Source organism: Salvelinus namaycush, chromosome 28 (genome assembly GCF_016432855.1).
Source record: "Salvelinus namaycush isolate Seneca chromosome 28, SaNama_1.0, whole genome shotgun sequence".
NCBI lineage: Eukaryota > Metazoa > Chordata > Actinopteri > Salmoniformes > Salmonidae > Salvelinus > Salvelinus namaycush.
Genome location: NC_052334.1, coordinates 28,492,397 through 28,636,575, shown reverse-complemented (window position 1 = coordinate 28,636,575; position 144,179 = coordinate 28,492,397). Strand labels below are relative to the sequence as shown.

General features: G+C 43.3%; 3 protein-coding genes and 1 long non-coding RNA gene across 11 annotated transcripts; 1 reads left to right on the top strand and 3 right to left on the bottom strand.

The window, feature by feature from the left end:
- Positions 1-50,230: 50,230 nt before the first annotated feature.
- LOC120023311 (serine/threonine-protein kinase PAK 6-like) lies at positions 50,231-58,857 on the bottom strand. The gene is made up of 8 exons (XM_038967333.1): positions 58,654-58,857; positions 55,845-56,483; positions 54,731-55,264; positions 52,513-52,646; positions 51,048-51,174; positions 50,830-50,955; positions 50,529-50,663; positions 50,231-50,398 (listed from the first exon to the last, which is right to left on the bottom strand). Exons 1-8 carry the CDS (start codon positions 58,855-58,857, stop codon positions 50,231-50,233), a joined length of 2,067 nt encoding a protein of 688 aa, XP_038823261.1.
- Positions 58,858-84,582: 25,725 nt separating this feature from the next.
- Positions 84,583-90,780, bottom strand: LOC120023761. 2 transcript variants are annotated; one of them, XR_005472744.1, is made up of 4 exons: positions 90,492-90,780; positions 90,188-90,219; positions 85,757-85,926; positions 84,583-85,551 (listed from the first exon to the last, which is right to left on the bottom strand). It is a non-coding gene; the product is annotated as an uncharacterized LOC120023761 (long non-coding RNA). The 2 variants fall into 2 exon arrangements; XR_005472743.1 differs by lacking the exons at positions 90,188-90,219; positions 90,492-90,780 and having other exon boundaries at positions 85,757-86,294.
- Positions 90,781-91,116: 336 nt separating this feature from the next.
- LOC120023757 (abscission/NoCut checkpoint regulator-like) lies at positions 91,117-97,560 on the top strand. Of its 7 annotated transcripts, XR_005472740.1 has the most exons (6): positions 91,117-91,232; positions 91,346-91,399; positions 91,495-91,648; positions 94,569-94,645; positions 96,836-97,002; positions 97,210-97,560. XR_005472740.1 is itself a non-coding variant. In XM_038967851.1 (5 exons), exons 1-5 carry the CDS (start codon positions 91,179-91,181, stop codon positions 97,256-97,258), a joined length of 420 nt encoding a protein of 139 aa, XP_038823779.1. In that variant the 5' UTR covers positions 91,117-91,178; the 3' UTR covers positions 97,259-97,560. The 7 variants fall into 7 exon arrangements, 4 of the variants coding, with proteins under 4 accessions (XP_038823779.1, XP_038823777.1, XP_038823780.1 ...); XR_005472741.1 differs by lacking the exon at positions 91,346-91,399 and having other exon boundaries at positions 91,495-91,584; XR_005472742.1 differs by lacking the exon at positions 91,346-91,399 and having other exon boundaries at positions 91,495-91,616.
- A 10,144-nt stretch (positions 97,561-107,704) lies between these two features.
- On the bottom strand, positions 107,705-128,436 carry LOC120023806 (protein phosphatase 1 regulatory subunit 14B-like). The gene is made up of 4 exons (XM_038967919.1): positions 128,248-128,436; positions 113,205-113,285; positions 107,971-108,003; positions 107,705-107,773 (listed from the first exon to the last, which is right to left on the bottom strand). Exons 1-4 carry the CDS (start codon positions 128,434-128,436, stop codon positions 107,705-107,707), a joined length of 372 nt encoding a protein of 123 aa, XP_038823847.1.
- Positions 128,437-144,179: the final 15,743 nt, after the last annotated feature.

Here is a 144,179-nt window from a genome sequence, read left to right as displayed (position 1 = left end):
TTTCCAAGACTGTGTTCCTGAACTAAAACTGATATTTCTTATTCGTTTTGGAAGTTACAAGCCTGGAACCACCTTGAACATAGACTGCTGACACCCTGTGGAAGCCATAGGAATTGGAATTGCATCCAGGGTGCTAATTTTCAGTATGCTCTTAAACTTGATGGTCTCTCAAAATAAAACAATTCTGGTTGGTTTTTCTTTGGATTTTCTCCTACCATATCTATTGTGTTATATTCTCCTACATTATTTTAACATTTCTACAAACTTAAAGGTGTTTTCTTTCCAATGGTACCAATTATATGCATATCCTGGCTTCAGGGCCTGAGCAACAGGCAGTTTACAATGGGCATGTCATTCAGGCGGAAATTGAGAAAAAAAGGGCCTAGCCCTAAAATAACTGCAATACTTCCATCTGTAGGATGATAACGAGAGTGCAAACGACCTACTGTACACGTTGAAATGCTCACCGTTTCGAGTCAAATAACGCATATGTGACAAAGCAGATTATTATAAAAATGCATATTAAACTTGTAGGCCTACATTTAGGTGTATAAGTCCATGTATTACAGCCTATGCAATATGATTAGTAGACAATAGCAGTGTTTGTTAGCAAGGATGAAGAAAGAAGTAGCTAATTTTTTAATTCATTCACAATTTTTATTTTTAAGCTGTTGTCTGTAGGCGTCCCTTTTCAACATATTAACAGTGCTTGACTTGCGCCAAAGCTGGGGAACAATAGTATGTTAAGGATGGGGGAGAAGGAAGAAAGAATGGGAAGGCGGGAGAAGAAAAGGGAGGGAAAAATTCAGAATAAGAGAGAACATTAGGAAAAGGGTAAAATGTAGGGTTCTTCTTCATAATATGTAAAAAGTACTTGCGCCTACTCATTAAAGCAATTGAGTAGAGTTTACTCAAACATCTCCAACTGCCTGTAGGACTCAAATTATATACAGTTGAAGTCAGAAGTTTGCATACAACTTAGCCAAATACATTTAAACTCAGTTTTTCACAATTCCTGACATTTAATCAGAGTAAAAATTCCCTGTCTTAGGTCAGTTGGGATCACCACTTTATTTTAAGAATGTGAAATGTCAATAAAAGTAGAGAGAATGATTTATTTCAGCTTTTATTTCTTTCATCACATTCCCAGTGGGTCAGAAGTTTACATACACTCAATTAGTATTTGGTGGCATTGCCTTGAAATTGTTTAACTTGGGTTAAACGTTTCGGGTAGCCTTCCACAAGCTTCCCACAAGAAGTTAGGTGAATTTTGGCCCATTCCTCCTGACAGAGCTGGTGTAACTGAGTCAGGTTTGTAGCCCTCCTTGCTCGCACACGCTTTTTCATTTCTGCCCACAAATTTTCTATAGGATTGAGGTCAGGGCTTTGTGATGGCCACTCCAATACCTTGACTTTGTTGTTCTTAAGCCATTTTGTCTCAACTTTGGAAGTATGCTTGGGGTTATTGTCCATTTGGAAGACCCATTTGTGACCAAGCTTTAACTTCCTGACTGATGTCTTGAGATGTTGCTTCAATATATCCACATAATTTTCCTACCCCATGATGCCATCTATTTTGTGAAGTGCACCTGTCCCTCCTGCAGCAAAGCACCCCCACAACATGATGCTGCCACCCCCGTGCTTCACAGTTGGGATGGTGTTCTTCGGCTTGCAAGCATCCCCCTTTTCCTTCCAAACATAACAATGGTCATTATGGCCAAACAGTTCTATTTTTGTTTCATCAGACCAGGGGACATTTCTCCAAAAAGTACAATCTTTGTCCCCATGTGCAGTTGCAAACCGTAGTCTGGCTTTTTTTATGGCGGTTTCAGAGCAGTGGCTTCTTCCTTGTTGAGCGGCCTTTCAGGTTGTGTCGATATAGGACTCGATTTACTGTGGCTATTGATACTTTTGTACATGTTTCCTCCAGCATCTTCACAAGGTCCTTTGCTGTTGTTCTGGAATTGATTTGCACTTTTCGCACCAAAGTATGTTCATCTCAAGGAGACAGAACGCGTCTCCTTCCTGAGTGGTATGACGGCTGCGTGGTCCCATGGTGTTTATACTTGCGTACTATTGTTTGTACAGATGAACGTGGTACCTTCAGGTGTTTGGAAATTTCTCCCAAGGATGAACCAGACTTGTGGAGGTCTACAATTTTTTTTCTGAGGTCTTGGCTGATTTCTTTTGATTTTCCCATGATGTCAAGCAAAGAAGCACTGAGTTTGAAGGTAGGTCTTGAAATACATCCACAGGTACACCTCCAATTGACTCAAATGATGTCAATTAGCCTATCAGAAGCTTCTAAAGCCATGACACCGTTTTCAAAAAAATTCCGAGCTGTTAAAAGGCACAGTCAACTTAGTGTATGTAAACTTCTGATTTGTGATACAGTGAATTATAAATGAAATAATCTGTCTGTAAACAATAGTTGGAAAAATTACTTGTGTCATGCACAAAGTTCGATGTCCTAACCAACTTCCCAAAACTATAGTTTGTTAACAAGAAATTTGTGGAGTGGTTGAAAAATGAGTTTTAATGACTCCAACCTCAGTGTATGTAAACTTCCAACATCAACTGTAAGTGGTACTCACTCAGATGTCAATCAGATGTTCTTAACACTTGAATGTTTTTGAGTACTGTTAACAAAACAAATATTAGGTTATCGAGTATATATAACTTAATCTGTGGTCAGCTAATCTAAACATAGAGTTTTTACAAGCTATGATTATTTAATATTTTAAAGTCAATCTAACATTTATAAAATAAATTGTTATTATTTTACGTTTTTACTGACAATAGTTGTCACGTTCTGACCATAGTTCTTTTGTATTTTCTTTGTTTTAGTATGGTCAGGGCGTGAGTTAGGTGGGTTATCTATGTTTTGTGTTTCTATGTTGGGTTTGTCGTTTGGCCTGATATGGTTCTCAATCAGAGGCAGGTGTTAGTTATTGTCTCTGATTGGGAACCATATTTATGTAGCCTGTTTTGTATTGTGGGTTGTGGGTGATTGTTCCTGTTCGTGTGTTCCTATGTTCTGTGTGCACTATTTCGGGACTGTAGCGTCTTTGTTTATTTCGTCTGGTTATTGTTTTTGTTCATTCTTGAAAGTATTTGAATAAATATGAATACTCACCAAGCTGCATCTTGGTCCGACATTTCTTACTCCTCAGATGAGGAGGACGAAGACTACCGTTACAATAATAAAGTAGTAGTCAGACACATTGAAATCTGAGTAAAAAACACTTGATTTATCTGTGTTGTGCTAATATAGAATTATGTTAATACTTAATAGTGCCACGTGGCTCTGTTTTTAGAGGATTGTGTGTAAATCAAAATGTTTAGACTGTATGATACTTTCACACAATGTTGTATGCATGTTTTAAGAAAGAAAACTACATATCTAAAATAGTATTAAGCAGTTTGCTGTGCTATGAGGTGTAATTTCTTATGATGAACGCATATCAAAGCTGTCACACAAATTGACATTCAATAATGAGACAACCCATTCCCACCAACACCACTAGGCTAATGCAGCATCCTGTAATGCGTACAGTTTATTGGAAGGAGCACTGTGCTCAACAATGCCCTCTAAGGTGGGTTCAATTGACAAATCGTCAAATACATAAAACAATGTTAAACATTTAGACACGGTCATTGAAAATTACTTATCAGAACTACTTACAATTGACAAAAATTAGTAATGAAGGTTAATAATTTAAGTAAAAGGCACACTAAATGTTTTCATTCACTACAACAAACATTAATGTTCAAGTAACTTCAATCGTTATAGTTCAGAATACATAATGAAATGTAGTGTAAAAAAGTTCATAAAACACAAAACAGTGAAGTATTTAGAACATAAAAAGATAACCATATGGGTGGTGATGTTATTACTTTAAGTATTAAACACTGACATTGAATTGGATGACTCAAATGGTTCTAGGTAGTGGGTTTCAACAGAAAAATTTAGTTTGCAGTAGTAATTACAGTATATAAGTTTATTATTCATTATTTAGTATGATAAGCTAAACAATATTTTTTCCTGTGTTTGACGAAGGGGAAGAGTGGACTCAAAGGTCTACTCTAGTTCGAATCTGGCCGCGGCCAGAAATAACATTTCTAAATAACCACTATAGCCTCCAAAAGTGTTATCATTTTTCACATTGGTGAATTTAAGATCACCTGAGTTAGCAGACGCGAGCTGCCCAGTGACACGATCCTACCAGACAAGCGAAATTACTTCTATGCTCGCTTCAAGGCAAGCAACACCGAAGCATGCATGAGAGGACCAGCTGTTCCGGATGACTGTCTGATCACGCTCTCCGTAGCCGATGTGAGTAAGACCTTTAACCTCTTGACGCTAGGGGTCAGATTTTTTATTTTTTTGAAATAACGTTCCCAAGGTAAACGGACTATTTCTCAGGTCCAGATCGTAGAATATGCATATAATTTACAGATTAGGATAGAAAACACTCCAAAGTTTCCAAAACTGTCACAATATTGTCTATGAGTATAACAAAACTGATTCTGCAGGCGAAAACCTGAGGATTAAAAACGTTTTTTATTTTATTTTTTTATCTGTGTTTCCTTGCCCGTCTTTCTTCCATTTAAAGGGGTATCAACCAGATTCCTTTTTCAATGGCTTCCTCAGGCTGTGACCAGGCTTTAGACATAGTTTCAGGCTTTTGTTTTGAAAAATTAGCGAGATTTTTCAAAACTAGTCAGGTGTCCTTTGATTAGTTCCTGCGCGCGAGAGGGGTAGCTCTCCATTTTCTTTCTCTCTTTTATTGAATAGGTTACGGTCCGGTTGAAATATTATCGATTATGTTTGTTAAAAACAACCTGAGGATTGATTATAAAAATACTTTTGGAATTTCCGTCGAACGGAACGAGGCTTTGGTTTTCTGAACATAACGCGCAACCCAAATTGTTATAAAAGTAATATTTATCGAACAAAAATAACATTTGTTGTGTAACTTGGAGTCTCGTGAGTGCAAACATCCGAAGATTATCAAAGGTAAGTGATTCATTTTATTGCTTTTCTGACTTTCGTGACCAAGCTAATCAAGCTAATATAGGGCTAACTGTTCTAGCATTGATTGATACACTCACAAAATCTTGGATTGCTTTCGCTGCAAAGCATATTTTCAAAATCTGACACGATAGGTGGATTAACAACAACCTAAACTGTGTTTTGGTATATTTCACTTGTGATTGCATGATTATAAATATTTTTAGTAACATTTTTGAATCTGATACGTTTGGGAATTTTCTTCTGCCTTTCAGGACCGGAACGAGGCTGTAGTTTTCTGAACATAACGCGCAACCCAAATGGCGCTTTTTTGTTATAAAAGTAATATTTATCGAACAAAAATAACATTTATTGTGTAACTGGGAGTCTCGTGGGTGCAAACATCCGAAGATTATCAAAGGTAAGCGATTAATTTTATTGCTTTTCTGACTTTCGTGACCATGCTAATTTGGGGCTAACTGTTCTAGCATTGATTGATACACTCACAAAAGCTTGGATTTCTTTCGCCGTAAAGCATATTTTCAAAATCTGACACGATAGGTGGATTAACAACAAGCTAAGCTGTGTTTTGGTATATTTCACTTGTGATTGCATGATTATAAATACTTTTAGTAATATTTCGCGCCCTGCAATTCAGCGGTTGTTTAGGAAAATGATCCCGCTAAAGGGATCCGTAGCGCAGAGAAGTTAAACAGGTCAACATTCACAAGACCGATTACAGGGATGTGTACTCTGAGCATGCGCTGACCAACTGGCAAGTGTCTTCAGTGACATTTTCAACCTGTCCCTGACCAAGTCTGTAATACCAACATGTTTCAAGCAGACCACCATAGTCCCTGTGCCCAAGAACACCAAGGTAACCTGCCTAAATGACTACCGACCCGTAGCACTCACGTCTGTAGCCATGAAGTGCTTTGAAAGACTGGTAATGGCTCACATCAACACCATTATCCCTGAAACCATAAACCCACACCAATTTGCATACCGCCCCAACAGATCCACAGATGATGCAATCTCTATTGCACTCCACAGCCCTTTCCCACCTGGACAAAAGGAACACCTATGTGAGAATGCTATTCATTGACTACAGCTCAGCGTTCAACACCATAGTGCCCACAAAGCTCATCACTAAGCTAAGGACCCTGGGACTAAACACCTCCCTCTGCAACTGGATCCTGGACTTCCTGACGGGTCGCCCCCGGGTGGTAAGGATAGGTAACAACACATCTGCCACACTGATCCTCAACACGGGGGCCCCTCAGGGGTGCATGCCCAGTCCCCTCCTGTACTCCCTGTTCACCCATGACTGCATGGCCAAGCATGACTCCATCACCATCATTAAGTTTGTGGTAGGCTTGATCACCGACAACGATGAGACAGCCTATAGGGAGGAGCTCATAGACCTGGCAGTGTGATGCCAGGATAACAACCTCTCCCTCAACGTGATCAAGACAAAGGACGTGATCGTGGACGACAGAAAAAGGAGGGCAGAGCACGCCCCCATTCTCATCGACGGTGCTGTAGTGGAGCAGGTTGAGAGCTTCAAGTTCATTGGTGTCCACATCACCAATCAACTATCATGGTCTAAACACACCAAGACAGTCGTGAAGATGGCACGACAACGCCTATTCCCCCTCAGGATACTGAAAAGATTTGGCATGGGTCCTCAGATCCTCAAAAAGTTCTACAGCTGCACCATCGAGAGCATCCTGACTGGTTGCATCACTGCCTGGTACGGCAAATGCTCGGTCTCCGATTGTAAGGCAGTACAGAGGGTAGTGCGTATAGCCCAGTACATCACTGGGGCCAAGCTTCCTGCCATCCAGGACCTCTATACCAGGCGGTGTCACAGGAAGACCCTAAAAATTGCCAAAGACTCCAGCCACCCTAGTCTTAGACTGTTCTCTCTGCTACCACACAGCAAGCAGTACCGGAGTGCCAAGTTTAGGTCCAAAAGGCTTGAGACAGCGTCTACCCCCAATCCATAAGTCTCCTGAACAGCTAATCAAATTGCCACCCGGACTATTTTCATTGGCCCAGTTCGACTCCAATGCTTCCCACAGTTGTGTCAATTTGGCTTGATGTCCATTGGATCCTTTGGGACCATTCTTAATACACACGGGAAACTGTTGAGCGTGAATCTCAGCAGCTTTGCAGTTCTTGACACACTCAAACCGGTGCGCCTGGCACCTCCTACCATACCCCGTTCAAAGGCACTTACATTTAATATCTTGCCCATTCACCCTATAAGAACCATGTCTGAATTGTCTCAAGGCTTAAAAATATTTAAACTGTCTCCTCCCCTTCATCTACAGTCGTGGCCAAAAGTTTTGAGAATGACACAAATATAAATTTTCACAAAGTCTGCTGCCTCAGTTTGTATGATGGCAATTTGCATATACTCCAGAATGTTATGAAGAGTGGTCAGATGAATTGCAATTAATTGCAAAGTCCCTCGTCGCCATGCAAATGAACTGAATCCCCCAATAACATTTCCACTGCATTTCAGCCCTGCCACAAAAGGACCAGCTGACATCATGTTAGTGATTCTCTCATTAACACGGGTGTGAGTTGACGAGGACAAGGCTGGAGATCACTCTGTCATGCTGATTGAGTTTGAATAACAGACTGGAAGCTTCAAAAGGAGGGTGGTGCTTGGAATCATTGTTCTTCCTCTGTCAAACATGGTTACCTGCAAGGAAACACGTGCCGACATCATTGCTTTGCACTAAAAGGGCAAGGATATTGCTGCCAGTAAGATCGCACCTAAATCAACCATTTATCGGGTCATCAAGAACTTGAAGGATGGCGATTCAATTCTTGTGAAGAAGGCTTCAGGGCGCCCAAGAAAGTCCAGCAAGCGCCAGGACCGTCTCCTAAAGTTGATTCAGGTGCGGGATCAGGGCACCACCAGTACAGAGCTTGCTCAGGAATGGCAGAAGGCAGGTGTGAGTGCATCTGCACGCACAGTGAGGCAAAGACTTTTGGAGGATGGCCTGGTGTCAAGAAGGGCAGCAAAGAAGCCACTTCTCTCCAGGAAAAACATCAGGGGCAGACTGATATTCTGCAAAAGGTACAGTGATTGGACTGCTGAGGACTGGGGTAAAGTCATTTTCTCTGATGAATCCCCTTTCAGTTTGTTTGGGGCATCCGGAAAAAAGCTTGTCCGGAGAAGACAAGGTGGGCGCTACCATCAGTCCTGTGTCATGCCAACAGTAAAGCATCCTGAGACCATTCATGTGTGGGGTTGCTTCTCAGCCAAGGGAGTGGGCTCACTCACAATTTTGCCTAAGAACACAGCCATGAATAAAGAATGGTACCAACACATCCTCCGAGAGCAACTTCTCCCAACCATCCAGGAACAGTTTGGTGATGAACAATGCCTTTTCCAGCATGATGGAGCACATTGCCATAAGGCAAAAGTGATAAATAAGTGGCTCAGGGAACAAAACATAGATATTTTGGGTCCATGGCCAGGAAACTCCCCAGACCTTAATCCCATTGAGAACTTGTGGTCAATCCTCAATAGGCGGGTGGACAAACAAATACCCACAAATTCTGACAAACTCCAAGCATTGATTATGCAAAAATGGACTGCCATCAGTCAGGATGTGGCCCAGAAGTTAATTGACAGCATGCCAGGGCGGATTGCAGAGGCATTGAAAAAGAAGGGTCAACACTGCAAATATTGACTCTTTGCATCAACTTCATGTAATTGTCAATAAAAGCCTTTGACACTTATGAAATGCTTGTAATTATACTTCAGTATTCCATAGTAACATCTGACAAAAATATCTAAAGACACTGAAGCAGCAAACTTTGTGAAAATGTATATTTGTGTCATTCTCAAAACTTTTGACCACGACTGTACACTGATTGAAGGGGATTTAACAGGTAACATCAGAAAGGATCATAGCTTTCACCTGGATTCACATGGTCAGTCTATGTAAAGAGCACTTCCTAATGTTTTGTAAACTCAGTGTATATCATATGTACCTGAACAGGCTTCCAAGGCACATTATGCTAAAATGCTAAAGGAAATAAAGAAATAAAATGATATGAATATTGACAACGTGTTACTTAAAACATGACACACAAATGTAGTTTACTGAAGTTCAATAAGGAAGTCTGGTCTGAATGCTCATTTAACTTCAAGTAAGCATAAAATAATTCACTTTGTTTCCTATTATACGGGCATAGTGGGAATGAATACAAACGTATCATCATCAGCATAGTGTCTTGCTTCTTCTCTTCTTTCCTATTAGCCACGTGCGGAACTTCATTCACCTATTTATACTTCAATTTACCGATGTTCTCTCACTTGCTTTTCAACCTATGGGCTCAATCTTGCAATTATCACCTTCATCTCTCTAAACTGATAGAGGTTCACCTAGGGGTCATGATTGAGGCTGTAATAAACGTTTGATGTATTAGAATAATTGATTATGCTTATGTTGTATTAATAGAAGGGGAGGGGTTATAAGACCCCTCCCTCCTTACATTTATAGGGTCTTAGACTACAGATTAGAATCATAAAACACGGGACGAGATGTTAAAACTGTCCATTGTGCCAATAGATGGTATGCACTCACATGAGATTTGCCGTGATGTTGACAGAGTGGCATGGGAGGTTTATTTCTTAGACTGGGTTAAGATGTCAATTTTGGGACACATCCTCAGTAGTGTGCCTTCGAATCAGTGGGTGTTTCGGCCTTTAACACCCTCATCAAAGGTGGCCAGCTAAAGGGTGATCAAGCCTTAGCTTGTGTCCCATGCCCAATTAAGATTTCCCACGGGACTATGCAAGGCAGGGGCGTCCTATTCCCTGAGCCAGCCCTACAGCTGACCGCATACCTCATATGCCCTCCTCAAGTTGGAGGGATCTGAATTGGGTTCTCAGGTGGGGGTGGGGGGTCATGAAGTTATAGCCCAGCAAGGGTCCTTCCGTTTGATCGAGATCCACTGGCTGCCTCTTTCAGCTGCTTGAGAAACTGCTCTGACGGTCTGCCGCAGAGCCTGTCCATGGATTCCAAGTTCTTTCAGCAACCTGATGGTGGAAGAAGCCACGAATCCTCTGCATCCCACTTCAACTGGCCAGACTTTTGCATTCCAGCAACGCTGAGTTGCGTCTGCTGCCAACTCTGTGTAACGCAGTTTCTTACGCTCGTAGGTCTCTTCAACAGAGTTTTCCCACGGGACTGTGAGCTCTATGATGTACAAAGCCTTTCGTGAAGGGGACCAGAGTACCATGTCTGGCCTAAGGTTGGTAGAAGCAATCTCAGGTGGAAAAATGAGTTCCTGGCCAATATCGACAAGCATCTTCCAGTCCCGGGCCATGGCTAGGTGTCCAGTTTCTGGCTTCGTAGGAGGATGCTTGGGCCTTTTCTGTCCCTCCCGGATGAATGTTGTTGTTTTGACGGGATTGCTTGTTTTTGGAGGTAATGAATTGGTTGCACTCTTGGTCTCAAGTGCTGCAGCCAGGCTCTTGAGGACCTGATTGTGCCTCCAGGTGTAGCGGCCTTGTGAGAGGCTGGTCTTGCAACCTGTCATTATATGCCTGAGAGTCGCTGGAGCTGGGCAGAGGGGGCAGGTCGAGTCCTCGCCAGACCATTGATGTAGGTTTTTTGGTGATGGAAGCACATCATAAACAGCTCTTATGATGAAGCTGATGTTGCTTGCCTCCATTTGCCAAAGCTCACTCCAGTTGATCTTTCTCCTCTCCAGGCCTTCCCACCGCGTCCATTGCCCTTGTTTAGCAAGAGAGACAGCGTTTGCACTTCTTGCAATCTCCTCCTGTCTGCGCACCTCCTCGACCACCAGCTTCCTGCGTTCAGATGTTGTTGCCTTATGGAACGTTGGTTTGCTTGCTGCCAGGCCAAAGCCTCCTCTTCCATGCTGGATATTCCCCACAATGTCTTGGTGTCTCAGGGCTGATGTTGCTTTCTGCACAGCCTTGGATGATGTCCATTTCCGTCCAGTTTGTAGGGGAGGTGCAGCCTTGCTAATGGTCTGGTCTTTGGAGTCCTTCAATGTCATCTGAAGTCTTACTTTAGAGCACTTGTACTCCTCCGTTAGACTTTTAAGAGGTAGTTCAAGGACCCCTTTGCCATAGAGGCCGATGTTACTCAGGCATCGTGGGACACCCAGCCATTTCTTCACGTATGAGGTAATGGTTCGCTCCATCTTCTCCACTGTTGTTATTGGGACCTCATAGACGGTGAGTGGCCACATTACCCGGGGGGGAAGTCCAAACTGTAGGCACCGAAGCTTGAGCTTCCCAGGCAGTAGGGTCTTGTTGATGTTCTCAAGACCGTCGGCGATGTCCTGCCTTACTTGCTGCACTTGATCTTTATCCCGGAGGCTTTCGTTGTACCATCTACCCAGGCTCTTGACGGGTTGCTCAGACACCGTTGGTATCGGGTCATCTCCAATGCAGAACCTCACATCTTTAAGCTGTCCCTTGACTATGGAGATGCTTCGAAATTTGCTTGGCTTGATTTTCATCCGGGCCCGCTTGATGTTATCCTGCAGTTTTGCAAGTAGCCGCTTGGTGCATGCTGCAGTGGTGGTCAGTGTAGTCATGTCATCCATGTATGCTCGGATAGGTGGGAGACGGAGCCCTTCCTTAGTTCTCTCACCGCCGACCACCCATCTCGATGCCCTGATGATGACTTCCATGGCCATAGTGAAGGCCAGAGGTGAAATTGTACAGCCTGCCATTATGCCCACTTCCAAGCGCTGCCATGTTGTTGTGAAGTCAGGTGTTGTGAAACACAATTGCAGGTCTTGGAAATAGGCCTTTACCAGTGTAGTGATGGGTTCTGGTACGTGGAAAATGTTGAAGGATTCCCAGAGGAGTTCATGGGGAACTGAGCCAAAGGCATTGGCCAGGTCGAGGAAGATGACATAGAGGTCTCTCTTGTCCTTCTTAGCTGTTTGGATCTGGTGCCAAATCATACTAGTATGTTCCAGGCAACCAGAGAAACCAGGAATGCCTGCTTTCTGTACAGATGTATCAATGTACTTGTTCCTTTCCAGGTAAGTGGACAGCCTCTGTGCTATTATACTGAAAAAGATCTTCCCTTCGACGTTGAGAAGGGAGATTGGTCGGAATTGACTGATGTCTGTCGCATCCTTCTCTTTCGGGATTAGCACACCACCAGCCCTTCGCCATGCCTTTGGTATTATTTCCTTCTGCCACACTATCCGCATGAGCCTCCAAAGAAAGCGTAGAACATCCGGGGCGTTCTTGTAGAGCTTGTATGGTATTCCATTAGGCCCAGGAGCCGAGGCCGCTCTTGCTCGTCGGACAACGTTCTCTACTTCCTTCCATTTTGGAGGGTCGGTGTCCAGATTGAATTCTGGTGGTTGAATAGGTGGGATGTCATGTGGGATGATTATCTGCTCATGCCTTTTCGTGTCCTGGTGGACCTTTTCCAGATGTTCTTCCAGTTCTGGCTTTGGAGTTTTTAGGATTCCGCACTTTTCCTTTGCGAAGAGGTCTTTGACAAACTTAAAGTTTTTTTTTATAGAACCGTGTTCTTGAGTGTTCCTTCTTCCTACAAAGTTTCCTTAAGTTTTCCGCTCTTCGCAAGGTTGCCAGCCAACATTTGATGTCTGCTTGGAGTAGCATAAGACCTTCTCTCTCTGCATCAGAGGCCTTCTTCCACTGCTTTCTCAGCTGCCTTCTCTCTCTGACAAGTATCTCGATCTCTTGCTGCCTCCTAGATTTGGCTGGCGCGGGTTGTGTCTTGCCACTTCTCCTTTCGTTTACTCCAAAGGGCTCTTCTCCGTACTGGTAGATAATGTCTCCCATCCTTTCAAGCTTTTTCTCTGCTGTTCCTACCTGTTGTTCCAAGATTTTTGTCAGGTCGTTGTTGATTGTTTCCCACTCTCTCTTTTCAACAGCTTTGGGCCACTTCACACTCGGTCTGCCCTTTGATCTTTTCCTCTTTTAGAGGTCTCTGTGTTTGGGTGAGTTCATCCACCGGCATTTCTGTGCTTGTGTTGTCCTCCTCCGTTACAGGGGTGCTGATGCTCTGCGAACTTTGGTTTGCGTCCCGTCGAACGGAATATATATATTCATTGTAGAGGTTTAGTATTGTTCTACAGTTGTTTTCTAGTTCTCTCTCTCTCTGTCTTTTATAAAGAGACCCCTCTGGGAAATGTGTGACTGGGACAAAACTCTGCAGGGGAGTGGGGGAGATAAGAGAATAGTCAAACATTCCACAATAAATCAACTGTGGAGAGTGGACATTTATTGCCTAGCTTTTAGATAACATTGAAACTCTGTTTATATAGCTGTGGATGCATGGGCTTGGTCTCAGGAGTAGAAAGTAATGATGTATGCAGTGACATCACGAAGGGCTGGATTTGGGATTAATAAAACAACTTGGGACTTTTACTATGGGGCAGAACTTACTCAGAAACATGCATGCTATTTTCCTGTTTGTCAACTTCTGTCTGCAATTGCATTAATAAAGGTTTTTGAATGATTTAATTAAAGATATTGTCATAATGATAATTTCATCAATGAGCCAATGATTTGCAAGGAACAAGGAAGGAACGAACCCCAACAAAACCAATGGGTGTAAATTTTGGGATCTATTTATACTTAAATTTACCCATGTTCTCTCACTTGCTGTTTTTCAGCAACAGTTGTTGAACGACGGTGTCTGCTTTCCATGTTGTTTACATCATGTCAGATGCCAAAATCTCCCATTGGGAAAGGATATACTGTACGTCCCTTGTTCCAGCTATTGATCTACACCCACTCCCAGGCGATTCCTCACGACTAGGGTTTCCCAGAGAAGAAGTTAGAGAATAGCCATTATGGAAGTTGGCCCATTTTCCGACACTAAATTTCTGGAAATTCCCGCCGAAAATGACATCACAGTGGTTCCAGGCATTTGCTCCTCCCAACCTGCTACGAATGTAGGCTACTCGGCTCATCTCTGCAACTCCAAGACGATGGCATCCCTTTCATGTCATGTTGATTATTATACGATACCGATCCATGATTGCTGGCGATGGATTGTCGGCGAGGCAGTTTGGGGAGCTGCGCTTGGGTTCATCTTAATTTGAGACCACTCCTATGCAACCAATACACCACACCCACTGAATGGCAATTCAAAATTAGTAAGGTGTTCTTAATGTTTTGTACACTCAGTGTAGCTGTGAAAAGCACAACTGCATTCAGCCTGCGTAGACCAGTGGACGGGAGTGTTCACAGCCGGCAGGGAAAGAAAGACGCGCCGGTGTTGTATGGCGTTCCAACATTCTAATAGAATGAATAGAGAAGAAAGAGCAAAAGTGAGGGGAGAGGAAACAGCACCTCACATTAAGAAGAAAGAGTAGGCTACACATCTGAAACCAAGCATGAATCCTAGACTGCAAATGTGCACTAGATCAATGCTAAACTCTTAGGAAAAAGGTGATATGTAGAACCTAAAATGATTATTTAGGCTGCGCAGCCTGGTCCAGACAGTCCGAACGCTCCTTGGCGACAACACCAGGCTCCAGAGCATCGGAGCTGTAAAACAGGGAATAACAAAAAATCAGAAGACATTACAACCCTGCACAACATCAATTCACCTCCCAAATTATTAGATAAGAATAATTTCATATAATGACAATAATTTTTTACCTGAAGTGCTGGTACTGCTTGATCTGTGGCAGTGGCCTGAAGTACGGAGCAGCCATAGCTTTCCACCAGCACCGAACCATCCTCCAGTCCAATGAGCTGTGGGATGTTGACCCCTGTCACAGTGCTGTCCTTCACAACACCAGCAATCTCAGACAAAGTGTTCACTCTGGTCTTTCTGAAACACTGCTTGATGAGGCCGAAGCACCAGTCAGGGGCAAACTTGGTGTGACCTGTGATCAGTCGTTTCCTGAATCGGGTCACAAATGTAAATCACTTTCCACAATTGTAAATCACTATCCACAAATGCAATTCACTATCCACAAACAAACACCTTTTGCTTTGTATTTGTAAATCGAGGGCCTTAAGTAAAATGACTGACATAAAGATTTTCACATAGGAGAGATATGCGCAACCATGACTGATATGGCAAACCTGCAACTCCATATTTGGAAGCACTTAGGTCACCTGACTTCTGGCAGGGATTTGAAAGACAAGAAGTTCTCACGTGTAGACAAGAAGTTTTCACACATAGAAAAAAGGTTCTCATGCGTAGAAAGCGATTTGTATTCATAGAAAAAAGGTTTGTACCCATAGAAAGCGATTTCTATAAATTGCTGACAGCCTCTTGTTCGGCCATGTTGATGCCTGCCTTTCAAGGCTGCAGAAATTATAGTATGTTAACCATAATATGTTAACCATATGTGTAACCATAGTAAGTACAACTTAAATAATCGAAGCCCAAGATTACTCTATATTTGCAACACTATTGCAGTGTACACCTGTTCATCACCCAAATAGTTGAATTAGCTGGCCAGTGTGATAGCCCCACTAAATGTGAAGGATATGTCATAAGTGATTTTAATCCATCCGCTGTCTCATGTTGCACAGACGATGAGCATTAAGGAGACATAAGTATTCCTGAGGCCTCTAACCATTTCCCTAGGAGAGGCATGCCAAAGGTAGAGGGGAGGTGTAGGATATGGGATCAGACCTTGTAACTGTATTGCTTCCGTCCCTCTCCTCGCCCCAACCTGGGCTTGAATCAGGGACTATCTAGACACATCGACAAGTCACCCTCGAAGCATCGTTACCCATCGCTCCAAAAAAGCCGCGGCACTTGCAGAGCAAGGGAAACACCTACTTCAAGTAGTGATGGGTCGTTCGTGAACGAGTGGGCTCTAAGAGCCGGCTCTTGTAGGTGAACGTTGGGAGCCGGCTCGCATATCAGAAGAGCCGAATCTACTTGTAAAAATATTTAAAAATTAAGATATGAATAATTAAAATATTTAAATGAATAGAATGAACTAATTCAAAGAACAAAAAAATAAATAAAATAATATAGGCCTAAATGCTCAAGCAAACTACAAATGTAACGGCTGTGCTCAATGCAATGGCACTTATAAATGTAGATCCTTCAAACACCCCCAAACAGGGAAACAGATCCCAATCAAAGGTGTTATCACGTGCTCCACTAAGGTAGTTATTTATCTTATAACTTGTCCTTGTGGTAAAAATTATGTGGGTAAAACAAAGCGCAAATTAAAAGTACGTATCTCGGAGCATCGTAGCACCATTAGGTGCAAAAACTCGACTGACCCAGTTGCGGCCCACTTTTTGGAAGAAAACCACTCGATTTCGTCTCTACGTTATATTGGCATCGAACATGTCACCTTCCCTAGGAGAGGGGGTGACCTCGACAATTTATTGTTAAAACGAGAGGCTGCCTGGATCTTTAATTTAAAGACCCTTTCCCTTCGGTCTCAACGTAGACTTTGATCTGAAGCCATTCTTGTGATTATTGTGATTGTGCTATTGTAAATGTTTGTAGGCTTAAGTAGCCAAAATGTATCTATGATCGTACGCTATCCATTTATGTTTTTTGTATGCTATTTTAATATATGAGAATTAACCAATGATATCAGGCCACACCTGGCCATGATTACAGACACCCGTGTGTGTCTTTTGACACTATATAAATGAGTCATCTCGCAGTGTTTGTGATTATATCCTGATGAAGACCTCTTGTCTGTCGAAACGTTGGACATAAATATTTTTGCATCTGAGCTCCTAGTGTGTGGCTCTCCTTAATTGTTTAAGTGTTCTACTCCTCTAGCCAGCACCTCACCTAAATAGGTGTGTGTTTCTTTCGCCTCTAGACTAAATTCTCAAGCGCACACACATTCAGCCTCACCTGTTGTTCCTGTCAATCAGACACGCAGTGTCAAGCAATGAACCAAAGATACGTGAGGGAGGGCCGAGCCAACTCACTCACAGTCACACACTTAGCAGCCGAGGAGAGAGAGGAAGGACAGCTGTGAAAAAAACAGCTGGAAAATGAGGAGTCGGAAGCACAGTAGCATTTGGATGCATTTTAATAATGTAGACAATGTTAGAGCACAGAGTAGAATTTGCCAAATCAAAATCTCATATAAAGCTGGTTCTACGCACAACCTACACCAGCATATGCGAACTGTGCACCCAACTGTGAAGCTAGCTGTAGCGGAGCTTCGAGAAACTAGCGGGCCTGTTAGTGATAGTGGTGGAGCCAGCACCTCCACACGTGGAGATGTATCCACTCAGTCAAGTAGGCCTACTCCGCGACCCACAGCAACGCAGTCTTCTATGGACCAGTTTATGCCAAAGTCTATGTCTGTAGCAAAACAAGGCTAAATTGATACTGCATTGCCTAAAATGATTGCCACCGATTTCCAGCCATTTTCGATCATGGAGGACAGAGATTTTAGAAATTATAGCAATAGTCTAAATCTAATGTACACAATTCCAAGCAGGAAAACCCTTTCAAAATCACTTATTCTACAACTGTACGAGAGCACACAGGCTTCAGTGAGGGAAAGAGTCCAAAAAGCTACTGCAGTTTGCCTTACCACTGACTTCTGGATATCAAGGGTAACCACTTCTTACATGTCGGTTACATGTCATTTCATTGAAGATTTTTCGATGTCTAGCTGTCTTCTGGACTGCTTTGAGTTCTGGACTGCTTTGAGGACACACCTCAGAGAACTTGGCAGAGGAACTGTTGAGAGTGGCCAGAGAATGGCAAGTAGATGGAAAAGTGGTCTGTTGTGTTAGCGACAATGCAGCTAACATAACCAAAGCCATGAAAATGTTTAAATGGACCCATCATCAATGTCTTGCCCACACAATCAACCTGATTGTAAGAAATGCTCCGAAGGTGATGAAGCCCACTGTGGACAAAGTGAAAACAGCTGTGGAATACTTGCACAGTAGGTGCTGAAAAACTAAAGTCTACACAATGTGAAGGATGGTTTTGTTCTCTTTTTAACAAAAATATATGCCTTATAGAAATAGGACATGTTAATCACAAAACATAGCGTGACTGCAGAAAAGCTGTTGTTAATCTAGGGTGTCGACTGTGCAAACCAGAAGGTTGAGACAAGATGGAAAAATGCTGAATAACAAGAAAACAGGAACTGAGCAGTGTAGCCACTGACAACTCAGCTCAAACTTCACAACAAACACTTCCGGATATCTGGATCCTGTGTGCTGTGAGGCTGGGACCAGCCTGGGAACCACCGATAGGCTAGCAAGTTTAAACCACGCTAAGCCTCTACTGTGACAGGCCAACTCTAAAGTTGGAACTACCTCTGTCACAGTATAAAAGAAGATGTCTGTACTATTTCAGTCAGTTCTCTGCTTTACCCTGCGTGGTGATACAGTGAACCCGTATATACGAAAATTGCATTTACCATTTATCGCTTATGTTAAATAAAAATACTTAAAGTATATTCGGTGACTCTGAATCACATTTTATCCTGATACCAGATTCGATTGACGCAACCTTTTACATGGTGACTCCGACGTGATCTGGTAGAAGGACTACGCTGGAAACTGTCTGGCCGATTGGGCATTGCTGTTGTCGGACGGTGTGTCTCACAAAAAAGACGGGTCAACTAAAAAAAGGTAAGCAGACACCTATTGTGAATAACTAAAGATCTGCACATTGGCATTATCCAAATTTATTTTGTGAGATACCTGTTTGATGTAAGTAACCAAATGTTATTAGTTTATATTGGTAAATGATCATAAGGAATACATAGTGGTGAATGCAATTTTGACTGGCCAGGTATTCTATGATATAACGAACAAATGTGATGTACTGGGTGAGATGCCAAGCGTGTATGAATAGGTGAGATGCCCAAGTATGTGTGCGGGTGGGGATTAATACAACAGTAAATGAAGTGTACAAGGTGAGATGCCAAGTTTGTATGGTGTAAGTTAAAGCTTACTGGTGTGAATGAAGATTTAGAGACGCTCAAATCGTATAAATGAAGTACACTTGATATTTCAGTAGGAGCTGGTATCAGTTTGAATGAGGTCAGGGACCTGCAGATGAGATGTCTGCGTTGTATTAACTGAAACTGCCGAGTGACTGCAGTACATTAGATATTTCAGTTGGAGCTGGTATCGGTGAGAATGATTTTTAAAGGTCGCGGACCTACGGATGAGATGTCCGTAACAGTTATATCATTGAATATTGAGGAGGTGTGCATGAAATACGAGAAAAGTGATACAGTAAAGTACGTTAAGATTGGCCCTGAATGTATACAATTTATACACTCCCTATTGTGTGTGACTGTGATTAATTTGAATACATATTTGATAACATCTCTTATATTAGGGATTGTTATTTCCATTTAGTAATAAGTACTATAGTTGAGGAGTTTTTAATTAAAGAGAGCAACAGTGTAAAGGTAATCTGTTGAAGGAATTCGATTCCTATATGTTCATTAACCAATTTAATTATACAAAGCAAACACTCTGTCCGTTTATAAGAATTTGTAAGATCCTTATTTGCATAAAATAGACATAGACCAGTGGCCAAATGTAATCAATAGTGTTTATTCTCGAAAGTACTCAGACGTGCATATAAAAAAAAAGTTCTTTATATCCCTTCTTTTACTAACGCACATACATACACACTAATCTGGATTATCTCCTGAAGCTTTTTAGCAGTTTATTACCCCTTAGCTGACAGTTCCAGTCCCCCCAGATACGGAAAACCCAGAGGTCTTGAACTATTCTCCCTTATCTCCACAGAATTGGAGCTGAGTCGGTTCAAACATAGGTTAACGATCAATTTCGTTTTCTTTAGAGACACACAGACATTCCTTTCTACCCTCATAAAAGATCCATAACCTCTTCCTTATAAACTAACATTATTCATCCATATAGAAAAACAGTAATTCAATTAGTTATAGTTATAGCTAAATGTATACATAGTTTAGTCATATATTCATAAAATTCATCACAATATCCCTATGTAAACGCATATCCTGATTTGAACTGTACTAATCTATTAGAACATTTGATAAAATTACCAAATCTGTATATTCAACATTTGACAATAATTACCAAATCCGTATATTTAACCACAACGTTGAATTTAGCATTGGGTATTGTGGGAAATTGACTTTTTAACTTCTTCTGGCTGCAAGCCCGAGGCCGGCCACAATATGACAACAGCCAATTCAAGTGCAGGGCGCGAAATTCAAAATATATATTTTTGAAATATTTAACTTTCACACATTAACAAGTCCAATACAGCAAATGAAAGGTACACATCTTGTGAATCCAGCCAACATGTCCGATTTTTAAAATGTTTTACAGCGAAAACAGCACGTATATTTATGTTAGCTCACCACCAAATACAAAAAAGGACAGACATTTTTCACAGCACAGGTAGCATGCACAAAGCCAACCTAACTAACCAAGAACCAACCAAACTAACCAACAAACAACTTCATCAGATGACAGTCTTATAACATGTTATTCAATAAATCTATGTTTTGTTCAAAAAATGTGCATATTTCAGGTATAAATCATAGTTTACATTGCAGCTACAATCAGAAATTGCACCGAAAGCAGCCAGAATAATTACAGACACCAACGTCAAATACCTAAATACTCATCATAAAACATTTCTGAAAAATACATAGTGTACAGCAAATGAAAGACAAGCATCTTGTGAATCCAGCCAATATTTCCGATTTCTTAAGTGTTTTACAGCGAAAACACAATATAGCGTTATATTAGCTTACCACAATAGCCAGAAACACAAGCCATTCCCCAGTAGCAAAAGTTAGCGATCGTAACAAACCAGCAAAAGATATATAATTTTTGACTAACCTTGATAAGCTTCATCAGATGACAGTCCTATAACATCAGGTTATACATACACTTATGTTTTGTTCGAAAATGTGCATATTTAGAGCTGAAATCAGTGGTTATACATTGTGCTAACGTAGCATCTTTTTCCCACAACGTCCGGATATTTTTCTGACACTTTTTCTGACACCAAATAACTATTCATAAACATAACTAAAAAATACATGTTGTATAGGAAATGATAGATACACTAGTTCTTAATGCAATCGCCGTGTTAGAATTCTAAAAATAACTTCATTACGATATGCAGTTTACGTTATGGCGAGAGAGTACCCAAAACCTGGCCGCAAACTACTAGTTCACATGTACGACAGATATATGAAATAGCATCATAAAATGGGTCCTACTTTTGATGATCTTTCATCAGAATGTTGTACAAGGGGTCCTTTGTCGGGAACAATCGTTGTTTGGATTTAGAACGGCCTTTTTCCCTCTCGATTTAGCAAGCACACTTGCCAAGTGGCGCGAATCTCTCCATCGTCAACAAACTCAGAGAACGGAACAGGGCAAAACTCCCGAAAAAAATTCAATAATCTGATTAAACTATATTGAAAAAACATACGTTACGATGATATTGTCACATGTATCAAATAAAATCAAAGCCGGAGATATTAGTTGTCCATAACGACAGCTTATCAGAAGGCAAATCCAGGTCCCTTGACGCGCTCTCCAGAAAACAGGAAACTGGTGACACGTCATACAAAGAGCATTTATTCGAGCCCAGATCAAGTTACACACTCTATTTCTTCTCTCACTGCTTGTCGACATCTAGTGGAAGACGTATGAAGTGCATCTAAACGAATAAATATCAAGGACTTTAATAGGCAGGCCCTAGAAGAGAGCATCGATTTCAGATTTTCCACTTCCTGTCAGGAAGTTTGCTGCAAAAGGAGTTCTGTTTTACTCACAGATATAATTAAAACGGTTTTAGAAACTAGAGAGTGTTTTCTATCCAATAGTAATAATAATATGCATATTGTATGAGCAAGAATTGAGTACGAGGCCGTTTGAAATGGGCACCTTTTATCCGGCTACTCAATACTGCCCCTGCAGCCCAAACAGGTTAACTTCTTGCCACTATAGGGGGTGCTGTTTCGCATTAGCATAATTTGCTCTCCAGATTAAACTGCCTAGTACTCAATTCTTGCTCGTACAATATGCATATTATTGTTATTATTGGATAGAAAACACTCTCTAGTTTCTATAGCCGTTTGAATTATGTCTCTGAGTGAAACAGAACTCATTCTACAGCACTTTTCCTCCCAGTGTGTGAGATTTCAGCTATCTTGGCCTCTGGTTCCAGATCAGTTTTAAAGTCCCTGTAAATCCTATGAGGATACAAACACTGCACACGCCTTCCTCTAGATGTCAGTAAGTGGTGACAATTTGAATGGAGTCGATTGCGCAATCAGTGCCTGTATAAAACGGCAAAGACCGGATGTACCGTCCCTTTGCTCCCTGCGCCTGACGCAGGATGGACGTTGGACCTCCTCTCTTTCCAAGCTGTTGTTTAGCCACTTATATATCGCCGGTCATGTTTTTACTCGTTATTGGTGTTAAAAACATCATAAGGTAGTTAATTTAAACCGTTTTATAGCAATTTATATCCGTTTAGTGCGATTTTGAGGCAGTTCTATGTGACGCCCATCCAAGAGCTGGGCACGTTTCGGGGTCCCGGTCGAACGTTAGTGGGCATTTCGACGGACAGAGGACATCTTTCGACCAAAAGAAGATTAGACCCAAGAAAGGATACATTGCCCAAGATTCTGATGGAAGATCACCTCATAGTAAGAAATATTTAAGATGATAAATCGTTGTTCTGTCGAAAAATTTTAAACGCATATTCCGCCATTTTGTTTGGTATAGCTTCGCTTGGCGAACCCTGTATTGCACAGTAAGGATAATTTTAGAAATGTAATTCAGCGATTGCATTAAGAACTAATTTGTCTTTCGATAGCTGTCCAACTTATATTTTTTTAGTCAAGTTTATGAATAGTTATCCATGAGACAAGATCACTGTGAAAGATGGCGTCCGACATTTTCAGGCTAGTTTTGCTAGTATTGTCATTGTATAACCACGGTTGTTTGTGGCTAAATATGCACATTTTCGAACAAACTCTATATGTATGTTGTAATATGATGTTACAGGAGTGTCATCGGAAGAATTCTGAGAAGGTTAGTGAAAAAATTAATATATTTTGGCGATGATAACGATATCGCTCTCTTTGGCTTGAATCAATGGTCGGGTAACGTTTGCATATGTGGTATGCTAATATAACGATTTATTGTGTTTTCGCTGTAAAACACTTAGAACATCTGAAATATTGTCTGAATTCACAAGATCTGTGTCTTTCCATTGCTGTGAGTTGTGTATTTTTAAGAAATGTTTTATGATTAGTAATTAGGTAATACACGTTGCTCTGTGTATTTATTCTAGTCGAGTTGTGATGGTGGGTGCAATTGTAAACTAGGATTTATACCTGAAATATGCACATTTTTCTAACAAAACCTATCCTATACAATAAATATGTTATCAGACTGTCATCTGATGAGGTTTTTTCTTGGTTAGTGGCTATCAATATCTTTATTTGGCCGAATTGGTGATAGCACCTGATGGAGTAAGAAACTGATGGAGTTAGGAAAGTGCTGTCTTTTGCTAACGTGGTTAGCTAATAGATTTACATATTTTGTCTTCCCTGTAAAACATTTTAAAAATCTGAAATGGTGGCTTTATTCACAAGATCTGTATCTTTCATTTGGTGTCTTGGACTTGTGATTTAATGATATTTAGATGCTACTATTTAATTGTGACGCTATGCTAGCGATGCTAATCAGTGTGGGGGGGGGTGGGGGGTGATCCCGGATCCGGGGTTGAGAGGCGGTAAAAGTTAACCTCTCTTGGGCACGTGAGACGGTAGCGTCCCACCTCTTCAACAGGCAGTGAAACTGCTGGGCGCCAAATTCAAATACAGAAATATTCCTTACGAAAAATTCAGAAAACAAAACAGATTTTACATAGGTTAAAAGATTAACTTCTTGTGAATCCAACCACGGTGTCAGATTTAAAAAATGCTTTACGGCGAAAGCATACCTTACGATTATTTGAGAACATAGCCCACTAGACAAATCATTACAAACAGTAACCAGCCAAGTAGAAGAGTTACACAAGTCAGAAATAGAGATTAAAAATGAATCCCTTACCTTTGATGATCTTCATATGGTTGCACTCAACAGACATTAATTTACTCAATAAATGTTCCTTTTGTTCGATAAAGTCTCTTTATATCCAAAAACCTCAGTTTTGTTCGCGTTTTCTTCAGTAATCCACAGGCTCAAACGCAGTCAAAACAGGCAGACAAAAAAAATCCAAATTGTATCCGTAAAGTTCATAGAAACATGTCAAACGATGTTTATATTCAATCCTCAGGTTGGTTTTAGCCTAAATAATCGATAATATTTCAACCCGGACAATAACGTCGTCAATTTAAAAGGTAAACAAGAAAGGCACTCTCTCGGTCTCGCGCATGAAAATGCTCTGTGACACTTTAGGGTCCACTCATTCAGACTGCTCTTACTTCCTCATTTTTCAGAATACAAGCCTGAAACAATTTCTAAAGACTGTTGACATCTAGTGGAAGGCATAGAAACTGCAATTTGAGTCCTAAGTCAATGGATACTGTAATGGCATTGAATAGAAAACTACAAAAAAAGGGTTTTGCCTGCCAAATCAGTTCTGTTATACTCACAAACGTTAGAGTGTTTTCTATCCAAATCTATCAGTTATATGCATATCATATCTTCTGGGCCCGAGAAGCAGGCAGTTTAATTTGGGCATGCATTTCATCCAAAATTCCGAATGCTGCCCCCTACCCTAGAGAAGTTAATGTTGTAAAAGACTATTGTAGCTGGAAACGGCTGATTTTTAATGGAATATCTACATAGGCGTACAGAGGCCCATTATCAGCAACCATCACTCCTGTGTTCCAATGGCACGTTGTGTTAGCTAATCCAAGTTTATAATTTTAAAAGTCTAATTGATCAAATCAAATCAAATTTTATTTGTCACATACACATGGTTAGCAGATGTTAATGCGAGTGTAGCGAAATGCTTGTGCTTCTAGTTCCGACCATGCAGTAATATCTAACAAGTAATCTAACCTAACAATTTCACAACAACTACCTTATACACACAAGTGTAGAGGAATGAAAAAGAATATGTACATAAAAATATATGAATGAGCGATGGCCGAACGGCATAAGCAAGATGCAGTAGATGGTATAGAGTACACTATATACATATGAGATGAGTAATGTAGGGTATGTAAACATTATATAAAGTGACATTGTTTAAAGTGGCTAGTGATACATTTATTACATACATTTTTCATTATTAAAGTGGCTAGAGATGAGTCAGTATGTTGGCAGCAGCCACTCAATGTTAGTGATGGCTGTTTAACAGTCCGATGGCCTTGAGATAGAAGCTGTTTTTCAGTCTCTTGGTCCCCGCTTTGATGTACCTGTACTGACCCCGCCTTCTGGATGATAGCAGGGTGAACAGGCAGTGGCTCGGGTGGTTGTTGTCCTTGATGATCTTTTTGGCCTTCCTGTGACATCGGGCGGTGTAGGTGTCCTGGAGGGCAGGTAGTTTGCCCCTGGTGATGCGTTGTGCAGACCTCACTACCCTCTGGAGAGGCTTACGGTTGTGGGTGGAGCAGTTGCCATACCAGGCGGTGATACAGCCCGAGAGGATGCTCTCGATTGTGCATCTGTAAAAGTTTGTGAGTGTTTTTGGTGACAAGCCGAATTTCTTCAGCCTACTGTCTGTGTGGGTGGACCATTTCAGTTTGTCCGTGATGTGTACGCCGAATAACTTAAAATTTTCCACCTTCTCCACTACTGTCCCCTCGATGTGGATAGGGGGCTGCTCTCTCTGCTGTTTCCTGAAGTCCACGATCATCTCCTTTGTTTTGTTGACATTGAGTGTGAGGTTATTTTCCTGACACCACACTTCGAGGGCCCTCACCTCCTCCCTGTAGGCCATCTCGTTGTTGTTGGTAATCAAGCCTACCACTGTAGTGTCGTCTGCAACTTGATGATTGAGTTGGAGGCGTGCATGGCCATTTGTCACGGGTGAACAGGGAGTACAGGAGAGGGCTGAGAACGCACCCTTGTGGGTCCCCAGTGTTGAGGATCAGCGGTGTGGAGATGTTGTTACCTATCCTCACCACCTGGGGGCGGCCCGTCAGGAAGTCCAGGACCTAGTTGCACAGGGCGAGGTCGAGACCCAGGGTCTCGAGGTTAATGACGAGTTTGGAGGGTACTATGGTGTTAAATTTTGAGCTGTAGTCGATGAACAGCATTGTTACATAGGTATTCCTCTTGTCCAGATGGGTTAGGGCAGTGTGCAGTATGATTGTGATTGCATCGTCTGAGGACCTATTGGGGCGGTAAGCATATTGGAGTGGGTCTAGCATGTCAGGTAGGGTGGAGGTGATATGGTCCTTGACTAGTCTCTCAAAGCACTTCATGATGACGGAAGTGAGTGCTACGGGTGATAGTCATTTAGCTCAGTTACCTTCGCTTTCTTGGGAACAGGAACAATGGTGGCCCTCTTGAAGCATGTGGGAACAGCAGACTGGGATAAGGATTGATTGAATATGTCCGTAAACACACCAGCCAGCTAGTCTGCGCATGCTCTGAGGACGCGTCTGGGGATGCCGTCTGGGCCGGCAGCCTTGCGAGGGTTAACTCTCGTTAAATGTTTTACTCACGTTGGCTGCAGTGAAGGAGAGCCCGCAGGTTTTGGTAGCGGGCCATGTCAGTGGCACTGTGTTGTGAGCAAAGAAGTTGTTTAGTTTGTCTGGGAGCATGACATCGTGGTCCGCGACGGGGCTGGTTTTCCTTTTGTAGTCCGTGATTACACTGTTGCTCTCTTTAACTTTTACCGCCTCAGAAACCCGGATCCGGGAGCACCCCCCACCCCCCCCCCCCCCACTGACTAGCATAGCTAGCATAGCGTCACAAGTAAATTGTAGCTTCTAAATATCATTAAATCACAAGTCCAAGACACCAGATGAAAGATACACTTCTTGTGAATCTAGCCACCATTTCTGATTTTTAAAATGTTTTACAGGGAAGACACAATATGTAAATCTATTAGCTAACCACGTTAGCAAAAGACACCATTTTTTTTACTCCTCTATTTTTCCACTCCATCACCAGCTATCACCAATTCGACCAAATAAAGAAATAAATAGCCACTAACCAAGAAAAAACCTCATCAGATGACAGTCTGATAACATATTTATTGTATAGCATAGGTTTTGTTAGATAAATGTGCATATTTCAGGTATAAATCATAGTCTGCAATTGCAGCCACCATCACAAATCTCCCCAAAGCGACTAGAATTACTACATAGAGCAACGTGTATTACCAATTTACTCATCATAAAACATTTCTTAAAAATACACAGCTCACAGCAATGGATAGACACAGATCTTGTGAATTCAGACAATATTTCAGATTTTCAAAGTGTCTTACAGCGAAAACACAATAAATCGTTATATTAGCATACCACATTTGCAAACGTTACCCGAGCATTGATTCAAGGCAAAATTAGCTATAGCGTTATCATCACCAAAATACATTAATTTTTTCACTAACCTTCTCAGAATTCTTCCGATGACACTCCTGTAACATCATATTACACAATCCATATAGAGTTTGATCGAAAATCTGCATATTTAGCGGCACAAATCGTGCTTACACAATGGAAATAGTGTCCAACTACTCAAGCAATCTGCCCGGCGCCATCTTGAAAATACAACTATTTTTATCGAAAACTATTCATAAACTTGACTAAAAAAATACAGGTTGGACATGAAATGAAAGATGCATTAGTTATTAATGCAACCGCTGAGTTAGATTTTTAAAATTAACGTTACTAGACATACAGTGTGCGTTACAGCCAGACTAGTGCCGCAATAATGGCGTCACTAGTCGCCATTATTGAGTTTACATTTTTCCACATAAAAACGGAATAACATCATAAATAGCTCTTACTTTTCGACGAGCTTCCATCAGAATCTTGGCCAAGTGGTCCTTTGTCCAAAAGAATCATTGCTTGGTTGTAAAACGTTGCATTCAACTTCTGATATAGCAGCTAACAATAGCTAACAATAGCTATTTTGCCCCAACGTGTCCAAATCCTCAAGACGCAATACTGAGGAAATTCCGAAAAATAGCAATATACTCGCATAATCTGATATAACTCGGTTTAAAATAGCTTCGTTATGATGTTTCTAACACCTATATCGAATTAAATTACAGACGGATACATCTAACGTTGATAACTGAGCGTTTGAAAATGGCATCCTGAGGTCCCTCTCTGCGTAATGGTCAGCGTCGAAAAGAAGGCTACCCTCACTCCTTGGCCTTTTATAACCTCTGAGAGCTACGTAGAAAGCCCATTCCACTTCTCATTGGTTACTGACATCCAGGGGAAGGCGGGTGCAGTTCATGTCGTTCCATAGGATACACACAGACCTTTAAAACTGATCTGAGACCAGAGCTTCGCTCTCAGACCTTCGCAATACCTGTCATGGATTTCGCTGTAGAAAGAGTTCTGGGTCACCCACAGACATAATTCCAACGGTTTATGAAACTAGAGAGTGTTTTCTATCCAATAGAATTAATAATATGCATATTGTACGAGCAAGAATTGAGTACGAGGCAGTTTAATTTGGCAACACCCAGAAAAAAAAATGCTAACTGCTCCCCCTATTGACAAAAGGTTAATTAAAAACTCCTCAACTATAGTACTTATTACTAAATGGAAATAACAATCCCTAATATAAGAGATGTTATCAAATATGTATTCAAATTAATCACAGTCACACACAATAGGGAGTGTATAAATTGTATACATTCAGGGCCAATCTTAACGTACTTGAATCTTGAAACGTGGAATCCGATTGGTCGGACCAGCGTTGAACAGACCTGAGCACGGGCGCTTCCTGTTTTAGTTTCTGTCTATAGGCTGGGAGCAACAAAATGGAGTCGTGGTCAGATTTTTTGAAAGGAGGGCGGGGGAGGGCTTTATATGCGTCGCGGAAGTTAGAATAACAATGATCCAGGGTTTTTCCAGCCCGGGTCGCTCATTCGATATGCTGATACATTTTTAGAGAGCCTTGTTTTCAGATTAACCATGTTAAAATCCCCAGCTACAATAAATGCATCCTCAGGATATGCGGTTTCCAGTTTACATAGAGTTAAATGAAGTTCTTTCAGGGCCGTCGATGTGTCTGATTGGGGCGGGATATACACGACTGTGATTATGATCGAAGAGAATTCTCTTGGTAGATAATGCGGTCGGCATTTGATTGTAAGGAATTCTAGGTCAGGTGAACAAAAGGACTTGAGTTCCTGTATGTTGTTATGATCACATCACGTCTCATTAATCATAAGGCATACACCCCCGCCTTTCTTCTTACCAGAGAGATGTTTGTTTCTGTCTGCGCGATGCCTGAAGAAGCCAGGTGGCTGTACCGAGTCTGATGACGTATCCCGAGTGAGCCATGTTTTCGTGAAACAAAGAACGTTACAATCTCTGATGTATCTCTGGAAGGCAACCCTTGCTTGGATTTCGTTTACCTTGTTGTCAAGAGACTGGACATTGGCGAGTAGTATGCTCGGGAGCGGTGCGCGATGTGCCCGTCTACGGAGCCTGACCAAAAGACCGCTTCGTCTGCCCCTTCTGTGTTGTTGTTTTGGGTCGCCGGCTGGGATCCGATCCAGTGTCCTGGGTGGTGGACCAAACAGAGGATCCGCTTCGGGAAAGTCGTATTTCTGGTCGTAATGTTGGTGAGTTGACGTTGCTCTTATATCCAATTGTTCCTCCCAACTGTATGTAATAAAACCTCATATTTCCTGGGGTAACAATGTAAGAAATAACACAAAAAAACTAAATACTGCATAGTTTCCAAGGATTGTGAAGCAAGGCGGCCATCTCTGTCGGCGCCGGAAGTAGAAACCCTTCTGCAATTATGTTAGCATAGCTGAAAACTGTTGTTCTGATTAAAGAAGCAATAAAACTGTCCTTCTTTAGATTAGTTGAGTATCTGGACCATCAGCATTTGTGGGTTCGATTACAGGCTCAAAATGGCCAGAAACAAGTACTTTCTTCTGAAACTCGTCAGTCTATTTTTGTTCTGAGAAATGAAGGCTATTCAATGCGAGAAATTGCCAAGAAACTGAAGATCTCGTGCAACGCTGTGTACTACTCCCTTCACAGAGCAGCACAAACTGTCTCTAACCAGAATAGAAAGAGTAGTGGGAGACCCGGGTGCACAACTGAGCAAGAGGACAAGTATATTAGAGCGTCTAGTTTGAGAAACAGACGCCTCACAAGTCCTCAACTGGCAGCTTCATTAAATAGTACCCGCAAAACACCAGTCTCAACGTCAACAGTGAAGAGGCGACTTCGGGATGTTGGCCTTCTAACAGATCCTTGGAAGTGATTTCCTGCATGCACTTAGAAAACACATTGGTAACAGGAGAACATGCTGGCTTCCATTGCTAACTGGCTCTAGTACAGTGAAATCTATAGCTAGGACTTCATGGGGGCGGGAGGCCTGTAGGCTTCCAATAAAGAGTTTGACTGAATTGCTTTAGGTAGAATGCACCTCCAACACGTTCTGCACCATTTATCGAAGTCATCAGACATGCTTGGTCAGTAACAGTTTGACCGTACCAATTGCAAAGTGCGCTCCACCACTTGGTGCCCATGATTGTTGTGAAGACTGATACCTTCATACTTATGGTGACACTGTGGCAGTACGAGATGATACTTCTCCTTACCTCCATCAGAGGCATAGTTTTGTCGGGAACAACACAGTTGCTACCTCTGACGAACAAGCTCCTTTGTACGTCCACCCAATTTCTCTCCGTTGGGCCTGAAGCTCCCGGCATCCTTCCTGTATGTCAGGAATGGTCCAATGACTGTATCTCGCTTCTGCAAAACAGTCAGGTCTGCCTGCGAACAACCAGGAAGAGCAGAAATCTCACATTGAACACTTCCAACTTTCTTACTGGCTCATCCTCTCCACTTGTCACCACCTCCTCTAGTTCGCCTGGCTTCACATACTGGCGGGACATCAGCATTTCCATTCCTAGATCCAGGGCAATACTTAAGAATGAGGTCAAAAGAGGCCAACTGGGAGGCCCACCGTTGCTTGATTGCCTTGTTCAGATGACACAACTTGTCACGACTTCCGCCGAAGTCGGCTCCTCACTTTGTTCGGCTGGCGTTCGGCTGGCAACGTCACCGGTCTTCTAGCCATCGCCGAGCCACCTTTCATTTTCTATTTGTTTTGTCTTGTTTTCCCACACACCTGGTTTACATTCCCTCATTATTTGACGTGTATATAACCCTCTGTTCCCCCCATGTCTGTGTGTGGAATTGTTTGTTGTAGTGTTTTGTGCATTTCTGACTGGTTGGCGACGGGTTGTTTCAACCTGTATTTTGCTGTTCTGGGTGCCGTTTGTTTTTGCATCATTAAACTTCTTGTGGATAGGGGGCAGCATTTTCACGTTTGGATGAAAAGCGTGCCCAGAGTAAACTGCGTCCTACTCTGTCACAGATGCTAATATATGCATATTATTATTAGTATTGGATAGAAAACACTCTGAAGTTTCTAAAACTGTTTGAATCATGTCTATGACTATAACAGAACTTATTTGGCAGGCAAAACCCCGAGGACAAACCATTCAGAATGAGTTTTTTTGAGGTCACTCTCTTTTCAATGGATTTTCATTGGGAATCCAGATTTCTAAGGGACCTTCCTGCAGTTCCTATCGCTTCCACTGGATGTCAACAGTCTTTAGAAATTGGTTGAGGTTTTTCCTTTAAAGAAATGAAGAAGTAGCCATGTTCAGAATGAGGCTCCAGTGAAGTGTACTGTTTGATAGAGGCGCGTGACCAGAAAGCATGCTACACATTGTTTTCCTCCGGTATTGAACACAGATCTTCAATTTTATCGATTATTTACGTAAAAAAATACCTAAAGTTGTATTACAAAAGTAGTTTGAAAAGTTTGGACAAAGCTTACAGGAAACCTTTGAGATATTTTGCAGTCACGTTGTGCAAGTTGGAACCAGTGTTTTTCTGGATCAAACACGCCAAATAAATGGATATTTTGGATATATATCGACGGAACTAATCGAACAAAAGGACCATTTGTGATGTTTATGGGACATATTGGAGTGCCAACAGAAGAAGTGTTACGAATCCCTTTGGCCCGACAGTCTAGGGGGGATGGTAATGGGACCCGTAACACAACTCATGCAAATTATAGTAGTGAAAACGTAACAGTGAGAACAAATAACACAGACAACTTAATTACCGTCAAACACTAAATGTTTATTTATAAACACACGGTAAATGGGGGGGGGGGAGCAGGAAAAGGGGCTGAGCGGGACCCAAGGAATGAAAGAATAATCCAAAAACACCCCTAAGCTAGACTAGCCTACTTCACAAACAGCTAACTAACTAACCAAAAATACAGGGGGTGGTCCGCCCAGTTCTAACTAGTGTTTATATAACAAAGTTTACCTACGGGTAGTGTATGCCCAAGGGCGACTTGTCTGGTTACCCCCTTTTCCCACCATCAAACAAACACTCAAACACCATAACCAAAACAATACTCACAGGTGGGGACAAAGTGACATGTAGCTGCAAAACACACAAGCGATCTACAGACAGAAGGCATTTACAAAAGAGATTGAGCTGGGGAGAAAACAACTGACAGGGGTTTTAAACCAAGGGAAAGGGACCGTGATTGGGTAAGGGAAAAGGAGCAGGTGTCTTCTGATTAGCGACTGATTGATGACTGATTGGGGAATGATTATTGTCACCTGTGAGTAGGGGAGAAGGAGAGAAAAGAAACACACAGGATACACACAGAACACTTGTATCCGTAACACTCCCACCCTTAAAAGAGCAACCCTAGGGGGATTGCGAACACAGTATTTACAAAACATACAAACATCTTAATTCTCACACAAGAGACAAAGCATCTGACAACACATTCTCAGAACCTTTTTTTATGCTTTATCTCCAAATTATAATTCTGTACAATAAGGGCCCAACGCATTAGGCGCTGGTTCTGGTTGTACATGCGGTGGAGAAACACTAAGGGGTTGTGGTCCGTATATACAATCACTGGCAGGGCACTGGAACCAAGGTACACCTCAAAGTGCTGCAGAGCCAACAACAAAGCAAGAGCTTCCTGTTCTATTGTGGCATAGTTTGTTTGACATTTATTAAACTTCCGAGAAAAATAACACACTGGATGATCCACTCCACTCTTGTCCTGCTGCAGTAGAACAGCACCAGCACCTCTGGCACTAGCATCTACCTCAAGTTGAAACGGTTTTTCAAAATCCGGAGCAGCAAGTACAGGGGTATTACACAAGAGGGCTTTCGCAGATTCAAAAGCTATTTTACAATCCGGAGACCACACAAATGATTTAGCCGGACTGAGCAAATCGGTCAATGGAGCAACTACCGCAGAGAAATTTTGACAGAAACTACGGTAGTAGCCCACCATCCCTAAAAAGCGGCGTAGCTGTCGTCTGGTGGTAGGTGCGGGAAATGCAGTTATAGCCAAGACCTTGGCATCTACAGGGCGCACCTGTCCATGGCCGACCTCTTTGCCAAGATAAGTAACAGTAGCTTTTCCAAACTCGCACTTTGCCAAGTTCAGGGTTAGCGAAGCAGCTGCCAACCGTTCACATACTACCCTGAGAGAGTCAACATGATCTGACCACTCAGACGAATAAATCACCAGATCATCAAGATAAGCACTACAGTTGGGTACTCCAGCTAATACGGAGTTAACCAGTCGTTGGAAAGTGGCTGGTGCATTTCGCATCCCAAAAGCCATGACTGAGTACTGTAGGAAGTTGTCTGGGGTTACAAAGGCAGAAATCTCCGAAGCACGTGAAGTTAACGGAACCTGCCAGTAACCTTTTAAGAGGTCCAACTTAGTAACATACTTAGCAGCTCCAATAGTGTCGATACAGTCGTCCAGTCTGGGTAACGGGAACGAATCTGGCATTGTGACAGAATTAACCTTTCGATAATCCGTACATAACCTGGACGTACCATCAGGTTTAGGAACCAGAATGCAAGGAGAACTCCAAGGGCTTGAACTTGGCGTAGCCAGGTCATTCTCCAACAAATATGTCACTTCATCCCTCATTATCTTCCTTTTGGAAGCGTTGATACGATAGGGGTGTTGCTTGATAGGTGTAGCATTTCCAACATTAATGTCATGTTCCAACACGTTTGTGCGAGTAGGAACGTCATTAAAGAGACATGGAAAACTGTGTAGTAGCCTCACAACATCGTCGGCCTGTCCGTCCGTTAAATGAACCAGACCTGACTGGATAGACAGCAGCATTTCTGAGTTGGGCAATCTAACGCACTGCTGCTGAGTATTGCGCAACTCTAATCCATCTCCCTCAACATTATCAACATGACAGTCCACTATCATAGCAGTAGAAGCAGCGGAGACAGCCGCACCTTCCTCTGTTTTTGAACTATCCACTTGGGTGATGGGTCGGGTGTGGTATGCTTTTAACATGTTAATGTGGCACACACGAGATTGGCGTTTTCTATCAGGCGTTTGAAGCACATAATCAGTTTCACTTAATTTCTTCTCAATGAAATAAGGACCAGAGAAACGAGCTGACAGTGAAGATCCTGGAACAGGCAATAACACCAGTACTTGGTCACCTGGCTGTAGTGGACGAGAAACAGCCTCTTTATCATAGTGTCTTTTCATGCTCCTTTGGGAGGAAGACAGAGCTTCCTTTGCAAGAGCACAGGCTTGGTGTAGGCGCTCCCGAAAGCGACTAACGTAGTCCAACACATGTTCATCTCCTGTACACAACTCTTGGGACAAAAACTGTTCTTTAAGAACTTTCATTGGTCCTCTCACTGTGTGACCAAACACTAGTTCAGCCGGGCTGAAACCTAGGGACTCCTGTACAGTTTCACGAGCAGCAAACAAAACTAGAGGAACTCCCTCATCCCAATCTTTCTCAGATTCCAAACAATATTTACGTAGCATAGACTTCAATGTCTGATGCCAACGTTCAAGCGCACCCTGAGACTCTGGGTGATAGGCGCTTGACACACGGTGCGTAATTGACAAGGATTTTAACACCTGCTTGAAAAGCTTGGACAGGAAATTGGTACCTTGATCACTTTGTACCACCTTAGGTAATCCGAATGTCGTGAAGAATTTAATTAAGGCTTTACTCACTACCGGGGCTGTAATCCTTCGCAGAGGAATGGCCTCGGGGTATCTTGTTGCCATACACATAATTGTCAACAGAAACTGGTTACCCGATTTTGTCTTCGGTAACGGTCCAACACAATCAACCACCACATGTTCGAATGGTTCACCTATGACAGGTATAGGACAAAGAGGAGCGGGAGGAATAACCTGATTTGGTTTTCCTGTTATCTGACATGTGTGGCAGGTACGACAGTACTGAGCCACATCTTGTTTTAAACCTGGCCAAAAGAAATGGCGAAGAATCCGATCATAAGTTTTTGTGATTCCTAAATGACCGGACCACTGGTGATCATGAGCAAGGGATAACACATTTTGTCGAAAGGCTGTAGGAATCACTATTTGGTAAACAGCATTCCAATCTCCGCCCGCGTCATCATGGGATGTCCATTTACGCATGAGGAGATTACCATCAATGAAGTAAGCCACGTTTTTCTTCTTTACCTCCTCCAATGAGACAACACTAGAAAAACATTTAGCAAGCTTGGTGTCAACCTTTTGGTTAGCAACCAGCTGCTCACGAGTGACTGGTAACTGTATTGCATCAGCAATAAGTTCAACATTCTTCGCTTCTTTCCTGGGCTGTTTGTCAGAGGTGATCAGCTTCCCAGAGGTAGCGCACAACCCATCCTCTTGATCATCCTCTTTGAACAGAACAGTGTTCGACAAATCTATTACGTCACTCTTTTGTCGTGCCTGAGCACGAGTGACAGCACAAGCAGGGAACACATGTGGATAACTCTGTGCCAGCTCATTGGACAGAGAGTGGTCACTTTTATCCAATACTTCCAATACGGGTACTACCTTTCCTCCGGCAATATCGTTACCCATTATAAAGGTCACACCTTTTACTGGCAACATAGGACGTACCCCCACTCTGAATATTCCACTGATTAACTCAGAGTGTACTTTCACAAAGTGCAATGGCACTGGGACAAAACCCATTTCTATACCCTGAACTAACACACTGGAACCACAGTATGTATCGTCGGATAAGGGCAACACATCAGACAATATAAACGACTGCGCCGCACCAGTATCTCTAAGGATTTTAACCGGTAGCCGAGACGCGTCGTCATTCGCTAGGGACACAAACCCCTCGAAAATGAACGGTTCATAACTACGGTCGGGGACTGGGTCTTTCAAAATACATTTACCCTTAGGCACCTGTTTCGTTTCAGACCTCACAACCGTACGAATTAGACCAACACCTGTTGGTGGCTTGGCACGAAGAGGCATCCCTTGTTTACGTTTTAGCAGGAAGCAATCATTAATCATATGTCCCACCTTATGACAATAGAAACAGGGACGCTCATTTTTCTGGCGTGCTTGATATACTGCTGGCCGACTAGGGCTATAAGTAGGCAATTCTGTAACTCTACTCTCAGTATGAGCCGAAAACACACTCTTGTGCGTCAACACAAACTCGTCTGCCAACACAGACGCTTCGGACAGGGAGGATACTTTCTGTTCGTTTAGGTACACTACAATGCGTTCAGGTAAGCAATTTTTAAACTCTTCCAACAAAATTAACTCCCGGAGAGAGTTAAAATCAGTTACCTTGCTAGCAGCATGCCATTTATCAAACAGATTTCCCTTCTCTCTAGCAAATTCCACATAAGTCTTACTAGAAGACTTCTTATGAGACCTAAATCTCTGTCGGTATGCCTCAGGCACAAGCTCATAGGCGCGAAGAACAGTAGCTTTGACCACTTCATAATTTAAACTGTCTTCAAGAGGTAGCGCTGACAAAACCTCTTGGGCTTTACCAGTTAATTTACACTGAAGTAATAGGCACCATACCTCTTTAGGCCACTTCAATGCTACGGCTATTCGTTCAAATACACAAAAATAGGAGTCAACCTCTGACTCTCTGAACAAAGGTACTAAGACAATCTGCCTACTAATGTCAAAAGTGTTGGGATCTCTAGTTGGTGAGGACGGCTCACTAACAGTTACTGCAGGAACGAAGGCTAGCCTCGCAGTCTCTGCCTCCAGTTCCATCTGGCGCATTTTTAACTCCATCTGCCGCTGTTCTCGTTCTGCCTCAATTTTACACATCTCCATTTTTAACTCCATCTGCCGCTGTTCTGCCTCAATTTTACACATCTCCAACTGGAGAGTCTCTCGCCTAATTTGGGCTCTCTCTTCCGCCTCCAGTTGGAACTGTATGGAACGGCCATCCCTCCTGGTATCACCAGTTGACTGTGGGGAGAGTGGATCAAAACGGGGCAAGGTGGCTGGAGCTTTAGCCTCGCCCTCAGACACCATTGGACTTAGAGGAGCAGCACCATCCCCTACAGGGGTAGTAGGCTCAGGCAGCGGTAATACAAGCACCTGTTCTTCCAACAAAACATTCAACACTAATTGTTTAACCTCCGCTTTAACTACATTCTGTGGAATCAATACTGAATAATGGTCAGCCAAGGTCATTAAATCTACCCTACGACATCTATCAAAAACCTCCCACGAAGGGTTATCCAAAAAGGACTTCAAATCAAAAGTAGCCATCTTGAACTACCACACAAGAGCCAAAAAAAAAATAGCAAACACTAATGCTACTTCAGCTACAGCGCTCAACACTGAACTATACCACTACAACAATTTGCATAAGCGGTATGGGTGTCAATAAAGACAGATCCCGGATGAGCCCCCACTTATGTTACGAATCCCTTTGGCCCGACAGTCTAGGGGGGATGGTAATGGGACCCGTAACACAACTCATGCAAATTATAGTAGTGAAAACGTAACAGTGAGAACAAATAACACAGACAACTTAATTACCGTCAAACACTAAATGTTTATTTATAAACACACGGTAAATGGGGGGGGGGGAGCAGGAAAAGGGGCTGAGCGGGACCCAAGGAATGAAAGAATAATCCAAAAACACCCCTAAGCTAGACTAGCCTACTTCACAAACAGCTAACTAACTAACCAAAAATACAGGGGGTGGTCCGCCCAGTTCTAACTAGTGTTTATATAACAAAGTTTACCTACGGGTAGTGTATGCCCAAGGGCGACTTGTCTGGTTACCCCCTTTTCCCACCATCAAACAAACACTCAAACACCATAACCAAAACAATACTCACAGGTGGGGACAAAGTGACATGTAGCTGCAAAACACACAAGCGATCTACAGACAGAAGGCATTTACAAAAGAGATTGAGCTGGGGAGAAAACAACTGACAGGGGTTTTAAACCAAGGGAAAGGGACCGTGATTGGGTAAGGGAAAAGGAGCAGGTGTCTTCTGATTAGCGACTGATTGATGACTGATTGGGGAATGATTATTGTCACCTGTGAGTAGGGGAGAAGGAGAGAAAAGAAATACACACAGGATACACACAGAACACTTGTATCCGTAACAAGAAGCTTATCAAAGGTAAGGCATGAATTATATCTTTATTTCTGCGTTTTGTGTCGCGCCGGGAGGGTTGAAATATGATGGTCTGTGTTTGTTTGCTTGGTTGCTATCCTCAGATAATAACCATAAATAATGTTTGCTTTCGCCATAAAGCATTTTTGAAATCTGACACGTTGGCTAGATTCACAACAAGTGTAGCTTTAATTTGGTATATTGAATGTGTGATTTCATGAAAGTTTAATTTTTATAGTAAGCACTCTGCATTTTTTCTCTGCATAGTAAGCGCTCTGCATTTTCACTGGATGTTGGCCAGGTGGGACGCTATAGTCCCACATATCCCAGAGAGGTTAACTTCTTATGGCTGAAGGGGCAGTATTGAGTAGCTTGGATGAAAGGTGCCCATATCAAACGGCCTGCTCCTCAGTCATAGTTCCTAATATTTGCATATTATTATTAGTATTGGATAGAAAACACTCTAAAGTTTCTAAAACTGTTTGAATTATGTCTGTGAGATTAACAGAACTCATATTGGCAGGCAAAATCCTGAGTTGAAATCAAAACAGGAAGTCAGAAATCTGAGCCTGTGTGTATTCACCAGAGTCCCTAAAGAAATCCACTTGAGCTATTAATGATGTTGCACTGCCTTGGTTCCACTAGATGTCAGCAATCAACAGAACTAAGTCTGATGACTCTAATGTGAAGGGGGGTCGAATTAGACAGAATTTAGTATGAGGTCCCATGAGGTGACCATGCATTCCCCACGCGCGTTCACGTGAGAGGCAGCTGTGTTCCATCTCTCAATTGAAGTCGTTATAGTTCTCCGGTTGGAACGTTATTCAAGATGTATGTTAACTACATTCTAAAGATTGATTCAGTACATCGTTTGCCATGTTTCTACTGACTGTAATGGAATGTTTGGACATTTCGTCACGTTATAGTGGTCGTGCTTTGAGACTTTGGTTAGGGTTTTGGTAAACAATTCGAAAGTAGCTAATTTGACATAAATAACGGACATGAACGAACAAATCAAGCATTTATTGTGGACCTGGGATTCATAGGACTACATTCTGATGAATTCCTCAAAGGTAAGGAAACATTTATCATGTATTTTCTGGTTTCTGTTGAGTCCAACAGAAACCAGGCTAATCACCTGAGCGCCGTCTCAGATTATTGCATGGTTTATATTTCCGTAAAGTTTTTTTGAAATCTGACACAGCGGTTGCATTAAGGAGAGGTATATCTATAATTCCATGTGTATATATGTATTATCATCTATATTTATGATGAGTATTTCTGTTGAAACGATGTGGCTATGCAAAGTCACTTGATGTTTTTGCAACTAGTCAATCTAGTCGCCTCAATGTAAACTCAGATTTTTTGATATAAATATGAATTTAATCAAACAAAACATGCATGTATTGTGTAACATGAAGTCCTATGAGTGTCATCTGATGAAAATAATCGAAGGTTAGTGAAATAATTTTATCTCTATTCTGGTTTTTGTGAAGCTATATTTAGCTGGGAAAAATGGCTATGCTTATTGTGGTTTTGTGGTGACCTAACATAATCGTTTGTAGTGCTTTCGCTGAAAAGCCTATTTGAAATCGGACACTTTGATGGGATTAACAATAAGATTACCTTTAAAATGATATAAAACACATGGATGTCTGAGGAATTTTAATTATTAGATTTCTGGTTTTTGAATTTGGCGCCCTGCACTTGGACTGGCTGTTGTCATATCGGTCCCGTTACCGGGACTGCAGCCATAAGAAGTAAAGTGCTCCAGCTGTTACCCATTTCTGCTCTCCTGCACCTGACTTCCCTGCTGCCAGTTACGCACCACTTACAGAATTCCACACCCGAATATGGAGTCAGCAGGAGCAGGTGCCCCTGGTATAGGGGTCGAGGAGCGCGTCCGGGAGCACGCGGCGATGCTCCATCATCTCGGCGCCGCCATGGACCGCGTCGTCCAAACCATGGACCGCTGGGAGAGACAGGGAGTTCCTCCAGCGCCTCCACCAGCACAACCGGGGTCTCCACTACTCCCCCCCGCACCCGGTCCCAGTGGGATTTGTCTCGCCCTTCCCCGGGAGTATGATGGGACGGCTGCACGCTGCGAGGGTTTCCTGTTGCAGCTGGATCTATACCTGGCAACCGTCCTTCGGGCCGTGAGAGGGTGTCCGCCCTCGTCTCGTGCCTCTCGGGGAAAGCCCTGGAGTGGGCCAACGCCGTGTGGGGAGAAGGAGATGCGGCGCTGGACTATTTCAAGAACGTCTCTTCCATCTGAGGCAGGGGACGAGGAGCGCCCAGGAGTTCGCAATGGACTTTCGAACCCTGGCCGCCGGCGCGGGATGGAACGACAGGGCCTTGATCGACCACTATCGCTGCAGTTTGCGCGAGGACGTCCGTCGGAAGTTGGCCTGCAGGGACACCACCCTCACCTTCGACCATCTGGTGGACCTGTCCAGTCCATTGGATAACCTGCTGGCTACCCGCGGACGTCCAGAGCGGGGTCTGTCGGTTCCATCCCCCAGCACATACCGCTGCGATGCGGAGCTGGGAGGTAGGAGGTGCTGCGCTCAGGGAGACCGGAGGAGGTTCCGTCTCGTGCACCATCTGTGGTCGCAGAGGTCACACTACCGGTTGGTGCCGGGTTGGTTCCTCTGGGGGTCGAGGCAGCAGGCAGGGCACTCTGGCGTCACCCCAGGTGAGCCGCCACCATTCTCACCCAGAGTACATCCGGACAGCGAGGAGACTGAATCCTCGCCGGTCAAGGTGGGCCATGTTTTTTACCTGTTTTGTTTTCATCCTTTCGTACAGACCAGTTTCCCAGAATGTCAAGGCAGACGCACTGTCCCGGCTGTACGACACAGAGGAGCGGCCCATGGATCCCACTCCCATACTCCTGGCCTCCTGCCTGGTGGCGCTGGTAGTATGGGAGCTGGACGCGGACATTCAGCAGGCGTTACGTGCAGAGCCCGCTCCCATCCAGTGTCCCGCTGGGCGTCTGTACGTTCCGTCTGCTGTCCGTGACCGGCTGATCTATTGGGCTCACACGTCACCCTCCTCTGGTCATCCGGGTATCGGTCGCACAGTGCGCTGTTTGAGTGGGAAGTACTGGTGGCCCACCTTGGCCAAGGACGTGAGGGTTTATGTTTCCTCCTGCTCGGTGTACGAACAGTGTAAGGCTCCTAGGCACCTGCCCAGAGGTAAGTTACACCCCTTACCCGTTCCACAACGGCCATGGTCTCACCTGTCGGTAGATTTTCTCACAGATCTCCCTCCCTCACAGGGTAACACCATGATCCTGGTCGTTGTGGACCGTTTCTCCAAGTCCTGCCGTCTCCTTCCTCTTCCCAGTCTCCCTACGGCCCCACAGACTGCGGAGGCCTTGTTCACTCACGTCTTCCGGCACTACGGGGTGCCTGAGGATATAGTGTCTGACCCATGTCCCCAGTTCACGTCGAGGGTCTGGAGAGCGTTCATGGAGCGTCTGGGGGTCTCGATCAGCCTTACCTCAGGTTTTCACCGCGAGAGTAACGGGCAGGGGGAGAGAGTTAACCAAGATGTGGGTAGGTTTCTGTGGTCTTATTGCAAGGACCGGCCGGGGAGTGGCCCTGGGATGAGATGGCCCAGAACTCGCTTCGCCACTCCTCCACTAACCTCTCCCCCTTTCAGTGCATACTGGGGTATCAGCCGGTTCTGGCTCCTTGGCATCAGAGTCAGACCAAGGCTCCTGCGGTGGACGACTGGTTCTGGCGCGCAGAGGAATCATGGGACGCCACCCATGTTCACCTTCAGCGCGCCGTGCTGCGCTAGAAAGCCAGCGCAGACTGTCACCGCAGTGACGCACCGGGGGACCGGGTCTGGCTCTCGACCCGAAACCTGCCCCTCCACCTGCCCTGCCGGAAACTGGGTCTGCGGTTTGTGGGGCCGTTCAAATTCCTGAGGAGACTGAACGAGGTGTGTTACCGGTTACAGCTCCCCCCCGATTACCGTATTAACCCCTCGTTCCATGTGTATCTCCTCAGGCCGGTGGTGGCTGGTCCACTCCAGGAGTCTGAGGTGCGGGAGGTTCCTCCGCCCCCTCTGGACATCGAGGGGGCCCCGGTGTACGCCGTTCGCTCCATACTGGATTCAAGGCGTCGGGCAAGGGGCCTTCAGTACCTCATGGAGTGGGAGTGGTACGGTCCGGAAGAGAGATGCTGGGTTCTGGTGGAGGACGTGTTGGACCCTTCAATGCTGCGGGAGTTCCACCATCTCCGTCCGGATCGCCCTGCACCTCGCCCTCCGGGTCGTCCCCGAGGCATATGCAGAAAAGTATTTAATACCTACGGTAGAATATGGTGAGGCATTTTATATCTTATGGGGTTATTTTGCTTCCACTGGTCCCTGTGGCCCTTGTTAAGACTGTCGTGTGAGCTTGGCCAACTGGACGTTATCAAAATTCTGGTGCAGTTCAGCACCGACCCTGATGTGTCTGACGCCTGGGGGAACAGTACCCTGATGGGCACCGGCCACAGCCAGGAGCTGGATTTCCTGTTAACTTCTTAGTGATCCCTTCGCGCGCCAATCCCGTTAACGGGATTGATTTGACAACACCCAGTGAAATAGCAGCGTGCCAAATTCAAAAACAGAAATACTCATAATATTGATTCATAAATCATACAAGTGGTATACACCGGTTTAAAGATGAACTTCTTGTTAATCCAGCCACAGTGTCAGATTTCAAAAAGGCTTTATGGCGAAAGCAAACCATGCTATTCAGCACCCCATCAAACATACACATGAAAATCATAATTCAACCCGCCAGGCACAACACAAAAGTCAGAAATAACATGTAATTCATGCCTTACCTTTGAAGATCTTCTTCTGTTGGCACTCCAATATGTCCATTAAACATCACAAATGTTCCTTTTGTTCGATTAATTCTGTCGTTATATCCCCAAAATGTCAATTTATTTGGTGCGTTTGATTCTGAAAATACACCGGTTCCAACTCGCGCAACATGACTACAAAGTATCTAATAAGTTGACAGTTTCTTCAAGTGCAGTCGCAAAAACCATCAAGAGCTAAAATGAAACTGTTTCTCATGAGGACCGCCACAGGAAAGGAAGACCCAGAGTTACCTCTGCTACAGAGGATAAGTTCATTAGAGTTAACTGCACCTCAGATTGCAGCCCAAATAAATGCTTCACAGAGTTCAAGTGACAGACACATCTCAACATCAACTGTTCAGAGAAGACTGCTTGAATCAGGCCTTTATGTTCAAATTGCTGCAAAGAAACCACTACTAAAGGACACCAATAAGAATAAGAGATTTGCTTCGGCCAAGAAACACGAGCTAATCAAATCAAATCAAATGTATTTGTCACATACATGTGTTTAGCAAATGTTATTGCGGGTATAGCAAATTGCTTGTGTTTCTAGTTCCAACAGTGCAGTAATATCTAACAAGTAATATCTAACAATACACACAATCTAAAGTAAAGGAATGGAATTAAGAGCATATAAATATTTGGATGAGCAATGTCAGAGCAGCATAGACTAAGATACAGTAGAATAGGACAGATTACAGTATATGCATATGAGATGAGTAATGCAAAATATGTAAACATTATTAAAGTGACTAGTGTTCCAATTATTAAAGTGGCCAGTGATTTCAAGTCTATGTATAGGGCAGCAGCCTCTAATGTGCTAGTAATGGCTATTTAATGGTCTGATGGCCTTGAGATAGAAGCTGTTTTCAGTCTCTCGGTCCCAGCTTTGATGCAGCTGTACTGACCCTGCCTTCTGGATGATAGCGGGGTGAACAGGCGTGGCTCACAGTGGTTGTTGTCCTTGATGATCTTTTTGGCCTTCCTGTGACAACGGGTGCTATAGGTGTCCTGGAGGGCAGGTAGTTTGCCCCCGATTATGCATTGGGCAGCACCACCCTCTGGATTGCCCTGCGGTTGTGGGAGGTGTAGTTGCCATACCAGGCGGTGATACAGTCCGACAGAAAGCTCTCTATTGGCAATCTGTAAAAGTTTGTGAGGATTTTAGCTGCCAAGCCATTTCAGTTTGTCAGTGATGTGTACGCTGAGGAACTTGAAGCTTTCCACCTTCTCCAGTGCGGTCCCGTCGACAGGGATAGGGGGTGCTCCCTCTGCTGTTTCCTGAAGTCCACAATCAGCTCCTTTGTTTTATTGATGTTGGGTGAGAGGTTATTTTCCTGGCACCCAGGGCCTTCACCTCCTCCCTGTAGGCTGTCTCGTCATTGTTGGAAATCAGGCCTGCTACTGTTGTGTCATCTGCAAACTTGATGATTGAGTTGGAGGCGTGCGTGGCCACGCAGTCATGGGTGAACAGGGAGTACAGCACGCATGTAAACTTGATCCAGACATTTCAAACAACTTTCCCAATACAACTTTAGGTATTATTTTATGTAAATAATCGATCAAATTTAAGACGGGATAAACTGCGTTCAATAGCGGATAAAAGCAAAGTGGAGCGAGCTTTCAGGTCATGCGCCTCTAACAAACAGTGCACTTCACTCAACCCTCGTTCTGAACTGCCTTACTTCTTCATTTCTCAAAGGAAAAACATCAACCAATTTCTAAAGACTGTTGACATCCAGTGGAAGCGATAGGAACTGCAAGCAAGTGCCTTAGAAATCTAGATCTCCATAGAAAACTCATTGAAAAGAGAGTGACCTCTCCCGGGTGGCGCAGTGGTCTAGGGCACTGCATCGCAGCGCTAGCTGCGCCACCAGAGTCTCTGGGTTCGCGCCCAGGCTCTGTCGCAGCCGGCCGCGACCGGGAGGTCCGTGGTGCGACGCACAATTGGCCTAGCGTCGTCCGGGTTAGGGAGGGTTTGGCCGGTAGGGATATCCTTGTCTCATCGCGCTCCAGCGACACCTGTGGCGGGCCGGGCGCAGTGCGCGCTAACCGAGGGGGCCAGGTGCACGGTGTTTCCTCCGACACATTGGTGCGGCTGGCTTCAGGGTTGGAGGCGCGCTGTGTTAAGAAGCAGTGCGGCTTGGTTGGGTTGTGCTTCGGAGGACGCATGGCTTTCGACCTTCGTCTCTCCCGAGCCCGTACGGGAGTTGTAGCGATGAGACAAGATAGTAATTACTAGCGATTGGATACCACGAAAATTGGGGAGAAAAGGGGGTAAAAAAAAAAAATTAAAGAAAAAAAAGAAAAGAGAGTGACCTCAAAGAAACAAATTCCTGGATGGTTTGTCCTCGGGGTTTCGCCTGCCAAATAAGTTCTGTTATACTCACAGACATCATTCAAACCGGTTTAGAAACTTCAGAGTGTTTCCTATCCAAATCTACTAATAATATGCATATCCTAGCTTCTGGGCCTGAGTAGCAGGTAGTTTATTCTGGGCACACTTTTAATCCGGACGTGAAAATAGTGCCCCCTAGCCTTAAGAATTTTCAAGGGCTTAGGCCTTTAAAGGAATAGGCCTGAGGCTGGACCGCGCCAACCAGGCTGGGCACTCTTCCATCCAGGTGGTCAACTTCTTTGGGCACGGAAAGTATGTCCAGACCCTGAACTCTGGGAGGAAGAGGGTGGTGTCAGATGACCCACTAGGGGAGGTCGGGATCGGGAAGGGGGCAGGGACCGAGCGGTGACAGCCCAACAAGCTCTCTAAACCCTCTGGGGCAAAGCAAAGTAATTTAACCTCCACCTCCTGAGCATCAGAAAGCAGTCTTATCAGGGTAATGTGCTTGACAAGAGCCTATCAGCAAGGAAATTAAAGATAGGCTTGCTGCCTGACAAAATATCCCTAATAGCCAATGTCAAGAGAGCACCTGTAAGGTGACAAACAATGCTGAAAAAACTGTCTCCATGCCAAAAGCACTTTTAAACGGCAAAGTCAATCTCCGAGAGCGCCCGAAAATTCCACCAGGGCGCCAAAAGATGAAAATAATGACGTTGCACAATCAAGTAGGAGAGGGAGTCAGAAGCATGGCAGCCTACCGCCGAACGGGCGACCTAAACAAACTCCTCTTCCACAGAGCAGAGATGGAGTCGGAGGGTTCCTGTCCGTCCCCCAGGGTTCACCGGGCTGGGGACCAGATTACTGCACCGATTCACCACCCCTAAGTTCATGAGACTGGTAAATAACTGTTCCTCCGGTTCCTCACAGGGCAGAGGGAGGATGTCCTGGGATAAAACTTTCCCTTTTCTCAAAACGCCAGAAAGTTTACAGTCAGCCAAGTGGGACAGCATCAGCGGGTTGAAGTGTGAATTTAAGAGCAGTGTCTCCCTCGAGTAAAAGGAAAACCGACTGTTCAATTTGGAAAATTAGAGGCGGTACATTTGATAAAGCACTTTAGATTCCACATGTTCAAACAGTATGGCTTTGTCTGTAGATTCAAATCATGTGCTATTTGCACAAGTCGTAATAATGGCAATGTCGCTTTTATCTGACAAAATAATAATATATTACACTATTATTGAAATATGTAGTGTATATTCTAATTATAATGTATACTTATTTATAATGAATCATGTTGTTAATATGCACAGGCTATGCTATATGAATTGTAATACATTTATACAAATATTTCCAAATGTGACAGAATTCTAATTTCTGCATTTTATATAATCTTTGTAGTAGAGTAGAGAGAGAGAGCGAGACAGAGAAAGATGCTATTGTGTGAAAGGGGACATTAAACATCAAACTCAATTGGAACAAAATAGCAGTGGTTAGTTGATAAATAGCAGTGGTTAGTTGATAAATAGCAGTGATTAGTTGATCATGATCAAGAGTTAATATGTATTATTTATTGATTTTTACAAAATGTCATAAATGTCCTACATAGAAATACAAATACATTACATATATTGTACCACTGGTAAGAATACAAAGAGAATGTGCAAGGTGTTCTCAGCTGGTGGACGTTCTTCAGCATCACATGCCAAGCCTGTGTGCTTTATCTTTGCAAACCAATGCAAATGCTGTCACGCATACATTTTCTGTAGCAACACACACATTCTGTAGTTTAAAAGTTGGTTGCAACAGAGTGGAAGGGATGGTTGAGGCAAACACTAAAACAGCATCCAGGCATAAACACACACTTTAAAAATTAAGTTAAATTCATACCATATACACTACCGTTCAAAAGTTTGGGGCCACTTAGAAACGTCCTTGTTTTGAAAGAAAAACACTTTTTTGTCCATTAAAATAACATCAAATTGATCAGAAATACAATGTAGACATTGTTAATGTTGTAAATGACTATTGTAGCTGGAAATGGCTGATTTTTTATGGAATATCTACATAGGCGTACAGAGGCCCATTATCAGCAACTATCACTCCTGTGTTTCAATGGCACGTTGTGTTAGCTAATCCAAGTTTATCATTTTAAAAGGCTAATTGATCATTAGAAAACCCTTTTGCAATTATGTTAGCACAGCTGAAAACTGTTGTTCTGATTAAAGATGCAATAAAACTGGCCTTCTTTAGACTAGTTGAGTAGCTGGACCATCAGCATTTGTGGGTTCAATTACAGGCTCAAAATGGCCAGAAACAAATAACTTTCTTCTGAAACTCGTCAGTCTATTCTTGTTCTGAGAAATGAAGGCTATGCCATGGGAGAAATTGCCAAGAAACTGAAGATCTCATCAACGCTGTGTACTACTCCCTTCACAGAACAGAGCAAACTGTCTCTAACCAGAATAGAAAGAGAACTGGGAGGCCCCGGTGCACAACTGAACAAGAGGACAAGTACATTAGAGTGTCTAGTTTGAGAAACAGACGCCTCACAAGTCCTCACCTGGCAGCTTCATTAAATAGTACCCGCAAAACACCAGTCTCAATGTCAACAGTGAAGAGGCGAGTCCGGGATGCTGGCCTTCTAGGCAGAGTTGCAAAAAAAAGCCATATCTCAGACTGGCCAATAAAAATAAAAGATTAAGATAGGCAAAAGAACACAGACACTAGACAGAGAAAGATTGGAAAAAAGTGTTATGGACAAACTAATCTAAGTTTGAGGTGTTCGGATCACAAAGAAGAACATTCGTGAAACACGGAAAAAAGGAAAAGATACTGGAGGAGTGCTTGACGCCATCTGTCAAGCGTGGTGGAGGCAATGTGTTGGTCTGGGGGTGCTTTGGTGGTGGTAAAGTGGGAGATTTCTACAGGGTAAAAGGGATCTTGAAGAAGGAAGGCTATGACTCCATTTTGCAACGCCATGCCATACCCTGTGGACGGCGCTTAATTGGAGCCAATTTCCTCCTAGAACAGGACAATGACCCAAAGCACAGCTCTATACTATGCAAGAACTATTTAGGGAAGAAGAAGTCAGCTGGTATTCTGTCTATAATGGAGTGGCCAGCACAGTCACCTGATCTCAACCCTATTGAGCTGTTGTGGGAGCAACTTGACCGTATGGTACGCAAGAAGTGCCCATCAAGCCAATCCAACTTGTGGGAGGTGCTTCAGGAAGCATGGGGTGACATTTCTTCAGATTACCTCAACAAATTTACAACTGGAATGCCAAAGGTCTGCAAGGCTGTAATTGCTGCAAAAAGAGGATTCTTTGATGAAAGCAAAGTTTGAAGGACACAATTATTATTTCAATTAAAAATCATTATTTATAACCTTGTCAACGTCTTGACTGTATTTCCTATTCGTTTTGCAACTCATTTCATGTGTGTTTTCATGGAAAACAAGGACATTTCTAAGTGACCCCAAACTTTTGAACGGTAGTGTAAGTACAGTGGCTCTGCAAGTAAGTCCTAATATACAGGATGTATTTACATTATTTGTTCATCTGCTACATTTCAAGTTGATATTCTAAACTGAAAACTTATTTGCAATTTCACGTTACAAACCATTCACAACACTTTTCGGGAAAAGCAAAATAGAATAAATATTAAAAGGAACATGATTCCTTGAGCACAATAAAAACAAACAGCCATCCCTTCATCTACACATTTGTCATGGTGATACTGGCAGCAGGTCTCTCATGTCATCTCTTAGTAGCATGTTTTAAACATTCTGATCAGGCCAGGTCTGCCTTCATTTGGCCATGCAAATTGTTTACTGACAAGGTGAACTTCAGTCAGTGTCCCATATGGTTGTAGAGGTATGTAACATCAAGCTTCTCTCCAAGTCATGAGCTACCATACCTTGAGTATAGCACAAGCTGAAAATTCACTATTATCCAAACACTACGATGGGAAACTGCTCAATTACAGTAAAAGTTCACAATGCAGTTTACAGTTCCCTTGGATTTCAAGTCTGTATATAATGCACCAATGCTAGATTGGTGTTGTGTCGGGAGGAATCCCATTGGATGTTGTCTATCACAGGTAGAACCAGACGTTGTTGAAATGAGTTAGGCATACTGTTTGTTTGCATGCTACTGTTTCACTACACCAACTCTTTGCTAAAGTGCTTCTTACAGTAGGTCTCTAGGCCCATGCTGTGCCATTGTTTACCAAGCCTACAGGCCTGATGCCATGAGCTCTGTAACAGCACCAGGATCTCTGGGTCTGGATCTGCTCTCTGGTGCTGCTCCCACACTGGGATGGGTACTGGGTGGGTTGGGCCTGGGCAGATCACACTCAGGGTGGGTACAGTAGTAATCAGGGATCAGGGTCCACCATGGGATCAGCAGTGAGACATGCGCTTGCGGTACTGCTCCACCAGGGGCACCAGGCACTGCGGGGAGCCGCTCTGCAGGAGGAAGGGGTGTTCTAGCAGGTCTGTGGCGCTGGCCCTCTCCACTGGGTCCCGGGTCAACATACGGTTCAGGAAGTCTTTCAACACCGGGGATACCTATAGTGTAAAGTCCAAGCTAATTCAGCAGACATGTTGAAATAGAGAAAAAATGTGTGTGTCTGTGTTTCTGTGCATGTGTAAGAGAGTATCCCTCTATGTACTGTATGTGTTCTGTTTGACCTCTGACCTGGGTTGTGTTCCGTACGGTGGGAGCTGGCTCATCCCTCAGTCTTCTCATGGCTGCAATGGGGGTCTCACTGAAGTAGGGGGGCTCTCCATCCACCATCTCAACTACCATGATGCCCAGAGACCACACATCCACCTGACAGACACAACAAACCAGTATACAGTATACTGTATATCAGCAGTGTTGACATGCACATGAATACTGGACATCATGAGTATTTGTTTGGACACAGTTAGTATGCAGTAATATACCTGTACAGTTAGTTATGATACAGAGTAGTTTTGAATATCTTCTTTCTCACCTCAGTGCTGTATGGAGATTTAGAAATGACCTCTGGAGCCATCCAGTATGGTGTTCCTACTAAAGACTTCCTCTTGGGAATGTCCTTACTGATCTGTGCACAGAACCCAAAGTCTGACAGCTTGATCTGTACAGGACAGGAGCATTACAATTCAATTATCAACAGTTATGAATACATAAACAGGTGTGTTCTCTCTCAACTGAATTCAAAAGACTTACCCTCCCATCCATTGTTAGCAGTATGGAGTCACTCTTGATGTCCCTGTGGATGACTCCCTGGGAGTGAAGGTAGGCCAGGGCTTGCAGCACAGCCTCACACACTGTGGCTATCTGCTCCTCACTCAGCCTGCATGGGGGAGTGACACAGATACACACAACACTCAAAACTGCACTGCAAAATGGCTGTTGTTGTGTCACCCAGGTGATGCTATAAATTAATGGTGGCATAGGTGAGGTTCAGATGACTATGTGCATTCAGAGTATCACGTTTATGCATTTTGAATATAAAGACTAGGAGATTTTGAACATTGAAGAACTGTGTTTCAGAAACTCCTCAGTAAATACCTTAGCACACATCTGCAGTTCAAATGACAAATCAGGCTCCTGAACACCACTCCTGAACACCACTGTTCTGGTAAATAGCTGAGGGATGGGGCTGGAGCTCTCAAATTCATAGACAGAGCTATGCATGCAAGGACTGACCATCCATGATATAAAAAATTATAGTTTTGACCATGTTCTGAGGCTATACAATGTTTGTTAGAAATATAATTTTGACAAATAAATGGAGTAAAACAAGCTTAGATTTTGGGTTCTGATGGGGTACGACAGTTGAACTATGCTCTTTCTAAGTTAGATTCTTAGTTATATTCTTAAAGAATCAATAGGTATATATAATTCATTTAAAAGTTAAAAAATGTAAGTAGCAATCGCAGATTGTTCCTTTAAGGCTTCCAGAACGATATTGATTGTTTTTAAAACTTATTTTGGGATGGATTGGAGTATAAAGGAGGTATATTTTAGCAAAGGGGTTTTATTCCAGACAGTTCAATCAAAACAAATACTAATCTTGGGTTCTGACAACCAATGAAAATTACTGACTCCATCTGGACCATTTTAATATGTCAGCTGGCTAGATAGAAATGCACTCTGTCCCCATGTCTCTAGATACCTGGTTTTGGGGTCAACTCCTATCTATGTAGTGAGAATGTGTCAACTTTCAGTTTGGAATTTAAAATACATTGACAGGTAGTGTTAATATGCATTGACAATTTGTTTATGCATACAGTTTCTGATATATTTAACAGCATGGGAGCATAGATTGAATCGTGTTTTTGGATCAAATTAAATTAATCACGTCATTTCAACATGCACAAATCTAATTATGTTATCAGATTATAGTTTCCCATAGGAGGACACAGTGTTTTGCTCTAGTATCAGTGAGAATGAAAGCAACTGTGCTTAGGTGCCTGTCCCCTTAAGCAGTCAGTACCACACTACCACATAATGGTGAAAATAGGTACTGAAGACATGACTCGAATTTTGCTTTATCATTCTGTCACACAAGTCTTTGAATTCTTGTCTCTTGAAAATGACTATATTTTACTTTTCATTGTTCCTTCAATACAATTTGCCCCCAATTGTTTATGGGGGAGTAGGTCAGGTCTGTGCTGTGTCTCCATACCTGGTCTCAGACACGATGTTGGTTAGTGCTCCACCCTCTATGTACTCCATGATGACCCAGAGCTCCTCCTCCACCAGGGCACTCTTAAACATCTCCACCACGTTCCTGTGCTGGTAGTCCCTCATGATCACCACCTGGACAAACACATACAGTTGATAACAGAGGTGTCACATAATGTTACTGATGATTTCAAGAGGGCACTGATGGGCAAAATAGGATCTTTGTGTAGTATTGTCAGGGACAATAACTAACTGATGGGCAAAATAAGGACTAGCTGGATCTAAGGGGGCATGTGCCCCCGCAGTTTCAATTGATAACAGGTGGGCTCTGTTACAGATATAGTATCTTAATTTGACCAGTTTCTCACAACCAGAAAATAATCCTGCAGCAACAAGAAATGTGAATTATTATGTGGATTATAATTAATGGACATTTTTGTAGGGGGTGATAATTTTCTTGTTAGAATAAATCAAGTCTGACATTTTAAAATGTAAATTATAAACTTTAGAAACGTTTTAAAATCTTGAATACATTACAATGTGCATTTCCTGCTGTGAAGGGATATTTTCTGCGACAACAGAGAGATCAAATTAAGATAGGATATACAGCACCATTCAAAAGTTTGGACACACCTATTCATTCAAGGGTTTCTCTTAATTTGATGTCTTCACTATAGAATAATAGTGAAGACATCAAAACTATAAAATAACACATGTAGTAACCAAAAACAAATCAAAATATATTTTATATGTGAGATTCATCAAATTAGCCAAATTAGCATTCTCTCAACCAGCTTCAACAGTCTTGAAGGAGTTCCCACATATGCTGAGAACTTGTTGGCTGCTTTTCCTTCACTCTACGTTCCAACTCATCCCAAACCATCTCAATTGGGTTGAGGTCGCATGATTGTGGAGGCCAGGTCATCTGATGCAGCACTCCATCAATCTCGTTCTTTGTCAAATAGCCCTTACACAGCCTGGAGGTGTGTTGGGTCATTGTCCGGTTGAAAAACAAATTATGGTCCCACTAAAATGGGATTGTGTATCGCTGCAGAATGCTGTGGTAGCCATACTGGTTAAGTGTGCCTTGAATTCTAAATAAATCACTGACAGTGTCACCAGCAAAGCACCCCCACACAATCACACCACGTCCTCCATGCTTCATGGTTGGAACCACACATGCGGAGATCATCCGTTCACCTACTCTGCTTCTCACAAAGAGACGGCGGTTGGAACCAAAAATCTCAAATTTGGACTTATCAGACCAAAGGACATATTTCCACCGGTCTATTGTCCATTGCTCGTGTTTCTTGGCCCAAGCAAGTCTTTTCTTATTGGTGTCCTTTACTAGTGGTTTCCTTGCAGCAATTAGACCATGAAGGCCTGATTCATGCAGTCTCCTCTGAACAGCTGATGTTGAGATGTGTCTGTTACTTGAACTCTGTGAAGCATTTAATTGGGCTGAAATTTCTGAGGCTGTTAACTCTAATGAACTTATCCTCTGCAGCAAAGGTAACTCTGGGTCTTCCTTTCCTGTGGCGGTCCTCATAAGAGCCAGTTTCATAATAACACTGGTGGTTTTTGCGACTGCACTTGAAGAAACTTTCAAAGTTCTTGAAATGTTCCTTATTGACTGATCTTCATGTCTTAAAGTAATGATGGACTGTCATTTCTCTTTGCTTATTTGAGCTGTTCTTGACATAATATGGACTTGTTATTTTACCAAATAGGGATATCTTCTGTATATACCACCCCTACCTTGTTACGACACAACTGATTGGCTCAAACACATTTTAAGAAGGAAAGAAATTCCACAAATTAACTTTTAACAAGGCACACCTGTTAATTTAAATGCATTCCAGGTGACTACCTCATGAAGCTGGTTGAGAGAATGCCAAGAGTGTGCAAATCTTGCATCAAAGCAAAGGGTGGCTACTTTGAAGTATCTCAAATATAAAATATATTTTGATTTGTTAAACTTTTTTGGTTACTACATGATTCCATATGTGTTATTTCATAGTTTTGATGTCTTCGCTATTATTCTGCAATGTAGAAAATTTTCAAAGCAAAGAAAAACCCTGGAATGAGTAGGTGTGTCCAAACGGTTGACTGGTACTGTATGTATATGATGTATCCAACGTGATTTATTGGTGATTTGGGGTGTTGTTGTGAGGGTTTTGGGGGTCATTGAGGATGGTGTTGGCTGGAGGTCTTCATACCTCATTGAAAAGCAGCTCTCTTCGCTGTTGTCTCCGCAGGTCCATCATCTTCACGGCCACCTGCCTGCCGCTGTGTTTCTCCCGAGCAATACACACCACCCCCGTCGAACCTTCGCCAATCTTCACAAAGTTCTCCAGGTACGACCGAGGGTCCCCCTTGTCTACCACCATCTGCAGGGCAGCCTTAAACTGTTCATGGGTCACCTTGGGGGGGTCTGGTGGCGGCCTCTGGGGGTGCTGAGGGGGTCTGAAAGCAGGGGAGCATGTGCCTGGGGGGCTGGTGGCCAGGGAGCCGGTGGGGGAGGGCCGAGGCTGAGAGGGGCTGTCCTGCCTGGGGAAGGGAGCATTAGGGCAGCCTGAGTGTCTCAAAAAGGGGTCAGGGCCATTGAGTCTCAGGCCCATGTTGGGAGACAGTCCCAGGGTGTAGCTGGCTGAGGAGCGCACCGTCCTGTGGGGTCTGATGCCACTCATGAAGGGACTGCTGGGGGTGCTGGGTAGGAAGCCTGACTGGTGGTGCCTCAGAGCTGACTCTGCCTGGATGATGAGAGAGTAAGAGAGAGAGAGAGAGTTGGCTGTCTTCCCAAGGTCCCTCCCCTGCTTTATTACTGGATGTAAATAACAGTGCTTTACTCTCACACTATGCATTCACTTCACCTGGTACGCCCCTTGCTAAAAGGCCATACAGATATAGGATCTTAATTTGATCACTCTTTTGTTGCTGAGAATTTTTGCTCTTTTCATAAAGCCTACTTTTGACCAGTGAATAGCCTAACCACCGATCAAGCAACACTATGGACTTAACGTTCAAATCCTGTTGCTGCAGGATTATTTTGCTGTGATAATATAGGTCAACTTAAGATCCTACACCTGTAGGTACCTCAAAGTACCCTTGAGATCTTGCTAAAGATAGCATCTCTCAACGTTTACAAGCACATTCAAGCAATAAAGTCACAAATCACATTTTAGCACCTCGGAAAAAACAACAGCATTAATTGAGCAATCGAGAAATTGGTTGACGTATGACTGTGAATAATATATCATAGTTGATTACATCAGCTAAGCTATGACAATGTCCAAATATAGATGAGAGATAATGATGAAGTGACATGCTTACCTTCAGGTCGTAGGAGGAGTATGGTCTGCTAGGGCTGTTGTGGGAGTGGATGTAGAGGTTGGTGCGGTACTCCGGAGGGGGGTGACGCCCATGATCAGGATGGGGCTGCTGGACAGCCATGGCTGGGTTGTAGAAGCATGAGAAGGGCCTCTGGTTGTGTGGCATAACCCTTGGCACCTGGAAGTCTCTCCTCACCATCAGTCTCTCTGTGGGACTGCCCACCTCACAGCTAATATAAGCCCCCTTAATAGGCACCTGTATGGGCTGGGATGGAACCGGGGGTCCCTCCAGAGAGCTGACACTCACCTCGTAGGTGGACTTAGCCCTGGGAAGATCCCCGTTGGGCTGCAGGGTGATGCTCTTCTTCATGCCCATTTGGGGCATCCCACTCTCACTGTGGATGTTATGAGCCCTGTCCCTCCACTGCTGCTGCTCTATGTCATCCTCTCCCAGGTCTTCATACTGGTAGGTGTCCCCCTCCTTCACCTCCCCCAGCCTGCCAAGGGACTGGGCCCTCTTCCTGCCTGAAGGGCTGCTCTTCCTTAGGGAGTTGGAGCTGGTCACGGACAGCCTGCTCATGTCGGAGATCATGGCTGAGATGTAGTCTCCATGGCCGATCATACTCCCACGCACAATGGTCTGAAAGGAGAGCAGTTATGTTCAGCCAACCACATTGACTGGAATGATCATAACATACTGAGAGGCCTGTGCATTTGGGTGTGGAATAAAGAGGGTGACACAACTGTCACTGGAAGATTATTTTTAGAACTCTGAGTCTGAAAGGGAAGTTTTGGCATTCTTCAAAAATCCAGACTTAACTCGTTTTCCCAGTTAGTTTTGCTGGCAATATGTTGGAAGGACATATCTACATATTGCATGTTTATTTTGTAGCATAGATGGTGATTTCATATTTTGGCCTGTATGCAGGCGCTTCTATTTTGTAATGTGGGTTGTATAAAAACGGTAAAAACTGACAGATTCTTTCTGACAAGTAAAATATCTAGCAGCACCCAGAGAAAGAGCATTAACTTGCCTTGACAGAACAAGATGACACAGACTTAAAAATGCATTGGCAGAAGGCCCTTCAGTTTAACATATCAGAGAATAGGCCCATTGGCTGATTACTCAATCTCTGGGTAAAGAAAAGTCATGTTCACTGTTGTGAGAGTCTTCCATGCTTCTGTCTTTGGTATGGTGCTCTAGTCTGCTTTCACAGCTGCACAGGTAGCTTAAGGGCTATGTATACCCTATGAAGACGGACCCAGTGTCACAATGTCGTTTTTTTGTCACAAAAGGGGTGGCTCCGTGTAGTGTGTTCAGACATTCTACGTACTCCCGTGCCACACCACATTAAAATTGTAAAGCGCTGTATCATTCCTCGCGTAGCCATGGGGGCAGCGTTGAAGCTCGCATGGTTTGTTGATCTGATCTATAGACTATGTATCAAAGTAACCTATTTTGCATTGATAAGTACATATAATCTCAGCCACTATTTAAACAATAAACCAAACAACATTAAAGGCTTATTAGAATCCCCACAAAAATGTATTTTGTTTAGAAGTGATAACTTTATTCTAGGCTATTTGAAAATGTAAAAGCAGTGCTTGTTTCTTCTTCTCTGTGACAAAAAAAGTATGACATGATATTTTTAGATGATATGGGAGTGAATACATTGAAGCAGCATATCAAATTGGGATATTGTTGTAGGTTACACTGGCAAGTATAAGAATATTTGACAGGCCATATTATTTAATTATAAATCCGATTATATCACATGAGATGTGGGAAGCTAAAAGGCTAGCTAGCTTGCAATGTTTAGCCAACTTGCCAGCAGGGGAAGACAAGACAAGACAGACTTTCTTTTGCTTTCACAAGAAATGAGAAGACAACAAGAAAACCTCTGTCACACCTTGATGAATGTTGCTATTTGGGATGGGTGAGGTATCAGGTTACCCAAAGGTGCACGTTGCTCTAAAATGTCTGACTCCACCCAGCGCACTCATGTGTGTAGATCTACGCACGTGAAGACTAATTCACATCCCACTGCATACCCTTTACAAAGGACAGAATGCATCATTATTGTTCAAATGTAGCAAATGTGATCATGTTTCATGTAACCTCTCCAACCTTTGCCTCTGCCATACAGGCTACATCATTTACAGAACACAAGACTCCTCTGTACTACCAATCCAATCCTGATGATCCCATTAAAACCATGACTCTGCTTCATAAACTGACAAGGAGATTCTGAAACGCAAAGCTCAAACTTATCCACTGGTGGTAATGAAAATGTGTTATGTTTTTCTAAGGGGCATATCGGCACGAGCATTCAGTCTAGCGCAGAAATCTTTAGATTTGCAGGCTTTATCGCTCACTAGCATTTCCACTGCTGTACCTGCACTTTCTATTCCTCAGCGTGACTTCTGTGGGAAGGCACCATGGATCGTTATTAATTGCCTGCATTGAGTAATAAATCTTGGAGCCCTCCAAGGATTCATGTTGTACAGTCAGTGTACACAGCAGGGTCATTAGCTGAGCCCTGTGATAGATAAGAAAGCAATATGACAGGGAGAACAGCAAAGTGTTGACCACCACAGTGCTCTGCTGCAGTACAGGACTCTGTACTGTAGTAAGAAAGCCTCTGCTATAAACGCTTTTGATGGAGGGCTTTGAGGCTCACTAATACTGGAATATTCTCAGAAATAAAATCCTATACATTTTCAACTCTTTTTAATCTGTTGGAAAATACATCAAGAGAAAAAGACACCCAGTGCATACAGCCAGTTGAGCTGAGAATAAGGCCCAGTACCTTCTTTGGATTGAGCTCAACTGGGGTGATCCGGGAGGGGTCCACCATAGGCTTGGGCCTGCGGAGGTTCTCTATCAAACTGTGCCATTGGGTTGGCAGGCCCACGAAGCAGCCTCGTTTAGCGTCAAAAGAGGTGTGCACCCGGTGCTCAAAGTTCTTTGGTGCTGAGATCTCTGGCCTCTTCTTTTTCTTCTTACGAAACATGGTCAGGTCCAGAAAAGTGACAGCTTGCCAAATTCAAGATGGCCCTGCATAGACAAGAAATATATATAACATGTTTCTAAATCTGCAGCACACTTAACATCTACTGTACTGTTAATACCATTGATAAAGTCACTTACAGCTCCTTTAATCTATGAACAGTTTATTATCCATCAATGTGTACGCCGAAGTGACTAAGCAATCATCAGATGCAGTACGTTCCCAGAAATCAAAATACAAGTGAATAAACTCAAATCTATCTGTCTAAAAAACATTTTCCATCTTCCAGACTGTCTTTCTGTCTGTCACTGGCCTTTGTGCTTTAGAACTTGTCTTAGGGGGACAGAGTGCATTGGGTTTGTAAGCCTGTGTGTAATGAAGGATATCTGGTCAATTAAGGCTGTTTCATTCTCTGTGCCCTTTTACTGACGAGCACACAGTCGGCCTCGCCAGAGCCCACAGGCTTTCAGAGCATTAGAGGGAGGAAAACACACTAACAGTCTACCCACTATGCTACAGTCTACCCACTATAATCCCATCCCCATTCCAATGCTAGTGAAGGAGCATGAATTTTTCTGGCTTGTAGGGAAAGTAACCACTCAAGCTTTAGATATAAAGCCCTCTGCACTGACAGTGGAGTGGTATAGTGTAAGCCAAGGACACTGCTGTCATGTCTCTCATGTGTATCTACCACAAAGACAGTTATCAATTACATTACATCTAATGTCCTTAGCTGTACTAGGATATAATTCACCCACATTTATGCGTGCGTATTTTCTTGAAAATATAATAGGTCATTTGAGCTGCTCTTTGATAAAGTGCTGTTGGAGAACATGTTTTGTTGAAAGCTGGTGGATGTTTGTTAGAACATCAAATGGGAACATGGCCGGTGGCCCACTGTAACAAGCTGGCATGACACGCTAATGACGTTGTCATACGTAACACAACAAATGTGCCTTCAGTTGAATATGGCACATCTCCCATGATGCATTGTGACACAGTGGGAGTTTAGGAAATCACTACTACGGCATTCTATAACTCAGCAGGCCATCACACTGGCAGCCTCCCCTCCCACACTCTACAATCCCAATCTCCCCCCTCCAAGGATAATTCAAACAGAAGGTTAATATGCTAAGTGTTGCATAAGTGTATCATTCTGTGCTCTCCCTATGTACGTAATGTGGAGCTGGGAAGGAATTTAATTCTGACAGGGACACTATAGCGTGAGGGAGGCTGGCAGGAGGTGGGGTGGGTGGGCTTGAGGATGGAGCGGGGACCACAGAGCAGGGTAGACCTGACTGTGATTTTAGACGGGGACCTTGTTTTTCACTCTAAAACACGAAAAGGCTTTTAAGGAGTGTTTGTCTTTTGAGTTTGATTAAAGAAAGATTTGAAATAACCAGAAAGTACATTACTTTTTTCGCTCCATATGCCTGGTTCTCTGGTTCTGTGTCTGTTCAGAACTGTGCATTTGCAGATGTTGGCACTACTGAGCCAAATATTTACACAAGGCTCTTGTGTTTCCTGTACAATCAGATCTATCAATATTTACTCATGAGTGAAATGTAAGCTACTACAGTCATCCGGTGCCAGTGATAATGGGATGATACCATCACAAACAGAATGTCTGCTCTCAGTGCTCTGTGCTGTGTGCTGCTACTCTATCAGGCATCATCGCTTTGCAGAACTGCAGATTACAAAAACAACATTATACATTACTATATCCCTTCTATGCGGTTCCTTTCAGAATAAATGGGAGTTACAAAGTAAAGAACCAAGTAATTAGACACAAATAAAAACACAGTATCTTGATTCATTCTCAACAAAATGAATTGAAAAGTAGATGATTTACAAGTTGTGATCACAGGCTTCTGCCCTTACATCGACCTCTCAGAATCCACTAAGCTTATGACTGTTCAGATAACAATATCTTTCATTTCAGCCCATAGGAAAATACTGTATATATATGCATGCAGAGCGGAACTTGCAGTTGCTATAATAACGGTTTCTGGTCACATACCTCTGAACTACAGGGACTTGACCCCATGCCTCAGCAGCTTGCCTTGAATCTATCAAAGTGCTGAAGCAAAACTTGGCCACATGCTGTCAAGGATATCAGAAGCCATAGAGGATGAGGTCATTCTAAATTGTGCTACACTTGTTGATTTCTTTCCAACTCCATGAACACATGTGCAAACATAGCATAGATCCAAATACCTGCCATGAACACAGAACCAATCATGCGTCCCTTTCACAACTGATTTTTAAAGATTGATGGTTCAGAACCATCAATTGTTCAAAATCACTTTTCAAAGGGACACATGCTAAAATCTTTACCAGGCATACTGGCCTACTTAACGTTAGAAAACATACTTACTCTTGTAGTACAGTCTGATCAATAATCACTCCTCTAATTTGTATGAATTACAACCCTGGTTTTTAAAAACAGACAGCCTATAATTCCAGAATGTGTCAGTGTCCCTGTAAACAACATACCTCAGAGCGCAAACATGCCTTCAAACCCAACGCCCATCTCTAGATCTAAAAACAGCCATACCACCCTGTGAGCAGCTTTAACAGGCAGACAAGCCTCTCAGTTATCCCATCAATCCAGACCCATAGAGGACAGGACTAGTGATGGGGGGCGTATGCACCCCTTACTGTATTCTTAGAAGGGGATATAGAGATAGCGAGATATAGAGAGATACGAGAGGTATTGGATTTGCTGGATGTGAGTCCACCAAGCTCAAGTGAATGTTTTCCCTATTTTGTCCTGATTGTCTTTCCATCCCTTTTGGCAGACTTGCACTGATGTAGGGAGGATGAAGGTTACTATGCTTGTAAGATCAGTAGCGTGTTCAGCCCTCCTGTGATCCAATTTTAGGACACAGTTTCTCCCACGAGTGCTGACGCACGTTTGTTGTTCACAAAATATGTGTCAAATTGTGAGGTGTGGGTGGGAGATGGGACAGAAGGTTATCCTCTTTTTGTGTTTGTCAATGCATGAATAATCCAGGGCTGAATTACACAGCTAGACCTGTGCCATGGCATAGATACCATCAAGGTCTTAACTGCTGTTTTGGACTCTGCAGTGCGGTGGTGTGGGCTCAGAGATTTCTATTCTATCAGCTTCATTATGATGCCCGTTTTGCCCTTTGAGTGTAATGAGACTGCATTGCCTCTCAAGGGGGGTGGAGGTGGAGGGGTATGTTTTTTCAGTACACAGACACGCACGCATGCACACACACACACACACACACACACACACACACACACACACACACACACACACACACACTCTGAGGGAAGGATAAAGGTACACAAGAGCTGGACGTGACTGGACGGCACAATTGCAGTGTTTATGATTGTGGTTGATGCTGCCCTTTCCTTCAGTAGCCATGCCTGTCTAAAGAGTCACTTCTAGTGGCAATAACAGAGCTGAGTCAACACGCAATAGGGTGATGATTATTGTTTTAATTTAAACGTTTAAAAGGTGTAATAAAACTCGATTCTTATGACACATAACAGTTTTTTCCAATTGCTAACACACTAAAATGACATGCACAGCACAATTATTTAAACTGACACACAGAGAGCAAAACCTCTTCTCAAGTCTCCAAAAGTCTAAACACATTTTCTGCTTTACACACATTTTGCAATTCAAAATGGCACTTTTTAAATGCACTGCACACGGTTCGTTGCATAAGACACAACAATCTGACATAAAGTCACATGTTTGCCATTTCAAAACACTGCCATTCAAAATGACACTACATGAGCTAATTGGCCAATACATGTGCCACCTGGCCAAACACCTCAATGGTTAATTGTTACCACTTCAATCAGGAAGTAAGCACTATGAAAAGACCACAGGTGAGCACCTTTTGTTTTACAACAACAATGGAAGCCGTTGCAGAGAGAGGAAGAGGAAGAGGGAGGGGGAGAATGAGAGGGGGAGGAAGAGTGAGAGGTAGGGGTAGAGCTGGTAGAGGAGTTCATGGCCAAAGAAGACAACAACTTTCAAATGAAATCAGAGCAACCTTAGTTGATCATGTCATCAACCATAGGCTGACAATGCGAGAGGCTGGACAGAGAGTGCAGCCCAACTTGAGCCGTTGTCATCCAGGAATTTAGACTGGAGTACAGGTATGTAACCAAAATTTATTGTAGTACACCCCATGTCATAGTGTATCAGTTGGGTGACACCTGTTGACTTCATGAATGGCTGATGTCATACACTAACTGCACAAATTTCCTATAGAATTTACTCTACTGTGGGGGAAATATCTTTAGGCTGCATTGTCCAAGCCCTATATTTTTGTTTTTTTGTTTTTCTAAAGGACTGAGAGACGCAACCATGGTGGAGGAAGGGGCCAAATGTTCACTGGGGTACAGGAAGCTGCCATTGTAAACTTGGTTTTGGAAAATAATTAAATCAGATTACGAGAAATTCAAAGCCACATCATCCAAGACAACACCATATTCAACAACATTCAACGAGTCAATCTGTCCACATTGGCTCGCATTCTCAAATGAAACCAAATCAGAATGAAACAACTTTATAAAATGCCGTTTGAGAGACACTCTCAAAGAAACAAAGAGGTCAGACGAGCATATGTGGATGTAAGTACAATATTGACTGCAGTACACTACACACAGCATTGTTTCCCAGTGTACTGGATAACACCATATTGACTGCTTTTGTTCTTTGTTTTCAGGGAGTACTGGAAATGGATGCTCATGCAATCCCACATGAGTTTATCTTTATAGATGAGGCTGGATTCAACCTAGCAAAGACCAGAAGAAGGGGGAGAAACGTCATTGGCCACAGAGCCATTATAGATGTTCCTGGCCAACGTGGTGGGAACATCACAATGTGCGCTGCCATCTCCAATACGCATGGTGTCCACCGTCATGCCAACCTTGGACCATACAACACAGCCCATATTCTCACATTTCTGGGCAGACTCCACAACATTCTCATACCACCAGAGCGTATGAATGATGCAGACCATCAAAGAACCCGGTACGTTGTAGTATGGGACAACGTGAGCTTTCATCGTGCAGCCCCAGTCCAAAACTGGTTTGCTGACCACCCACCATTTCTCGTGCAATACCTCCCACCATACTCACCATTTCTGAACCCCATAGAAGAGTTATTTTCGGCATGACGGTGGAAGGTATACGACCGGCAGCCCTTTGTGCGCATGTCTCTTGTGCAGGCTATGGAAGAGGCATGTGATGAGATTGATGTGGGTGCGATTCAGGGATGGATAAGGCACTCAAGGCACTTCTTCCCTCAATGTCTGGCAAGGGAAGATATTGCCTGTGATGTGGACGAGGCGTTGTGGCCAGACCCAGCTGTGGCCTGTGATGTGAGACGAGGCGTTGTGGCCAGACCCAGCTGTGCGGCAAGATGCTGCCTACTTATTTTTCTTGACTCTTTTTTTCTATATATTTTTTCTGCAATTTTCAGGTTTTTTTTATTTATTTTTTTCCTCCACTTTTTCATATTTTTGTTCAGTCCAATGTAAATATATCTGCTGTACATATGTTGCACTGACTTGTTTGGTGAAAAATAAAAAATAAAATGTTTCAACAGCATGTGTGTATATCTGCAAATATTTCTGTGCATCTGAAGAATTTTCTACAATTTGAACTATTTTAGTATTATGGCAAAGCATACTAAAGATGAGAGTGCTTTTCATTATGCCCAACAGTGTGTAGTTGGTTAGACAAAAATCTGGTAATATGAATGAAGTGTGTGCCATTTTGTGCAAACGTTTGATTTTGATACTGCTATATGTAGTTTTGGTTGCAGTGCTTCATTTTGCAGTAATATACAGTGGGGCAAAAAAGTATTTAGTCAGCCACCAATTGTGCAAGTTCTCCCACTTAAAAAGATGAGAGGCCTGTAATTTTCATCATAGGTACACTTCAACTATGACAGACAAAATGAGAAAAAAAAATCCAGAAAATCACATTGTAGGATTTTTTATGAATTTATTTGCAAATTATGGTGGAAAATAAGTATTTGGTCAATAACAAAAGTTTATCTCAATACTTTGTTATATACCCTTTGTTGGCAATGACAGAGGTCAAACGTTTTCTGTAAGTCTTCACAAGGTTTTCACACACTGTTGCTGGTATTTTGGCCCATTCCTCCATGCAGATCTCCTCTAGAGCAGTGATGTTTTGGGGCTGTTGCTGGGCAACACGGACTTTCAACTCCCTCCAAAGATTTTCTATGGGGTTGAGATCTGGAGACTGGCTAGGCCACTCCAGGACCTTGAAATGCTTCTTACGAAGCCACTCCTTCGTTGCCCGGGCGGTGTGTTTGGGATCATTGTCATGCTGAAAGACCCAGCCACGTTTCATCTTCAATGCCCTTGCTGATGGAAGGAGGTTTTCACTCAAAATCTCACGATACATGGCCCCATTCATTCTGTCCTTTACACGGATCAGTCGTCCTGGTCCCTTTGCAGAAAAACAGCCCCAAAGCATGATGTTTCCACCCCCATGCTTCACAGTAGGTATGGTGTTCTTTGGATGCAACTCAGCATTCTTTGTCCGCCAAACACGACGAGTTGAGTTTTTACCAAAAAGTTCAATTTTGGTTTCATCTGACCATATGACATTCTCCCAATCTTCTTCTGGATCATCCAAATGCTCTCTAGCAAACTTCAGATGGGCCTGGACATGTACTGGCTTAAGCATGGGGACACATCTTGCACTGCAGGATTTGAGTCCCTGGCGGCGTAGTGTGTTACTGATGGTAGGCTTTGTTACTTTGGTCCCAGCTCTCTGCAGGTCATTCACTAGGTCCCCCCGTGTGGTTCTGGGATTTTTGCTCACCGTTCTTGTGATCATTTTGACCCCACGGGGTGAGATCTTGCGTGGAGCCCCAGATCGAGGGAGATTATCAGTGGTCTTGTATGTCTTCCATTTCCTAATAATTGCTCCCACTGTTGATTTCTTCAAACCAAGCTGCTTACCTATTGCAGATTCAGTCTTCCCAGCCTGGTGCAGGTCTACAATTTTGTTTCTGGTGTCCTTTGACAGCTCTTTGGTCTTGGCCATAGGGGAGTTTGGAGTGTGACTGTTTGAGGTTGTGGACAGGTGTCTTTTATACTGATAACAAGTTCAAACAGGTGCCATTAATACAGGTAACGAGTGGAGGACAGAGGAGCCTCTTAAAGAAGAAGTTACAGGTCTGTGAGAGCCAGAAATCTTGCTTGTTTGTAGGTAACCAAATACTTATTTTCCACCATAATTTGCAAATAAATTCATTAAAAATCCTACAATGTGATTTTCTGGATTTGTTTTTCTCATTTTGTCTGTCATAGTTGAAGTGTACCTATGATGAAAATTACAGGCCTCTCTCATCTTTTTAAGTGGGAGAACTTGCACAATTGGTGGCTGACTAAATACTTTTTTGCCCCACTGTATGAGGTATTTTGCAGTTTGGGTGTGTGGTTTTGTGAATTGTGTTAAGTATTTTGATAAAACCAGCCTAGTTTGCAAAATTGTGTTTTAGCAATTGGGAAAAACTGTAAAGACATACTCCCTCCATGTATATTTCATTAGTAAGTGGTCTGGTATATCATGCAAGTGGTGTGCAAGCAAATGAAAGGGGAGATACACTATAGAACCTGCACTAAGTTACTCGTTGCCGGAGTGTGACTGCACGGTAGACAGTAGAGTCACTGGGGGCAGACCTTCCTCATAGAGGGAAATGGGGTTTCTTTGCTGATGGCCTCAATCATCATGTTACCATTACTCAGTATAACATGAGCTGTTACAGGAGAGGGTACAGTACTCCACACCACAGTATATCATATAATAGGAGATAAATGATACACATCCAAAAGTGGTCATTGCAATGAAAAGAAAGAAAATGCATTTGTGCTTAATGGTTGATTCTCCCAAGTGTGGTGTTTATTTGAGCTAGTGGTACAACAACAGCATTTAAAAACAAAAAAACATATTGTTATATCGCTAGCTCAAATAAACACCACACTTGGGAGCAGCCAGCTATGTACAGTATACCCTGGGGCTAGATCATGAACCACATTCATTAGACACTGTAGTTTATTCAAGTAAAGCTCTAAAACAGAAGAATATTCTGGAAAAGTGAGTATGCAAAACTCACTGAACTAGGTCATCTGCCCTTGCAAACTCCTGTTAAGTAAGCAAGTCAGAACTGCATCAATAACTGAAATTCTGGTTTTAAAGAAAACTGAAAGCTTTTCCATCATGTTCTTAGTCACTCAATGAAAAGAAAACTAAGAAATTAGTTTCAGAAATTAAGAAATGTCCTTATCCTACAACTTTGCGCTGTTTTAACTTCTAGGGTAGAAACAGTGCATGACTGCACATAACTTTTGGGTGAATATTGACAGTATGGAGTGGAGGAATAGTCCAAAGAGAGAGAAAGGTGGGGGGGGGGGGGGGGGGTATTTAGCAAGGGCTGTCAGTATTGTTGCCTGACACTGACAACATTTCAATAGGTACACTTCTCTCTTTGTGTTGGAACCTCGCCACGTGTTGTCATCCCTCCTCATCACCAAGAGAGTCAATGTCTTTTATATGTCAACCTTGACTGGCTTCAATGGCTGTAAACAAGCCATAACAGGAGGGATTTGAGAAGGGGACAGGGAGCTTGACAGAGAATATACATCAATCTGCCTGAATTAGATTGGCACAGATTCTCCAGGCCCAGTAAGTGTGAGAGAAAATGGCTTAGTTCTTCACTAGGCCAGAGTCGACGAAACACTAACAGAGTCATGTGAAGTAAAAGCTAGCTCTTATCTACCCCAAGCACCTTGACATAATGACACTGTAAATACAGCACATCTCAAGTCGTAAGCCCTGATGTGCTATTCCCCCTGCATGCCTCCAGTGATGCTGCTGACACATGCCTGTACCAAATGAGTGCTCTAAAAAGTCCTAGCTCCCAAATCGCCCGGCCATAGGGTGATACCTAGTCAGTTGAATCAGAGAGGTGTGGGGGGCTGCCTTGTCAGCTCAGGGATTCGATCCAGCAACCTTTCGGTTACTAGCCCAACGCTCCTACCAGCCAGGAAACCTGCTGCCCCATATAGAGTACTTATAACTGTTCCACTGAGGCCTATAGGCAGTAGGGAAGTGAAGTACAGTACTGACCCGCACTCTGTTTGATTAAAGATGCTACTGGCTTCCACCAGTCCTTTAAACAATCTGACTCTCAGCAGATAAATACATATAATCTGGTTAGTCCAATGAGACAGGCCAAATGGCCTCTCAGGGGTGTAATTTATTGATGCAGAATTCCGCCCTAGCAATCTTTACTGTACACCCTTCTTCCTATGAAAGGGACAAAATGACAAAATATATGTTTTCCCTCCATGTTATCAATTTGCGGCAGCTTAGTTCCTCTTCCGTCACCCAGTATGGGCGCTGTCTCATCACACAGTGTGACTGCAGGGCATACTGTCCTAATTTTACTTGGTCGTGTTCTAATCCTCATTGTTTGACATCTCATGGCCAGTGGCCACAGAAAACTCTTAATGCCCACTCTCCTCTCCTCTCCTCTCCTCTCCTCTCCTCTCCTCTCCTCTCCTCTCCTCTCCTCTCCTCTCCTCTCCTCTCTTGGAAGATACGACTGTGAGTCAAGCATTCCTCTTGCCTCAAGCAGGCCCACATGGGCACAGTGCTGGGCTGTATGCTAAGGGTACAGTAAGGGAACTTTGTCTCGGCAGCACCTGTGTGCTTCTCCATGTGGTCCGTCTGTCACCATCCCAGCTGTACCTGAGACAGGCCAGCTCGTTTGTCATCGCCTTGACAGCAATGTGAGGCAGCGCTAGACCGTGAACTTTTAGAAAAATGAGGGACAGAAAAAAAGGGTTCCAAAAAAGTAATGACGTGAGAAGAGGAGTCACGAGTGTGTATGACATGTCACTCACCCTCAGCTAGCATATGTCCACCTGGCTCTGTGCGCTCCATAAAACTCTTCTCTCACATACTCTTTCTCTCCCACCCTACCTGGCCTTCTTGAATATCAATGAGAAACCTGAGAAACAAACACATGGCGTGTCCGTTACTGCTGGCTGTGGTATAAAGAGTGTCCAAAGTGTAGTGTTAACTAGAATCTGTAGAACCCCCCCCACCAACTAATTAAATACACTTACAAAACATAGAACAGGGTTAATTAATGACCGATCAGGTTATCTGAGTGCTGATTATTGATTAACCTCAATTAATCCTCCAGCACCTATGAGTGGAGCCTCTGCCACTCCTAACCATCCCTGGTCTGGGGAAGCTGAGCTCTATAGATCTGTTGATCCAGGATGTCCCAGAGCAGCGCTTCTCTGTCTGATGGTTCTAACTGGCCATTAGCCTGCTAGTTAACAGAGGCAACCCTGTGCTGTGCAGCAGGTGCAGAGGGGCCTTTCAGCTGAGTCAAACGGGGTCAACTACTCACAACTAATTTACTGGTGTGAGAGGTAAGTGGTGCATGTCATACTGCTGCAGTCAAACATGTATGATTAAGGCATAATTGGCAGTATCACGTCAGGGCCTGTGGTTAGAGTTTCAACCTATGGCAGTTATAAACCAGAGCAGAGATAGGCCTTACCACTGTTCACAGGAAAGAGAAATTCGTCAAGTTGTTGATCGTACCAGCAATCCCATGAAAACTATATATCCCATTATATTATCTCCTTGATGTAATTACTTAAAACAAGACGAGTCTGACGTAGACTATTAATGTAATATAATCTACAGTATAAAACCTTGTAAATTGGCATGAGTGGTTAATTGTCAGTCTGCCACTTGGTCTCTGCTATTCGCTGAGAAATTCTTCTCTGTATCCTCACTTCCACAGAGTACAAACATGTAGCAGTACATTACAACCATCCTGGCACACTAAAGGAACACATTTTGTGCATGATGTCACAGAGCAGAAGAAGAAAGCTAATGTTTATCTAACAAATCCCACACTCGTCAGTTTGTTCCCCTCCCTCGGCATCCACGTAAGCATAACTATACATACAGCAGCTGGATCCCTCAGTCAGCTTACAGTCAGCTTACAGTCCCAGATAAGGACAGATGCATAGGGACAACAATGAGTACCTTTATTCTCAGTGCATGCATGCAATGAGCATGAAATACTATAGCTTTGTATGTATTGTCTTAACATGATTCATTCTCAGTCAAAACACAGAAGTATCTACTTGCTCACCAGCCACTCTGGGAGATCATTTCAACAGAAGCTGAGGACAGAGAGAGAGAGAGAGAGTGCAGTGGACGGGCAGGTGAAAGCAGCCTTTCAGTCAGTCTTTTCTTCTCTCCCTTATTACCACCTGGGCTGCATCCTGTTCTCTCTCTCTCTCTCTCTCTCTCTCTCTCTCTCTCTCTCTCCTCCACCACCGCTGTTGCCTGCCGACACCGCACACACACACACATAGACACACACTATCCTGTTCATTATCAATGGAGCTAAGCCTCTTTTCCCTTTTTCTGCCCCATGCCCCCATCCCCACTCCCCAGATGGAATACACAGGGTGTGTGTAGGGATTCATTAGTGAAAAAAACCCCGTCAGTCTCCTTACCTTGCCGATCGCTGAAGGAGGAGAGCCTTTCCTCCAGGAAGGGAAGAGGCTTGTGAGCAAGAGTGAGCACACACATATACACACACACACTTGTTATACACACTCCCTCACACACACCCCCACACTCTTGCACATACACACATGCATACACACACACGCATACACACACACGCATACACACACACACACCGTCGAGGAGGGATGGCTCTCAAGCAGACGCACACTGCAGGCTGCTGCTTGCTTGAGAAAGCCTGATGCATTCCTCCCTCCAGGCAGAAACACACACTGCCATCTCGAAAGCTCTTTGTTGGGGATGATTCATCCCCAGCTCCCTCCGTGGCTAACAACTCGTCCGTGCGCCGCTACACCGCTGCCTGCTCCTGGGGACACAGGGTGGCCAGTGACAGGGACAAAACCAGAGGAAAAGCCCCATCCAAGATGAGAGAATATCACAGCCATGCAGAGTTCCTTCCCTCCCCCCTCTCTCTCTCTCTCTAGCTCTCTCACTCACACACATCCCCTCCTACTCTCTCTCTCTTTATCACCTCCCTCCCTCTCATTGGGTTGTCTTTGCAGTGGCCCTAAGTTGATAGCAGCGTGCTGTGTGTGTGTCTGTTTAGGCTTGTTTCCAATGACTGAAAGGAAAGTAGAGCTGCTGTACACACAACCTGGGATACCTTTCATCCATCTGGTTCCCCTTCCCTTCTGCCCCACGTGGGGGGGGTGATATTAGAACAGTGACCCAAGGTGCCTTTTTCTCCCTGCCTGGTAAACAGATGCATTATCCATGTTAATGACAGGGTCGGGGATGACAGAGTGTTTTTTCTCTAACCAAAGATATCTGGAATTAAGGAGAAAGATTATAGCAACAAAAAAAACACAACAATAAGAAAATGAAATACATAGCAGAACTAGCCTGCAAGACTAATAAGATTTAGGACACTAATACATGGTCTTTTGATTAAAAAATACTTGTGCATGAGCTCTATAACAACCAAAAATAAAGTTATTTTACCCCACATCAAATAAACCCAAGTAAAAGGCTTGACTCAGCAAATTTGCATAACAATTATACAGATTTGAACACTTGGGGGCTTGGCAGATGTGACCCCCCTCCCTCTGTTGTCTTTGTTGTCATCACTGTTATTGCTGATATTGATTAGCCAGCCTACTGGGTCTGTCCTGTTAGTACTGTCTGCAGTGCAATGCAGTGTTTTGGTGCTATTGGGTGGGCAGCCTTATCCAGAACACAGGTCTCAACTGGTGAATGTACTGTGAATAAAAAAAGACATGGCATAAATGCACCAATAGCACACAATAGCACAAATAAATGCCTCTGTTTGCTCAGACTATCTGATGGTGTCTGGTCCTTTTGCTGCTTGTTTACAGACAACCGTTTGTTTGTTTGCACCTCATATCATTCTGTGCTACAAGTTTGCATATGGTTGGAGATACCTAAATGGCTTAAGTGGGTTAAGAAAGTCAGAGATCCTCCCTTTATTTATGACAATATGCATTCTGTCTATAGCCTCTATGTTATTTATCTGTCTAGGATCGTAATATCATTCAAATTCAACACGACGCAATACAAACCTCAAAATGTTACTTATGTCCAAGAAACTGACACATTGCATAGTGATACTAAACTGCACCCACCTATTGTTGTTTGTCAAGCATTGTCACGCTTGATGAAGCTGCTACTGCTTCTGATGAAAACATTGAGTCACCAGATAAACTGGGGGTAATGACACGCATTGCAAAGTAGGCCTACATTGACAATGCCTTTTTAGCCTTTTGCAGCTATTGTTATTAAATGAAGCCCTTTCTCTTCATGAGAGACAACCTAAATTGCTTGCATTTCAATTTCAATGCCATTCAGTGGGGCTTCTCAGGATTATGCCTGGGCAACATTCAGGCAGGGGTTGGAGTGCCTCCAGGCTTTAATGTTGACTGTGGTTGTGGGTGGTCAGTGAGTGGTCATCAGTGAGTGGTCAAAGCCCACGTCATTCCATGACCTGAGGATCTCAGAGTGGGCTGCAGCCTCTGAGCCCACATCCTAACATGTCATTATCAATCATGACATTACATTATTTTCAATTGATTAGCTGTCATACACCTGTCCCTTCCCTACGACTAGTTCAGTATAACCCTGCAGTTAACTAAGCCATGTCTTGCAAAGACTTCTGCTAAGTAAGGTATTGGCCTGGGCAGGAATCGTGCTGTTAACTGGTGAATGTACTGTGAATAAAAAAAGACAGGGCATAAATGCACCAGTTTTGAACAAAGCTAACAGTGCCTGAATTTGATTGTCAATCGAAATATCCTTCCCCCAGGGCCTTGCAAAAACCCAGTTAGGCATAGGTACTAGTGGTCTCTCCAAATCTAGCTCCAAGTAGAGAGGTCTGGATCAGTAGATAGCAGCAAGTCCTGCAGCATAGATGCTAGTGAGAATACAAATATTTCAGATAAGATATAGAATTGCAACAGCACTAATACTCTATAGTGCCTTCAGAAAGTATTCACACCCATACTGGGAAAAATGGGTTTCGTACTTGGAAAAGATCTAATTCAAAGATGTCAATGTAACTAATATGATGATATGATTATGAAGATATGAAGTGCACTGTAACTGCCAGATCTTTTTATTTTATTTTTAATTTTTGTAACTTTATTTGTACTTTTTTGTGTTCCTACAATAAAAACAAAGTATACATTTTTTTTTTTAAGTATTCACACCCCTTGACTTTTTCCAAATTTTGTTGTGTTACAAAGTGGGATTCAAATGGATCTACACAAAATACTATGTAATGTCAAAGTGGAAGAATGTTTTTACATTTGTAAAATAATTATGAAAAATAAAGCACTAATATATCTTGATTAAATAAGTATTCAACCCCATGAGTCAATACATGTTAGAATCACCTTTCCCAGTGATAACAGCTGTGAGTCTTTCTGGTTAAAGTTTCTAAGAGCTTTCCAAACCTGGATTGTGTAACAACATTTGCCCACTACTCTTTTCAAAATTCTTCAAGCTCTGTCAAGTTGGTTGTTCATCATTGCTAGACAACAATTTTCAAGTCTTGCCATAGATTTTCAAGCAGATTTCAAGCAGACTGTAAGTCGACCAATCAGGAACATTTACTGTCTTTTTGAACTCCAGTGTAGATTTGGCCTTGTGTTTTGTTATTAAATTGTTGAAAGGTGAATTCATCTCACAGTGTCTGGTGGAATGCAGACTGAACCAGAGCCCCACCTGTTTTGAGCCCCACCTATTTAGCAAAAAAAAAAAAAAATTTTTTTTTGTTGTTGCCGGTTTTGCATGTTATGTTGGCATTAATATGTGTTACATATCAGTTTGCAAACAATGTATATATATTTTTTAATAACTGAGTTAATAAAGCCGAATACAAACATGGTCCAAAATACAGGTGTTTCAGCCTAGCTCATAACTTTCTGTGGTGGTGGGGCAGCCAGAAGAAAATACGGAGTGTAGGCGTTGGTTATGTTCTGTAGTTTTACCGTGATTGGCTCAGTGTTCTGTCACTCATGGGGACACTACGTCACCGGAAAATCTACGGGGAGAGCTCAAAAATTCAAGCCCCTTGGGTTCTGCCATAGAGTTACATTAGAAGTGTTGTGTTGTATTGTGTAGTGGCTTTGCTGGCATGCATCTAAACGTTTTGGGGGGAGTTTGCCAACCAACATTTACATGCAAAAATCGCCACTAGACCTTAGAGATAATTGTATGTGTGGGGTAGTCATTCAAAAATCATGACAAACTCTGTTATTGCACAGAGTCGATGCAACTTATTATGTGACACGTTAAGCACATTTTGCTCCTTAACTTATTTATGCTTGCCATAACAAAGGGGTTGTATACTTATTGACATAAGACATTTCAGCTTTTCATTTTCTAATCATTTGTAAAATGGGACTCACCATTTGAGAGGCACTCAAATCCAGTCAAAAATGGAGGGTGAGGTCAAAATAGTAGTTTGAGGGTGGGTTTCTATGTGATTTCCTCCAGCATTCAAAGTGAATGTGATTTAGGTCCTTCTCTCCAGCTCCTTGGTGCAGCAGCAGCATTCTGGTGGTAGGGGTCTCATGGGAGTCACTAGGCCAGCTATGCTGCTCACACAACCCAACTAAGGAGGCTGGATTTAACTTGCTAATGAGTCACCTATCTACCCTCAGTGAATCACATCACAGTGGATTACTCCTTAACTTGGTAGTTTGGCTCCTGGAAGCTGATTGGATGAAAGCAGTCGCAAATCAGACAATACACCACGGGTATGATGCACAACTAAATGTTTACTGTTCTAATTATGTTGGTAACCTCTATATACAGTGCATTTGGAAAGTATTCAGACCCCTTGACTTTTTCTACATTTTGTTATGTTACAGCCTTATTCTAAAATTGATTTTTGTTTAAATCTTCATCAATCTACACACCATACCCCATATTCACAAAGCAAAAACAGGTTTGGATATTTTAGCAAATTTATTACAAATAAAAAACGAACAAAAATGAAAATGAAAAACGAAAATGACATTTACATAAGCATTTACCCTTTACTCAGTACTTTGTTGAAGCACCTTCGGTTAGCGATTACAGCCTCGAGTATGACGCTACAAGCTTGGCACACCTGTATTTTGGTAGTTTCTCGTATTCTTCTTTGCAGATCCTCTCAAGCTCTGTCAGGTTGGATGGGGAGCGTTTCTACACAGCTATTTTCAGGTCTCTCCAGAGATGTTCGATCTGGATCAAGTCCGGGCTCTGGCTGGGCCACTCAAGGACATTCAGAGACTTGTCCCGAAGACACTCCTGTGTTGTCTTGGCTGTGTGTTTAGGGTCAGTGTCCTGTTGGAAGGTGAACCTTCACACAGTCTGAGTTCCTGAGCAGGTTTTCACCAAGGATCTCTGTACTTTGCTCCGTTCATCTTTCCCCTCGATCCTGACTAGTCTCCCAGTCCCTGTCGCTGAAAAACATCCCCTCCTCATGATACTGCCACCACCATGCTTCACAGTAGGGATGGTGGCAGGTTTCCTTCAGACGCGATGCTTGGAATTCAGGCCAAAGAGTTCAATCTTGGTTTCATCGGAACAGAGAATCTTGTTTCTCATGGTCTGAGAGTCCTTTAGTTGCCTTTTGGCAAACTCCAAGCGGGCTGTCATGTGCCTTTTACTGAGGAGTGGCTTCCATCTGGCCACTCTACCATAAAGGCCTGATTGGTTGAATGCTGCAGAGATGGCTGTCCTTCTGGAAGGTTCTCCCATCTCCACAGAGGAACTCTGTCAGAGTGACCATTGGGTTCTTGGTCACCTCCCTGAACAAGGCTCTTCTCCCCTGATTGCTCAGTTTGGCCGGGCGTCTAGCTCTAGGAAGAGTCTTGGTGGTTCCAAACTTCTTCAATTTAAGAATGATGGAGGCCACTATGTTCTTGTGGACCTTCAATGCTTCAGACATTTTTTGATACCCTTCCCCGGGTCTGTTCCTCGACACAATCCTATCTCGGATGTCGACGGACAATACCTTCTACCTCATGGCTTGGTTTTGTTCTGAGATGCACTGTCAACTGTGGGGCCTTATACTGTATATACAGGTGTGTGCCTTTCCAAATCATGTCCAATCAATTGAATTTACCACAGGTGGACTCCAATCAAGTTGTAGAAACATCTCAAGGATGATCAATGGAAACAGGATGCACCTGAGCTCAATTTCTAGTCTCATAGCAAAGGGTCTGAATCCATAAGTAAATAAGGTATTTCTGTTTTATATTTTTTATACATTTCCCAAAATTTCTGAAAGCCTGTTTTCACTTTGTCATTATGGGGTATTGTGTGTAGATAAAAAAAATTCCATGGGAAGTTAAGCCCTGGAATTTGGGGTATTTTGCTTAAATTCATCAAAAAAGTTAGCTTAACAGTGAACCGTTTTTGTGGGATACACATAAGGTAATTATAGGTCTTGTGGCCTATTTTGGTTAAACCCTCTGCATTCTTCCATCACATGTGCAGTGCACTCCTCCATCACATGTACAGCTGATTCTCAAGATCTTGCACACTAATGAGATGCTATTGAGCCAACACTACTACACGGTCTTAGCCAACGACTACATGCTTTCTGGTAAGTTTTGATTACAATACTGGGTGGGGTGAATATATTTTATATGACATACATTATTTTTTGTTAACTAGTAAATAGTAGCCTACAGCAAAGTGTGTTTAAATCATTTCTAACTTGTTAACAATTTCTGCTAGTTAGTTTTTGCTACCATGTGGGTTTTAGCTTGCTTGAGCCTGCTAACTGAGATGTGTGAATTCACCTGTTTCCATACATGTTTCATTTTAAAACATTTATCTCAGAAAGGAGTTGTTTAATCTAACTGCTTAGCTATTTATCTGTACATGGAATTGTATTTGCGATTTTTTTCTTCTAATCTTTACAGGAAAATGCCACAGGCACTATCTGATGTGTGGAGACATTTCACTGCAGATAATGTAGAAGAAAAAGCTGTGTACATTTGCAAATACTGAGCCAAATCATATGTGAAGAATGCAACAAAGATGCAGAATCATCTGGCCAAGTGCATAAAGTTCCCTCAGCGCTCACAACAAGCAACCTCTGACAAAAGTCCATCTACTTCTATTCGAGGTGAAAAGGATGAATTAGCACCTTATCGATAGCAACAGCTCATGGTCCTCCTGAAATCATAACTTTTTTTGACTCAATGGAGGAACGTAGTCAGAGAAATGCCGATGAATGTCTTGCTCGAGCTGTGTATGCAACTCGTTCACCTCTGATGCTCACAGGCAATGTGTATTGGAAGAGATTTCTGAATGTTCTTCGCCCAGTGTTACGAATCCCGCCGAGGATGGTGCCTCTTCCCGTTCGGGCGGCGCTCGGCGGTCGTCGTCTCCGGTCTACTAGCTGCCACCGATCCCCTTTTCTGTTTTCCTTTGAGTTTGTCTAATTTGTTTCACCTGTTGTGTGTTTAGGTTAGGGGTTATTTAAACCCAGTTTGCCCGCTGACTTTTGTGCGGGCTTGTTTTTTCTGTTTCGTGTTGGTGGTGTTCAGGAGTGGATTTCTATGTTACATTTTTCCTTGGACAATATTCTTTACGCGCCCTGTGTTTTGTGTGGCGTCGCCGTATTATATGTTATTTCTATAAGGAAATAAACATCCACTTGTTAAAGATATTCCTGCTCTCTGCACCTGACTCTTTTATTCCACCACTGGAAGTGTTACAGAAGCCCGCACCTCAAAATGGAGTCAGCAGAAGCAGCAACCACCCCTCTTCCAGCGATGGAGGAGCGTGTCCTTCATCACACGGCCGTTCTCCATCGGATAGGGTCGGCGATGGACATGATGATGGAGAGGATGGAACGATGGGAGAGGAGTGGTATCCCGACATCTACACCAGCTCCTTCCCAGACGGCGCAACCTTCCCCATCAACATCGGCATCTGGTTCAGGCGCATTGCGTCTCGCGCTCCCAAGGGAGTACGACGGAGCGGTGGCTGGGTGTCAGGGGTTTTTGCTCCAGTTGGAGCTCTACTTGGCCACCGTTCATCCGACTCCCTCTGGAGAGGAGAGTGTTAGCCTCCTCATCTCCTGTCTGACGGGTAGAGCCCTGGAATGGGCAAATGCGGTCTGGAACGGCCCAGACTCGGTTCGAGACCACTACCCAGAGTTCACCCGCCGCTTTCGGGCCGTATTTGACCACCCTCAGGAGGGCCGAGCGGTGGGTGAGCGACTGTTCCACCTCAGACAGGAGACGAGGAGTGCGCAAGACTTCGCCTTGGAGTTCCGGACCTTGGCTGCTGGTGCGGGGTGGAATGACAGGGCCCTGATAGACCATTATCGATGTAGCCTTCGGGAGGACGTCCGCCGGGAGCTAGCTTGTCGAGACACTACACTCTCCCTCGATGAGCTCATTGACATGTCTATACGACTGGACAACCTGCTAGCTGCCCGCGGGCGTTCAGAGGGGGTCCTGTCAGTTCCACCTCCCAGCCCTCCCGCTCCAACTCCGATGGAGTTGGGAGGGGCTGCATCTAGGGGGGCCGGAGGAGGTGGCTTCTCTTGCACCTATTGTGGCAGGAGAGGACACACTTCAGACCGGTGTTGGAGAGGCGCCTCTGGGAGTAGAGATGGCAGGCGGAATACTTCTCGGTCACCCCAGGTGAGTAGGCACAAGACTCACCCAGAGCTTCCTGTCGGTCACATGTTTTTGGTTATTTTGGGGATCATAGGGAGCAGATTAGTTTCTACCTTATTGATTCACCTGGGTTTCCGGTGGTGTTGGGGGTTCCTTGGCTAGCCATTCACAATCCCCTCATTTCCTGGAGACAGGGAGCTCTTCAGGGGTGGTCAGAGGAGTGTTCAGGTAGGTGTGTGGGAGTTTCCATCGGTGCCACCTCGGTGGAGAGTCCAGACCAGGTTTCCACTGTGCGCATTCCCCCAGAATATGCCGATTTGGCTATCGCTTTTAGTAAGAAGAAAGCGACCAAATTACCACCTCATCGACGGTGGGATTGCGTGATAAACCTCCAGGAGAATGCTGCACTTCCCAGGAGTCATGTGTACCCCTTGTCACAGGAGGAGACGTTGGCTATGGAGACATATGTCACGGAAGCTCTGAGACAGGGGTTCATTCGGCCCTCCATGTCACCCGTCTCCTCGAGTTTCTTTTTTGTGAGAAAGAAGGAGGGAGGTCTGCGTCCGTGCATTGATTATCGAGGTCTAAATTCAATCACAGTGGGATTTAGTTATCCGCTACCTCTCATCGCTACGGCGGTGGAATCATTCCACGGAGCACGTTTCTTCACAAAACTGGATCTCAGGAGTGCGTATAATCTGGTGCGTATTCGGGGAGGAGACGAGTGGAAAACAGCGTTTAGTACCACATCAGGCCACTATGAGTACCTCGTCATGCCGTATGGGTTAAAGAATGCTCCAGCCGTTTTCCAATCCTTTGTAGATGAGATTCTCAGGGACATGCACGGGCAGGGTGTGGTAGTGTATATTGATGACATCTTGATCTATTCTGCTACACGCGCCGCGCATGTCTCCCTGGTGCGCAGGGTCCTTGGGAGGCTGCTGGAGCATGACCTATACGTCAAGGCTGAGAAATGTGTGTTCTCCAAACAAGCCGTTTCCTTCCTGGGTTATCGCATTTCCACCTCAGGGGTGGTGATGGAGAGTGATCGCGTTAACGCCGTGCGTAATTGGCCGACTCCAACCACGGTAAAGGAGGTGCAGCGGTTTTTAGGGTTTGCCAATTACTACCGGAGGTTTATCCGGGGTTTTGGCCAAGTGGCGGCACCCATTACCTCACTGCTAAAGGGAGGGCCGGTGCGTCTACAGTGGTCAGCCGAGGCAGAGGGAGCTTTCAACCAGTTGAAGGCACGGTTTACTGAGGCTCCCGTGTTGGCGCATCCGGACCCTTCATTAGCGTTCATAGTGGAGGTGGATGCGTCCGAGGCTGGTGTTGGAGCCGTGCTATCACAGCGCTCGGGTACGCCACCGAAGCTCCGTCCCTGTGCTTTCTTTTCTAAGAAGCTGGGTCCGGCGGAGCGGAACTATGATGTGGGGGACAGGGAGCTACTAGCTATGGTAAAAGCCCTGAAGGTGTGGAGACACTGGCTTGAGGGGGCTAAGTACCCTTTTCTCATCTGGACTGACCATCGCAATCTGGAGTATATCCGAGAGGCGAGGAGACTGAATCCGCGTCAGGCGAGGTGGGCCATGTTCTTTACTCGTTTTAGATTTACGATCTCTTACCGACCAGGTTCCCTCAACACTAAGGCCGACGCGCTGTCTCGTCTCTATGACACGGATGACCGGTCCATCGATCCGACTCCCATCCTTCCCGCCTCTTGTCTGGTGGCTCCGGTGGTATGGGAGGTGGACGCGGACATCGAGCGGGCGTTGAGGGTAGAACCTGCGCCGTCCCAGTGTCCGACTGGCCTTAGGTACGTACCGCTTGATGTCCGTGATCGATTGATTCGGTGGGCTCACACACTACCTGCTTCGGGTCATCCGGGGGTGGAGAGGACAGTGCGTGGTCTTAGAGGGAAATACTGGTGGCCCACCTTGGCTAAGGACGTGAGACTCTATGTCTCCTCCTGCTCGGTATGCGCTCAGAGTAAGGCTCCTAGGCACCTACCGAGGGGGAAGTTACAACCCCTTCCGGTTCCACAACGGCCATGGTCTCATCTATCGGTAGATTTTTTGACGGATCTTCCTCCATCTCAGGGGAACACTACCATTTTGGTCGTTGTGGATCGGTTCTCTAAGTCCTGTCGTCTCCTCCCATTGCCTGGTCTCCCTACGGCCCTACAGACTGCGGAGGCTCTATTTACCCACGTCTTCCGGCATTACGGGGTGCCGGAGGATATCGTATCTGATCGAGGTCCCCAGTTCACGTCCCGGGTATGGAGGGCGTTTATGGAGCGTCTGGGGGTCTCGGTCAGCCTCACCTCTGGGTATCACCCCGAAAGTAATGGGCAGGTGGAAAGAGTGAACCAGGAGGTGGGTAGGTTTCTGAGGTCGTACTGCCAGGACCGGCCAGGAGAATGGGCGAGGTACGTCCCGTGGGCGGAGTTGGCCCAGAACTCACTCCGCCACTCATCAACGAACATGTCGCCCTTCGAGTGTGTACTGGGGTACCAGCCGGTCCTGGCTCCGTGGCATCAGAGCCAGACTGAAGCTCCTGCGGTGGAGGAGTGGGTACAGCGCTCTAGAGAGACCTGGCGAGCGGTCCAGGACTCTCTTAAGCAGGCCAGTGAACGGCAGAAGAGGAGCGCTGACCGCCACCGCAGTGAGGCCCCTGTGTTCGCACCAGGGGACAGGGTCTGGCTCTCGGCCCGAAACCTGCCCCTCCGCCTGCCCTGCCGGAAGCTGGGGCCGCAGTGTGTGGGGCCATTTAAAGTCCTGAGGAGGATAAACGAGGTGTGTTATAGGTTACAACTTCCCTCTTATTATCGTATTAACCCCTTGTTTCATGTGTCTCTCCTCAGGCCGGTGGTAGCTGGTCCCCTGCAGGAAGGTGAGGTACCGGAGGTCCCTCCTCCCCCTCTTGACATCGAGGGGTCCCCGGCGTATAGGATACGAGCCATTCTGGACTCAAGACGCCGGGTGAGGGGCCTGCAGTACCTCGTGGACTGGGAGGGGTACGGTCCGGAGGAGAGATGCTGGGTACCGGTGGGGGACATTTTGGATCCGTCCCTCTTGAGGGACTTTCACCGCCTCCATCCGGAGCGCCCTGCTCCTCGCCCTCCGGGTCGTCCTCGAGGCCGGAGTCGGCGCGCTGCGGGAGCCGCGCGTCGGGAGGGGGGTACTGTTACGAATCCCGCCGAGGATGGTGCCTCTTCCCGTTCGGGCGGCGCTCGGCGGTCGTCGTCTCCGGTCTACTAGCTGCCACCGATCCCCTTTTCTGTTTTCCTTTGAGTTTGTCTAATTTGTTTCACCTGTTGTGTGTTTAGGTTAGGGGTTATTTAAACCCAGTTTGCCCGCTGACTTTTGTGCGGGCTTGTTTTTTCTGTTTCGTGTTGGTGGTGTTCAGGAGTGGATTTCTATGTTACATTTTTCCTTGGACAATATTCTTTACGCGCCCGGTGTTTTGTGTGGCGTCGCCGTATTATATGTTATTTCTATAAGGAAATAAACATCCACTTGTTAAAGATATTCCTGCTCTCTGCACCTGACTCTTTTATTCCACCACTGGAAGTGTTACACCCAGCATACACCCGTCCAACCAGACATGCTTTATCTACTCATTTGCTGGATGCAGAGTTCAACAGAGTTCAAGTGAAGGTCAAGCAAATCATAGAGAAAGCAGACTGTATTGCAATCATCTCTGGTGGGTGGTCGAATGTTCGTGGGCAAGGAATAATTAACTACATCATCTCCACCCCTCAACCAGTATTCTACAAGAGCACAGACACAAGGGACAACAGACACACCGGTCTCTACATTAGAGATGAGCTGAAAGCAGTGACCTTGGACCACAGAAGGTATTTGCACTGGTGACAGGCAATGCTGCGAACATGAAGGCTGCTTGGTCTAATGTGGAGGAGTCCTACCCACACATCACACCCATTGGCTGTGCTGCTCATGGGTTGAATCTGCTCCTCAAGGACATCATGGCACTGAAAACAATGGATACACTCTACAAGAGAGCCAAGCAAATGGTTAGGTATGTGAAGGGTCATCAAGTTATATCAGCAATCTACCTCACCAAGCAAAGCGAGAAGAATAATATCACCACATTGAAGCTGCCCAGCAACACCCGTTGGGGTGGTGTTGTCATCATGTTTGACAGTCTCCTGGAGGGGAAAGAGTCTCTCCAAGAAATGGCCATATCACATTCTGCCGATATGGACAGCCCCATCAAGAGGATCCTCCTGGATGATGTATTTTTGGAGAGAGTGGTAAGCAGCCTGAAACTCCTGAAAACTATAACAGTAGCCATTGCACGGATTGAGAGACAATGACATCCTGTCTGATGTTCAGACTCTGCTTGCAGATGTAAGAGAAGTAATCCATACTGCCCTGCCCACTTCACTGTTGCTCCAAGCTGAGGAAACTGCAGTTCTGAAATACATCAAAAAGCGTGAAGACTTCTGCCTGAAACCCATACACGCCGCAGCGTACATGTTGGACTCCAAGTATGCTGGCAAGAGCATCCTGTCTGGGGCAGAGATCAACAAGACCTATGTTGTCATCACTACCGTGTCTCGCCACCTTGGCATGGATGAGGGCAATGTTCTTGGCAGTCTGGTCGAAGTACACTTCCAAGCAAGGGCTTTGGGATGGAGATGCAATATGGCAGTCGTGCCAACATATCTCATCAGCCACCTGGTGTAAGGGACTTGTTTGGGAACACACACCAAAGCACGCAACAGGCTGACCAATACATGGGTTGAAAAATTGGTAGCCATCCTGGCAAATTTGAGGGTTTTTGAGCCTGACAACGAGCCATCCTTAACAAGGTTGGAAAGTGACAGTGAAGATGAGGCCTCAGAGTCTGTTCAAGAGGTGGACATTGAGGAGGTCCAGGGAGAAGAGAGGAAGAGAATCAAAGCTTTAGTTTCTAGACTATCATTTCACATTTGACATATTCCCTTTATATTGTTGTTCAGTGAAATCATCCCATGTGAAGAGTCAACCTATTTAAATAAAGTTCAATTCGTAACTAAATCGTTTTTTAAAATTTCTATTGATAGGATTTAATCATTTGTAAATATGTCTACTTATGATAAGGTAAAATGTTTATGTTTCTGTCTCCATATGATATGGTAAATATATCCAATGCAAAAAACCTCTACATTTAAATTGTATTAATATTAATTTGCATATATTTCCATTTATTCCCACAGAAAGTTTCCACCTCTGAATATTCCCCAAAATGTCCAGCCCTAGTGGTACATGGCCATAATACCACGACTAAGTGCTGTATTGGCCATCAACCACACCCCCTCTGGCCTTATTGTTAACTATACCAGTGGGGACCGACTGAACCTCATTGGACAACAATTAAGAAAATCTAGTCCCGGTTTCCCAGAAGCATCTTAAGGTTAAGTTCATCGTTAGAACCATTGAGCTCCGTTAAAAACATTGTTCGAACCATTTAGCTTAATGGTTCTAACGATGAACTTAGCCTTAAGATGCTTTTGGGAAACCGGGCCCAGCACAGTTAACGATAAAGATTCTGGCTGTAATACAATACGTCAAGTAGCTATATCATTGTTGGCAGTTTTCATAACAGAAAAATACAACATAACACCCTCCAGTTAGAGAATGGAATAATTACATTTGAATACTTAAGATATCCAAGCGGCTGCATTAAATATGGTGAACTGAGATAGTTTATGGTGCGGCTCGTTTTTTGTTGTTTACAACTTTAGCTTTCAGCAAGAACATGTGTAGAGCAGTATACTATTTGCTCTCATATTCAATGAGGTTCAAATAACATTATCAGATGAAAAACATGCAAAGTAACCCATATTTTAACTTCGTGGTCTGCAGTACCTCTCCCATCCAGAGCTCCTCTTGCATGCCCTCTACTGATAGTGACTTATACGACAGGCTCCAGTTAATCAGGCAAAGATTATCACAGGAGTCATCACCATTATTTCACATTTATTTAACACTATCACCACATGGCCTTGGGGGGACATTTTTACCAATATATACAGCAGTGACAGCTATAATGTGAATTGAGCCTTGTCATGGACAAGTACACCCTGGTACACCCTGCCTTCACCACGTGGTGTACTGAAAGTTTAATTCCTAAGAGGTAACGTGAAGAAGACAAAGAAATAATGGAGAGAGGAACCAGACGGAACATGGCATGTTATCTAAAGCCCTTTTCCAAACATAATGGATTAGTGGAATGAATGTAAAATGTAGAATACAGTTTTATAGTGAATTGCCATGAAAAAAAAAAAATTACAGAACAGTCTCAACTGCCAATTATTGCAGAATATCCAAGGATATGCAGTAACAACAACCACCAGTATTTCAGTTCTCAAATCATAGCACCATTTTCTCACACAACTCTTTTCAATCCAATTACATTAGATGATTTTTCCCTCTGGGATACTGTGTGGCCCAGAGCCTAGATAGTGATCTATGGCTATGACTGGTGAGACCTATGTCGTACCAACTGCAGTTTATATATACACATCACAAACAGTAAAATACATACATGACGAAAGACAACAAAGACATAACTGATGATACTGACAGTCTGCTACCTTCTATATACAAAACAATCTGAACATGGAAATGTCATGTCAATGTCCAGGTGGAAAGGTGTCAGTTTGGAAGACCAGAGCCACCTTGCTCTTCCTTGACACTGCCCCCTGACTCCAAGGCCTTCTTCTGGTGGTAGCTTTCTGCCCTCAGTTCCTAAAAGCAGAACTCGGAGGCGACACTGAGCAACAGGTCCTTGCAATACATGCTCTGCTTCTGAGCTTTCCCCTCTTCCTGCTGCTGATGTTGCTGTTGCTGCAGTCACTTCAGAGGAGTCTCATCCCTGCAGGGCTTTTGTGCAGACAACACCGAATTCACTGCTGGGTTGATCTTACAGTGTCCTGGAGGAAGGTGCCAGAACAAATAACTAAAACCTTAAGAACACAACTGGAGAAGACACAAACGATGCCACATGAATACACCTTGGGGTTACTGCTGGGTTTTAGTCACCCCGTTTAAAAATCATTTATTGATAGATCTACATTTCTTTAAATAGAAAAACAGATATTTGCTTTGGGAACAGCCACAGGCATTATTATTACTCACCACGAACTGGAAGAAGCTTTTTCCTTTAACGAGTGCGACGAGAAGGATATACTGCTCTCCCGGGAACAGGCCCAGATCCCCATCATTTACGTGAAGAGGACGCAGATCGGGCTTCCTTTTCAGAATCAGTAGGCGAGCGGGTAAACTCCCACTGCCATCAATTCTACTTGCTAACATGCAATCATTGGAAAATAAAATTGATGACCTACAATTATCCTACGAAAATGACATTAAGAACTGTAATATCTTATGTTTCATAGAGCTGGAGGGATTCTCAATGGACCGGCAGAACAGATAAGCTATGTCTGGTAAGACGAGGGGTGGGAGTGTGTGTCTTTTTGTCAATAACAGCTGGTGCGCGATGTCTAATATTTAAGAAGGCTCGAGGTATTGCTCGCCTGAGGGGGACACTAATCTGGGCGCCTATATGGAATTACGCTACTCCCTCAGACGAACCATCAAACAAGCAAAGCGTCAATACAGGATTAAGATTGAATCCTACTACACCGGCTCTGACGCTTGTCGGATGTGGCAGGGCTTGAAATCTATTACGGTCTACAAAGGGAAACCCAGACGCGAGCTGCCCAGTGATGCAAGCCTACCAGACGAGCTAAATGCCTTTTATGCTCGCTTTGAGGCAAGCAACACTGAAGCATGCACGAGAGCACCAGCTGTTCCAGATGACTGTGTGATAACACTCTCGGTAGCCGATGTGAGCAAGACCTTTGAACAGGTCAACATTCACAAAGCCACGGGGCCAGATGGATTACCAGGACGTGTACTCAAACCATGCGCAGACCAGCTGGCAAGTGTATTCACTGACATTTTCAACCTCTCCCTGATTGAGTCTGTAATACCTACATGTTTCAAGCAGACCACCATAATCCTTGTGCCCAAGGCAGTGAAGTTAACCTGCCTAAATGATTACCGCCCCATAGCACTCACGTCGGAAGCCATGAAGTGCTTTGAAAGGCTGGCAATGGCTCACATCAACAGCATCCTCCCAGATACCCTAGACCCACTCCAATTCGCATACTGCCTCAACAGATCCACAGATGACGCAATCTCAATCGCACTCCACACAAAAGGAACACCTATGTGAGAATGATGTTTATTGACTATAGCTCAGCGTTCAACACCATAGTGCCCACGAAGCTCATCACTAAGCTAAGTACCCTGGGACTAAACACCTCCCTCTGCAACTGGATCCTGGTAAGGGTAGGCAACAACACGTCTGCCACGCTGATCCTCAACACAGGGGCCCCTCAGGGGTGTGTACTTAGTCCCCTCCTGTACTCCCTGTTCACACACGACTGCGCGGCCAAACACGACTCCAACACCATCATTAAGTTTGCTCACAACACAACAGCTTCTTATGGCTTATAAGACTGCTGAACAATTAATCAAATGGCCACCAGACTATTACATTGACCCCCCCTTCCATTTGTTTTGTACACTGCTGCTACTCACTGTTTATTATCTACGCATAGTCACTTCACCCCTACCTACATGTACAAATGACCTCTAACCTGTACCCCCGCACACTGACTCGGTACCGGTACCCCCTGTATATAGCCTCGTTATTGTTATGTTAGTGTTACTTTTTATAATTTTTTACTTTAGTTTATTTTGTAAATATTTTCTTAACTCTTCTTGAACTGCACTGTTGGTTAAGGGCTTGTAAGTAAGCATTTCCCTATAAGGTCTACACTTGCTGTATTCGGCACGTGACAAATAAAGTTTGATTTGATTTGTTGGGGCGGAATGCGAATTGGAGTGGGCCCAGGATGTATGGTGTTGATGTGTGCCATGACCATCCTTTCAAAGCATTTCATGGCTACAGATGTGAGTGCTATGGGCGACAGTCATTTAGACAGGTTACTTTGGTGTTCTTGGGCACAGGGACTACGGTTGTCTGCTTGAAACATGTGGGTATTACACACTGGGTCAGGAAGAGGTAGAAAATGTCAGTGAAGACATGCCAGCTGGTAACTATGCTAACAGTCTGATGTTCAGACAAACACAAACAATGTAAAGCCACTCAATGACATCTTGGACAACTTGTAATGCTTTACAAAGGAAGTAGCAAGCAAGGTGTCACGCATTATACAATGGGTGGGTTTAATTCTGGATGCTGATTGGTTAAAACTGCATTCCAGTCAGTGTCTATTCCACAAGTTACCACCAGTTAAGGCTATGACACAGACAGAAAAGGTAACCCAGACAAATCACATGGGCTATAAAGCTGAAGCATCCCTTGGAACGTTTTCTCACACCCAAATATGGTAGTGAGAGGAAGTCCAGTTGGGGGTAGTGTGAGAGGATGGAACTAGAGCTGTGTTCGAATACCCATAGTAACACTGTATACTACATACTTAATGAGTATATACACTACATACTATAAATTCATTTTAGTATACTGTAAACAAACATTATCCTTTCAGTTGAGTGTACTAGCGCTTCGCCTGTCTGCCGGAAGTTGATGCTGTTGCTATGCAACTTCAGTCTTGCTATACATTTTCTGACTTCGGGTGTGTTCGTAAATTCAATCTGGAGTAGGCTGGACAATAGAATGAGTCAAAATTCACGCAAGGCTAAAAAACAGCAAAAGGACGTTGGCTAAGCTGGAACACTAGCACGAGGCCATAGCAAATTAATGGAATCAAATTTTCGCAGAGCCTGTTTTGACTAGAGTGATGCTTAGAATTCCATTTCGCCTAAATGGCACCAAAAAATGTATCCCTTTTTATTTTACAATTACAATCTGTTAGCCGGACGAAACTGGAAAAAAACGACTTGTGTAGAAGTAAACATCCGCACCTCGATGGTGTCAACTGTGCTTATATCTGTGTAATGAGAAAGTAGGGGAAAAATGAACACTGACTATTTCTGGTCTAGTGATCGATGACAAATGAGCTCGCTGCCCAGTCTAACATAATAACAGAGGAAATTCTCCTGAATAAAATGGTGCCCGACTTGAAAAAAAATCTAAATATACACATTGTGAGACATTTGGCGAAATATCCATAGGAAAACAATGGGGGGAGCTCAGTGTTCCAAGGGCAAAAAGTATTTTGGGGCTAGCATTTGATGACATCCAAGCTCGCTGCCCAGACTTACATAATTAGAAAGAGGAGAGTCTCGTGATTAAAATGACGTCTGACTTGAAAAAAATCGAAATATACACATTGCGAGATATTTGGCGAAATAGACAGACATGCCTATATTTCCCCTACAGGAAACAATGGAACGACCTCAGAGTTCCATGAGTAATTTTTTGTTGTTGTTCACATTTGAACTATAAACAATGTGAGCAGGTCTCATTGCCAACAATAGCGAAGCAGGCATTGTGACGTAGAACAATAAACTGGGAATAGAACGTTCGGAAGGCGAGTTGGTGCCACGGTGCTCACTAGAACTAATAGGAGTTGGCAGGGTGAAAAATGCCCTAAATTAAGGTGTTTTTTTGCAATTACTTCAAAACGATGGCAAGCAGCTGGGAAATATGGTCATATTATGAAACTGGGCTCCACGGCAGATGCAATGAACTAGTTATCAGAAAAAAAGTGTTTCATGTGTCCAGTGTAACTGGAGTGCCCTCTGGCATTCGTAAATTCAGCGCGTTGTCAGATTATCCGTTAGTAAATTCAGAGCGTTCATGACGCTCTGGCCAAGGAGTAGGGTTAATCCGACTCACAACGGCAGTCAAGCACCCTAGCTAACTGGCTAACGTCGTTTGTTAGCTTGCTAGCTACTTCCAGACATTTTTTTTTTTTTTTTTACTTCCAGACACAAATGACACCTCACTCCGACCATTTTGCTCGCCCTAGCAGAGCTGGTTAGGCTGTTTTCATGTTATCCAAAAAGTTGGAGACTGCTGCTGGCAACAATTTAATGACACCATATTCAACGCTGGGTGTTAAAGTATTTTGGCAAATTTAGTTTGACATCCTGGAACTTTTGGCTTACTAACTATATCCATACTGTGACCAATAAGAATACTACATACTCAATTTAGTCACAAATAGTACAGTTAGTATGAGTATTCGAACACAATTTGGGTGAATCTGGGCAGACATTCTGATAATTTTCTCATTGATGAAACATCTGATCAATACATTTCTGTTCCCAAATCTAGCATCTGTTACGAACACAGTGCAATAGGTTTTATAGACTTGAAGCTTTGCCAACGTTTTAAATTGCATTGTTTAGGAGTGCAATGTCGAATTGAGTTTGTGCACACACGTCACAGGACATTTATGCAAATACTTGCTACATGCCAATAGGATCTCGCTAGCACGTTCTTCACTTTGCCCACCTACTTGCTTCATTTGTTCCCATTGTAAACGACACCGATTAACTATATTGGGTTAGTTATATATAGATCTTTGTAATGTATACCTTCGCCTATGACGTTGAAATGATTATTACCTTCTCATCAGCTCAATCAGGCAATTTGTCCACTGTAAAAAAAAAAAAAAAGCAAGACATTCTCCACTTGATTTTAGACTTGCATTTGGTTTTCGACAGCGGATATTTGTAAACCTTGCGGTCTCTCCGATATTATAGCATTTTTGCAAAAGCACTTAACTAGCTAGCTTCAGTAGCAAGTTAGCTACACAACATAAAACAGCTAGCTAACGTTAGCATTATTAGCCATAGTAGCTAGTTAACGTTACTACAAAGCTGGGTTTACAAATTGTATTAGGCTAACGTTATATCAAAGAGATCTTACCCTGTTTAGTAAATAGCTATATATTTCATTTACTATTTTTGTTTTGCCATAGTTCAATAACACTAAGTCTTGTCCTTTTTCCTGCTGGTTGCTCATGTCGCGTTCAAAACAACTGGAAACTCGGAAATCTCAGACTTCCTACCTCAGTACGTTCAATACACCTGGGAACTCGGAGAAAAAAATCGTTCCGACTGGGAAAAATCGATTTGAATGGTCATGAATTTCGGGAACTCAGGTCTCTCCCTAGAGCTCAGACTTTACGACCTAAAGATCACTGACGCCATGATTTAACCTCGTGTTTTTTCGATTTCCCAGTTGTTCTGAATGCAGCATAATTTCACTTCCTCTGTATATTTTGAATTTTGAACGGAACCGTGAGAAAATTTGGACAACGCTGATTGGATGGTCAAGCCCAATGACGTGTTCAAACGTGTAATCCTAAACAAAAAACGAGTTTGAAAAATGAAAACAATTTTTTATCAAATGTCAATTATTTACGGCGGACTCTAAAACCCCTCAAATATAATACTCCACCCCGTATCCCAAAAGTACCCTTACGTTTCAACATTAGGACTACATTTACCATGTCATATGGCTCCTGCGCGCTCACTGACTATACCAACAACTTCCGGTACAGACAGTGAGCGATGTCTTAGAAACATAAACATAATTACTAAATGCGGCAAAATGGACAACCGTTGTTATTGTTGTTCATCAAAGTTCACTCTCTTCAGGAAGGAGGTTTGTTTGTGCCCCCTACCCTACTCATTTTACGTTTTTGTAGTTGGATATTTTTATTCCATGTGTAATTGTGTTGTTGTATGTGTCGAACTGCTTTGCTTTATCTTGGCCAGGTCGCAGTTGTAAATGAGAACTTGTTCTCAACTAGCCTACCTGGTTAAATAAAGGTGAAATATATATATTTTTTACTTCATGTCATTGTCAAATCATCTGGTACAGGTTTAAACGTCTTGTTTTATGTTTTGACTGTCATTCTTTACAGTTGGGCAGTAAGAACTGCGGTCATTCCTCTTGCTCGGATTGCCTGACTTTCAACGCAGTTTTGCCTAGCTTTGGTAACACCCAGCAGAAGGTCTGCAAGCAATGTCATGTGAATCTCGCACGGTGGAGTTATGATGTAGCTTTGCACGAAAGCAGTAGGACTATGCAGTAATCATGATATTTGATGGACTGGTTTTGCTTGCTCACTGAATGTTTAGTCACTGGAGAAAACCAAAATAATGGGTCAAGATGGTCCTCTCCTGGAAACTACCAAAAAAAATGAGTACAGATGGGTTAATAAGTTTATTGATTTATTTTTTATTTAACCTTTATTTAACTAGGAAAGTCAGTTAAGAACAAATTCTTATTTACAATGACAGCCTACCAAAAGGCAAAATGCCTCCTGTGGGGACAGGGGCCTGGGATTAAAAATAAATACAATATAAATATAGGACAAACATCACAACAAGAGAGACAACACTACATAAAGAGAGACCCAAGACAACAACATATCAAGGCAGCAACACATGACAACACAGCATGGTAGCTACATGTAACGGATGTGAAATGGCTAGCTAGTTAGCGGGTACGCGCTAGTGGCATTTCAATCAGTTACGTCACTTGCTCTGAGACTTAAGTAGGGTTTCCCCTTGGTCTGCAAGGGCCGCGGCTTTTGTGGAGCGATGGGTAACGACGCTTCATGGGTGACTGTTGATGTGTGCAGAGGGTCCCTGGTTCGCGCCCGTGTCGGGGCGAGGGGACGACGTAAAGTTATACTGTTACATTGGTGCCGTGACCCGGATCACTGGTTGCTGCGGAAAAGGAGGAGGTTGAAAGGGGGGTGAGTGTAACGGATGTGAAATGGCTAGCTAGTTAGCGGGTACGCGCTAGTGGCATTTCAATCAGTTACGTCACTTGCTCTGAGACTTAAGTAGGGTTTCCCCTTGCTCTGCAAGGGCCGCGGCTTTTGTGGAGCGATGGGTAACGACGCTTCATGGGTGACTGTTGATGTGTGCAGAGGGTCCCTGGTTCGCGCCCGTGTCGGGGCGAGGGGACGACGTAAAGTTATACTGTTACATACACAACATAATAACAACAACATGGTAGCAACACAACATGGTACAAACATTATTGGGCACAGACAGCACAAAGGGCAAGAAGGTAGAGACAACAATATATCACACAAGCAGCCACAACTGTCAGTAAGAGTGTCCATGATTGAGTCTTTGAATGAAGAGATTGAGATTTAAACTGTCCAGTTTGAGTGTTTGTTGCAGCTCGTTCCAGTCGCTAGCTGCAGCGAACTGAAAAGAGGAGCGACACAGGGATGTGTGTGCTTTGGGGACCTTTAACAGAATGTGACTGGCAGAACGGGTGTTGTATGTGGAGGATGAGGTCTGCATCTAGCATCTAGCCGCTCGAGAGCACCCTTACCAGCCGATCTATATGGATGGTCATCTGAATCAGGGTTAGTTTGGCAGCTGGGGTGAAAGAGGAGCGATTACAATAGAGGAGACCAAGTCTAGATTGAACTTTAGCCTGCAGATTTGATATGTCCTGTGAGAAGGACAGTGCACCGTCTAGCCATGCTCCCAAGTACTGTATGAGGTGAAATTTCTAAACCCTCAGAGGTAGTAATCACACCTGTGGGGAGAGGGGCATTCTTCTTACCAAACTAAATGGCCTTTGTTTTACAGGTGTTCAGAACAAGGTTAAGTGTAGAGAAAGCTTGTTGGACACTAAGAAAGCTTTGTTGTAGAGCATTTAACACAAAGTCCGGGAGGGGCCAGCTGAGTATAAGACTGTATCATCTGCATATAAATGGATGAGAGAGCTTCCTACTGCCTGAGCTATGTCATTGATGTAAATTGAGAATGGCGTGGGGCCTAGGAGTGAGCCTTGGGGTACTCCCTTGATTGACAGGCAGTGGCTGAGACAGCAGATTTTCTGACTTCATACACTGCACTCTTTGAGAGAGGTAGTTAGCAAACCAGGCCAGAGACAGCAATACTCCTTAGCTGGCCCACAAGAATGGAATGGAATAGCAGCACAATATTGCTTAGAATCAAGGGCAATTGGTGACATCATTGAGGTTGCAGTGACACATCCATAACCTGAGCGGAAACCAGATTGCATACCCGAGAGAATACTATAGACATCAAGAAAGCCAGTCAGTTGATTATTGACAAGTTTTCCCAACACTTTTGATAAACAGGGCAAAATAGAAATAGGCCTATAACAGCTTGATCTCCCCCTTTAAATAAAGGACAAACTGACACTAAACAAACTGACACTAAACGAAGTGAACACTCAGCAGCACTGAGCACTGTCTTAACACACGATGTACCAATAGGCTATATCTTTACTGATACCTGAACGTATACCTGTGCCCACCTTTTGTTTGGAGTCCATCCCGTCAGAAAAAGTTATTGAATCTCGTCTGGCTGCCTTTGAAGGCTCCCATCGAGCCTGTGCCCTTTGCAGGGGAGATGGAGGACCGCCTGGCAGCCTTGTTACAGGGAAGACCTCCTCCCTCCCAAGCCCCTCCACCTGTGAGTCCCAGCTTTAGACTACACATATTAGACTAAAACTTGCTGTGTTGCCGCTGTTTGACCTCATATTCATGCTGAATCCAAATCCTTCAGGTCTGGACTCCAGAGTGGCGCAGTGGTCTAAGGCACTGCATCTCAATGATAGAGGCGTCACTACAGACACCTTGGTTCGAATCCAGACTATCACAATCGGCCGTGATTGGGAGTCCCATAAGGCGGCGCACAATTGGCCCAGCATCGTCCGGGTTTGGCTGGTGTAGGCCGTCATTGTGAATAAGAATTTGTTCTTAACTGACTTGCCTAGTTAAATAAAGGTTACATTTAAAATTAAAACATTTAATGAAGCCCGATTGTTGCAGTAAGTTAGTTTTGTGGCTCTGTGCAGGTACACCAGCCAATGATCTGATCACTCATTTGTTAGAGGAAATTGCCATAGACACCCAACAACCAGGTGATGTCATATGTGTTGTGACATGTTTTCTAATGTTGTGCTGTAACAGTGTTCTGTCGTGTTGTGTTTCAGACTCCATGGAGGACTTCCAACACCTTGACAGCGAGGACAAGACTGAGGAAGAGGCCATGACGAGGATACTGAAAAAGGTCCGTAACTAAAAGAAGAACCTACTTTGAATATGCACTATCTCAAAGGAGCCTTTGTTCTTTTACATTCCTACCCATGGTGGCAATCAGAGTATGTGAGCAGAGCTAGGAGTGGAGCGTGCCCAATTTGACTGGAGTGTGGAGCGAGATTCCCAATGGCTGGAGCGTCGGCCTTCTCGCCCGCTCCAATTTCGCTCCAGTAGCGCTCACTTCACGAGCTCAGGGCATGCCAGGCCCAGCATGCATTTGTAGTCTACTTGTGTGCTGCTATAGCCCTTTGCTTTAGCTACTGTCATGGAGTTCACTAAATATTTTCATAAAGAAACTGATGAAACACACAGGTGCTAAATCAACGTGACTTAAAAAGATGAGGACCAAGAGCAAGACAGGGAGTGTGGTGATGTAGTGTCCACAACTAAAGAATCATTGTGGAATCTGAAAATAAATTTATCCCAAAGTATGATGATGTACTTACTACGTGCACATGCTAAAAGAAAGGAACGAGGTGGGTAGATAACTGTCATTGTAGCAAAGTATTTATAAAGAAAAAATCTGATCTCAAACTATTCATTCATTTTTGTTCTATTATCTATACAATAGGCCATCGTTGTGGTCCATTAGGCCTGGCATATTTCAACGTTCAATGAGCTTTCTGTTTGGATTGGGTTATTTTGCCTAAAAACCTTTAGGCCTACATATATATAAAAATCTGCATCTCTGCCTGGCAAGAGTGGCCAAAAGGGTGTTTAGCATCCCCAGTGGCTCTGCAAGTGTGGAGAAGATATTCTTCGCTGCTGGCCGCCTTGCCAAGCACCATTGACTTCTAAAAATGAATTCAAATGCACTTTTAAGTCATTTTTAGTTTAATTTGTATTTAATTCTAAGTAAGTCTCAGCCTATATGCGCAATTTATTGACTAATGATTTAATACAACGAAATGTGGTTTAAATGCTGCACGCTTTATGTCCCTACCAGCCTATTGTGTATTTCTTTGTAGGCTATAGCCTTGAAATAATATACCCTAAATAATTCATTTTCATTCTTTCTTAAGCTCCCTGTCTGGCTCCTGACCCATTTAGAGTCTTTATATGCTGTTTAATATGACATGTAGCCTATTTGAAATTATGTTTGCTTCATACGTTCACCTTTTCATGTTTATTCAACTACTTTTCATTCAAATCCATGTGGTTTGGTTTCAATACTTCAAAATCAATTGGTAGGTCCAGGTAGTCACAAAAATAGATGGGTGTTGGTTAAATTGTGATTTTAATGAATGGAGAAAATTTAGAGTGAGTTTTTTTCCCCCTGTGTGCCTGGAGTGGTTTTTAGTGGAGCAGTAGGAAAGGACATAGAGTGCCCGGAGCCGTGAGCAAGCACCACTCCATGAGCTATGAGCAGGACTTTCAACCGCTCAACTCCGCTCACATACTCTGGTTGGGATGCATCCCAACCTAATTTTAGATAGTGCTACTTTTCATAACCACAAGAGGCTGCTGTTTTTAACTCATTCCCAGCTCACGGAATAAGCTGCATTGGATGAGGCCAGTGGCTACAACATACCTCCTGAGCACAGTGGCCCAAAGAACACAGAAATGACAGCTGCCCACAAGAAACAGGTAATAATTATGCAGTCCTTTTTGAACACATACACTTCAAAGGCTGCGTTTACACAGGAAGCCCAATTCATGTCTTTAGACAATTATTTGCATGTCTGATACCTATCATATTTTGTCCCTATTGTGTAAATGGAAAAAAAACACATGGAATCGGATATTTTGACTTCCGATTCATACCACCTCCATATGTGGACCTCAATCCCGATCCTCCATATGCGACCTGGGTCTGGATGCTCAGATCAGATATTGTTTTGCTCCTACGTGTTTTTTGTGTGTGTTATTTTTCACATAACCTGATGTTACTATAAAAACCACTCCCAATAACAAAACAGTGCCAGTAAATGTGCATTGCATCTGTGCTACTTCAAAGGCTACATCAGTGTGAATGCACAAATTGGATATGGGTCACATGTAAAATCTTAGTGAGAACAGTCAGAAAAAAACATCAGATATTGAAATAAAATCAGATTTGAGTTCTTAGGGTGGCGGTGTAAACACAGCCAAAGAATCCCACAAATAAAACGGACAGTAAAAGCACACAATTAAGTATATATTTGTTTGATCTATGTTTAAGACACCAGTTCTAGCGTGTTCATCATCGAGGACCCCAGCAGCTGCCCTGGCCAGTCAGGCTTCAGACAGTGATGAGGATGAGCTTCCCTGGTGCTGCATCTGTAACCAGGACACCTCCATCCTCTGTCACACCTGTGATGGGGATCTTTACTGCAACCGCTGCTTCAGGTACTGCACAATACTAATACAACTACTACGGCCACATATCTATGCAATGATTTACAAGAAAGTGAAGTTCGTCCCTGTGTGCTTGTCATGTTTTTTTTTAAACATGACCTAGATAAATCTTGTATAAACTTCTGCCATTCTGCAGAGCAGCACATGTATGAAGTATTTAGTATGTTAGATTATCCATCTGCTCTCCGTTTCCCCAAGGAGTGCCATGATATGTATGACAGGAAAGAGCACCGCACAGCTACAGTAGTTACACGGCAACTAAGAAAAACAAGAGGACGACGACGTGAGACTGCAGGGGCTGGCATCAATATTTCTTGGAGTCACTCTAAAAGATGTGTACTATACCTTTTAAGAGGCTGGACAGTATTCTTGGAATTCTGCAGGATTACAAAGAGAAGGCTTATCCAAACACTACTACCTGTCTTTAGGGTTGCAAAATTCCAGTAACTTTCCCAAAGTGCCCTGGTTTTCCAGAAATCCTGGTTGGGAGATTGCTGGAATTATGAGGGAATAAGCAGTGGTGTAAAGTACTTTAGTTTAAAAAAATAAAAAAATGTTTAAAAGTACTACTTAAGTCGTTTTTTGGGGTATCTGTACTGTACTTTACTATTTATATTTTTGACAACTTTTACTTCACTACATTCCTAAAGAAAATAATGTACTTTTTACTCCATACATTTTCCCTGACACCCTAAAGTACTTGTTATATTTTGAATGCTTAGCAGGACAGACATTTTTTCTAATTCATGCCTCTGATCTGGCAGACTCACTAAACACACTTGCTTTGTTTGTAAGTGGTGTCCGAAATGTTGAAGTGTGCTCCTAGACATCCTAGTAAATCTTAAAAACAAGACAATGGTACAGTCTGGTTTGCTTAATATAAGACATTTGAAATTATTTATACTTTTACTTTCGGTACTTTTACTCAAGTAGTATTTTACTGGGTGACATTCACTTGTACTTGAAACATTTTCCATTAAAGTATCTTTACTAGGGATGCACCGATATGACATTTTTGTCCGATATCAGATATTTCCTTGCCAAAAAAAACGATACCGATAACCAATGTTTAAAATTTTAGCGGCCATTTAAGCATTCTAGTACAGTTAAATAGTTGAAACACTCACACACACTGACCAAAAAGTTATTTTGTTGGCATTTACGTATGTCCCCATTACCAGTAAAACATATTAAATACCTATTTCTTTCACTTACTTGCTGTGCTGTTTCCTTGTCCATTTCTTCAGTCTGAACCAGGATTTCATCATACATGTCAAGCAGTGAAGTTTCAGCTCTGTCTGTCCGTGGCCTCTCTTCCTCGGTGTGCATTGTCACTGTCCATTTCCATCTTGTCCAGCTGTGTCTAACATTTCACGTAAACCCTGTTTCTTGTCTGCATCGAAGTAGCGGTCCTTGTACCTAGCATCGAGCATGGTGGCGACACAGTAGAGGCTCAGAGAGAATGTCACCGAATCGCTTGTTCACAGCCTCTAGTAGAGTACTTTTCCAAGTTAACCCAACGGTCTGTGTTGGCATTTTTCTTGAGCAGGCATTTCAATGCCATGACAGAGTATCACGTCTGCTGCAGACGCAGTTGAGCTTATTTCTCGAGTCAGTTGTTTGAATGGAGCTAGGAGTGTTCATGTTTCCAAGTGTCAAACACGTTCTCAAATGCCATTGAAATGTCATCAGCGATATGAGAACCAGCATATTCTTGAGCATGCAATACGGCTTTCCTCAGTACGAAATCCTCGTCGACACACTGTGCTGTCAGACTCATCGCTGGTCCAAATGTCATTTGTGAAGCTAATAGCAGTGACGCCCATAGATGTGAGTTTCAACAATACTGTGTAACTCCGGTAGGGCAACATCTGAAAAATAGCAGCTACTTGGTAGTGTGTACCGGTGCTCGACCAGTCTGCGAAAGCCAAGATCATCCACGACAGAACGGTTGTTGTTCAAGAGCAATGAATTTCGCCTTTGAGGTGTCTCGCTGAAATTTTCTTACTCTTTCAAATGACTGCTCGACTTGATGACTGCTCGATACACACAGCAGACATTGTGGGCTAGGTTAGGAATGCTGTGTAGCGCTATATTTTTTGTGCCGGCATTACGTCATCTACCTGAGTTATATAGGTATGCATGTCAGCTTTGACATCGGTTTTGCACATCGGCGTTAAACTAGACATCAAGCCGATGACGATTTTGGCATTTTTAACAAATATCGGTCGATTCCAATATGTTTACCGATATATCGTGCATCCCTAATCTTTACTTTTACTTAAGTATGACAATTGGGTACGTTTACCTCCACTGGTAATAACAATTAAATCCGGTAATCCTCGAACCAGGATTTCTCTAAAATCAGGGAATTTTTGGAATGTTACAAGAATTTTGCAACCCTGCAGTGCATTCGGAAAGTATTCAGACCCCTTCCATTTTTCCAAGTTCTGTTACGTTACAGCCTTGTTCTAAAATGGATTAATAAAAAAAATGTCCTCAATCTACACACAATACCCCATAATGATAAAACGAAAAACAGGTTTGTAGAAATGTTACATATTTATTCAGACGCTTTGCCTATGAGACTCGAAATTGAGCTCAGTTGCATCCTGTTTCCATTGATCATCCTTGAGATGTTTCTACAATTTCATTAGAGTTCACCTGTGGTAAATTCAATTGATTGGAGATGATTTGGAAAGGCACACACCTGTCTATATAATGTCCCACAGTTGACAGTGCATGTTAGAGCAAAAACCAAGCCATGAGGTCTAAGGAATTGTCCGTAGAGCTCCGAGACAGGATTGTGTCGAGGCATAGATTTGGGGAAGAGTACCAAAACATTTCTGCAGCATTGAAGGTCCCCAAGAACACAGTGGCTTCCATCATTCTTAAATGGAAGCAGTTTGGAACAACCAACTCTTTCTAGAGCTGGCCGCCCTGCCAAACTGTCATTATGGGGTATTGTGTGTAGATTGATGAGGGGCAAAAATACAATTTATTTTAGAATAAGGCTGTAACGTAACAAAATGTGGAAAATTCGAGGGTTCTGAATACTTTACAAATGCACTGTACCTGTCTTACAAAGAGACTAAGAAGAAACCCTGATTATGTTGCTAATCTAGTGTAATACACAGTAATCTGTCACGTATAGTTATAGATTTCTTCTAATTGGCTATACTATGAGTAACATTATGGGGTTGCATTAGCATAATTTAATGCTTGCGATTAGCTACGTAACTGTGTTGTAGATTCACTTGACATTCACATATCAGTAATCCAATCAATATCAGTCAATTACTTGTGGACTGTATTGCCAATATTGATTTACATTTAATTTGTGATGTTAGTCTAATTTACTGTAACAAAATGTTTAACATTATTGTATTTTAGCATTACCCATCCTAACCCTTTGGATTTTGGTCCAATTAAATAAAGTAATCTGGGCAATTTGATGTGCTGCCTCAATTGTAGCGCACTTGAAATGGCTTGCAGATTTCATATTTACTGTCATGATACTGAGATAGATGTTGAGTTGGTAACAACACAGACTCATGCACGTCGCACAAACACAATTTGCTTATTTGGGAGGATGTACGGTCCCAGACAACTCAGCTTCTCACTAGAGGCTCACAGAGGAGCCAGTATAAAAGGATTAGTGAAGGCTTTGTTTTCTTTTGGCAGGATGCATAGTCTGTGTTATGATCAGTCTTTGGCTGGGACTCTGACAGGATTGTTGTTTTTCCTGTAGCTGTGTACAATGTAGATCTAAGGGATGTAAACAATGTGTTTATGAGAGATTAAACAAATAAAAAAAAGTTTGTTCTGATAGCTTTTTTGCTATGTTCCCTACGTCTCCCACAACTATATAACACTGTCACTCTTTTGTCATACCCCTCTAGGGGTTCTCCACTCACATTAGGACAGCCACAGTTTCAGAAAGGTTGGAGAGAGGAATTTTTTAGGAGAGTTTCTGTAGTGAAAACCTTTACTAGATTACTGTCAGTATATGGCAGAGAGCGGGGCAGAATGCAGTTTCATCAGGGTGCATTACTGTCTGGGTCATCTGGAGAGCCATAATGAATCTCACCTCCAGGGGTTTAGTCCATTAAGACCCAAATAAAGGCCCCTCTGTTTACCTAACTTTTCTATCCCACACAATGACCACAGACAGGAAATGGACAGGCATAATGGATGCAGATAGGGATAATGGACCACCTTTTTGCTACATTTGTTATCTGTGTTGCTGATATGCTGTCATTTCAATCAAGTCCCTTGTTTCAATTAGACAATACCTCACAAAGAATACACTTAGACTAACAAGTGAGAATGAACATTTCAAGTAAAATGTTATTGGTCGCATACACATTTGGCAGATGTTTTTGCAGTTGTAGCGAAATGCTTGTAAAGTAAAATGTACAGTGCATAAGTATTTGATACATCAGAAAAGCAGAACTTAATATTTGGTACAGAAACCTTTGTTTACAATTACAGAGATCATACGTTTCCTGTAGTTCTTGACCAGGTTTGCACACACTGCAGCAGGGATTTTGGCCCACTCCTCCATACAGACCTTCTCCAGATCCTTCAGGTTTCGGGGCTGTCGCTGGGCAATACTGACTTTCAGCTCCCTCCAAAGATGTTCTATTGGGTTCAGGTCTGGAGACTGGCTAGGCCACTCCAGGACCTTGAGATGCTTCTTTTTTTATTTATTTTTTTATAATTTTTATCACATTTTCGCCCCAATTTTTGTGGTATCCAATCGCTAGTAATTACTATCTTGTCTCATCGCTACAACTCCCGTACGGGCTCGGGAGAGACGAAGGTCGAAAGCAATGCGTCCTCCGAAGCACAACCCAACCAAGCCACACTGCTTCTTAACACAGCGCGCCTCCAACCCGGAAGCCAGCCGCACCAATGTGTCGGAGGAAACACTGTGTACCTGGCCCCCTTGGTTAGCGCGCACTGCGCCCGGCCCGCCACAGGAGTCGCTGGAGCGCGATGAGACAAGGATATCCCTACCGGCCAAACCCTCTCTAACCCGGACGACGCTATGCCAATTGTGCGTCGCCCCACGGACCTCCCGGTCGCGGCCGGCTGCGACAAAGCCTGGGCGCGAACCCAGAGACTCTGGTGGCGCAGCTAGCACTGCGATGCAGTGCCCTAGACCACTGCGCCACCCGGGAGGCCCCTTGAGATGCTTCTTACGGAGCCACTCCTTAGTTGCCCTGGCTGTGTGTTTCGGGTCGTTGTCATGCTGGAAGACCCAGCCACGACCCATCTTCAATGCTCTTACTGAGGGAAGGAGGTTGTTGGCCAAGATCTCGCGATACATGGCCCCATCCATCCTCCTCTCAATAGGGTGCAGTCGTCCTGTCCCCTTTGCAGAAAAGCATCCCCAAAGAATGATGTTTCCCCCTCCATGCTTCACGGTTGGGATGGTGTTCTTGGGGTTGTACTCATCCTTCTTCTTCCTCCAAACACGGCGAGTGGAGTTTAGATCAAAAAGCTCTATTTTTGTCTCATCAGACCACATGACCTTCTCCCATTCCTCCTCTGGATCATCCAGATGGTCATTGGCAAACTTCAGACGGGCCTGGACATGTGCTGGCTTGAGCAGGGGGACCTTGCGTGCGCTGCAGGATTTTAATCCATGACGGCGTAGTGTGTTACTAATGGTTTTCTTTGAGACTGTGGTCCCAGCTCTCTTCAGGTCATTGACCAGGTCCTGCCGTGTAGTTCTGGGCTGATCCCTCACCTTCCTCATGGTCATTGATGCCCCACAAGGTGAGATCTTGCATGGAGCCCCAGATCGAGGGTGATTGACCGTCATCTTGAACTTCTTCCATTTTCTAATAATTGCGCCAACAGTTGTTGCCTTCTCACCAAGCCGCTTGCCTATTGTCCTGTAGCTCATCCCAGCCTTGTGCAGGTCTACAATTCTATCCCTGATGTCCTTACACAGCTCTCTGGTCTTGGCCATTGTGGAGAGGTTGGAGTCTGTTTGATTGAGTGTGTGGACAGGTGTCTTTTATACAGGTAACGAGTTCAAACAGGTGCAGTTAATACAGGTAATGAGTGGAGAACAGGAGGGCTTCCTAAAGAAAAACTAACAGGTCTGTGAGAGCCGGAATTCTTACTGGTTGGTATGTTATCAAATACTTATGTCATGCAATAAAATGCAAATTAATTACTTAAAAATCATACAATGTGATTTTCTGGATTTTTGTTTTAGATTCCGTCTCTCACAGTTGAAGTATACCTATGATAAAAATTACAGACCTCTACATGCTTTGTAAGTAGGAAACACTGCCGATTTTGCAGGTTATCAAATACTTGTTCTCCCCACTGTATATAGAAGTTGAAGTCGGAAGTTTGCATACACTTAGGTTGTCGTCATTAAAACTCGTTTTTCAACCACTCCACAAATTTCTTGTTAACAAACTATAGTTTTGGCAGGTTTGTTAGGACATCTACTTTGTGCATGACACAAGTAATTTTTCCAAAATTGTTCACAGACAGATTATTTCACTTATAATTCACTGTATCACAATTCCAGTGGGTCAGACCTTTACATACACTAAGTTGACTGTGCCTTTAAACAGCTTGGAAAATTCCAGAAAATGGTTTCATGCCTTTAGAAGCTTCTGATAGGCTAATTGACATAATTTGAGTCAATTGGAGGGGTACCTGTGGCTGTATTTCAAGGCCTACCTTCAAACTCAGTGCCTCTTTGTTTGACATCATGGGAAAATCAAAAGAAATCAGCCAAGACCTCAGAAAGAAAATTGTAGACCTCCACAAGTCTGGTTCATCCTTGGGAGCAATTTCCAAACGCCTGAAGGTACCACGTTCATCTGTACAAACAATAGTATGCAAGTATAAACACCATGGGACCACGCAGCCGTCATACCGCTCAGGAAGGAGACGCGTTCTGTCTCCTAGAAATGAACATACTTTGGTCCGAAAAGTGCAAATCAATCCCAGAACAACAGCAAAAGACCTTGTGAAGATGCTGGAGGAAACGGGTATCCACAGTAAAACGAGTCCTATATCGACATAACCTGAAAGGCCGCTCAGCAAGGAAGAAGCCACTGCTCCAAAACCGCCATAAAAAAGCCAGACTATGGTTTGCAACTGCACATGGGGACAAAGATCGTACTTTTTGGAGAAATGTCCTCTGGTCCGATATTTTTTTTAAAATAGAACTGTTTGGCCATAATGACCAGGGTTGCAAAGAAAAATCCATATCCCAGACTGGCCAATGAAAAGAAAAGATTAAGATGGGCAAAAGAACACAGACACTGGACAGAGGAACTCTGCCTAGAAGGCCAGCATCCCGGAGTCGCCTCTTCACTGTTGACGTTGAGACTGGTGTTTTGCGGGTACTATTTAATGAAGCTGCCAGTTGAGGACTTGTGAGGCATCTGTTTCTCAAACTAGACACTCTAATGTACTTGTCCTCTTGCTCAGTTGTGTACCCACTCCTCTTTCTATTCTGGTTAGCGCCAGTTTGCGCTGTTCTGTGAAGGGAGTAGTACACAGCGTTGTACGAGATCTTCAGTTTCTTGGCAATTTCTCGCATGGAATAGCCTTCATTTCTCAGAACAAGAATAGACCGACGAGTTTCAGAAGAAAGTGCTTTGTTTCTGGCCATTTTGAGCCTGTAATCGAACCCACATGCTGACGCTCCAGATACTCAACTAGTCTGAAGAAGGCCAGTTCTATTGCTTCTTTAATCAGGACAACAGTTTTCAGCTGAGCTAACATAATTGCAAAAGGGTTTTCTAATGATCAATTAGCCTTTTAAAATGATAAACTTGTATTAGCTAACACAACATGCCATTGGAACACAGGAGTGATGGTTGCTGACAATGGGCCTCTGTACGCCTATGTAGATATTCCATTAAGAATCTGCCGTTTCCAGCTACAATAGTCATTTACAACATGAACAATGTCTACACTGTATTTCTGATCAACTTGATGTTATTTTAATGGACAACATTTTTGCTTTTCTTTCAAAAACAAGGACATTTCTAAGTGACCCCAAACTGTTGAACTGTAGTGTATGTGTATACATATATACATGTGTATGTATATGTGTGTATAGTAAAAATATGTCTGTGTGTACCAGTAAAAAGTTTGGGCGCGCCTACTCATTCAAGGGTTTTTCTTTCTACATTGTAGAATAATAGTGAAGATATCAAAACTATTAAATAACACTTATGGAATCATGTAGTAAACAAAAAAGTGTTAAACAAATCAAATATATTTTAGATTCCTCAAAGTAGCCACCCTTTGCCTTGATGACAGCTTTGCACACTCTTGGCATTCTCTCAACCAGCTTCATGAGGAATCCTTTTCCAACTGTCTTGAAGCAGTTCCCACATATGCTGAGCACTTGTTGGCTGCTTTTCCTTCACTCTGTAGTCCAACTCATCCCAAACCATCTCAATTGGGTTGAGGTCGTGTGATTGTGGAGGCCAGGTCATCTGATGCAGCACTCCATCACTCTCCTTGGTCAAATAGCCTTTACACAGCCTGGAGGTGTGTTATGGGTTATTGTCCTGTTGAAAAAGAAATGATAGTCCCACTAAGCGCAAACCAGATGGGATGGCGTATCGCTGCAGAATGCTGTGGTAGCCATGCTGGTTAAGTGTGCCTTGAATTCTAAATAAATGACAGTGTCACCAGCAAAGCACCCCCACACCATTACACCTCCTCCTCCATGCTTCAAGGTGGGATCCACACATGCAGAGATCATCCATTCACCTTCTCTGCATCTCACAAAGATACAGCAGTTGGAACTAAAAATCTAAACTTTGGACACATCAGACCGAAGGACAGATTTCCACCGGACTAATGTCCATTGCTCGTGTTTCTTTGCCCAATCAAGTCTCTTCTTCTTATTGTTGTCCTTTAGTAGAGGTTTATTTGCTTCAATTCGACCATGAAGGCCTGATTCACGCAGTCTCCTCTGAACAGTTGATGTTGAGATGTGTCTGTTACTTGAATAATGTTATGAATTTATTTGGGCTGCAATCTGAGGTGAAGTTAACTCTTATGAACTTATCCTCTGCAGCAGAGGTAACTCTGAGTCTTCCTTTCCTGTGGCGGTCCTCATGAGAGCCAGTTTCATCATAACGCTTGATGGTTTTTGCGACTGCACTTGAAGAAACTTTCAAAGTTCTTGAACTTTTCCGTATTGACTGACCTTCATGTCTTAAAGTAATGATGGACTGTGATTTCTCTTTGCGTATTTGAACTATTCTTGCGATAATATGGACTTGGTCTTTTACCAAATAGGGCTATCATCTGTATACCACCCCTACCTTGTCACAACACAACTGATTGGCTCAAATTCATTAAGAAGGAAAGAAATTCCACATATTTAATTTTAACAAGGCACACCTGTTAATTGAACTGCAATTCAGGTGACTACCTCATGAAGCAGGTTGAGAGAATGCCAAGAGTTTGCAAAGCTGTCATCAAGGCAAAGGGTAGCTACTTTGAAGAATCTCAAATATAAAATATATTTGATTTGTTTAAACACTTTTTTTGATTACTACATGATTCCATATGTGTTATTTCATAGATTTGATGTCTTCATTATTATTGTACAATGTAGAAAATATATATATATATTTTATCCTTGAATGAGTAGGTGTGTCCAAACTGTTGACTGGTACTGTATATATAAAAACACAGGGAAACGTGGCACTGCTTTTTGACTGTACTGGGTCTTTAACAAAAAACAAGACTTTTTGTAATTTGCGTCGGAGCAATGGTGTGTTAAAGTGCAAACATGCAGAAGATTTTGAGTAATATTGAAATAATTAAAGCGTAACATTTCCCCTCAATGATGCTGATTTATCCACTGGTGCTGATTGGAATTATATATTGATTGGTGAAGACAAGCATTGGGAGGGTTGGCAGTGCCACGATAGCATAGCCTAAAAACTGCCTTGGGGCTCTGTCCTACTTCTGCTGGCATCAAATTTTCTTGTACAGTGTCTCCAGTGTGAAGCATGTAGCTTTTAGAATAATACTGTTTTTTTGTGAATATTAAAACATACAATCTACCTTCACTGAAGCCGGTTAACATTTACATTACATTGTCATCTAACAGACTCCAATCCAGAGCGACCCACCGGAACAACCATGGTCAAGCGCCCCGACCAAGTACACGTTGACAGATCTGCCACCAAGTAAAAACAGGGACCCGAACCAGCGATCTATCGGCCACTGTTTTAATGTTTATATACACTGACTGGCTTTATCCTTCTATGAAATGACATATCATCCATATACATATACAGCCTTGTCTCAAAAAATGTTGGTTTTATTGACAAACACTTATCAGAACAAAAATATATGTACATAAGTAGGCAAGCAAAAATGTACAGTCTTACACAAAAACATTACATGTGAGTAATAGACAATCCATTTTTCTACTGGTGCATTATTTTAATTAAGGGGAATCTAAATGTTAAAACTGTCCATAAATAATGTTATATAAAACACTAATCAAAACCCACTGTTCTCTTTACAGACCAACATTGACCCATGTGTGCAGAGAGAAGGTCCCATTAACATGAGACACAGAGAGACATCCAGAATACCAGGTAATGACGGGGTGGGTCGGGGAGGCTGGGGTGCTTCACATTGTCTCCATTCTTCATTTGACCTATTATTATTTCTTCAGGGGCCCTGACATTTTGCGTAGGCCCTTCATCCGATAAAGCAGCCCATTGATAAAGTCCTGAAAGGGAGGAAGAGAATGAGTTAACACTACCCGTACTAGCAGTTGACAGTTAAACTCTTCTGAGACTGTTTGAGCAGTGGACCATTGAATTGCAAGTATTTCTTTATAGAGAGTAAATGTACACTAAGTGGAATTTGATGTTTCGTTTTTTCGGTACATGACTAAGGCTATAGTAGTTGGTGGTTGTGTCTCACCTCTTTTGGCTTCTCACATTCCTGCAGTAACTCCTGTAAATGCACAGAAACAAACATGGCCTCAGTAACTGAAGTGGACATTGCTCTTTCACGTCTAACATTGCGAAAGGACACCAACTGGGGTCAAGCGCTTGTAAAGCAATTACCCTACTTTGTTAAATATGCCCTGGTGTATGTGTGAAGTATAAACAAGGGCATAGCTGAAGTGTAAGTATTGCCTTGTACTGTGACCAACAAAATGGCTTCTGAAGAGATGTTAATTTTCCATGGCTTGCTATCTGTTAGACAAGGCTTAGCATTTGTGAAGGTATAGCTTACAGTGAAACCTTGGCTGGAAAATGTCTATGTTCTCCCTGTTTGTGTCTCTTAATGAGCTTGTTTTATATGGCTCAAAAGTTACTGTGATAACTCTTATCTCATCTTTTATAACTATACTGTAAAACGTTATTGTTGTTTTCTTTGTTGACCAAATGTGTATTTTTTTTTGGGGGGGGGGGGGGGGGGGGGTTACAGGTACATTATACATTTCAAATTATACATTTATGAAACATGTACCTGTAGGCTGCCACTCAAAAGAAAGTCAACAGCAAGAAATACATACAGCTGAAGTGATAATACATTCAGTATAAACAGGAAAACAAAACAAAAAAGAAGTGGGCTTCCAACCTTCCATCCCATTACCCCAACCCCACCAAGCCAACAAGTCTCCATCCAATCCCCCCCCCACCCCCAACTCATGGAAACCATGTTTCCCACCCCCCTAGCAACTAGGGTTGCACATTATATATATATTTATTATTTGTATGTGTTGGGATTTATGGATTGTTTATTTGTATGTTTTGGGCTTTAGCTGAGATTATTCTTTACAGAGTCAAGTATATTTGTCCAGGCTTCAATTGTTCCTTGACCAGCATCATTCATTCTCACTGTTGATAATTATGTTATAACTTCTAATAGTAACTGTATCCACTGGCGCATTGGGAAAGAGTGAGGTGATGCCATCTAAGAGCCAACATGTTTTTTTGCGGTGGTGCTGCCGACCAGCATTACTTGTCTTTGATTGATTGAGAGATTCAAGGAGCTATCATCGTTAAGTAACATAATATATGTAAAGCATTGAATATTTACATTCATGCACTTCTAAACTAATTTTCCATAATTGCCCCAGAAGCATTTAACTGCAGGAAACTCCCATATCATATGGAGAAATGTGCCTACCTGATTTAGGGGACACGGTGAACAGTAGGGAGTTGGGGCCAATTTCATCGTAAAATGTTTCCTTGATGTTAAATACAGTCTGTGAGCAATCTTAAAATGTATAAATTGATGGTTTAAATTAAGGGATTCCAAGGTCATATTTTTCCATAATCTGTTCCAGTTAATGGTTTGTTCAGATTCAATTAGATCTGTGGATCATACTTTTTTAATGGCTAGCTCAGAATATGAGCTTTCCAAAAGTTGTTCATACAGTGCATTCGGAAAGTATTTAGACCACTTGACGTTTTCCACATTTTGTTACGTTACAGACTTATTCTAAAATTGATGAAATAGTTTTTCCCCTCATCAATCTACACACAATACCCCATAATGACAAAACAAAAACAGGTTTTTCGAAAATTTTGCAAATATCACATTTACATAAGTATTCAGACCCTTTACATTGCTGAAGCACCTTTGGGAGCGATTACAGCCTCGGGTCTTCTTGGGTATAACGCTACAAGCTTTGCACACCTGTATATGAGGACTTTCTCCCATTCTTCTCTGCAGATCCTCTCAAGCTCTGTCAGGTTGGATGGGGAGCGTTGCTGCACAGCTATTTTCATGTCTCTCCAGAGATGTTCGATCAGGTTCAAGTCCGGGCTCTGGCTGGGCCACTCAAGGACATTGAGACTTGTCCCGAAGCCACTCCTGCGTTGTCTTGGTTGTGTGCTTAGGGTAGTTATCTTGTTGTAAGGTGAACCTTCGCCCCAGTCTGAGGTCTTGAGTGCTCTGGAGCAGGTTTTCATCAAGGATCTCTCTGTACATTGCTATGTTCAGCTTTCCCTCAAACCTGACTAGTCGCAAAGTCGCTGCTGCTGAAAAACATCCCCACCGCATGATGCTGCCACCACCATGCTTCACTGTAGGAATGGTGCCAGGTTTCCTCCAGATGTGACGCTTGGCATTCAGGCTAAAGACTTCAATCTTGGTTTCATCGGACCAGGGAATTTGGTTTCTCATAGTCTGAGAGTCCTTTAGGTGCCTCTTGGCAAACTCCAAATGGGCTGTCATGTGCCTTTTACTGAGGAATGGCTTCCGTCTGGCCACTCTACCATAAAGGCCCTGATTGGTGGAGTACCGCAGAGATGGCTGTCCTGGAAGGTTCTCCCATCTCCACAGAGGAACTCTGGAGCGCTGTCAGAGTGACCACCGGGGTGTTGGTCTCTGACCAAGGCCCTTCTCCCCTGATTGCTCAGTTTGGCCGGGCGGCCAGCTCTAGGAATAGTCTTGGTGGTTCCAAACTTCTTCCATTTAGGATTGATGGAGGCCACTGTGTTCTTGGGGACCTTCAATGCTGCAGAAATGTTTTGGTACCCTTCCCTAGATCTGTGCCTTGGCACAATCCTGTCTCGGAGCTCTACGGACAATTCCTTCAACCTGATGGCTTGGTTTTTGCTCTGACATGCACTGTCAACTGTGGGACCTTATATAGACAGGTGTGTGCCTTTCCAAATCATGTCCGATCAATTGAACTTACCACAGGTGGACTCCAATCAAGCCCTAGAAATATCTCAAGGAAGATCAATGGAAACAGGATGCACCTGAGCTCGATTTCGAGTCTCATAGCAAAGGGTCTGAATAGTTATGTAAATAAGGTATTTCTGTTTTTTATTTTTAATACATTTGCAAAAAATTCTGAATACCTGTTTTCACTTTGTCAATAATAAGTATTGTGTGTAGATTGATGAGGATTTTTTTTATTTAATCGATTTCAAATTAAGGCTGTAACGTAACAAAATGTGGAAAAGTCAAGGGGTCTGAATACTTTCCGAATGCACTGTGTATTATAGAGATCAGTCCTTTCGGGAGCCCAGATAATTTATTTACAAATCCCATCATTGGATGTTTCGGTAGTTCGATTTTCCAAGGGACTCCATAAGTTAGCATAGAATGATTTGTCTGGTAATGTGTATGTATCTTTCAAATCTTGGAATGTTCTCAAACCATTACTGTCCATGATATCGGCAAGGGTACAGATTCCACATTTGGACTATTGGGGGGACGCAAAAGGCCGCACTCCAGATCGCAAGGCATTCTTGTGAAATATGGAGTATGCGCATGCTATTTTGTTTGTACATTTTGTGGCAAATACAAATTGTGTGAGCAATAATAGGACCAAAGTGCAGTTTAAATTGTTTCAGGGATATATCAGTGAAGACCACCTCTTCCAGGGCAATAGGAGACACCATATTTTGCATCATACTAAGCCAGGGGGCAGAAGAATCATGTCTAAACCAATTTAGGTTTGAGCCAAATGCTAGTGCCTGAAAATACAATTAAAACGTTTGGTATGGATAGTCCTCCTACGTCTTTCCCTCTTTGTACGTTTGTTAATTTGATCCGGGATCGTTTATCTTGCCATATACATTTTGAAAACACACAATAATTTTATCCCAATAGCCAGAAGGGGGAGCCATGTGAAGCATTGAACTACAGAAATTCAGCCGTGGCAATATATTCATTTTAGCAATAGATATTCTGCCGGTTAAGGCAACTGGGATATTATTCCATCTACTGAGGTCGGATTGAATTGATTTTAAGCGTTCTGTTAAAGTTTATGGCAAAGGTTTTATCTAAGGAAGGCAATATATCTACTCCCAAATATTTAAAATGGTAAACGATTAGGATTTCATAAGTAGAGAAACTCATCCATCGGGGTCTTGAGAGGCAGTAGGGCTGATTTGGTTAGATTCATTTTATATCTTGAGGTTAAGCTGAATGTATCTTTGATCTTCAATACATTTGGGAGTGATTGAGATATATTGTCTAGGTATAGTAAAAAAAAATAGATGAAGTGATCAGTAGATTTGAGGGAAATTGGTATTATTTCCTCGATTGAAGAATTGCCTGGCAAATGGGTTCCATGCAAAGGCGAAATTGGATCACTTTGTCTGCTCCTTTTAGTGATTCTGAACGGAGCAGAGCAGGTATTGCCCGTTATAACATTGTTTTGACAGTATTATACAATAAAACTAACAGTATAGTACCTTATTAATTATTTACAGTAAATTGCCATACATGGCAATTCACTCTGGGTGATTTTATGCGTAAACAGTAAATGATACCGTTTATTCCAAAGAAACTTTAATTTAACAGTACATTACTGTAACCGCACATCATTGTGGGATTGGCAAGCTTCCGACCTACCTCACTTCACTGTTAAAAGAAAATATGAGACACCAAACCCATTCAAGACAGATTTACCTAGATTGGTATATACTAGTGGAACCTTGAAAGTTAACCATTTAACTCTTGAGGTTCCATTAGTACATACCGATCTAGGTAGATCCACCTTCAGTTTTAGTGCCCCCCATTTTTGGAATAGCCTACAAAACTCCCTAGATCTTGACTCTCTGGTGTCTCTAGGGCAGTTTAGGACTTTAATGTTGAGTATATTTTTTGATAATTGCAACTGTTTGGATTGAATGTAAATAATTGTTTTTGTGGTGTTTGAAGCTATAGTGTTGATTCTGTAAGTTTATTTTAATGTATCATTTTTTATTTATTGTATTGTTGTCCTTGGGGCACCATTGTAAATGAGACCCTGGTCTCAGTGGGTTCCGCTGAATAAAAAAAGAAAACAAAGAAAGTGATATAAAATACCAAAATGTTGTATTTTTCCACTTGCACTTCTAGAGGTTTAACAAAAGCTTCTTCAACACTGTAATTCATCGATATGCTGTAATATGTGAACAAATTACCTAGCCAACCTGCTTGCACCAATCCTTGCAGTAAAATACAAACCTCATCTACCCTCAATTAATTTAATGAATTAATTAATGCAATTATTAACAGTAATGCAGTGCACTATTGTTTTTGCAGTAACTTACAGGCCTGAAAGTTACCGTAATAACAAAGGTAAAAAAGATTACAGTAACTGTATTGGACACCGTAAAATATGGTATGGTAACATACTGTACTTTTTTTTATGGCTTTAACCTGACCTCCTCTCAGGACATCCTGCCAGTACTCACATGCAGTCTGGATCTCTGCTCCGTGTCAGATAGCTCCAGCAGCTCATCTATGTCAATCTCTAACTCTGTGATCTCCTCCTTCTGGACAGAGAGAGAGAAGGAGAGAAAGAATGTGGTCAGAGACACAGGGACGTTGTTCTTTTACCAGCCATGCAAACATAGATGAACTGGGACTGGGACTCCCTGCCACCTTAAATATGCCTTTACCATTGTTTAAATATGCCTTTACCATTGTTTAAATATGCCTTTACCATTGTTTAAATATGCCTTTACCATTCAGTGTTTGAACATATTTCACTTAACCGTACCAAAGAAAATTAGTCTCAGAGTATCAAGTCTAAAATGCATTGCTGATGCATCAAGCATGATGTACCACTAGAACAATAATGTATGTCTAACCTCAAAATATAAACGCAACATGTAAAGTGTTGGTCCCATGTTTCATGAGCTGAAATAAAAGATCACAGAAATGTTCCATACACACAAAAAGCTTATTTCTCTCAAATGTTGTGCACAAATTCATTTACATCCCTGTTAGTGAGCATTTCTCCTTGGCCAAGATAATCCATCCACTTGACAGGTGTGGCATATCAAGAAGCTGATTAAACCCCATGATCATTGCACAGGTACAACTTGTGCTGGGAACAATAAAAAGCCACTTTAAAATGTTTTGTCACACAACACAATGCCACAGATGTCTGAAGTGTTGAGGGAGCATGTAATTGGCATGCTGACTGCAGGAATGTCCTACAGAGCTGTTGCCAGAGAATTGAATGTTCATTTCTCTAGCATAAGCCACCTCCAACTTCGTTTTAGAGAATTTGGCAATACGTCCAAAAGGCCTCACAACTGCAGACCACGTGTAACCACGCCAGCCCAGGGCCTTCACATCCGGCATTTTATCTGCGGGATTGTCTGAGACCAAACTGTGGGTTTGCACAACCAAAGAATTTCTGCACAAACTGTCAGAAACCATCTGCAGTTCAGCAAATGCTCACCTTTGATGGCCACTGGCAATCTGGAGAAGTGTGCTCTTCACGGATAAATCCCGGTTTCAACTCTACCTGGCAGATGGCGTTGTGTGAGCGAGTGGATTGCTTATGTCAACGTTGTGAACAGAGTGCCCCATGGTGGCAGTGGGGTTATGTTATGGGCAGGCATAAGCTACAGACAACAAACACAATGCATTTTATCGATGGAAATTTGAATGCACAGAGATACCGTGACGAGATCCTGAGGCCCATTGCCGTGCCATTCATCCACCGCCATCACCTCGTTTCAGCATGATAATGCACGGCCCCATGTCGCAAGGATCTGTACACAATTCCTGTAATCTGAAAATGTCCCAGTTCTTTCATGGCCTGCATACTCACCAGACTTATCACCCATTGAACATGTTTGGGATGCTCTGGATCGACGTGTACGACAGCGTGTTCTATTTCCCGCCAATATCCAGCAACTTCGCACAGCCATTGATGAGGAGTGGGACAACAACCTGATCAACTCTATGCGAAGGAGATGTGTCTCGCTGCATGAGGCAAATGGTGGCCAGACCAGATGCTGACTGGTTTTCTGATCCACACCCCTACTTTTTTTTAAGGTATATCTGTATTCCCAGTCAAGTGAAACCCATAGATTAGGGACTAATGAATTTACATATTCTGACCAGGGGCAGGAGGAAAGGCAACTTCCATCTGATTTCATGGATGATTTACCCAGCTGGCATTTTGCTCAACCATTAGAGTAAGAATTCCTCTGTTTTAATTTTTTTATATGATATTAGCAGTGTTTCTGCTTCCTTATTCTGGGCTAATTTCTTTATATGGCAAATATCCTGTGCAGATTAGTCTAGACCTAGGGGAAATATTCTGGGTGTGTTTAAGAATAACCCCTTACTGTGTAATATGTGGTCATTTATTGTAAACTGACACTTACCTGGAAATCTAATTATCTAATGAATTTAGTAGACTGTGTTAACATATTTCAAATGAATCCAATTAACTCCAATGTCAGTTACAGCCCCAATGTCACGTCCTGACCATAGAGAGCCTTTATTTTCTATGGTGGAGTAGGTCAGGGCGTGACTGGGGGGTGTTCTAGTTTATTATTTTCTATGTGGGGTTTTAGGTTTATTTTCTATATTGGTGAATTGTATGGTTCCCAATTAGAGGCAGCTGGTAATCGTTGTCTCTAATTGGGGATCATATTTAAGTAGCGTTTGTTCCCACCTGTGTTTGTGGGATATTGAATTTTGTGTTTTGAGTTAATGCACGTAGCATCTCGTTAGTCACGGTTCGTAGTTTATTGTTTTGTTAGCTAAGTTTCACTTTATAATAAATATGTGGAACTCTACATCCGCTGCGCCTTGGTCCGTCTATACACACAAACGTGACACCCAAGATATAGATGAGTGTCTGCCATCTTTGAGAAACATTGCAAAACCACATCCACACCAAAATGACTCCGCTAATCTAAAACAAATACTAAGGTAATAGTAATCAATCTATATACTGGCTGATATTGCCCTTTGAATACCATTTACTGACAGGATACGATGATGGATCACTTGTGGCCATGGAAGACTGAGCTGGGAAATATCTGGAGTCAGCAGGTGTAGTTTTAGATTTGACAAGCCCTTAAAAAGAGAATTTTCCAGTTGGAGGTTTAATGGCAGGTCTGTTGAAGATGGCAGATTTCTGGATGAGGAGAGAGCTAATCAATGAGACTAGTGCCGAGTGGCGGAACGGAAGAGATCAACAGCCCAGTCCAGAGTCCCCTGTGTGTCCCTCTGATTGATAAATGATGCCAGATCTGACTGTTTGGGATTCTGCATATTGGCATTATTCCACGGGAGCAGGGCCCTGCTTGGCTGTGCTGGGCCAGCAAACCACTGATCCAGTGATCCTCTCTCTGCCTGACTCTGGCTTAAGACTGCAGGGCAATGCACAGCACCACAGAATATCAATGAAAGTTTTTTTTAATTCAGTGGGAGAACAAGTGTATGCATTTGTTATTGTCATGAGAAAGCCTTTGTAACCTTTTGTAGTAGCTCTTCAATGTTTGTGTGGGGTTGAATGCTTTTCATTTGTGTGATTTAATTTAATTTAAAAGAATATGTATCGGGGACTGCAAATGTCTCGACAGCACTTTTGAAGTTAGGGAAACTAGTCCGACATTAAAATGAATGTTGGCATTCGTTTTTTTAACACATGAATATGAAAGTGGTTCTTTAGACGAGCATCATTTTTTAAACTGCAATATGGATTAAAACTGCAATCTTAATTAACCATTTTATGTTGAGGGATTTTGTTAGGATAAGATGCTTCTGTATCCAAGGGACCAGTTGTATCATGCCAGCAGAGCCTAAAACTACATTGCCTTTAGGTAGAGTTCAATTGAAATTTGATTGGAATTTGTGGTTCATAACCATTTATATTCAACATTGACATGACAAGACAGAAATCATATCATAGCAGCCAACTGCTGAGGTATTGTATATTGATGCAATTACAATAAGTACATGGTGATTATGCAGTATGATAGAGAAGCTACATTCTCCACTTTGCTTGGATCCCTAAAACACTCTGACCACATAACAAACCGATGTTCCTAATCCAATTAGTCTTATTATATTGAACAAAAATATAAACGCAACATGTAAAGTGTTGGTCCCATGTTTCATGAGATGAAATTAAAGTTTCCAGCAGTTTTCCATATGGACAAAAAGCTTATTTCTCTCACATTTTGTGCACACATTTGTTTACATCCCCGTTAGGGAGCATTTCGCCTTTACCAAGATAATCCATCCACCTGACAGGTGTGGCATATCAAGAAGCTGATTAAACAGCATGATCATTACACTGGTGAACCTTGTGCTGGGGACAATTAGAAGGCCACTCTAAAATGTGCAGTTTTGTCACACAACACAATGCCACAGATGTCTCAAGTTTTGAGGGAGCGTGCAATTGGCATGGGGATTGCAGAAATTTACACCAGAGCTTTTGCCAGAGAATTAAATATTCATTTCTGTACCATAAGCCACCAACGTCGTTTTAGAGAATTTGGCAGTACATTCAACCACAGACCACGTGTAACCAAGCCAGCCTAGGACCTCCACAGCCGGCTTCTTCACCTGCGGGATCGTCTAAGACCACCACCCGGGCAGCTGATGAAACTGTGGGTTTGCACAACTGAAGAGTTTCTGCACAAATTGTCAGAAACCGTCTCAGGGAAGCTCATCTGTGTGCTCGTCGTCCTCACCAGGGTCTTGACCTGACTGCAGATTGGCATCGTAACCGACTTCAGTGGGCCAATGCTTACCTTCGATGGTCACTGGCACGCTGGAGAAGTGTACTCTTCACGGATGAATCCTGGTTTCAAATATACCTGGCAGATGGCAGGCAGCGTGCATGGTGTCGTGTGGTTTGCTGATGTCAATGTTATGACCAAATGGTGGTCACACCAAATACTGACTAGTTTTCTGATCAATGCCCCTACTTTTTTTATGTATATGTGACCAACAGATGCATATATGTATTCCCAGTCTTCAAAATCCATAGATTAGGGCCTATTGAATTCATTTCAATTGGCTGATTTATGAACTGTAACTCAGGAAAATCTTTGAAATTGTTGCGTGCTGCGTTTATATTCTTCTTCAGTGTAGTTGATACTAATCAGAGACGTAAAGGAAACCTTTCCCACAAAACCATGTTGTTTTGAAAAGAGGCTGACGTGAAAGTCCGACAAGACTGATTGGCGTCTAAATTCATTACTCATGGCATTTTTTTCGTGTAAGAGGCTCGAGCTGTCGACCAATCAAAACATACCATAACAGAGGGGTCACGGGTCATACGCATGACATTTATCTGAGATCATCTGCATTGTGAGGAGGCTAATCGCTGTAACAAGTTAGAGGCATCACGCATTTAGTACTGTATCCATTGAAACAAGAGCCATATTGCTTTACATTTGTAAATTAATAATTACATTTACATTTTAGTAATTTAGCAGATGCTCTTATCCCTTTACAGGAGCTATTAGGCTTAAGTGCCTTGCTCAAGGGCACATCAACAGATAATGACATAACTGCAGTCTGAAGTATATTTCTATTGAGTAAGGATATTTTCTGTTCATTTTGAAGTTTTTCCTACTCTTAAATTAGTGTTATTTCACACCTCTACGATTTGAGACTATTTTCCTAAAAGGTGTGAAGTCATCAACGTGATCCAGTGCCACTGCCACTCAATACCCAACCAATATGCTACTTGTATAAATTAGAGATGTCACTAAATAATTCAGCTCTTGACACAGGGGGCTGACCACTAAATACTTCCACACGGAAGAGTCAGAGTATCCAACCAAAGCCTAACCTGCATTCCCCTGAGTTCATGCAAAATTCATCCCTTTAGCCAACACACATGGACCAACCATGTCTCCTCCGGCCACACCAATGGGCGGTGTCTACCAAACAACTTATCCTTCTCAGATAGACTAGAGTTTGTCTAGTCACCACTGAAATCTGACATTAAGCACCTCAAATCCTATAAAGAGATAGGCCATACTCAGGGCAGGAGTTTTTTCTTGACTGCGTGACCTGTCCAGGAAACCCTGCTTGCCCTAGTCATACTGTTTTAGCCATACAGGAGTACAAACCCACAAAGACTGTACCTACCAGACAACAAGCCTGTTTCATATGGCAGGCCCCATAACCACAATAACAAAGGAGTTAGCTACTACTGCTACTGTATCTGTTATCATTCCATCAATCATGCAGGGATCCCATTACGTGCAACATCCTTCAGTCATAAAGGGCCTTCTCTCTCAGGGATTCCCGCAGACAAATTAGTACAGTCAAGAACTCAAACACAATAACATTAGTGTACTGTCTACTATTAGCGTACTGATGACATGTCCTGAGTAGCTTAGTTGGTAGAGCAATGCGCTTGCAACGCTGGGGTTGTGGGTTTGATTCCCACGGGAGACCAGAATGAAAATGTATGCACTCACTACTGTGAGTGTCTGCTAAATGACTAAAATGTAAAATATCTGCTGTACATAATTCTCATGATAATAGTATGACAATAATATCAAACCCTATGCAAATTATAAATAGTTCTGGAACCATTTCTAACTCGCTTCTGCTCGCCTGAGTTAGAATACCTCATGGTAAATAGCTGTAGTCCACACTATTTACCACCACAAATCGATGCTGGCACTTAGGTCGCACTCAACGAGCCGTATAGGGCCTTAATAGAGTACAACAGTATGAGTCATAATACCCATAAAACCTAGCGGTCAAACAGGGAAATCGTTCGTTTTTCATTTTTCCACCATTCATTTTTCCCCATAGGGGATTTTAGAAACACTTAAAATAAGAGCTGTGTTTTGTGTAGGCTTACCCTGGCCTGATGTTTTGATAACATTGTAAATCTCTCTAGGACAAGGTGATTTTTATCAATATATTCACCTGTATTTACCCCACAAAAATGTAATACTAATTAGCTGCTAATATGGCTATCATAAAGAATGACAAATGCCATGGTGATCTGGACGAAACTGCCGAATCGAGGCAAAGGTAAGAATCTCTGGATTAGCTATCGAATGTTAGCTAAATGTAGTAATTAATAAATTGCCTACATTTCTTTTAATGGCCAATTTTGTGAACTGTGAACTGTGAACTGACTTGTGCAATACCTGTTAGCAAAGGTGTCAGCTAGCGATGACGTGCAGGAGCTTGCATGATGTCTACTTTGATTCTAATTAGCATTTTCAAATCTGAGAGAAAATAGAGCTGAATATGTTGAATAAAAGTCCCCTTGTACGAGAGAGATTTACATGGTTATCAAACGTCACGTCAGGGTAAGCCTACATGAAACACTTATTTAAAGTTTTCCAAAATTCCCTATGGAAAACTTTATTGGTGGAAAAATTATTGGAACCATTTCCCTGTTTGACCACTAGGTTTTATGGGTATTACGACACCTCGACTGTGGGGCTCTATGGCGCCATAGGCAAACAAGAACATTCTCAGTCAGAGGCAATGCTCCTAGTGGCCGGTGATTTTAATGCAGGAAAACTGAAATCTGTCTTACCTAATTTCTATCAGCATTTCACCTCTGCAACTAAAGGCAAAAAAAACCTCTATATCACCTTTACTCCACACACAGAAATGCATACAAAGCTCTCCCTCGCCCTAAAGTTGGCAAATCTGACCTTAACTCTGTCTTCCTGCTTACAAGCAAAAACTCAAACAGGAAGTACCAGTGACGCGCTCAATATGGAAGTTCTCCGATGAAGCGGATGCTAAGCAACAGGAGTGTTTCGCTAGCACAGACTGGAATATGTTCTGGGATTCATCCGATAGCATTGAGGAGTTTACCACATCAATCACCGGCTTCATTAATAAGTGCATCGACGAAGTCGTCCACACAGTGAAAGTACAGTGCATTCGGAAATTATTCAGACCCCTTGACTTTTCCCACATTTTGTTACATTACATCCTTATTCTCATCACCCGTATCAATCTACACACAATACACCATAATGACAAAGCAAAAACAGGTTTTTAGAAATTTTTGCAAATTCCTAAAAAATAAACAACAGAAATACCTTATTTACATAAGACTTCAGACCCTTTGCTATGAGATTCAAAATTGAGCTCAGGTGCATACTGTTTCCATTGATCTTCCTTGAGATGTTTCTACAACTTTATTGGAGTCCACCTGTGGTAAATTCAATTGATTGGACATGATTTGGAAAGGCACACACCGGTCTATATAAAGTCCCACAGTTGACAGTGCATGTCAGAGCAAAAACCACGCCATGACGTCGAAGGTATTGTCCGTAGAGCTCCAAGACAGGATTGTGTCGAAGCACAGATCTGGGAAGGGTACAGAAAAATGTCTACAGCATTGAAGGTCCCCAAGAACACAGTGGCCTCCATCATTCTTAAATGGAAGAAGTTTGGAACCACCAAGACTCTTCCTAGAGCTGCCCACCCGGCCAAACTGAACAATAGGGGGAGGAGGGCCTTGGTCAGGGAGGTGACCAAGAACCTGATGGTCACTCTGACAGAGCTCCAGAGTTCCTCTGTGGAGATGGGAGAACCTTCCAGAAGAACAACCATCTCTGCAGCACTCCACCAATCAGGCTTTATGGTAGAGTGGCAAGACGGAAGCCATTCCTCAGTAAAAGGCACATGACAGCCAGCTTGGAGTTTGCGAAAAGGCACCTAAAGACTATCAGACCACGAGAAACAAGATTCTCTGGTCTGATGAAACCAAGATTGAACTCTTTAGCCTGAATGCCAAACATCACTTCTGGATGCATCATAATGTGGGGATGTTTTTCAGCGGCAGAGAATGGGAGACTAGTCGGGATCAAGGGAAAGATGAACAGAGCAAAGTACATAGAGACCCAAATAGCCCTTACACAGCCTGGAGGTGTGTTGGGTCATTGTCCTGTTGAAAAACAAATGATAGTCCCACTAAGCCCAAACCAGATGGGATGGCGTATCGCTGCAGAATGCTGTGGTAGCCATGTTGGTTAAGTGTGCCTTGAATTCTAAATAAATCACAGACAGTGTCACCAGAAAAGCACCCTCCCACCATAACATCCTCCTTCTCTATGCTTTACGGTGGGAAATACACATGCGGAGATCATCCCTTCACCCACACCGCGTCTCACAAAGACACGGCAGTTGGAACCAAAAATATCAAATTTGGACATCAGACCAAAGGACAAATTTCCACCGGTCTAATGTCCATTGCTCTTGTTTCTTGGCCCAAGCAAGTCTCTTATTATTATTGGTGTCCTTTAGAAGTGGTTTCTTTGCAGCAATTCGACCATGAAGGCCTGATTCACACAATCTCCTCTGAACAGTTGATGTTGAGATGTGTCTATTACTCTATGAAGCATTTATTTTGGCTGCAATTTCTGAGGCTGATAACTCTAATGAACTTATCCTCTGCAGCAGAGGTAACTCTGGGTCTTCCATTCCTTTGGAAATGTTCCGTACTGACTGACCTTCATGTCTTAACCCTTGTGTTGTCTTAAGGGTAAAACATGACCCACCACTATGTTTAACAGCAGAGAAAACCCCCTAAATGATATTTTTTCAACTTGAAATTTGATTACTTTTCCTAGAGTGACCCCAACATTCGAAAAAGTGAAACATCACCTTTGTTCATATTTCCATGAAAGCTGTACTCCACCAGTTTACAAAGATTGTCTTAGGGTCATTTTTGACTGAGCAGTTATAAAGATATGGACTGAGGGGGCACAATGTGTGACAATTTCTTCACCTCTTATGAACTCAGCCAGCAGCTCCTGAAGAGGAAGCTCACCATGGTCGGGATAGTTAGAAAGAACAAGCCTGAGCTCCCCCCTGCACTCCTCACAACAAGGGGGAGAGGCCTTCTCATCAAAGTTTGCCTTCACCCCCACCACCACTCTAGTTTCTTACCTCCCAAAGAGGAACAAGAATGTGGTCCTCCTGAGCACACTGCACAAAATGGCTGAGATCAGTGATCGTGAGGACAAGAAGCCAGCCATCATCCTGGACTACAACCACAACAAAGGAGGCATGGACAACCTGGACAAGGTGATTGGAACTTACAGCTGCAGGAGGATGACTGCCTGCTGGCCCCTGGTCATCTTCCATAACATCATTGATGTGTCCTCATACAATGCCTTCGTGATATGGCACAAGATCAACCCTACCTGGATGCCTGATAAGCGGAACAAGAGGAGGGTGTTCCTGGAGCAGCTGGGAAAGGCACTTGTTACCCCACACATTCAAAGAAGGGAGCACCTCCCCCGCACAGCAGCCTCTGCAGCGCTGGTGACAGCTGTTCAGAGTGCTGAATCTTGTCCTGATCCACCTGAGGCTGCAGCTGGGGCAGGCAAGAGGAGGATATGCCAATTCTGCCCCCCAAAGAAGGGCTGTAAAACAAATACTATGTGCTGCACATGTGAGAAATACATCTGCAAAGTCCATGCACACACACTTGCATACTGTCCCACATGTGCTAATTAGAGTTGATTGATTCATGTTTTTCACGTTTTGTTTTGTATCTATTATCTTATTTTGTTCTTATTTATTGTTGTTGTTTATACACCTTGTGGGTGGGGGCAATGGTTCAACAAACGGGAGAAGACTAGTATTTTGTAGTTGAATTCCTCATTGTACAGTATACAGTATAAGAATATATCACTATGTTGCCAAAAAAGTTAGACTGTTATTGTTTCCCTTCAATAAAATGCATTCAAAACTACTTTCTGCACATTTCTGCTACTTTCTTAGGCTATACAAGTGCTATCTCTTGCTAAAAAATGTATGTTTACACCTATGCAGTACCTTTAGCAATAATAATAATAATAATAGACCTCTGCTTTAGTAAAGAAAACAATTATGACAGGTGTGTTCAAATAAAAACGAGTGGTGTCCACAGATTTAAATGCAGTCTTTCTGCATTGTGAAGAGGGAAAACCCAGATATTCACAAAGTTTGTGATGAATGACAGGTTGTTTCTTCATGCAAAATAGATTTGGGGTTTAAAATTCAATTAAGCTGCTTTATTTTAGGGGTTTAGTGAAGGAGTATCACTTTTTACCCTTAGGACAAGGGGAGTATACAGAATGTTAAGACTACACAAGGCTTCAAGTAATTATGGACGGTCGTTTCTCTTTGCTTATTTGAGCTGTTCTTGCCATGACATGGACTTGGTCTTTTACCAAATAGGGCTATCTTCTGTATACCACCCCCACTTTGTCACAACACAACTGATTGGCTCAAATGCATTAAGAAGGAAAGAATTTCCACAAATGAACTTTTAAGAAGGCACACCTGGTAATTGAAATGCATTCCAGGTGACTACCTCATGAAGTTGGTTGAGAGAATGCCAAGAGTATGCAAAGCTGTCATTGAGGCAAAGGGTGGCTATTTGAATAATCTCAAATATAAAATATATTTTGATTTGTATAACACTTTTTTGGTTACTACATGATTCCATATGTGTTATTTTATAGTTTTGATGTCTTCACTATTATTCTACAATGTAGAAAATAGTACAAATAAAGAAAAACCTTTGAATGAGTAGGTGTTCTAAAGCTTTTGACTGGTACTGTACATATCCCAAGAAGCTATGGATTACGGGCAACATCCGCACTAAGCTAAAGGCTAGAGCTGCCGCTTTCAAGGAGCGGGCCGTTATACCGTGCCGATTTTAGCATGTAAATCTTGGTGGGGGAAACTCCCCCAATTTTTTGCATATCAGCAAAACCAATACACAACGCAACACAATAAACAATACAGGAATTGCACTATAACGGTGCCCACAAACTGTTAGGAACTACATAAAGCCATCCCAATTTTTCTTTTCAGCACCATGGAGTGAATCCTTACCACTAATATACCTAGCTATCAGCGAAGCGTTGTCTGGCAGCGAAACAGTTCATTCAGCCTCATTTACTGCCCTTTAAAAAAAAATGCTGATATGGCTGACTTGCTTAAATAAATGTTGTTTCTACTGACAATTGAGATGTACAAACTATGGCATAAGGGAACGATGAGCGGATAAGAGGCAATCCATAATTTCGATTAAGACAATGAGCGAGATAAGACGGATGTAGTCAATATAACTATGTATTCAGCACTTTTGAAATGTACAGCGACAGAATTCAGAACATGGACGTTCTTACAGTATTCTCCCTGTACACCAAGTCAGAACCGTAGGATAAATAAAGGGATTATATAAGCAGACAATGAAAGCTCTTACAATATTTGATGGTGACATTTCTCTAAAACAGGCTATAGGCTACATGTGCACCACCAAGTCAGAACAGTAGGCTATTATGAGGGGGAAAGGGACCAAACTATTAGGTCGAGGCACATGGGCTACTAATAGCTTACTACACAACATACACTTAATATTACTTTCTTAGCTACAGTATACATATCTCGCTGGCATATTGCATCATTTATGCAGCAGCATATAATACATTTTTGGACTCACCTTATTGTGCTGTGCTCTTTTGAACAAGGTGGCGCTGTGGTCCTTCTTGTGGGCAAATTTTGTCATCAAACTTTGTCATCAAAGTCTGGCATTCTTTGGATTTATGGTGCTTTCAAGACAACCGGGAATTTGAAAATAAAACGGTTGAATCATGCTGTCAGTGATCTTCAGGTCGGAGCTTTAGAAAGAGGCCTGAGTTCTCAGCTTGGAATTCCGAGTTGGATGACTGTTCAAAACGTATTTTCCCAGTCGGAGCTCGTTTTTTTCTGAGTTCCCAGTTATCTTGAACTCACAAGTCTGAGATTTTACAGTTGTATTGAACGCGGCAGAAGTCATGCTGGATTGACAGCATGGCCAATGTATTCAATCTTTTCTGGCCCATGGTGTTGCATGTGGGTGTTTATCCTTTTAAGCTTAGAAAAGAGACCCTTAAACCCAGACTTGGACCACACACCCTCTCCACTGAATAGCAGGCTAGTGATTGCTTTGTTAAATTTGCAATTTCCAACTTGTTGTCTAATGTTTATGTCCAATGGTCGATGAGCACTGAAACGTTTTATGTATAATTTCTCTTTATGACAAGGATTGAAAAGGATTTGCCAGTAAATTGTCAACTTAATTTATGATGATGACTGCTTGTCTAGCTTGCTAGCTAAGGTTTTGAAAGTATGATGTTGACATGATCAGTCCAATCAAAGCTACGGTAGATGTAACGTGATTTGACGTAATTTTATCTGTGGCCAAGGACCTTGGGCCTTCATGGATGAGCACTTCTAATGTAAATCTACAATATGGCAGCACCCAAGGGGCTTGAATTTCTTAGCTCTCCCTGTAGATTTTGCAGTGACGTAGTGTCCCCATGAGTGACAGAACACTTATCCAATCACAGCGCAACTAGAGAACATTGCCAACCCTTACGCCCTGTATTTTCCGCTGGTTGCCCCACCACCACAGAAAGCACTGACCTAAACTGAAACACCTGCATTTTGGAGCTGCCTTACTCAAGAAAGCAAAAAAGATCCGATGTTTATATGCGGCATTATTAACAAAAATGTTTGTTTTTTCATTGTTTGCAAACTGATATATGACATGTATTTATGCTAAAATAACATGCACAACAGGCAACAGATGGGGTTCTGCCCTGAATGACGGGTCACCACTGCGCTTATAAGAAATCCCGCAATGACCTCCGACGAACCATAAAACAGGCAAAGCGTAAATACAGGACTAAGATCAAATCCTACCTGTTGTTTAAGAAGCATGTGACAAATAAAATGTGATTTGATTTAAACATATTTATTTGATTTGATTTTGAAGCAGCAGGCAAGACTGACCTAGCATAATTTGTAAAGCAGCATAGAGATTCTTCTTTAACCATAATCCTCTATTATTTTTTCTGAGATTCAGGCATCATTTCAACCCACCGCCTTTCAGGGATCTTTGCATATATTACCAGAGAAATAAGCAGTTAATGGGATCGGCAAATATTTGCGCTGCTGAGTGGAATATATTTAGGAGACAGGTTTAATGCAATCCTTACAAAACGCCAGCCATTGCCTGTTCTGAGGGAAATGTGGAGTATGAGCCGAGACGAGACGTTGGGTGTCTGTCTGCCACCAGACTGGCTGTAATGAATGTCTCTCCCTCCCATCTCAGTGTGTAGAATGGAATCTGGTTGAACCTGATGCCCTGGCCGAACGGCCCGTCACTGCCCTCTCTGACTATGCACTTTGGATGCATGTACCTGGATAGGTGTTGCCACTGAGGATATGCTGCTGTCTGTGTTCATTTGGACCTGATCATAAACTCAACAGGTCACTACATTAACCTGAATCCTGTCCTCTTACCTCAATGTTATAGCTAGGAACCTGAGTTTTTCAAGACTACATGACCTGACTGGGAAACCTCCTAGCCCTACATATACAGATGTAGGATCTTAATTTGAGCCAGTTTGCTACAGCAGGAAAATAATCCTGCAGCAACAGGAAATGTGAATTATTATGTGTATTATAATTAATTGACTTTTTTTGTAGGTGTTGATACATTTTTTGTTAGGACAAATTAATTAAAGTGAACATTACAAACTTTAGAAGCCTTTTTAAACCTGGAATACACTACAAGTTTGCATTTCCTGCTACGCAGGAACATTATCAGCAGCAAAAGAGGGATCAAATTACGATCCTACATCTGTAGCTATTTTCAGGAACTTTAATGAGGACACCCCTCACACGTGATGCTCTCTCATGCCCTGCAGCATCAGTATGCCATATGCAGTGTTTCTTGGCAGTGGAGAATAATTGAAGTGCGTGAAGACATCCCTCTGACTCCTCTGTGCCGTTCCTCTTCACGTGGGAGCCAGTCTTCTGTTGCCATGGCATCCCCAGAGACTTCCCAGCAAATCGATGCAGCCTCTGATTATAATTGGATTTCCCCCCACCAAATTGCAGTGCAGTGATGACACGGGGGGGGGGGTCCTACGATCTCCACACAGGGATCCCACTCCCTAATCTTGGAATCAATTATGCTAATGCCCAGTCCCTCCATTTGTGGTGTGCAATCCTGGCCGTAAGCAGTTCTGCAGACAACCTCCCTGCCGAGATCTAAGCAGTAAACCTCTCAAGTTCTTAGAAGTCTCAGACTGCAAACTGACCAGAGACAACAGGGATTTGCTGCCCTGTCTGAACCAGTGTCACAGAAGGGAGTAGATTCTCATCTTCTGAGGACAGATGCTGCGTGCCACTATAGTACTGTCTGTGTATAAGGGTTTATAATAAGGAAAGGGGTGATTGTATTAGCCAATTAATATATTTATGTTAGATAGATAATGTTGTGTTACTCTGGAATGCGGTATGTATGTCCATACAGTGATACAGATTTTCAGAAAGGATATAAATAATGTAATATGATGTATAGTCATCCTGATATGATGGTCAGATAATGTGTATCTACAAGGCTGATAATGCAGTAATAAATCTACCCACACAGACCCTGGGACCTAACTGTGCCAGCAGCAGCCGTGCACGACCTACCTCATAGTCGAAGAGCAGGTGCAGCTGATTGTCGATCCACTCCTCAATATCCAGCCTCCTCTGCAGGTCCTTGCGGTTGTATTTGACGGTCAGCTTGCCCAGTTTGCGATGCGTAGGCTCCTCTTTTTTATCTGCGGACTGGAACATCACCCTGGACTGGGTGACTGGCTCCGACGCCATGCCTGCCATGGCCTCGGGTAAAACAGCTGAGGAAACACACAGCTGTCTCTCTTTCTTTCTATCTCTCCCTCTGTCTCTGGTGCTCTCACTCCCACCCTCTCTCTTGCTGTCTTTCTTGTGTGCTCACTCTTTTTCTTCTTCTCTGGCTCTAGCGCTCCTATATATCTATCTTGCTTGCTCCGTCTGTCTATGTGCACTCGTCTCTCTCTCCCTCTCTCTCCCTCCCCCTCCCTCCCTCGCACACTCGCTGCCTGTGGAGGATGGTAATAAAATATGCCTCTGTGTGTGTGTGTGTGTGTGTGTGTGTGTGTGTGTGTGTGTGTGTGTGTGTGTGTGTGTGTGTGTGTGTGTGTGTGTGTGTGTGTGTGTGTGTGTGTGTGTGTGTGTGTGTGTGTGTGTGTGTGTGTGTCTAGGTGTGCTATCCTTCTCTCTCAGGTACGAGTGCATAGGTCAATTACGGAGTGATAAAAACTGAGAAAGGGATGAGGGCAACCAAAGATCGGAGTATTGCAGTGGTTAGCAATACATTTATTTTACAATTTTGTCATCCAGAAAAAGATCCATGTCCCAAATTCTAACATGTGGGTTTCTAACAATGTGGGTTTCCAATTTTCCAATGTGCCCTAATCAGGAGTTTACTCAGTGCTTGACTGAGTAAAGAGCTTACCAGAGCTGAGTACCGGCACCTAAAATGTTCTACTGCTTGAGGTCCTGCACCTCTTATAGAATACTGTATAAGCTCAAAAGTATTGTGGAACTCCTGCACTTAAATATAAACGGTACCGGCACCCAAAATGAGTACCAGAACCTACTGTATTTCAGTAAAGTCAAGCACTGAGTTTACTGTATTACTCTGTGGCTTATCATCTCTACATCACAGCATGTGGAAACTCTTGCCATCTCTGTTCATCCACACTTATCAGAATAACTGCTTTTCCCTGACAGGTGATCCAGACTTCCTCCAGTGTTCATTAGATCCCTTCCACGTCATTTATAACAGCTATTATCAGGTGTACGTTTAATAAGCCTTGAAGCCAAATTGGCATCCTCAGTTACACCTCCATCAATAATGGATAAAAGAGAGAGCAGATAAATGCTGTGAACAATCACTCAGAGGGTAAAACCTGTGATAAAGACTCTGAACTAACCCATTTCATTTGAGAAGGTCAAATATCACCAGGAACTAAATTAGTCAAGGTTAAAACTACTTAGTGTTTCTTTCTGTGCCAAACTAGTACAGTTGAGACTAGAGGGATAACAAGGGTACGCTGTAGTTTCCACAGATCCTTTTACAATAATAACAATGAGACCCTGCCTTTTGTTTCGACAGTGTGTATCAGTCAGCCGTGGTGTTGCGTGTTCACCTGCTGAGGCAACGTCTGTTACGAACACCGAATTATTGAGCACCTCTGGCAGCTCACCTTTCCAGGCAAACAAATTAATTCATACAATTCACTGGTACCCAGTTCTGCCCCATCAGGCTGACTGAAAGGGGACTGGGTCTGGAACTGGGGAATCAGGAGACCTGGACTGGCCATCTCTTCATTCTAGAATGGGAGGAATGAGACACACCTCACATAAGTGCTGGATCTCACATGAACTTGACTCTTATCCCTTGATTGGTTATTTTTATACTGCAGAGGCTGTGTTAAATATGATGCTCTTCTGTTTTTACTGGTTTACTGGACTTGGGGGTATAATAGTGTGTTACTCATAACACTGCCAACAACACACATAGTGTGTGTTTTAAAAGGTTATTGATTTTCACAAGGGACCCCTATTACTTGTTTCAGGCAGCAGCCATGACTCAGTACAGGAGTCACGATGCAGCATCAGCGTCATGTAAAGAGGACATGAAGATGAGATAAATATGAAAGGGGCCCATGAGACTGACATTCTGACAACTATTTCAGAATACACTAAAGAAACTGATCGTTCAGATGATCTGGATAATTTTCTGTCTGACACTGCCATCTAGAGGATATAAAAAGGTTCCATTTGGTAAAAGTGAGAAATAAAAAATTGACGCTACATAGCCTGTCAGAGATTTGAGCACTAAATGCATCAGGACATTGCATGCATTGGCCTATAGTCTTAGGCGTCCACTGTATGATATTAATATTTAAAAAATAAATATAAAAGAAGACAAGCCAGGTTAGTCCTAGCCCCAGAGAGAAATAGAGATATGCCGGCGACATGCTATGACACCAACATGCATTTCTTTATTCTTGTCAGATGGGCTACTGCGTTTGCTATACATATATCGGGCAACAGAAAGAGACTAATAAGTTATTTTTTAGATCAGAATATATTTTTTATAAAGATAAGCATTATATTGGACTCTGATAGGCCTAAAATGTACTTCCTCACCTTAAATTCAACTGTCAGTCAGTTGGAGCGCCAGTGCGTGCTGCCTTCATATCATAGGCCTGCAGTATAGGCAAATAGCCACACCACGGCAAACTTTTACAAAAGGCATCATAACTGCTGTATTTCTGTATTTTGAAAGTTATATATCTTGAAAAGTTGATTTTGGGACTATATCAACAATGGACTAATGAAACAAATACCAAAAGATAGTTTTTGGGTGGAGTTTTTCTTTAAACTAAATACTGAGCACACAATTAAAAATACCTAATTTACCCAACGAAAATTACTCAACAGAATGAAATGTAAAGAACTGGTTTAGATTAATAAATAGGCTTACAATAATAATGATATAAAATAATAATAATGATGAAACAAATTATTATAAATACAAAAAAAAAAAGTTTCAAAATTGCATCCTACCTGAATCGCAAGTTGCACAGTAGCCTGCATTTGACCATTTGTATGGTATTAAAACATATTCTGCTAATGTCTTCCATCATGTAAAAAAAATGGCTGCACTGAAGATGTCTATATCAACACCATTATCCCAGAAATCCTAGACCCACACCAATTTGCATACCGCCCCAACAGATCCACAGATCCCCTCTATTGCACTCCACACTGCCCTTTCACACCTGAACAAAAGGAACACATATGTGAGAATGATATTCATTGACTACAGCTCAGCGTTCAACACCATTGTGCCCTCAAAACTCATCACTAAGCTAAGGACCCTGGGACTAAACACCTCCCTCTGCATCTGCCCCCAGGTGGTAAGGGAAGGTAACAACACATATGCCACGCTGATCCTCAACACGGGGGCCCCTCAGGGGTGCATGCTCAGTCCCCTCCTGTACTCCCTGTTCACTCATGACTGCACGGCCAGGCACGACTCCAACACCATCATTAAGTTTGCCGCTGACACAATAGTGGTAGGCCTGATCACCGACAACGATGAGACACCCTATAGGGAGGAGGTCAGAGACCTGGCAGTGTGGTGCAAGGATAACAACCTCTCCCTCAACGTGATCAAGACAAAGGAGATGATTGTGGACTACAGGAAAAGGAGGGCCAAGCACGCTCCCATTCTCATTGACGGGGCTGGAGTGGAACAGGTTGAGAGCTTCAAATTCCTTGCTGTCCACATCACCAACAAACTAACATGGTCCAAAAACGCCAAGACAGTCGTAAAGAGGGCACGACAAAACCTATTCCCCCTCAGGAGACTGAAAAGATTTGTCATGGGTCCTCAGATCCTCAAAAGGTTCTACAGCTGCACCATCGAGATGCATCCTGACTGGTTGCATCACTGCTTGGTATGGCAGCTGCTCGGCCTCCGACCGCAAGTCCCTACAAAGGGTAGTGTGTCAGAGGAAGGCACTAAATATTGGCGAAGACTCCAGACACCCTAGTCATAGACTGTTCTCTCTGCTACCGTACGGCAAGCGGTACCGGAGCGCCAAGTCTAGGTCCAAGAGGCTTCTAAACAGCTTCTATCCCCAAGCCATAAGACTCCTGAATATATCATCAAATTGCTACCCAGACTATTTGCATTGCCCCCACCCTCTTTTACACTGCTACACTCTGTTTATTATCTATGCATAGTCACTTTAATAACTCTACCTACAAATTGTACATATTACCTCAATTACCTCGATGTCACGTTCCTGACCTGTTTCCCATTGTTTTTGTATGTGTTTAGTTGGTCAGGGCGTGAGTTGGGGTGGGCATTCTATGTGTTGTGTTTCTATGTTGGGTTTAATGTGTTGCCTGATATGGTTCTCAATTAGAGGCAGGTGTTTGACATTTCCTCTGATTGAGAACCATATTAAGGTAGGCTGTTCTCACTGTTTGTTTGTGGGTGATTGTCTTCTGTGTTTGTGTCTGTGCACCACAAGGGACTGTTTCGTTTGTTCGTTCGTTTGTGTAGTCTGTACCTGTTTGTGCGTTCTTCGTGTATATGTAAGTTCTCTAGTTCAGGTCTGTCTACGTTCGTTTTGTTGTTTTGTATTTTTCCGAGTGTTTTCCGTATTATTCTTTTCCTTAATATATATTCATCATGTCTGCATACGACGCTGCATTTTGGTCTGACCCTTACTCCTTCTCCTCGTCTGAAGAGGAGGAGGAATTAGACAGCCGTTACAGAATCACCCACCAACCAAGGACCAAGCGGCATAACAGAAAGCAACAGCGATCGCAGGATTTCTGGACATGGGAGGAAATACTGGACGGTAAAGGTCCATGGGCTCAACCTGGAGAATATCGCCGCCCTCGTGAAGAGCTGGAGGCAGCTAAAGCCGAGAGGCGGCGGTATGAGGAGGCAGCACGGAAACAGGAGAAGGATCTGGGCTACACTACGTGGGAGGAGATCGACAGGTGGGCGATCGACCCAAAGAGAGTGCCGGAGCCCGCCTGGGATTCTCTGGCACAGTGTGAGGAGGGATACCGGCGAATGGAGGCAGCACGACGACGCGGTAGGAAGCCTGTTAGTCAAGCCCAAAAATTTATTGGGGGGGCTACAAGGGCGTGTGGCGAAGTCAGGTAGGAGACCTGCGCCAACTCCCCGAGCTTACCGTGGAGAGCGAGAGTACGGGCAGACACCGTGTTATGCGGTAGAGCGCACGGTGTCTCCTGTACGTGTGCATAGCCCGGTGCGGGTTATTCCACCTCCCCGCACTGGCAGGGCTAGATTGAGTATTGAGCCGGATGTCATGAAGCCGGCCCAACGCATCTGGCCACCAGTGCGTCTCCTCGGGCCGGCATACATGGCACCAGCCTTACGCATGGTGTCCCCGGTTCGCCTACATAGCCCAGTGCGGGTTATTCCACCTCCCCGCAATGGTCGGGCTACGGGGAGCATACAACCAGGTAAGGTTGGGCAGGCTCAGTGCTCAAGGGAGCCAGTACGCCTGCATAGTCCGGTATATCCGGCGCCACCTCCCCGCCCCAGCCCAGTACCACCAGTGCCTACACCACGCACCAGGCTTCCTGTGCGTCTCCAGAGCCCTGTTCCTCCTCCACGCACTAGCCCTATGGTGCGTTTCTCCAGCCCAATACCACCAGTACCGGCACCACGCACCAAGCCTCCTGTGCGTCTCCAGAGCCCTGTTCCTCCTCCACGCACTAGCCCTATGGTGCGTGTCTCCAGCCCATTACCACCAGTGCCTACACCACGCACCAAGCCTCCTGTGCGCCTCCAGAGTCCTGTGCGTCCTGTTGCTGCTCCCCGCACTAGCCTGAAGGTGCGTGTCCTTAGCCCGGTACCTCCAGTTCCGGCACCACGCACCAGGCCTACAGCGCGCCTCAGCCGGCCAGAATCTGCCGTCTGCCCAGCGGCGCCTGAACTGCCCGTCTGCCCAACGCCGTCTGAACTGCCCGTCTGCCCAACGCCGTCTGAGCTGTCCGTCTGCCAAGCGCCGTCTGAACTGCCCGTCTGTCCTGAGCCTGCAAAGCCGCCCGTCTGTCCTGAGCCTGCAAAGCCGTCCGTCTGTACTGAGCCTTCAAAGCCGCCCGTCTGTCCTGAGCCTTCAGAGCCGTCCGCCAGACAGGAGCCGCTAGAGCCGTCCGCCAGACAGGAGCCGCTAGAGCCGTCCGCCAGACAGGAGCAGCCAGAGCCTTCCGCCAGACAGGAGCAGCCAGAGCCTTCCGCCAGACAGGAGCAGCCAGAGCCTTCCGCCAGACAGGAGCAGCCAGAGCCTTCCGCCAGACAGGAGCAGCCAGAGCCTTCCGCCAGACATGAGCAGCCAGAGCCGCCAGCCAGCCATGAGCAGCCAGAGCCGCCAGCCAGCCATGAGCAGCCAGAGCCGTCAGCCAGCCATGAGCAGCGAGCCGTCAGCCAGCCATGAGCAGCCAGAGCCGTCAGCCAGCCATGAGCAGCCAGAGCCGCCAGCCAGCCATGAGCAGCCAGAGCCGCCAGCCAGCCATGAGCAGCCAGAGCCGCCAGCCAGCCATGAGCAGCCAGAGCCCCCAGCCAGCCATGAGCAGCCAGAGCCGCCAGCCAGCCATGAGCAGCCAGAGCCGCCAGCCAGCCATGAGCAGCCAGAGCCGCCAGCCAGCCATGAGCAGCCAGAGCCGCCAGCCAGCCAGGATCCGCCAGAGCCAGCCAGCCAGGATCCGCCAGCCAGTCCGGAGCTGCCCCTCAGTCCGGAGCTGCCCCTCAGTCCGGTGTTGCCCCTCATTCCGGTGTTGCCCCTCATTCCGGTGTTGCCCCTTAGTTCGATGCTGCCCCTTAATCCAGTGGGGTTAATTTGGAGGGTGGCCATTTGGAGGAGGCTACGGAAGCGGGGATTGACTATGGTGGGGTGGGGACCACGTCCGGAGCCGGAGCCGCCACCGTGGACAGATGCCCACCCAGACCCTCCCCTAGACTTTGGTTGTGCGCCCGGAGTTCGCACCTTGAGGGGGGGGGGGGGGGGTTCTGTCACGTTCCTGACCTGTTTTCCATTGTTTTTGTATGTGTTTAGTTGGTCAGGGCGTGAGTTGGGGTGGGCATTCTATGTGTTGTGTTTCTATGTTGGGTTTAATGTGTTGCCTGATATGGTTCTCAATTAGAGGCAGGTGTTTGACGTTTCCTCTGATTGAGAACCATATTAAGGTAGGCTGTTCTCACTGTTTGTTTGTGGGTGATTGTCTTCTGTGTTTGTGTCTGTGCACCACACGGGACTGTTTCGTTTGTTCGTTCGTTTGTGTAGTCTGTACCTGTTTGTGCGTTCTTCGTGTATATGTAAGTTCTCTAGTTCAGGTCTGTCTACGTTCGTTTTGTTGTTTTGTATTTTTCCGAGTGTTTTCTGTATTATTCTTTTCCTTAATAAATATTCATCATGTCTGCATACGACGCTGCATTTTGGTCCGACCCTTACTCCTTCTCCTCGTCTGAGGAGGAGGGGGAATTAGACAGCCGTTACACTCGACTAACCAGTGTCCCCCGCACATTGACTCTGTACCGGTACCCCCTGTACAGTTGAAGTCGGAAGTTTACATACACTTAGGTTGGAGTCATTAAAACTTGTTTTTCAACCACTCCACAAATTTCTTGTTAACAAACTGTAGCTTTGGCAAGTCGGTTAGGACATCTACTTTGTGCATGACACAAGTCATTTTTCCAACAATTGTTTACAGACAGATTATTTAACGTAAAATTCACTGTATCACAATCCCAGTGGGTCAGAAGTTTACATAGACTAAATTGACTGTGCCTTTAAACAACTTGGAAAATTCCAGAAAATGATGTCATGACTTTAGAAGCTTCCGATAGGCTAATTGACAGAATTTGAGTCAATTGGAGGTGTACCTGTGGATGTATTTCAAGGCCTACCTTCAAACTCAGTGCCTCTTTGCTTGACATCATGGGAAAATCAAAATAAATCAGCCAAGACCTCAGAAAATAAATTGTAGACCTCCACAAGTCTGGTTCTTCCTTGGGAGCAATTTCTGTCTCCTAGAGATGTCTCCTAGAGATGTCTCCTAGAGCGTTCTGTCTTCTAGAGATGAACGTACTTTGGTGCAAAAAGTGCAAATCAATCCCAGAACAACAGCAAAGGCCCTTGTGAAGATGCTGGAGGAAACAGGTACAAAGGTATCTATATCCACAGTAAAACGAGTCCTATATCGACATAACCTGAAAGGCCGCTCAGCAAGGAAGAAGCCACTGCTCCAAATCCGCCATAAAAAAAGCCAGACTAGGGTTTGCAACTGCACATTGGGACAAAGATCGCACTTTTTGGAGAAATGCCAAAATGACCATCGTTATGTTTGGAGGAAAAAGGGGGATGATTGCAAGCCGAACCGTGAAGCACGGGGGTGGCAGCATCATGTTGTGGGGGTGCTTTGCTGCATGAGGGACTGGTGCAATTCACAAAAAAGATGGCTTCATGAAGAAGGAAAATGATGTGGATATATTGAAGCAACATCTCAAGACATCAGTCAGGAAGTTAAAGCTTGGTCGCAAATGGGTCTTCCAAATGGACAATGACCCCAAGCATACTTCCAAAGTTGTGGCAAAATGGCTTAAGGACAACAATGTCAAGGTATTGGAGTGACCATCACAAAGCCCTGACCTCAATCCTATAGAAAGTTTGTGGGCAGAACTGAAAAAGTGTGTGCGAGCAAGGAGGCCTACAAAACCTGACTCAGTTACACCAGGTGTGTCAGGAGGAATGGGCCAAAATTCACCCAACTTATTGTGGGAAGCTTGTGGAAGGCTACCCGAAACGTTTGACCCAAGTTAAACAATTTAAAGGCAATGCTACCAAATACTAATTGATTGTATGTAAACTTCTGACCCACTGGGAATGTGATGAAAGAAATAAAAGCTGAACTAAATCATTCTCTCTACTATTATTCTGACATTTCACATTCTTAAAATAAAGTAATGATCCTAACTGACCTAAGACAGGGAATTTTTACTTGGATTAAATGTCAGGAATTGTGAAAAACTGAGTGTAAATGTATTTGGCTATGGTAAAACTTCCGACTTCAACTGTATATAGCCTCACTATTGTTATTTTACTGCTGCTTTTTAATTATTTGTTATTTTTATGGGCTTGTGAGTAAGCATTTCACTATAAGGTCTACACGTGTTGTATTCGGCGCATGTGACAAATACAATTTGATTTGATTTGATTTATTGGTCTGCTAATACAGGACTAGTAAATGCCAAGTGCTCTACTTTTGTGATTTTTGTTTTTTAACTAAATGTATTTGAGTGTTTACCAGCACTTGTAACTTCAGTCTGATAATTATCTGTACAAAACAGTTAACCTGATAATACTTGTGGAACATAAAATTACTCGCTTGATATAGGTTTTCCAGTTTCTTAATTCTTTGCAAATACAACTAATTTCTATGTGAAAACTGAAACAGTGATTTCATTCCTTTTCAGTAGACACTCTTATCCAGAGCAACTTACAGTCGTGAGTGCATATTTTTTTTTTTTTTTTTTTTTTTTTTTTTATCCCATTTTTCTCCCCAATTTTCGTGGTATCCAATCGCTAGTAATTACTACCTTGTCTCATCGCTACAACTCCCGTACGGGCTCGGGAGAGACGAAGGTCGAAAGCCATGCGTCCTCCGAAGCACAACCCAACCAGCCGTACTGCTTCTTTAACACAGCGCGCCTCCAACCCGGAAGCCAGCCGCACCAATGTGTCGGAGGAAACACCGTGTACCTGGCCCCCTTGGCTGGCGCGCACTGCGCCCGGCCCGCCACAGGAGTCGCTGGAGCGCGATGAGACAAGGATATCCCTACCGGCCAAACCCTCCCTACCCCGGACGACGCTATGCCAATTGTGCGTCGCCCCAGGGACCTCCCGGTCGCGGCCGGCTGCGACAGAGCCTGGGCGCGAACCCAGAGACTCTGGTGGCGCAGTTAGCACTGCGAGAGTGCATACATTTTTATACTTTTTTGTACTGGTCCCCCATGGGAATCGAACCCACAACCCTAGCATTGCAAGCGCCATGTTCTACCAACTGAGTCACATCACAACTGTCAAACCCTGATCTGTTTCACCTGTCTTGTGCTTGTCTCCACTCCCCTCCAGGTGTCGCCCATCTTCCCATTATTCCCTGTCTATTATACCTGTGTTCTCTGTTTGTCTGTTACCAGTTCTTCTTGTCTTGTCAGGTCTTACAAGCGATCTTTCCCGCCTTCCTGTTTCTCTAGTTCTGTTTCCTGGTTTTTCCCGGTTCTGACCATTCTGCCTGCCCTGACCCTGCCTGCCCTCCATGTACCTGCCTGACTCTAATCTGATTACAAACCTCTGCCTGCCCTGACCCAGAGCCTGCCTGCTGCCCTGTACCTGCCTGACTCTGACCTGATCACAAATATCTGCCTGCCCTCGACCTGCTCTTTGCCTGCCCCGTGTTTCCAATAAATCATCTGAGAACTGGTCTATCCGCCTCACGTGTGTGCATCTGGGTCATATCCTGAGACGTGATAGTACGAACCAGCTCCGCAACGCCGTCTCCTCCCAGGGAGCCACCATTGGAAGACACGAGGAGTTACTTCAAGGTCTTATGGAAGGATTCCAGACCTTGGAGGAACGCCAGGACCATGCCTTCAACACATTGCTGGAGTAATTCCGCGGATTGTCTGTGAGGCAGCTCACCACTACAGTAAACCCCCAGACTGTCAATTACCCCGCTATCAGCGGCGTTTATCCCCAATCTACCCCGGCTTCCCAAGAACTCCGCTTACCTCCTTCAGAGCGCTACGCTGGAGATCCTGGATCCTGCGGGGTGTTTCTCTCCCAGTGTTCTCTCATCTTTGAGCTGCAGCCCTCTTCATTTCCCTCTGATCACTCGTGGATAGCGTACGTGATAACGCTGATGTCCGGGAGGGCTCTTGCCTGAGCTACGCCGATGTGGGAGCAACAATCCACTGTTTGCCTCAGATTGGAGGAGTTCGTGGCGGAGGTATGGAAAGTGTTCGATTCTCCGTTGTCCGGGAGAGAGGCGGCTCGTAAACTGCTCCAACTCCAGGATTCCCGTAGTGTGGCAGACTACGCAGTGGATTTTCGCACGTTGGTGGCTGAGAACCCGGACGCCCTGTTTGACGCGTTCCTTCACAGGTTGTCGGAGGTGATTTTTAAGACGAGCTCGCAGGCCGGGAGCTGCCCCTGGACCTCAACTCCCTCATAGCCTTGACCATCTGGATCGATGGGTGGCTACGGGAACGTAGGAGGGAGAGGGAGTCTGTTCACTGTCGCCGACGCTCTGACTGCGCCACCGACCTTCTCCCGGGCACTACACCGCCTAGGGGTGGCTTTATTCCCTGTCAGGTCCGGAGACCAAGATGATGGAGACGTATATTGAGGACTCCCTGGCTGCATGGGCTATCCGTCCTTGTGCTCCCTCACCAGAGCAGGGTTCTTCTTTGTGGAGAAGAAGGACAAAACCTTGCGTCCGTGTATCAACTACCCGGGCCTGAATGACATCCCGGTTAAAAAACGTTACCTGCTTCCCCTCATCTTTCGAGCCTCTCCAGGGGGCTACCATCTTCTCCGGGATGCTGGCCTTCTAGGCAGAGTTCCTCTGTTCAGTGTCTGTGTTCTTTTGCCCATCTTAATCTTTTCTTTTTATTGGCCAGTCTGAGATATGGCTTTTTCTTTGCAACTCTGCCTAGAAGGCCAGCATCCCGGAGTCGCCTCTTCACTTTTGACATGAGACTGGTGTTTTGCGTGTACTATTTAATGAAGCTGCCAGTTGAGGACTTGTGAGGGCTCTGTTTCTCAAACTAGAAACTCTAATGTACTTGTCCTCTTGCTCAGTTGTTCACTGGAGCCTCCCACTCCTCTTTCTATTCTGTTTAGAGCCAGTTTGCGCTGTTCTGTGAAGGGAGTAGTACACAGCATTGTACGAGATCTTCAGTTTCTTGGAAATTTCTCGCATGGAATAGCCTTCATTTCTCAGATCAAGAATAGACTGATGAGTTTCAGAAGAAAGTTATTTGTTTCTGGCCATTTTGAGCCTGTAATCGAACCCACAAATGCTGATGCTCCAGATACTCAACTAGTCTAAAGAAGGCCAGTTTTATTGCATCTTTAATCAGAACAACAGTTTTCAGCTGTGCTAACATAATTGCAAAAGGGTTTTCTAATGACCAATTAGCCTTTTAAAATTATAAACTTGGATTAGCTAACACAATGTGCCATTGGAACACAGGAGTGATGGTTGCTGATAATGGGCCTCTGTACGCCTGTGTATATATTCCATTAAAAATCAGCCGTTTCCAGCTACAATAGTAATTTACAACATTAACAATGTTTTTCTGATCAATTTGATGTTATTTTAATGGACTTTTTTTTAAATTTTCTTTCAAAAACAAGGATATTTCTAAGTGACCCCAAATCTTTGAACGGAAGTGTACATTTACATTAAGTGGTTTGTAAGGATGGTAAATTAATACTGCACAAAAAAAAGTGGTTGATTTCCATGTTATTTGATCAAGAAAAATATTTAATTTGATGCGTATGTTTTGTGTCTTTGCCCATACATTTGCACCTTTTGATGTAAATGTTTGAGGACAGGGTTTTGTTCTTTCTGGATCCCATTAGAATGACGATCACAGAGAAAGGGACAGGGCAACAACTCTTACAATTCCAACTATTGAATCCTGCAAGATTTGCCTGCACTACAGATGTCTATATCAGTCCACTAATACTAGTAAAGTCCCAGTGCACTACTTTTGTGAAAAAATATTTTGTTCAACAAAAAATATATATATTTACAGTACCAGTCTAAATTTTGGACACACCTACTCATTCAAGGTTTTTCTTTTTTTTAAACTATTTTCTACATTGTAGAATAATAGTGAAGACATCAAAACTATGAAACAACGCATTTGGAATCATGTAGTAACCAAAGTGTTAAACAAATCAAAATATATTTTATATGTGAGATTCTTCAAAGTAGCCTTGATGACACCTTTGCACACTCTTGGCATTCTCTCAACCAGTTTCATGAGGTAGTCACCTGTAATGCATTTCAATTAACACTTGTGCTTTGTTAAAAGTTAATTCGTGGAATTTCTTTCCTTCCTAATGAGTTTGAACCAATCAGTTTTGTTGTGGACAAGGTATGAGTGTACAGAAGATAGCCCTATATGGTAAAAGACCTAAGCAGTGTTCGAATACTCATACTAACCGGACTAACTGTACTATTTGTGATGTAAATTGAGTATGTAGTATTATTTTTGTTGTTCATAGTATGGATATAGTTAGTATGCTAAAAGTTCCAGGATGTCGTACTAAATTCGCCAAAATATGAAGTACACAAGCAGTGGACACTATTTCCGTGATTTTAGGGCCCATAATACAATTCATCAGAAAATGGGCGTGGCTTCACACCTTTTTCAGATTTCAAGAAAATAGTGGAAGATATGGAGCAGCAGTCCGACGAGAGCGGATACAATTTCATTGCTTTAACTAATTATGACAAATGTTAAGAAAATGTTGAGCAAAGTAATAAAGTAATGACTTTTCAAATAAGTTACACGTTATGTTGGCTGACAATTGTTAGCTACGCTATCTTTATGAACCGCAGCATATCATTACAGCAGTATGTAACGGTATGTTAGCTAGCTAGCTAACGTTAGTTGGCTACTAATACATTGAACTTGCCAGTATATTAACTATATGTAATTCTTAGTTTAGCTAAGTGGTATAGTCGTTGTGTGTTCTCAATGGTCATTGTTAATTCACTCTGGCTATCTACTCAGATGAATTTACGAACACTCAACACCCGGCATTTAATATAGCCGGTATCAGTAAACATCAGCAAATAAAGCGTAATTAAATTGTTGCCAGCAGCACAGTTACAGTCACCAACGCTCTGGATAACATGAAAACTACCAGCTCTGCTAGGGCGAGTAAAATGATCAGAGTGAGGTGTTCTCTCATTTGTGTCTGGAAGTAGCTAGACAGTTAGCTTGGGTGCTTGACTGCCGTTGTGAGGTCAGAACGTTTGGATTAACCCTACTCCTCAGCCAGAGCGTCCAATGTGCCCTCTGAATTTACGAACGCCCAGAGGGCACTCCAGATTGAATTTACGAACACACTCAAAGTTGTAAAATGTCTAGCTAGTAATTTGTTGTGCTAACAAGCTAGCAAGAGGTTGCATAGCAACAGAATCATCTTCCGGCAGACAGGCGAAGAGCTAGTACGCTCAACTGAAAGGATATCATTTGTTTACAGAATACTAAAATGAATGAATAGTATATACTATATAGTATGTTGTATACAGTATGTTAGTATGGGTATTCGAACACAGCATATTATGGCAAGAAAGGCTCAAATAATTCAATTCTGAACATTTCAAGACTTCTAGTGCAGTCGCGAAAACCCTCAAGCGCTATGATGAAACTGGCTCTCATGAGGACCGCCCAGAGGAACCTTTCGGTTACTGGCCCAATGCTCCTACCGCCCCTAAAGGACCTCTACTAAAGGACACCAATAATAAGAAGAGATTGCTTGGGCCAAGAAACACGAGCAATGGACATTAGACCGGTGGAAATTTGACCTTTGGTCTGATGAGTCCAAATTTGAGATTTTTAGTTCCAACCGCTGTGTCTTTGTGAGACGCAGAGTAGGTGAACGGATGATCTCCGCATGTGTGGTTCCCACCGTGAAGCATGGAGGAGGTGTGATGGTGTGGGGGTGCTTTGCTGGTGACACCATTTAGAATTCAAGGCACACTTAACCAACATGGCTACCACAGCATTCTGCAGCGATACGCCATCCCATCTGGTTTGCGCTTAGTTGGACTATCATTTGTTTTTCAACAGGACAATAACGCAACACACCTCCAGGCTGTGTAAGGGCTATTTGACCAAGAAGGAGAGTGATGGAGTGCTGCATCAGATGACCTGGCCTCCACAATCACCGGACCTCAACCCAATTGAGATGGTTTGGGATGAGTTGGACCGCAGAGTTTAGGAAAAGCAGTCAACAAGTGCTCAGCATATGTAGGAACTCATTTGTTCAAGACTGTTGGAAAAGCATTCCAGGTGATGATGGTTGAGAGAATGTCAAGACTGCAAAGCTGTCATCAAGGCAAAGTGTGGCTTCTTTGCAAAACAAATATAACACTTTTTTTAGCTACTACATGATTCCATATGTGTTATTTCATAGTTTGTCTTCACTATTCTTTTACAATGTAGAAAATAGTAAAAATTTAGAAAAACCCTTGAATGAATAGGTGTCCAAACTTTTGACTGGTACTGTATTTATTTATTTTCAGATTTTTCAGGGTGTGCTGCAGTATTCTCAACACCCCTACTTCCCGCAGCTCATCCAAAATAAACCTGGGGCTTTCCCACCCAGACCGATATGCATGAATATTTTTTTAATATAGAGGCCGGTTCCGAACGGACCCAAGAACAACTAGACCCGTTCCGTATAGACCTGGTCTGATCTAGACCCAGTTCGAGCCCATCCGAGTGAGAGAAGCAGCAAAAAACATTTTTTTAAACTACTTTATTAACCAGAGCTGATAAAGCCTGAGAGGAGGGAGAGGTGCTGCTCTAGAATGTGGGGGAGGGGCCGTACTGTGAGCTAGTGACATGGGGGAGAGCAGGAGAGCAGGAGGGAGAGACAAGAGACAATCAAGCCCACTCGCGCTATAGTAGACTAATAAAGTCAGCAAAAAAAGAACTGTCCTCTCACTGTCAACTGCGTTTATTTTCAGCAAACTTAACATGTGTAAATATTTGTATGAACATAACAAGATTCAACAACTGAGACATAAACTGAACAAGTTCCACAGGCATGTGACTAACAGAAATTGAATAATGTGTCCCTAAACAAAGGGAATGTCAAAATCAGTAACAGTCAGTATCTGGTGTGGCCACCAGCAGCTTTAAGTACTGCAGTGCATCTCCTCCTCAT

Bases quoted from the DNA above. Each gene is read 5' to 3' on its own strand.
- LOC120023757 (XM_038967849.1), top strand. From the start codon at position 91,179: ATGGACAACCGTTGTTATTGTTGTTCATCAAAGTTCACTCTCTTCAGG. The intron at 94,646-96,835 runs GTCCGTAACTAA...TCTATGTTTAAG, and splicing joins TGACGAGGATACTGAAAAAG to ACACCAGTTCTAGCGTGTTC. The intron at 97,003-97,209 runs GTACTGCACAAT...CGTTTCCCCAAG, and splicing joins TACTGCAACCGCTGCTTCAG to GAGTGCCATGATATGTATGA.
- LOC120023806 (XM_038967919.1), bottom strand. From the start codon at position 128,436: ATGGCAGGCATGGCGTCGGAGCCAGTCACCCAGTCCAGGGTGATGTTC. The intron at 113,286-128,247 runs GTAGGTCGTGCA...CTCTCTGTCCAG, and splicing joins ACCTGCTCTTCGACTATGAG to AAGGAGGAGATCACAGAGTT. The intron at 107,774-107,970 runs GTGAGACACAAC...CCTCCCTTTCAG, and splicing joins AATGTGAGAAGCCAAAAGAG to GACTTTATCAATGGGCTGCT.
- LOC120023311 (XM_038967333.1), bottom strand. From the start codon at position 58,857: ATGTTTCGTAAGAAGAAAAAGAAGAGGCCAGAGATCTCAGCACCAAAG. The intron at 55,265-55,844 runs GTAAGCATGTCA...CTCATCATCCAG, and splicing joins ACTCCTCCTACGACCTGAAG to GCAGAGTCAGCTCTGAGGCA. The intron at 50,956-51,047 runs GTAAGTCTTTTG...TGTCCTGTACAG, and splicing joins TGCTAACAATGGATGGGAGG to ATCAAGCTGTCAGACTTTGG.